This window comes from Megascapheus bottae, chromosome 17 (genome assembly GCF_031878675.1).
Source record: "Megascapheus bottae isolate mThoBot1 chromosome 17, mThoBot2.hap1, whole genome shotgun sequence".
In the NCBI taxonomy this organism is placed as follows: Eukaryota; Metazoa; Chordata; class Mammalia; order Rodentia; family Geomyidae; genus Megascapheus; species Megascapheus bottae.
The window spans coordinates 51185231-51320677 of record NC_143525.1 but is presented as its reverse complement, the minus strand read 5'-3'; the positions used below and the strand labels follow the sequence as shown (position 1 = coordinate 51320677).

At 57.9% G+C, this 135447-nt stretch overlaps 6 protein-coding genes across 12 annotated transcripts; 5 read left to right on the top strand and 1 right to left on the bottom strand.

The window, feature by feature from the left end:
- Positions 1-12784: 12784 nt before the first annotated feature.
- LOC150052141 (testis-expressed protein 19.2-like) lies at positions 12785-14447 on the top strand. Its single transcript, XM_090351781.1, has one exon. The coding sequence runs from the start codon at positions 12800-12802 to the stop codon at positions 13967-13969; it is 1170 nt and encodes a 389-aa protein (XP_090207907.1). The 5' UTR covers positions 12785-12799; the 3' UTR covers positions 13970-14447.
- Positions 14448-22993: 8546 nt separating this feature from the next.
- Positions 22994-26268, top strand: Sectm1 (secreted and transmembrane 1). The gene is made up of 6 exons (XM_090351780.1): positions 22994-23035; positions 24559-24677; positions 24891-25211; positions 25504-25557; positions 25714-25824; positions 26184-26268. The coding sequence occupies exons 2-5, from the start codon at positions 24602-24604 to the stop codon at positions 25797-25799; spliced, it is 537 nt and encodes a 178-aa protein (XP_090207906.1). The 5' UTR covers positions 22994-23035; positions 24559-24601; the 3' UTR covers positions 25800-25824; positions 26184-26268.
- A 42778-nt stretch (positions 26269-69046) lies between these two features.
- On the top strand, positions 69047-75238 carry LOC150052139 (secreted and transmembrane protein 1A-like). Its single transcript, XM_090351541.1, has 5 exons — positions 69047-69200; positions 73412-73732; positions 74129-74182; positions 74407-74618; positions 75136-75238. Exons 1-5 carry the CDS (start codon positions 69104-69106, stop codon positions 75148-75150), a joined length of 699 nt encoding a protein of 232 aa, XP_090207667.1. The 5' UTR covers positions 69047-69103; the 3' UTR covers positions 75151-75238.
- Positions 75239-79284: 4046 nt separating this feature from the next.
- Positions 79285-81289, top strand: Cd7 (CD7 molecule). Its single transcript, XM_090351540.1, has 5 exons — positions 79285-79336; positions 79948-80262; positions 80471-80746; positions 80863-81008; positions 81203-81289. The coding sequence occupies exons 1-5, from the start codon at positions 79285-79287 to the stop codon at positions 81287-81289; spliced, it is 876 nt and encodes a 291-aa protein (XP_090207666.1).
- A 24606-nt stretch (positions 81290-105895) lies between these two features.
- On the top strand, positions 105896-132438 carry Csnk1d (casein kinase 1 delta). 7 transcript variants are annotated; one of them, XM_090351414.1, is made up of 10 exons: positions 105896-106274; positions 112621-112731; positions 118586-118734; positions 119150-119378; positions 119933-120103; positions 120577-120725; positions 123340-123511; positions 124060-124199; positions 130933-131084; positions 131900-132438. In XM_090351414.1, exons 1-9 carry the CDS (start codon positions 106199-106201, stop codon positions 131020-131022), a joined length of 1287 nt encoding a protein of 428 aa, XP_090207540.1. In that variant the 5' UTR covers positions 105896-106198; the 3' UTR covers positions 131023-131084; positions 131900-132438. The 7 variants fall into 7 exon arrangements, with proteins under 7 accessions (XP_090207540.1, XP_090207539.1, XP_090207542.1 ...); XM_090351413.1 differs by having other exon boundaries at positions 131672-132438; XM_090351417.1 differs by lacking the exons at positions 130933-131084; positions 131900-132438 and adding exons at positions 126639-126701; positions 127726-128212 and having other exon boundaries at positions 105897-106274.
- Positions 131853-134941, bottom strand: Slc16a3 (solute carrier family 16 member 3). Its single transcript, XM_090351420.1, has 5 exons — positions 134872-134941; positions 133901-134149; positions 133554-133697; positions 132701-133459; positions 131853-132097 (listed from the first exon to the last, which is right to left on the bottom strand). The coding sequence occupies exons 2-5, from the start codon at positions 134121-134123 to the stop codon at positions 131853-131855; spliced, it is 1371 nt and encodes a 456-aa protein (XP_090207546.1). The 5' UTR covers positions 134124-134149; positions 134872-134941.
- Between the last annotated feature and the right edge of the window lie 506 nt (positions 134942-135447).

Below are 135447 nucleotides of genomic sequence, written 5' to 3'. Positions count from 1 at the left end.
GAGGCCCTGTGTCTGCAGCTGGAGAAGCCCTGACCTGGCTCTTGGTCACCCTCTCTGCTGTGCGGCCGCTCCGTGGTTAACATTTCGTTTCTGAAAACGTCTGGCATGAGATCAATTGTGGATCCAGGCTCGTGGAGTCAGACAGGCAGCCGGCTTCGTCAGGGCAGCTTCGTGCCCCGGAAACAGCATGTACGGCAAATGCGTTTAGGAGCCTCCCGTCATCAACAGAGAACCCACTGGGACCTGAAGCACAAGCACAGTCCTGGAGATGACAGCGGGAGGAAGGTGGGGATGCAAAGTCATCTATTCTGGAAGCTCCTCGTGGCCTCCAGCCTTTTGTGCTCTGCTTCAAGGTGGCCGTGAGCCGCGGCTGGTAAGTGAGGGACTCACAGGCAACTCTCCTGCACCTGCCTAGCCTGTGACCCATTCACCCTTAGACACACTAAGTAGGAAATGGGAGTCTGTGTGTTTTGGCAGTCATGGGGCTTGAACTCAGGGCCTGGGAGCTATCCCTGAGCTCCTTCAGCTCAAAGCCAGTCCTCTACCTCTTTGAGCCACAGCTCCACTTCCTGTGTTTGCGTGGCTAAGCAGAGGTAAGAATCTCATGGGAACTTCTCTGCCTGGGCTGCTGTGCTTCCAACGGCGATCCTCAGATCTCAGCCTGCTGGGTGGCGAGGAATCCAAGCGTGAGCCCCCACATCCAGCATGGCGCTCCCAGGTGAATCCGTTTGGCCATTATGTTTTCACACAGGGTAGAGGTTTGGGAACAAGGGGCCACAGCAAGCTTGCACCCATTCCCCTGGGCCAGGCAGCAGGCAGCAGTCTTGGTTCCCTCTCCCCTGCAGATGTTCTCTTCCCCAACCCGGGTTGGCCCATCGTCACCTGTGTGGTACAGGAGGGTGGCCCAGTGCTCTGCTCCTGCCTCAGGTCTGGAGCTTTCTCCCTCCTGCCCCTTCCTCCTGTGTGCCTGCCACCTTTCCTCAGGACACCCAACTCCCACTGTCCACAGGATCTCTCCAGCACCCACATGGGACAGGGATTTGAGACAAATTGAGAGACAAATAGGAGGAAGATCATTGTAGATCTGGTAGGGTATTGTGACCAACAGACAAGGGAGTATGGCTGATGGTTCCTGGAAGCACCTGCCCTCTGTGTCCTTTGTCCACATTACTCTCTTCTGAGCCTCCTGCTGCCCATCCCTGTGCTGGAAGAGGCTGGAGCCAGGCCAGCCCCTGTCCAGGAGCCTCTTCTTGGGGTCCTCCCTTAACAAGGAGGCCAGTCTTGAGCAGGGGCAGGAGCAACACGGGGCACACAGGCCCAAGGGCCCCGTGTGGATCCTGTGTACGTCTTGTTCCTGGCGGGGGCCCCGGCCTCAAAATGTCAATGACTTACTTTGGTGTTCAGGCAGTCCAGAAGCGTGGCCTAGTGACAGAGTGCTCACCGAGTACGGCCAAAGCCCTGGGTTTGATTCCTCGGTGCCACATACTCAGAAAAGGTCGGAAGTGGTGCTCTGGCTCTAGTAGCAGAGCCCGAGCCTCAAGCAAAAAGTGCTCAAGGACAATGCCCAGGCCCTGAGTTCAAGTCCCAGGAATGGCAAAAAGAAAATAAAAAGAATCACAGGCCATGTGCCACTGAACTTGTGGATGTCAGGAGTGGGGTTTGGTCCCCATAAAAGGGCTTCCGGACCGCTCCTTCCCCCACTGTTGTCGCCTTCCGTGAGTCTCTCACTCTGGCAGAGCAATCTCCAGGACAGATTTTGATAAAGCACTCTGGATCAGAGTGGTCCAAAGACCATTCACACCCCTAAAGCACATAGCCTCTGAGAGGAAAGCGAGCCACAGCCATTGTTGCCACTCAGACTTCAGCTGTGCCCTGGCTGCGAGAGGCCACAGTCCAGGGAATGTGAAGAATGCGTTTACTTTCCTGCTCTCAGTGCCCCTCCCTGGCTCCAGTGGTGCCCCTGCTCCTGATGGGGGCTCCGAGCTGCCCTCTTCTAGTTGGGATTGTAGCATCCACTCCTCGGTGCACGCCTCAGGGCACATCCATGTCCTTAGTACACAACAGCTGCTGCCTGGAAATCTCACAGCCATTTCTCACTCTCAATGAACAGTGTAGTTCTCGTTGTGTAGTAATGTCACAAGACTTTTTACCTCAAATCTGACCAGAGTAGGGAGATCCAGGATGGAAACAAAGACCAGGTATTTCTTCCCTCCCACATCAAAGACCTGCTCTGAGGACAGGACATCACAGGGCACTAGAACCAGTCCTCAGCCACCCACCTGTCCATCTGTCCATCCATCATTCCCCACATTCTCTCATTCCACCCGTCCGTCCACCAGTCTACACATCTGTGGGTTAAAAAATCTTTGTACCCATCTATCCATTCGCCTGCCCCTCACACCCCCCATCCTAGTACTTCCATCCATTGACTTGACAAATAATCTGATGAGTGCTTACGTTTCAGTGAGAAGGTGACAATCCTCTTGCCATCAGATCAATACCATAATTTCAGATAGCAACAAATGCTACCCCCCAAAAAAAACCAGAAACCCAAAACACCGAGAATGTCAGGCGCTGGTAGCTCCCACCTGTAACCCTAGCTACTCAGAAGGCTGAGATCTGAGGATCACGGTTCAAAGCTAGCTGGGGCACGAGAGTCTGTGAGACTCTTATCTCCAAGTAACCACTGGAGAGCCAGAAATGGTGCTGTGGCTCAAAGTGGTAGAGTGCTAGGCTTGAGACCCAGAGACAACACCCAGGCCCAAAGTTCAAGCCCCACAAGCAACCAAAAAAAAAAAAAAAACCAAGCTAGAAATGGAGCTGTGGTTCAAATGCAAATGCACTAGCCTTGAGCAAGACTGCTCAAGGACAATGTGTAGGCTCTAAGTTCAAGCCTCAGGACTGGCGCAAGAAAGAAAAAGGAAAGGGAGGAGGAGGGAGGGGGATCAAAAGTAGTGTTATCCAGGGTATGGTCGCACTGAGAGCTGTGCGCCTTCAACGTAGACGATGCCTGGGGCACTTCCTGATGAGGAACACTCTTCATGACTATTTTCCTTCAAGGAATCTCCTGAAGCTTCTTCCACCCAGAGGATGGACTGGATAAGAAGCCACCTTGGGGAAAGGATGCTTTGGGGGGTCAACTTCAGAGCAGGACAGCCAAGGAGTTGGATATGAAACTAGCTAACGGTCAATCCAGTCCATAAGAATAGAGAGGGGCTGGGGATTTAGCTCAGCGGAAGAGCCCTTGCTTGGCAAGTGCAAGGCCCTGAGTTCAGTCCCAGGCTCTGGAAAAAAAAAAAAGAATAGAGGGAAACCAAGTCAGGCAGAACAATATGATTCCATACAGTTCAACTAGTAAGAAAGAACCCAAGCCAAACTGCAGCAGTGTCACACACTCTGCCTATGATGTGAAAACAGAAATCCAAGATCCTGGATATTACTTCAGATTTATTACGGCATTCAAAATTTATTAGAAAAGTAAGTGCCTCCAAGAGAAATGGAAACACTGCACTGGAGCCCAACTCCTGTGTGACTGCAATTGTGCCCAAAGGGGAGGAGAAGCAGAAACAGTAGTCATACAAATTACTTCACAGTTAACTTACACGCCATCTCCATTTTTATGGCTTTTTGGAATCTTATTAGTACCAGCCAGAAGATTCCTATATGGACTTGTCTCCATGGTTTGTTATTTCTTTTGGAAATATAACTCTAGTTTTATGGAGCAAATCAGTAAAAAAAAAAGACTATATCACAGCAAATCAATAAATAGGCAGCTTTTCAGAACACATCTGCTCTTCATGTCTGATTGTGTCTCTCTTTTTGGCTGCAATTGTGCATGGGCCTTCTTTGTCTCTCCCAAAGAGCTAGCTCCCTGCAGTGAGTTTATGCAAGACAGACATAAAAATATTCATCTCCTTTATTGTCTTACAGAGATGAATGAGAGGAGAAAACCAAGACAAATGCAATTGCATCTGGTATTGAAATGCTTCCGGAAAATGTTGAGAGGAGAGTTGAGAACTATTTTTTTCTGTGTAAGGTAAGATCAATGATATAAATGTTTATTTAGAATCTAAGAATATCCAATAATCCTTCCTGGTTCTGATTATTACCAGTTTTCAGGAAGGGTCTGTTTTTTTGAGTCACTTGATTACCTGAACACATTTCTCTTTTATTAGGGTTGGGCACCACCTGGGTCACTTGCCAACACGAGCAAACGCATGGGCCGTGAAGGCATGTGGCTTGGCCAGCCCCTCCAGGCATGGCCGGTCGTGCTTTCATCAGGTTCCCGAACACACCGGCAACAGCACCAGCCGGGCTCTGAGGCTCACCAGAGGACACGGCAGGCCAGGACACACCAGGAGTCCAGAAACGAGGAATGTGTTCTCTTGAAGTGGCTCCTCCATCTCAGGGTTTGCGGGTGAGACAAGGGCTGGTGCTCAAAGGTTCCCCACGAAGATCTCCTTTTCCTCTGGAGGTCTTGGCCAGCATTAGCGTTTAGCCCTGTGTAGACCGCTCTTCTGGTCCTCTTCTGGCTGTTTACTCGCTCGTGACTCATGCTTTTGATCTTTTCCCTCTGCCTCTCTCCCCTGTGAGACCTCATGGGTCCTAACGCAGTGGGATGGGGCTTTGTGCCACTGGTGGTTGTGGAGGCAAGCCTCTGGGCCCACAGACTCCTGTTCACGTCCCTGACCCCACGGAGGCCATGTGTGTCCACTGGTGGTTGTGGAGGCAAGCCTCCGGGGCCCACAGACTCCTGTTCACGTCCCTGACCCCACGGAGGCCATGTGTGTCCACTGGGTGGCCTCTGCAGTTTGGGGGAATATCTGACCCTTCTCCTAGAAGCACAGCGTCTTGTGTCCTTTCCTTCATACTTCCCCACCACTGACTAGCTGAGGTTGCTCTCAAGCCTCTGAGACTGCTCCGGGAAGTACCAACCTGCCCAGTTCTCCACAATCCCAGAGAACAAGGGATGCCCATTCCGGGTCCCTCCACAGTGGAGGGCCCTGGGGACCAAAGAACAGTGTCCCACGCCAGCCCTGGATACTTGCTGCTTCTTTCCAAGTCTCAGCCATGCTCCCTCCTGCCCGCTCCCTCCCACTATAAAAACCGGACAGAACTCCACTTTCTACTTTTTTTTTTGCCTGTCCCTGGATCTTGAACTCAGGGCCTGGGCACTGTCCTTGGGCTTTGTCAAGGCTAGCGCTCTGCCACTTGAGCCACAGCACCACTTCTGGCTCTGTGTATGTGGTTCTGAGGCGTGGAACCCACCACACACAGCAAGTGCTTGAGAATGCTGCCATCCTCCTCTCTGTGGTTTGCAGACACATCACCATTCCCTCCTCCATCTGCACACACAGCCCTCATCACCCTGTGTCCTGGCCTTCTCTTCTCGTGGGGTATCAACCACACAGGATCTGGGACCAGTCCAGCTCTAGGATGCCCTCCTCCACACCAAGGGGAAGCAATGACTGCTTCCACGGGAGATCACACTCTAGGGTGCTGGGAAAACAATACCTCACAAAGGAGTCTGCCAGGCTGCTGGCCACAGGGCAAAGCAACTGCAGCACGGTCCCTGCCACAGGGCAGACAATGGCACCTCATTGACAGGGCTCACCCCAGCACAGAGCCACTGCCCGGCTTGCCCACTGGACAGACAGACAGGACCTGCATGGCCCCACACTGGACAGACAGGACCTGCATGGCCCCGCGCTGCACAGACAGGACCTGCATGGCCCCGCACTGGACAGACAGATAGGACCTGCATGGCCCCCCACTGGGCAGACAGGACCTGCATGGCCCCGCGCTGCACAGACAGGACCTGCATGGCCCCGCACTGGACAGACAGACAGGACCTGCATGGCCCCACACTGGACAGACAGGACCTGCATGTCCCGCACTGGATGGACAGGACCTGCATGGCCCTGCACTGGACAAACAGGACTGCATGTCCCCCACTGGACAGACAGGACCTGCATGTCCCGCACTGGATGGACAGGACCTGCATGGCCCTGCACTGGACAAACAGGACTGCATGTCCCCCACTGGACAGACAGGACCTGCATGGCCCCGCACTGGACAGACAGGACCTGCCATGGGTCTGTCACACACCAAGGCTGGAGGCAGGCAGGACAAGGCCCTCCACAGAAGCGGATGCTCCTGTGGGGTGAAAGCTGAGCCCTCTGGGAAGGCTTGCTGGGTGTGGGAACCTAGACGACTCATGACTCACCAGGAACGTGACCTCACATGACCCCACATGAGCTGGGCCAAGGTGGACATGTTAGAGTTGTGGGGTGAAAGTTTGGGGAGACACTACCTTGTTTACAATGAAGCTCCCAGGAGGAGGAGGGAGATGGGGGTCATTGTGCCACACATCGCCTGACCCCACTCAAGGGTCCGGGCACTGGACTGAACTGCACAGGCAGCTCAACTTTTTCTTTTTGCCACTATGAGGGTTTCCTGCCTGCAAGGTAAGCAAGCACTCTACCACTGAAGCCAAACCGCCAAACTATATAGCATATAGCATTTCAACAGGTTAAAACACCCCAAGATCAGTACCTATCAGGAATTCTGATATGACTAGAGTGGGCTGTAATTTGTGTCAATAGCTGTAGAACAAGTCACAGCGGCTTTACACAGCCCTCTCTTACAAAGCTCACGGCTCTGGGTTCAGTTCTTACCACCAAAACCAGGCATCGCTGGGACAACCACACTTCCAGTGGACATAATGCTCTCTCCAGCCAGGAGACGGAGGGCCTCAGCTTCTACTGGCCTCTGCTGGCGTTTGAGGCCATCCCAGCTCTCACACACAGCTGCTCCAGCCCCAACTCACCCTGGCTGTCTCTTCAGCATGCAGCAGGAAGGAAGGAGGAAGAGGAAGGAAGCTCATTGCCTGTGTCTATACGTTAATATACATATAAGAACGCATGCATGCAAAGAATCCATGCATAAAATGTGGGACACTACAATATCCTTAACTGCATGTGTGATGATGCATACACACGCTAAACAGCATAATCAAAGGTGGTATCCACCACCTTCTCTCCTTATTAGAGGCCAGTTGTAGTACCTACCTCCAACCAGGGCGGATGCAACACACTCCTGGAGTGTCTCTGCGGCAAGGCATCGAGGTTTTCAAGAGCCTAAGAAAGCTTGAAGAAAAGAACAGGAAATGGGAAAAATACAGGAACAGAGGCTGTTGGTGACTCACTCCTACAGTCACTATCTGTTCAGGCCAGACATTGACCACAAAGCCAGGTGTAGACTTTCTCAGGATGCGGTGTGGGGACGTGGGTCAGGTCCAGTTGACGGATGTTCAGAATGGTTGAATTACCTGATTAATTAGGCAAAACCAACTATTAACACAAAAGCAAAGTCCTTGTATTGCATTAACAAAAATGACTTTTATTGATGTTTTTTGTTTTTTGCCAGTCCTGGGCTTGGGCTCAGGGCCCCAGCACTGACCCTGGACACTGTCAAGGCTGGCGCTCTACCTCTTGAGCCTCAGCACCACTTCCAGCTCCTTCTGTGTGTGTGGTACGGAGGAATGGAGCTGTCTTCCACTAGGCCACACTCTTGGCCCTGGTGTGTGGGGGCGGTCCTGGGGTCTTGGCTACAGGCTTCGGCCCTCCCTCCAGGCCCCACCTCCCAGCTCCTCCTCCCTTGTCTAGAGGCTCCCTGGAGGTGAGCCTCAGGCCTGGGGCCAGGCTGCCCTCCTGCCCAGCCCCACCTCCTGAGTAAGAGGCTCCCTGGAGGTGAGCCTCAGGCCTGGGGCCACCCTACTCTCCCGCCCAGCCCCTCCTCCTGTGTCCTAGAGATTCCCTGGAGGTGAGCCTCAGGCCTGGGGCTGCCCTGCCCTCCGCCCAGTCCCTGGAGGTGAGCCTCAGGCCTGGGGCTGCCCTGCCCTCCTGACCAGCCCCTCTTCCCATGTCTAGAGGCTTTCTGGAGGTGAGCCTCAGGCCTGGGGCCAGGCTGGCTTCAGGCCCAGCCCCTACTACCATGTCTAGAAGATCCCTGGAGGTGAGCCTCAAGCCTGGGGCCGCCCTGCCCCCCCCCCCACCCAGCTCCTCCTCCAGTGTCTAGAGGCTCCCTGGAGGTGAGCCTCAGGCCTGGGGCCGCCCTGCCCTTCACCCAGCCCCTCCTCCTGTGTCTAAGGGCTCCCTGGAGGTGAGCCTCAGGCCTGGGGCCGCACTGCCCTCCTGCCCAGCCCCTCCTCCCTTGTCTAGAGGCTTTCTGGAGATGAGCCTCAGGCCTGGGACCGGGCTGCCTTGGGCCCAGCCCCTACTCCCCCCTCTAGAGGCTCCCTGGAGGTGAGCCTCAGGCCTGGGGCCGCCTTGCCCTCCACCCAGCCCCTCCTCCTGTGTCTAAGGGCTCCCTGGAGGTGAGCCTCAGGCCTGGGGCCGGGCTGGCCTCGGGTCCAGCCCCTACTACCTTGTCTACAGGGTCACTGGAGGTGAGCCTCAGGCCTGGGGCCGCCCTGCCCTCCGCCCAGCCCCTCCTCCCGTGTCTAGAGGCTCCCTGGAGGTGAGCCTCAGGCCTGGGGCCGCCCTGCCCTCCTGCCCAGCCCCTCCTCCTGTGTCTAGAGCCTCAGGCCCAGGCAGCCCTGCCCTCTGGCCCAGGCCTCCAGTGTCTACAGCCTCAGGCCTGGGGCCGGGCTGGCCTCCGCCCAGTCCTCCCTCCGCCTCGCAGGCTGAGCTCTCCTGGGTCTTTTCCCGCCCAGTCCTCCGTCCGCCTTGAGGCTGAGTCTGCTTGGTCTTTTCCCTGGTCCTCAGTCCCGGGGCCGCCCTGCCCTCCGCCTGGTCCTCCGTCCTCCTCGAGGCTGAGTCTGCTGGTCTTTCCCTGGTCCTCCGTCCTCCTTGAGGCCGAGTCTGCTGGTCTTTCCCCGGTCCTCCGTCCTCCTCGAGGCCGAGTCTGTTGGTCTTTCCCTGGTCCTCTGTCCTCCTTGAGGCCGAGTCTGCTGGGTCTTTTCCCTGGTCCTCAGTCCCGGGGCCGCCCTGCCCTCCGCCCGGTCCTCCGTCCTCCTCGAGGCTGAGTCTGCTGGGTCTTTTCCCCGGTCCTCAGTCCCGGGGCCGCCCTGCCCTCCGCCCGGTCCTCCGTCCTCCTCGAGGCTGAGTCTGCTGGGTCTTTTCCCGGTCCTCGGGCCCGGGGCCGCCCTGCCCTCCGCCCAGTCCTCTGTCCGCCTTGAGGCCGAGTCTGCTGGGTCTTTCCCTGGTCCTCAGGCCCGGGGCCGCCCTGCCCTCCGCCCGGTCCTCCGTCCTCCTCGAGGCTGAGTCTGCTGGTCTTTCCCTGGTCCTCCGTCCTCCTCGAGGCCGAGTCTGCTGGTCTTTCCCTGGTCCTCCGTCCTCCTCGAGGCCGAGTCTGCTGGTCTTTCCCGGTCCTCCGTCCTCCTAGACGCCGAGTCTGCTGGTCTTTTCCCTGGTCCTCCGTCCTCCTCGAGGCTGAGTCTGCTGGTCTTTTCCCTGGTCCTCCGTCCTCCTCGAGGCCGAGTCTGCTGGTCTTTTCCCTGGTCCTCAGTCCCGGGGCCGCCCTGCCCTCCGCCCAGTCCTCCGTCCTCCTCGAGGCTGAGTCTGCTGGTCTTTTCCCTGGTCCTCCGTCCTCCTCGAGGCCGAGTCTGCTGGTCTTTCCCGGTCCTCCATCCTCCTCGAGGCCGAGTCTGCTGGTCTTTTCCCTGGTCCTCAGTCCCGGGGCCGCCCTGCCCTCCGCCCAGTCCTCCGTCCTCCTCGAGGCTGAGTCTGCTGGTCTTTTCCCTGGTCCTCCGTCCTCCTCGAGGCCGAGTCTGCTGGTCTTTCCCGGTCCTCCGTCCTCCTCGAGGCCGAGTCTGCTGGTCTTTTCCCTGGTCCTCCGTCCTCCTCGAGGCCGAGTCTGCTGGGTCTTTCCCTGGTCCTCCGTCCTCCTCGAGGCCGAGTCTGCTGGTCTTTCCCTGGTCCTCCGTCCTCCTCGAGGCCGAGTCTGCTGGTCTTTCCCTGGTCCTCCGTCCTCCTCGAGGCCGAGTCTGCTGGTCTTTCCCTGGTCCTCCGTCCTCCTCGAGGCCGAGTCTGCTGGTCTTTCCCGGTCCTCCGTCCTCCTCGAGGCCGAGTCTGCTGGTCTTTCCCTGGTCCTCCGTCCTCCTCGAGGCCGAGTCTGCTGGTCTTTCCCTGGTCCTCCGTCCTCCTCGAGGCCGAGTCTGCTGGTCTTTCCCTGGTCCTCCGTCCTCCTCGAGGCCGAGTCTGTTGGTCTTTCCCTGGTCCTCTGTCCTCCTTGAGGCCGAGTCTGCTGGGTCTTTCCCTGGTCCTCGTCCTCCTTGAGGCCGAGTCTGCTGGTCTTTTCCCTGGTCCTCCGTCCTCCTCGACGCCGAGTCTGCTGGGTCTTTCCCTGGTCCTCGTCCTCCTCGAGGCCGAGTCTGCTGGGTCTTTCCCTGGTCCTCCGTCCTCCTCCAGGCCGTGTCTCCTGGTCTTCCCTCGGTCTTCCTCCGCATTCAGGGCACAGAGCACCCCGAGTCCCCGGCTCGTCCACCCGCAGCCCCCTCCTTTGCGCCTCCGTGCACCCCTGCGGCCCCTCGGGCTCGGCGCCGTCTCGGGCCTCGGCGCCGTGCAGGACCCACGACCGCGCTCCGGCCGCTCGGGCTGAGCTCGCACCCCTGCTGCGGAGGGCGGGTCGCGCTGGGCGCCGCCGCGGGTCACCGTCCTCTGGGGGGGTCGCTGGGGAAGGACGGGGGGCGCTTTCGTCCCCCTCGGGTCTGCCTCACCGGACCACGGCGGAGACTGCACTGGGCGAGCCCGGCAGGGCCTTAGTGGACGGGGGACGAGGCGGCCTGGAGCCCGGAGCGCCGCCGAGGCTCCACCACCGCGAGGCCCGACATGCAAATGAGGGCGCCGCCTACACCAATCGCAGGCCAGGCCGATGGCACGTGAAGAGCGGCGTCTGCACCAATCCCCGGCCCGCGCTAGAACAGGGGCACGTGAAGAGCGGCGTCTGCACCAATCCCCGGCCAGAGCTAGAACAGGGGGCAGGTGAAGGACGGCACCTGCACCAATCCCCGGCCAGAGCTAGAACGGGGGGGGGGGGGTGAAGGACGGCACCTGCACCAATCCCCGGCCCGGGCTAGAACAGGGGGCGGGTGAAGGCGGCGTCTGCACCAATCCCCGGCCCAGGCTAGAACAGGGGGCGGGTGAAGGACGGCACCTGCACCAATCCCCGGCCCGGGCTAGAACAGGGGGCGGGTGAAGGCGGCGTCTGGCCCGCCGCGGAGGGCGCCCCCTCTGGCCCGGGCGGGAACAGCCGGGTGGACGCAGGGGGCGCCAATCGCCGGAGCCCCGCCAGGCGGGGCTGTGGAGGACCCGCGGCAGGGCCGGGCGCTCGGGCGGGCGGAGCCAAGTCCTGAGCCCAGCGCCGGCCACGGGCCCGGGGCCTCGCGCAGGGCCGGGGGCGGGGCCCGGCGGCGCCACGTGCCCGGCAGCCCAGGGTGACTCAGCGCTTTTCCTCCCGCAGAGGCGCCTGGGAAATATGCAGATGAGGCCGGGCGCGGGCGGCTTCCGAACCCAGGGCTCGGCTGGGGCGGCCGGAGGGGGAGCAGGTGGGGGTCCTGAGGGGAAGGAGGGAGAGGAGGGGGTGCCGAGGGGAGGGAGGGGGAGGAGGGGGTCCCAAGAGGAGGGGGCGAGGCCGGAGAGGGCAGGGGAGCAGGTGGGGCCTGGCTGGGGAGGGGGAGGCTCGGAACAGTGGGGTCCTGGCTGGGGAGGAGGAGGAGGGGGAGCAGCTGGGGTCCTGGCTGGGGAGGGGGCCGAGGGGGGCCTGGTGGGCCGTGGTGGAGCAGGAGGTGAGGGCCTGGCTGGGGAGGGGGCCGAGGGGGGCCTGGTGGGCCGTGGTGGAGCAGGAGGTGAGGGCCTGGCTGGGGAGGGGGCCGAGGGGGGCCTGGTGGGCCGTGGTGGAGCAGGAGGTGAGGGCCTGGCTGGGGAGGGGGCCGAGGGGGGCCTGGTGGGCCGTGGTGAGCAGGAGGTGAGGGCCTGGCTGGGGAGGGGGCCGAGGGGGGCCTGGTGGGCCGTGGTGGAGCAGGAGGTGGGGACTGGGCTGGGGAGGAGGAGGAGGGGGAGCAGGTGGGGTCCTGGCTGGGGAGGGGGCCGAGGGGGCCTGGTGGGCCGTGGTGGAGCAGGAGGTGGGGACTGGGCTGGGGAGGAGGAGGAGGGGGAGCAGCTGGGGTCCTGGCTGGGGAGGGGGCCGAGGGGGGCCTGGTGGGCCGTGGTGGAGGAGGAGGTGGGGGCTGGGCTGGGGAGGAGGAGGAGGGGGAGCAGGTGGGGTCCTGGCTGGGGAGGGGGCCGAGGGGGACCTGGGGGGGCGGTGGTGGAGCAGGAGGTGGGGGCCTGGCTGGGGAGGAGGAGGGGGAGCAGGTGGGGTCCTGGCTGGGGAGGGGGCTGAGGGGGGCCTGGCGGGCGGTGGTGGAGGAGCACGGAGGTCGCCCCCCCCTCGTCCACTGCGGGTCATGGAGGAGCTGGAGGCCTGAGCCTCACTCTCCTCACCTGCCCAGGGCCCTGCACACCCAGGGCGGCCAAACCTTCCTTCCACTGCCTTCCCAGCCCCGCAGAGACCGCAGAGGGCCAGGGCCGAAGACGTTCCTGGAGGGTCCAGCACCTGCAGATCCGAGCCAGAGCCAGAGCCAGGTCCTTCACCCCACCCAGGCCCCCAAACAGGAGCCCCTCCTCCTTCCCCCTGCCTTCCCCTCCCTCCTGCTCTGCCTCCCTCCTTGCTCTTGCTCTCCACCCTAGCATCTCCCTGGTCCTCAGTGGGTCTTTCTTTCCTTGCCATCCCCCCACAGCGGGCCAGCGGTGTGGCCATGTGTCCCCCCGTGATTGTGCGGCATGGCAGAGAGGGCATCTGGCACCTCTACGCGCTCTGGGCCTTCCGGCTGCTGCATGGAGAGCCACTCCGCGTGTGCTTCGCCTGCTTCAAGATTGCCTTCCTGGACTTGAAGGACCTGCTGGAGAACGACGACTGGGAAGACGACGACTGGGACCTGGATCCCTTGGACTCCCCCGAGGAGGAGGAAGAGTTTGAGCAAGTGCACCCCGGGGCTGTGGCACCGGCCCCCGTGGGTTTTCAGGAGGTGGGCCTAGGCTACCCCTACGTCCCCACGGAGCTGAGGCCCGAGGACGTGGTGCCCCTGGACGTGGACCCCAAGGACGCTGACTGGATCCAGGGCCTTCCCTGGAGAACCCTGGAATTGCCTTCCTGCTCCCACTGGCCCCAGCCGCCGCCCTCGTGGCAGTGGTCCCTCGGGGTGGACCAGCCGCCCAGGGAGCCCATGGTGTTGGAGCTGGGCACCATCTGGCCCGTGGAGCCCATGGAGGCTGAGGCCTGGCTGCTGGGCCTGCAGTTTGTGTCCATGGAGAGCTGCGGCAATGCCTTCTACCTCAGGAAGATGGTTCCAGACTGTGTCCTGCAGCCTGTGAGCTATCGCTGGAAGCTGCTGTTGAACCCCGACGAGGCCTGCAGGCTGAGGCTCCAGGACCTGCCGCAGTATCTGGACCTGCCGCGGTGGAAGCTGAGCATTCTGGACAGCACGGTGCTGGACACACAGTTGGTGCCCGCAGACACTACGCTGTTGAAGAAGGGGTTCCGCATCATCTCCTGTTCTCCCCGCAGCAAAGGTGAGGCAGAGTGTGGGGACTCAGCCCCTGAGTTAGGGGAGGGGCTTGGCGAGCCAGACAGCTGGAGCTGGGGGTCTGGGTTACCTTCGTGGCCTGAGTGGCCTTTGTGGCCTTCGTGGCCTGAGTCAGCGCTGGGTGGCGTGGGGTCCATGAGCATTGAGGAGCTACCCTTCTTCCAGCCCCTGCTCCTTTGGCCCCAGCACAGTGAGCCTGAGGTCCAGGCAGCCACCCTTGACATGGCTGTCCTTAGACACCAGGAGCCACCAAGGACCAGCAGCCCTTCCTTATTAGCAGTGGAGGAATTTGCAGAGGATGATGACCTTGACAAGTGGTGGCAGAGTGTGGAGCAGCTTTAGGGCCGAGGAAGGGAGCTGTGGGGGCCCTGGGAAGCATGGTGAGTGCTCAGGAGGCTAGAGTTACATTAGAGTTACAGTTGCTTTTCAAGTTGTTGGGCGTGGTGCTGGCCTGACTACGTTGAGGTGGATGTTCCTGCTGCCCCTGAGGCAGGACACAGGTCACCGCAGGTACAAAACTAGCTCTTCCCTGGGCAGGTGGGGGCAGGGGGCGCTGTTGTGACACAGGAGCGCATGGGTGATTCAGCAGGGGTTCTGCCCTTCACTTGCTGGAGCAGGTGAGAGGCCAGGAGACCCTGTCCACTCCGGGGTCTCTGGCTGCAGTGGGAGGAGATCTGGTTCCAGGTTGGCCATTTGTGCCACTTGCATGTTCGATTCCTGCTCGTTCGCATGTTGGTTTTGGTGGAATAAAGTTGTTGACGCTGGCGTAGGTCGGTGTGGTGTTTTTCTGTCCCTGTCTGGGTTGGTGTCCTAGCAGTGAGAAGTCTCATCAGACGGTGGAGCAGGAGGCGGCTGAGAGTTCTGGTCTGCTTTCTGGCTCACTTGTGGAGGTGGTGTCACAGGAGGTTATTTAGAGACCCACGTGCGAAAACCTGCTTAGAATAAAGAAAGGACCTGTGATGAGCACAAGGAAAGGATCCTCAGACTGAGCCTTACCTACAGGTTGGTCATGTGAGACGATGGTAATGTCTGGAGACAGCAACACCCTTGGGGGCATCTGTGTCCTGCACAGAGGAGGAAGTGGTAGACCCTGTTCTGTGTCCTGCAGGGAGGAGGACGCGGTAGACCCTGTTCTGTGTCCTGCAGGGAGGAGGACGTGGTAGACCCTGTTCTGTGTCCTGCAGGGAGGAGGACGCGGTAGACATTATTCTTCACTCTCCACAGAGGATTATGTAGTAGATACTTTTTTCAGCATCTCTTTGTGCACAGAGGACATAGTGGTGATCTGCTCTCCTAGCTCTCACAGGCATGGGCCGTATGGGTGGCAGTCAGGTCTCCCTCCTCCACGTGGCCTTCTGCAGGCTCCTCCTAGGCCTCTTGTGGGTCTCTGCCTTGTGTTACCTTCTGCTCAAAACTATATAAAGACTTTGTGTAATTGATCGTAATGAAGCCAAGAAAGAGCATCATAGAGAAAGACACACACACGTTACAGTGATGGCTGCGTGTCACTCAGAGACGTGTGTGTGCACACACATTACAGTCATGGCTATGTGTCACTCGGGGGAGTCCTGTGCCAGTCCTGGGGTTTCCAGGGGAGTTACATATAGGAAGAGCGATATCATCTCCTGAGTTCAGAGTTGTGATCCCTTTAGAGACTCGTGGCTCCACATGGGTCCACCCTTAGCAGTGGACCCCTGACCCCCATAGCCCATGGGTCCACCCTTAGCAGTGGACCCTGACCCCCATAGCCCATGGGTCCACCCTTAGCAGTGGACCCCTGACCCCCATAGCCCATGGGTCCACCCTTAGCAGTGGACCCCTGACCCCTATAGCCCATGGGTCCGCCCTTAGCAGTGGACCCCTGACCCCCATAGCCCATGGGTCCGCCCTTAGCAGTGGACCCCTGACCCCCATAGCCCATGGGTCCGCCCTTAGCAGTGGACCCCTGACCCCCATAGCCCATGCTTCCCCAGCTAGTCGGGAACCCATACCTACAACTATCTCAGGACCACTTAGGGCAGGTTTCCAGCCAGGGGTGGGCCATGTCAAGGACTAGAGGAGCCACCCAGGGTCCCAAGGTGCAGAGCCCCCTATGGGGGGTTCACTTCCTCTCCGCAGAGCCCCGGGGTGGTAAAGGGTCATTGACCAGCCCTGGGAGGGGCTTGTATCTGGAGAGAGGAGGGAGGCCTTTGGCTGAAGGAAGTCAGGAGGAGGCCATACTAGATACCCAGTCAAGCTTAAGAGAGGGGATTGCTGGTGAGGGAGACGCCATCTTTTTCCTACTGTGCTGGCTTTGTCTAGAGACACTTGGAAGTCTAAAAGGCCCCTATCCTGAGGTTCCAGGCCTTCAATAATGGGGGAGCAGGTAGCCTCCCACTTCAGCCACATACTTCAGGCCAAGGAGGCAGAGATGGAGCAAACTCAGGTCTGGTGGTCAGCAGTGGCTTCCAGGCCCCAGTGTGCCAGCTGCTGCTGGAGACTCTTGGCTCCAGCAGCTTTGGGGAAGGAACATAGTACTGGTTTTCTTTCCCTTTTCCCCAGGGCTTCTTGGTTTGAGGGAGGCACCCTGGTTCTAAAGGTTAATGCCATAGTGACCTGGAGGGACCCCGGCTCACACAAGAGAAATTGATGTACAGGCTGGATGGTTACAAATCACTCCTCCACTCATGGCTGGCTTTGTGTCTCCCATCATCCTACAAGATGGCATCTCCCTGAAAAGACGCACACTAAGGGGAATGATGGAGAGTCAAACATTCCCAGCGTGTCAGAGCTGTGTTGTGCAGACAGGCCCTCAGTATTGTCTGCTGGCCCCCAGGGGCCTTAGGGTCCCAATACCCCTGCCATTTGTCAGACAGTGACAGGACCCCATACACACTATGAATAACACATTTTCAGGTTAAAAGCAACTTTTAAATATTTTTCAAGTTAATCTATTTATGTCGAAGTAGAAACTACACCATAGTTGTCAGGAAGCCCTGGTGGTAGGCATGGAGACCTGTCCGTCGTCACGGGCTCACCCAGTCTGGAGCAATGGCAGCCCCCATGTGTGGAGGGGTTCTTCAGGCCCTCCTCAAAGATCCTGGTTCTATGCCCCTCCTCACTGCCCATGTCCCCATGGGGCCCTCTTGGGGACTCCATGAAAGGTCTCTGAGAAGCCACTGCCAGACACCAAAGCCAGTCAGCACTGCATGCTCTCTCACTGGCTAGAACACTCCTGGTGGGTGGGCTGGGCTGGGGTCCTATCCTGTGTCTTCTCTGTAGAGAAGCCTGGGTTGGTGCTCACCCAGGCCCAGGAAGCCATATATGTAAAGCCTTGGGCAGAGGACCTTTTCCTTTTCCTGTGTTCCAGCCTTTGCTTAAAGGTTTACTGCCACAAAACAGGTCCCAGGAAGACAGAACTGAAGGGTATTCACAGGGATTTTGGAGACAGGGTTTCTGAGTGCAGCCGCCTGCTTTCATATGGGGTGGGGCAGGTGCCTCTGGTCTGTGGAATCATGGACAGGGCCCAGCCCCATGGGTGACAGGATCTGTTTCCAGGCTGGCATCTGTGAAACTTAGCTTGCCAACAGTACCCCCTGCCGGTCATTGCAGGCCAAACAGGCTCTCAAGTGCCCCAAAATTCATGCCTGAAGTCAAGGAGGAATCATAGGCCACATCTCTAACCAGCTCCCAGGAAGAACTGAAAACAAAATAAAAGGCCAGTCCCTTAACTCGAGATCTCCCAGCTTTCCAATCTCTGCCCCACAATTTTTAAAAATCGTCTCTGAGGCTGGGAGTGTGGCCTAGTGATGGAGAGTGTTTGCCTAGCATTCATGAAGACCCAGGTTTGATTCCTCGGTACCCCATATATAGAAAAAGCCAGAAGTGGTGCTGTGGCTCAAGTGGTAGAGCTCTAGCCTTGAGAAAGTCCAAGGTCAGTGCTCAGGACCTGAGTTCAAGCAAAAAAATCATCTCTAAGTAGCTGTCCAAAGGGACCTCATCTCATCAGTCCATACACACAGCACACCACAGTCCAGGTCACCCTCCCATCCCGGCCCCATCTGCCCGTCCCACCCGCTCCCTAAGCTACCTGCGTCCATAGTCACATATGCACAGCGGAAACATGGGCTGTATGTTGTGGTGTTCAGGTCTGTGCATGCCCTGGGGTTCACCTGTGGTTGTGGTTTCAGCCCAGCTGGCACTGCTCTGGGCACGGCTAGTGACACGAACAAGGTGACTGCTTAACTCGGGGCTCCAACGCAGAGCCTGGCCAGGGTGCCCCACGCCAGGCATTGGGTGAAGGCCAGGTGAGGAGTGGATACCAGAACGTTGACATGGGCTGCTTCTCTGTGGTGTCCACGGCATCTCAAACGTGCTTGCCTGAGCTCCTGTATGTAGACATTCACCACGCACCCCCCCCCCCGTCTCCTCATGCTGTCCATAGTTCATGGCCACAGGCCAGGCCAAGGCTGAACCTTGGGGAGGCACTGCTGCCTTGTGTACAAAGGGCCAAGGCAGAGGCCAGTCCCAAGTTCAAGTGTGCTTCAGCCTTCTCTCTTGGAGAGGACAGCCGAAAGGAACGGGATGGGGCCGAGGCGGCTCAGCCAGCAGCAGCACAGGCTTAGCACCGTGCCATCCGTGGGGGCACTGCCCCGCAGCCCACCTCCTCCCATTTTACTGCTTTCTGTGGCAGATTAGACTCTTTGCCCGGGATGATGGCGTGTCGGCACCAGTGGCCCCCACAAGCACTGCTGGCAGAGCGCGCGGCCTGCTTGATGAGGGCTCCTAGCCTGGCCTTAGAGCTCCAGGGCCGCTCACCCTGTACAAGATCCTGCGTGAGCATGAGGTACTGAGTCAGTTCGGGGCCAGTCCCAGCTACCTTTGTCCTGCAGAGCCTGGGGCAGGCTGGCTTCTGCCCCAGTAGCTCACCTTGAAAACAGCTGGCTGTGCAGTGGGTACCCCGACATAGGCTGGGGACCCAGGCAGCATCACACCGGTCGCTCGCTCAGAGTCATTCTTGCACCACTTAAAATAGCAACCCCGTAACACACCATTACACACACACACACACACACACACACACACACACACACACACACACAGGTATGTACATACATACACGGTTTTTTGCCAGTCCTGGGCTTGAGCTCAGGGCCTGAGCACTGACCTTGGACTTTCTCAAGGCTAGAGCTCTACCACTTGAGCCACAGCACCACTTCTGGTTTTTTCTATGTATGTGGTGCTGAGGAATCAAACCCGGGCCTTCGTGCATGCTAGGCAAGCACTCTACCACTAGGCCACACTCCCAGCCATATGATTTTATTATTAAGGTGGTGCACGGAGGGTTTGCCGTTCCTAAGTCGGGTAGTGACTATTTTTTTTCTTGTACAGTAGCATGCCTTCCCTCACTCTCCCCAGGCTCCCCTCCTGTCCCTGCCCACAAGTTGCACAGTTCATGTTCCACATAGTTCTGTGACTGCATTTGTTCACCCTCCCTCCTCCACCAACACTCCACATAACATGGGAAAGTGTCCCCGGGGCCTGCTGGCTCCTCGGGCCAAGCACAGCAGTCCGCCCATGCATGGCTCTCAGCACAGCCCCCGGCTGCTCAGGGTGGAGAGCTAGGCTCCAGATAGCTGTCTCTTGGGAAACTGGGACTGAGAGGATGGTGTGGGAGTCGGTGTTGACATCAGTCTCTCTGTAATGCACGTGATCAATGAGCTCCAGCTCTGGTTTGAAGGGCCTGGGGAGAAGAGCCCATGCACCAGATTGCCTGCATGGCTGCCCCATGCTCCACATCAGGACACGCTCCAAGGACGTCAGGATAACTTACCTCCTTTACACATGCGTGTCAAAGAAGCACGTGTGGCAGGCGTGATGGCTCACGCCTGTCATCCCAGCTACTCAGGAGGCTGAGATCTGAGGATCAAGGTTCAAAGCCAGCCTGGGCACAAAAGGACCTGAGACTCTAATCTCCAATGAACCTCTAGAAAATGGGAAGTGGAGCTTGGCTCAAGGGTAAGGCGGCAGCTTTGAGCTGAAGAGCTTCTCATGTATCCGGATATGGGGTGAGGGTCATGGGGTGAGGGTCAGGAAGAGGCCATTAGATCTCTAACTGTGCCTAGGGGTGTGGTGTGAGGGTGAGAACAGAGGAAATGGGAAAATCGGGAACCACTGGATGAGGATGTGGGTGAGAGGGTTTGTGGTCCTGTTTGTTCCATCTGTGTTAATGCTTGAATTTCCCAGTAGTAAATAAAAGCTTCATTCCCCGTGCTTCCACCAGACCAAGCTCAGGCCCTGGCTGACTGACCTCTCCTGTCCCGGTGAGCCTCTCCCGGAAGACCTGACATCCCCCATGGGCTGGGAGGAGGCCATCCCCAAGGCACCTTCATAATGTTGAAAAGTCAGGTCCCGAAGGAGGGCTTTTAGGCTTTACCCACATCCCAAGGGTGAACATTTGCATCCTCTGGGCCCCTGGGAGCCCGTGTGAGCCTCACGCAGGGTCCTGGTGTATTGCTCCTCTCCGGGGCAGCAACACGGGAACGGGGAGGGACACACAGGGCCAGCCTGTAGTCCCCCGAGCCGAGCGAGATGGTAAGTGTTGAAGACCCAGCCCTCCCCCAATCACCGGGGAAGAAAGAACCACGCTGAGTCGGAAGCAGTGTTAACCATGAAAGCGCATCAGATCTCTCTGCTGATCTCTGATGCTCTCCTCTCTTTATTGCGTCAGACAATTAGTTATATACTGTTAGAGTAGGAGAAGGTGGGCACTGGGAAGCTAGCCAATAGGAAGAGGGCCTCTGTGCTACCACTAAGGGTCTGGGTGGGGCTTTCAGGTTCTGGGCAGGACAGGTGCAGGAAAGCGCAAGACCTGAGCTGCTGCGAGACCCGCGAAGCTGCGGGGGGTTCAGTCGAGTCACGTACACAGAGATGCCTTAAGAGAGGTATGCAAAGGACCGAATGCCTGGTCAAAGCCCTTTAATTGCTGCTGAGCCAGAATCAGGCCTCAGAGATGGAGGTCAGGCCCCAACACTGGTGTGGCACTGGGGAAGGCCTCGCAGCAGAACAGGAGAGCGGGGTGAGAGCCAGAAGCCTCTCATCTGCAGGGCAGATCCCACAGCCTTTGTGAGCCCGCCTTGAACCCCTGCAGTTAATCAGGAGCCATGGGCCCTCTGGACCCAATATGCCACTTGGAATGTGGGGTGCCAGGCCATGCTGCCAATTCTCTATCAGAGCAGAGGGGCATTCCTGAGAGGCCACCCCGCCTGTCCCCCAGGGTCTGCCGGACCACCCTGTATCTTGTTTCCAGTCCCCTTGGCCATCGTGGGTCACAGAGGGATGCAGTTACAACCCGGATCCTACCACTTACTGGTCACATGTGGTTCTTAGAATCAGACCCTATGCCTAAGTCAGAGCACGCCCGGCCCCGAGAGTGCTCGGGGGACCTGCAGGAGTGGGGACAGACCCCCCCCCGCCCCTAGGGTCTCTTGGTCCTCACTCAGCCACGCACTTGGCCACGCATCTCTGAGCAGAGTAGGCACCTACTGTGCTTTGGGATGAGGATGTCCCAGAATGACCAGCAGGTTCCCTCCAAGCCGGGCCCTCAGGACATCGGCGGTGCCGGAAGCAGGGGCTCACTGCTGTTCTAGGAAGACACCCCTGAGCCCTGGCTCATGCAGCACGCTTAAGGAAATGCCAAACGATGGGCAGTGGTTCCTGGAAAAGCAAGAACAGGAATCAGCTGACTGGCCACCCAGCCCTGCTGTCTCTGCCCACCCTCCCCTCCAGCAGGGCAGCTACTGGAGGTGACTGGATGTTCAACCAAAGCTGCCCCCCGAGTCCCCTTGGCTTCCAGAAACCGATCTCAGCTTGGAGCCCCATGCCTGCCAGTGAGCTGGGGAAGGTGGGGCAGGAAGGGTGGGGAGTTGACCTGCTCACCCACAGCCAGAGATCCCGCATCCCTTCAGCTTCTGATTTTGTTCTGAGCTGATGTTACGAGGAGCCATCCAGGTCGTTGGAAAGAACTGGGAACGTCCAGCAGCAGAGTGGAAAGCCAGTCTAAGCCGGCACAGGCGTGGAGGGGGAAGGCACAAACTCAGGCTGCTGTCGTACTGTGAACAGATTGCTCTGACGAAGTCTGGGCACAACCACATGTGTGGTGTAGTCTTGGGGAAGCTGGGCTCTCGTTCTCTCACCAGCCTCCAGTGTGGAGTGCTTCAAAGGGGCAGCTTTGGAGTAGGTGTAAACAAAACACACTCCGTGTCTAAATAAAGTAGAGTTACCAGGCATGGTGTTTCATACCTATAATTCCAGAAGTAGGAGGCTGAGATGGGAATAGCTCAAGTTTTAGTGAGACCCTATCAAAAGAAAAAAAAAAAAGAAAAGAGGGAAGGGAGGGGAGGGGCTGGGGTGTGACCTCGTGGTAAGTGCCAGGCAGCAGGCATGAAGCCCTGGGCTCCATTCCTCAGCACCACAGACACAGAAAGGGCTGGAAGTGGCACTGTTGCTCAGATGGTAGAGCTCTGGCCTTGTGAGAGAGGCTCAGGGGCTGTCCAGGCCCTGAGCTCAAGGCCTGAGCACAGAGCCAGGAACTTCCAGGCCAGAGCGCCGGCTCCCCATCCGCCTTGGTGCGCAGGGCCAGATGCCTGGCTGTCAGCCTCAGCTGCACTCAGGAAGGAGCAGGTGACAGGCAGAGCACAGGTGCGTGCTCCTGGCACAGGCGGGAGAGAGGCAGCCACGCAGTGGGGTTCAAAGCAAGCCAGGCTGTGTGGCGACCCCACAGAATGAACCTATCACTGTTGACATTCAGAATGAGCAGTGAAGTGATCACAAATAGCAATTCCAATTCCAATTGCGCTCCTTGATTGACTTTGCTTCAACTAGGACTTGTGACTGATCTAACACACAGGAAACTTGTGACCAGTTCACCTTAACTCTCTCTATTCCTGAAACTTTTTCTTTGCAAATGGCCTCATTTCCTGGCAGCCCCATTTTTAGGCTCAGAACATCATTTCTCCATGCAGGATCTCCACATTCCAGTGGGGCCTGGGGGTGGGGGTGGGGGGCCCCACACCCGGGATTCTGCCTGCTAGCACGCTGGCTCACAGAAGCAACGTTTGCAGTTTCAGCCCAGGCCACGTCAGCCAACTTGGGGCTGGGTCCAAGGGCTGTATGTATCTAAAACTGGGTTCTTCCAGCCTCTGCCCCTCGTCTTTGAGATTCACAGTGCATTTCTGCTCTCATTAACACATGGGGAGCACTCTACCAAGAGCAACCCGGTTCTCTAAGAGCACAAGATCGTTCCTAGAATTCTGCAGCTTCCCAGAATGGGTTTCCTTCCGGCACGTCCTCCTCCAGCCCCGCCCACCGCCCAGCTCAGCTGTCCTCTGGGCTGCAGGGGCAGAACGCGGTTGGCAGCAGAGGCAGCAGGTAAGAGGCTAGGGCATGAGCCAAGGAGAGCATGGGGTGAGCAGGGCTGGGAGACTGCACAGGACACCCAGCCCCTCGGCGTGAGCCCCTCACAGCCGTGCCCAGTGAGGGCAGGACCGAGTCACAGGCTGTGAAGGGGCTGGGGGCAGGAGGGGAGGTGAAGGGGCAGGGGCTGCTTCACAGCCTTGTGCCCTCCCAGCCCCGCACTCCGGGGCGTCCTGATGTTTCTGGGCTCAAGGGTAGTGCTCTACTACAGCTCCATGTCCACCTGTTCGGTGACTCCCTGGAGACAAGAGCCTCACAGACCCCGCCTCCGCTGTCTTTGAACAGCAGTCCTCAGATCTCAGCCTTCTGAGGAGCTAGGACTAGCTTGAGCTCAGGGCCTGAGCACTGTCCTTGGGCTTTCTCAAGGCTAGAGCCTTATCACTTGAGCCACAGCACCACTTCCAGCTTTTTCTATGTATGTGGTACCGAGGAATCGAACCCGGGTCTTTGGGAATGCTAGGCAAACACTCAACCACTAGGCCACACTCCTTGCCATGAAATAACTGTTAAAGGCTGTGGAATGTAAGTGTTTACAGAATTAAGAGAAAACATTTCAGAAAATGGATTACAGATGTATTTTACCACTGGAATAATTGAAGTTATGGCCAGTGGGTATGGTGTGTTCCCTAGGGATTGGAAGACACTAACCAAAACAATATTAATTCCTGATCAACACAGAGTGTGGAGTAGAATATCACGAACAATGTGCAAAGATAGCACCAGGTAATCAAAATAATGGGCTATCAGTGGGTGTGCAATCTTTTATTGGTCCTCACAGTACCAACACTTCTATAAACTTAGAGCTGCTCAAAATAAGTACGAAGGCCCTACAACTGGTAAATGGGTTGTTCTCTGGGGTGGGGGGATTTGAAGATGCAGAGATGGGGGATGAGGAAGAACAAGTGCAATCCTGCTGCACAGCGGACACTGTGTGTGAGTGACATGTGTAACTGGGGGGGGGGACCAGAGGGGTGACAGTGTCTAAAATGGTATATACTCATTACCTGACTTACGTGGTAGGAACCCCTCTGTACAATTTATTAATAACAATAAAGTTCTATTTTAAACATCAGAAGCAAGGAACAAAAGAAAAATAAGCACAGTGTCCTCTGGCACAATCCTGCTGGCCTGACTTAACGTAGCCCTGAGGCAGAGCACACAGGGCCGTGGGCTTGACTGAGTGTGGGGCCGGGGGCTGGGGGTGGGAGGCAAACTCTGCCTTCCCTGGGCCTCCCTGCAGGGCCGGGGGCTGGCTGCATCCCTCGGCCCTACTACCAAGTGCTGCTGACCCGAGGAAGCTCAAGGACTGGGGGAGGGGGGGCTCTGAAGCCCAGGGGCCGCTTCAGGCTCAGGCAGCCTGGACAGGGCTGGTCCTAGTGGAGCTGTCTTCAGGGCTGCCTCTCCCTGCCCGGGGTTGGACCGCCCCACCCACTCCACAGCAGCCCGGGGCCTCCACCCACCCTTCTCTTTTCCTGTAGTGTGTCTCAGGACTCGGGGTCCCTAGGCCTCCATCCACTGGCCATGCAGACCTGCCCTGTGTCCACCTTGCTCAGAGTCCTGCTGCTTCTGGCTGCCTCCTCCAGGGCTCAGAATGAACGTAGGTCTTCAAGTCCGGCCTTGGCTGCTGGGGCAGGGAGGCCCTGGCGAGAGAGGGCGAGAAGGACAGGCCTGGGTCGGGCTCAGATGGGCCCCGGCCCAGGGCGATGGCAGGCCTTGGGAGAGGGCGGTGGACACCTTTGGATCTGAGCTCACCGGGCTGCCACAGGGTGTCCTCTGGTTCCCAAGGGCCTGCCCACCCGTGCCCCCGCAGGCTGGGACGAGCCCGCCTGCACGCAGGGCAAGGTCTCGGTGTCCAGGGGCCAGCGCGCCGTGATGACCTGCAACATCTCCAACCCCTTCACGCACATCACCCTCCGCCTGAGCGGCCCCCGCGAGAACAGGACCGTCTTCAGCGTGGACCTGCCCCCCGGAGGCTCCTGGGTCTCCTCCCAGGACGGCTGGCAGCTCCTGGTTCAAGGGGGCCGGGCCCAGCTGGTGGTGGAGCCCGCACAGGACAGCCACGCGGGGCTGTACTCCTGGCGTCTGCACGGACACCAGCTGAATCACAGGAGCGTCTTCCTGAGCGTGCTGGGTGAGGGGTGTTGGCCGGGAGGACGGGGGGAGGGGAGAAGGAGGCAGGCAGCCATCCACACCTGAGGACGCCTGCACCCGCGCCAGCACACATGTCCCGGAGCTCCGCCGGGCCAGAACCCACCCTCCACCCCCCTCCTTCCCGGCAGAGCCCCTGCAGCCCTCCTCCTTCCCTGCAGCCCTCCTCTGGTGACTCACGCAGGGTGCAGGCCACCCCTCAGGAGTCGGATCTGGGGACTCCGGGCCTGTCCTGAGGCAGCACCTGCCCCCATGATGCTTCTCTCTCTCTGCAGGGTCCCAGGAGCAGAGCCAGACCCCCAGCCCTGGCCCCTCCCGGCCTCCACTGGGTAGGGGTTGCATGCCAGCCTCCAGGCCCTCACTGCGGGGGGCAGGGGAGTCTCTGCCACGGCTCCACCCCCACAGGGCTCCTCACTGCTCAGGAGGGGTGGGGGGCTCTGACCCAAGTGTTCACCGCCCCCCCCCCACTCTGGACCCTCCCACAGGCTCGAAGACAACGCGAGCAGGGCCAGAAACCCAGCCATGGCTGGCTGTTCTCTGCGTGACTCTGGTTCTGGGCAGCCAGGGCTAGAGCGGTGCTGTGCTGGCTGGACCAGGTATGGACCCCGGGGCCTGGCGCGGGGTCTGGGGAGACCTGGCCAGGGCCTGGTGCACCCCGGTCCCGCCAGGGGTGGGCGGTGGGAGGAGGTGGGACCTGGGCAGCCCAGACGGTGGGGGCCTACCAGCCCCAGCTTCCTTGGATGACAGTGGGGACCCTCTGTCCCTGGCCCTCACCTTTCACCCAAGATGGCATGGAGGAGGCTGTGGTCCCTGGGACCTGCCCGGGGAGGGCAATGGGGGCTGGACGCCAGGATGAATCAGCCCCCAGCCGTGGTAGGGAGCATGGAGCGCAAAGCCCGGGCTCTGACTGTGCGCTGCGTCTGCTTTGCGCAAATGTTCCGGATCTTTCTCACAGATGGAGAGGAGGAAGGTGCAGGGCCGGCCCTGAGCGTGGGCTCCCACCTGCAGGTCCTAGCGAGGGCAGCGTTACCACACACGGCTCCCCCAGCAGCCCCCCCCCCCCGGCAGAGCCTGCACCCCTCACCTGTGCCACACAGGGCGTTGTGTGCCCTTGTGTGCAATCCTTGGCTCCCATGCAAGGTTGAGGACAGAGGACCCAGGAGCCAAGCAGCGCCCTGAGCCCCCCAGCCGCCTCCAGCTGTCGGGTTGTGAGTGCACTTCCTTACTCTTGTGCAGTCTCTCCCAGTCCCTCCCTCCCACCTCCACACACCGAGTGTACAGCTCTCTTTCCCCCATCTTCAGAGGGCTCCACTGCTGCAGTTTTCCACCCTTTACCCTCGAGTCTGTGCCCTCCCCACTCTTGAAAATATACACACGAATACACCATACGTAAGGTAAAGAAGACAGAATCATCAAAAACTAAAAAAAAAAAGCCTGTGTCTTGAGAGTGTGTTTTAGGGAGTGTGTTGTTTGATATGGATATGAAGAGGTGTCTGGGCACTGGGCCTTGGTGTGTCTCACGTACGAGTCTCCTCTTTTGGTCTCACAGAATGTGAGTTTCTAGAATCCCATATAATTTACCGCACCCACCCCAGTGCACTTTAGTTCTAACACCTGCCTGTCAGAGAGAACATGCGTCATTTGTCTCTCCGATCTTGGCTTGCCCCACTTAACGTGGTTTGTTCCATCCATTTCCCTGCAAATGACATACCTTATTCTTTCTAATGTAGATGTAAAATTCCATTGGGTGTAGGTACCACGTGTTTTGGATCTGCTCCCCTGTGGTAAGGTACCTGAGCTCTTTCTATAGTTAGCTGTTGTGCGGCCATCCTTGTGGGGTCCTGGCTGTGACAGTCAGGGCAGATGCCCAGGTCTGGCTTGGCTGGGGTGTGGGGAAGGTCTAGGTTCAGATTTCTGGAGCCGGCGTGGTGGTACTAGTTTACAACCCCACCAGCTGTGCAGTAGGGTTCCTGTCTCCCCACATCCCAGACAGCATTTGCTGATCGAATTCACAATGTTGGCCATTCTGAGGGGGGTGAGGTGGGATCTCAGGGTTGTTTGGATTTGCATTTGCCTCACAGTTGGGGTGAGGAGCGTGTCTTTCGGTGTTTCTCTGCCATTCTCACCTCTTCTGAGCGGTCTCTCCCTAGCTCCCTTGCCCATTTAGTGACTGAGGTCTTTGATCCGCATGGAGTTTGCATATGAACATCCAGTTTTCCCAAGACCAATTACTGAAGAGATTATTTTTTTCCCGCTGTATCTTTCAGTCCCTTGTCAAATATCAGATAACTGCAAGTGTATGGTTTTATTTCTATATCTCCTAATCTATTCCATTGATCTTGAGGTCTATGTTTGTGCCAATACCAAGCTGTTTTTGTTATTATGCCTCTATATTAGAGTTTGGAGTCTGGTATTTTGTTACCACCTGCATGGTGTCTTGTTTTTTGCCTATTCTGTTATTCACGTGACTGTTTGGATCATTTTCTCTCTCTCATCATTGGGATTTTGATGGAGATTGCAATGAATCTGTACATCATGTTTGTCAGAATGGCCAGCTTTACAATACAGATTCTACCTATCCGTGAAGATGGGAGGTCTTTCCATTTCCTGGTGTCTTTCTTAGATTTCTTTCTTTAGATTTTGATTGTTTTCACTCTAAAGATCTTTTACACCTTTGATTAGGTTAATAATTAGATAATTTTGAGCATATTGCAAATGGCGTTGTTTTCGTGATTTCCCTCTCTGCTTGTTGGCATACAGAAAGGCCACTGATTTTTTTGCGGGCTAATTTTGTATCCTGTTACTTTGCCAAAGTGTTCGATCAGCTCTAGGAGCTTGGGAATGGAGTGTTTGTGGTTCTTTGGGTATAAGATCATGTCATCTGCAACGAGGGATAATTTGATGTCTTCTTTCCCTGTGTGATTCCTTCTATGTCCCTTTTTGTCTTATTGCGCTGCCTAGGAATTCCAGAGCTATGTTGAAGAGGAGCGAAGAGGGCAGACCTCCCCTTGTGCTTGACGCTAGAGGAAATGGTTTTAGATTTTCCTCATCGTGTTGGCTGTTGGTCTGTTATACAGCCTTTAGATTCTGAGGTGGGTTCCTTCTATTCCTAGCCTTCCCAGAGCTTTTAACATGAACGGATGGTGGATTTCTGTCAAAGGTTGTTTTCTGCATCTATTGAGATGACCATGTGGTTCTTGTCTTACTGTGAATGTGGGGAATTACATTTCTTGATTTACGTGTTCCAGCAACGGTGTATTTGTGGGATGAAGTCACTTGGTCATAATGTCTGATGGTTTTTGTTTCTGGATTCTGTTGGCTAATGTCTTGTTGGCTTTGCATCTATATCTATATGCATCAGAGAAACTGGTCTGTAGCTTTTTCTGTTTGTGTGGGGACACGTGTGATAGTGGCTTCATAGAATGAGTTTGGACTTGCTCCCTCTGTTTCTATTTCAGGGAAAGCTTGAGGAGTATTGGTGTTAGTTCATCTTTAAAAGTCTTGTAGAATTCAGTGGGAAATCCATCTGGGCCAGGGCTTTTCCTTGTCGGAAGGCTTATGATTGCTTCCTCAATCTTGTTGCGTGTCATTGCACTGTTTAATTGATTTATATATTCTCAGTTCAGCTTAGGCGGTTTGTCTCTATAAATCTGTCCATTTCTTCAAGGTTTTCCTTCTTTTTTGAGTATAAGTTTTTAAAGTAGCTCTTATAATCGCTTGGATTTCTTGGATGTTTATGGAATGTTTCCTGTGGCATCTCTGATTTCTCGATTTATAACTCATCTCTTCTTCATCAATTTCCCTAGTATTCTGTAAATTTTATTACTTTAAAAAAACACAGCTTTTTGTTCCATTGCTTTTATGTATAGTCTTTTTAGTCTCTGTTTCATTAGTTTCTCTCTTAATCTTTTTTTTTTCTCCAGTCCTGGGCTTGAGCTCAGGGCCTGAGCACTGTCCTTGGGCTTTCTCCAAGCTAGAGCTCTACTACTTGAGCCACAACACCACTTTTTTCTATATATATGATACCGAGGAATTGAACCAGGATCTTTGTGCATGCTAGGCAAGCACTCTATCCCTAGGCCACACTCCAGGTCCCAATTTCTTGTTTTTTTTTGTTTTTTTTTTTGTTTTTTTTAAGTCCAGTGCTTTTGCTACAATGATCTAGAAGTGTTTCCTCTGGGAAACACTCTGACAGTTCTGTATGCCTTTGTCAGGTAGGTGAGATTTTCTCTTATGATTGAAGACATTTCTGTTGTTAGTCCATTGAATAAGTTTTTTGAATGCCTTTGGTTTTGAATTCTTCCTCCTCATCGATCCCAACTATGCATAACTTTGATCTTTTGGCTGAAGTTGCCAATTCTTGGATTTTTTCCCTTCGGTGTATACAGATTTTTTTTTCATGCCTTTGATTTTTTTTTGTTCTAATTCCTCTGCTCTATCCTCAACTGCTGAGACTCTTGTTTTCCATTTCACTTATTCTGTTGCCTTGGTACTCAACTGTGCATTCCAATAGGGAAATGGAGCCATTTATGCCTCCACGTTCTTTGTTAAGGTCAGTTCTCATGGTGACAGTCTCATCTATCTGTGAGGTGTGTACTGTTTCTATTCTCTCCACATCTGTTTGGGCAACCTGTATGTCCTTTGTCATTCCGTCTGTTTGTTTTTGAATATCCCCTTTCATTTCTTTGGCCAGTTCTCTCTGCATTCCTTTGAAGGGTCCTTCGTCCTCCCTCTCTTCCTGCAAAGTTGTTGGCCTTTGGACTTGGTTAGTTGTCCTGGTTGCTCATGAATTTTGCAGTCTTTCCTGTGGTTTACCCGTTTGTATTCGGGGCCTGTTGCGGTCATTCAGGTTTGGTAGAGCACGGTTTGCTGGATAGATCACGGCTGGACGTTGCGTTTGCCAAACATGAGCTCTGGGAGGTGCAGACGGTGTAATGTGTCCCGGTCAATCCTGGGGCTCTCATCCAGTGTGTGGAGTGATCTGGTGTGCGGAGTGATCCAGTGTGCAGAGTGGTGATCTGGTGTGTGGAGTGGTGATCCGGTGTGTGTAGTGATCTGGTGTGTGGAGGGCTGATCTGGTGTGTGGAGGGGTGATCTGATGTGCGGAGGGGTGATCCGGTGTGCAGAGGGGTGATCCGGTGTGCGGAGTGATCCAGTGTGCAGAGTGGTGATCCGGTGTGTGGAGGGGTGACCTGGTGTGTGGAGTGATCTGGTGTGTGGAGTGGTGATCCGGTGTGTGGAGGGGTGATCCGGTGTGTGGAGGGGTGACCTGGTGTGTGGAGTGGTGATCGGTGTGTGGAGGGGTGATCTGGTGTGCAGAGGGGTGATCTGATGTGTGGAGGGGTGATCCGGTGTGTGGAGTATCCAGTGTGCAGAATGGTGATCTGGTGTGTGGAGTGATCCAGTGTGTGGAGGGGTGATCTGGTATGTGGAGGGGTGATCTGGTGTGTGGAGGGGTGACTCGGTGTGTGGAGGGGTGACTCGGTGTGTGGAGGGGTGACCTGGTGTGCGGAGGGGTGACCTGGTGTGTGGAGGGGTGATCTGGTGTGTGGAGGGGTGATCTGGTGAGTGGAGGGGTGACTCGGTGTGTGGAGGGGTGACCTGGTGTGTGGAGGGGTGATCTGGTGTGTGGAGGGGTGACCTGGTGTGTGGAGTGATCTGGTGTGTGGAGGGGTAACCTGGTGTGTGGAGGGGTGATCTGGTGTGTGGAGGGGTGACCTGGTGTGTAGAGTGATCTGGTGTGCGGAGTGATCTGGTGTGTGGAGTGATCTGGTGTGTGGAGGGGTGATACGGTGTTTGGAGGGGTGATCTGGTGTGTGGAGGGGTGATCTGGTATGTGGAGGAGTCATCTGGTGTGTGGAGGAGTCATCTGGTGTGCGGAGTGCTCTGGTGTGTGGAGTCATCTGGTCTGTGGAGGGGTGATCTGGTGTGTGGAGTGATCTGGTGTGCGGAGTGATCTGGTATGTGGAGGAGTCATCTGGTGTGTGGAGTGATCTGGTGTGTGGAGGAGTCATCTGGTGTGTGCAGTGATCTGGTGTGTGGAGGAGTCATCTGGTGTGTGGAGGAGTCATCTGGTGTGTGGAGTGATCTGGTGTGTGGAGTGATCTCGTGTGTGGAGGAGTCATCTGGTGTGTGGAGTGATCTGGTGTGTGGAGGAGTCATCTGGTGTGTGGAGTGATCTGGTGTGTGGAGTCATCTGGTGTGTGGAGGAGTCATCTGGTGTGTGGAGTGATCTGGTGTGTGGAGTGATCTGGTGTGTGGAGGAGTCATCTGGTGTGTGGAGTGATCTGGTGTGTGGAGGAGTCATCTGGTGTGTGGAGTGATCTGGTGTGCGGAGGAGTCATCTGGTGTGTGGAGTGATCTGGTGTGTGGAGTGATCTGGTGTGTGGAGGAGTCATCTGGTGTGTGGAGTGATCTGGTGTGTGGAGGAGTCATCTGGTATGTGGAGTGATCTGGTGTGCGGAGGAGTCATCTGGTGTGTGGAGGAGTCATCTGGTGTGTGGAGTGATCTGGTGTGTGGAGGAGTCATCTGGTGTGTGGAGTGATCTGGTGTGTGGAGTGATCTGGTGTGTGGAGGAGTCATCTGGTGTGTGGAGGAGTCATCTGGTGTGTGGAGTGATCTGGTGTGTGGAGGAGTCATCTGGTGTGTGGAGTGATCTGGTGTGTGGAGTGATCTGGTGTGTGGAGTGATCTGGTGTGTGGAGGAGTCATCTGGTGTGTGGAGTGATCTGGTGTGTGGAGGAGTCATCTGGTGTGTGGAGTGATCTGGTGTGTGGAGGAGTCATCTGGTGTGTGGAGTGATCTGGTGTGTGGAGTGATCTCGTGTGTGGAGGAGTCATCTGGTGTGTGGAGTCATCTGGTGTGTGGAGTCATCTGGTGTGTGGAGTGATCTGGTGTGTGGAGTGATCTGGTGTGTGGAGTGATCTGGTGTGTGGAGGAGTCATCTGGTGTGTGGAGTGATCTGGTGTGTGGAGGAGTCATCTGGTGTGTGGAGTCATCTGGTGTGTGGAGTCATCTGGTGTGTGGAGGAGTCATCTGGTGTGTGGAGTGATCTGGTGTGTGGAGGAGTCATCTGGTGTGTGGAGTGATCTGGTGTGTGGAGGGGTGATCTGGTGTGTGGAGTGATCTGGTGTGTGGAGGAGTCATCTGGTGTGTGGAGTGATCTGGTGTGTGGAGTGATCTCGTGTGTGGAGGAGTCATCTGGTGTGTGGAGGAGTCATCTGGTGTGTGGAGTGATCTGGTGTGTGGAGTGATCTGGTGTGTGGAGTCATCTGGTGTGTGGAGTCATCTGGTGTGTGGAGGAGTCATCTGGTGTGTGGAGTGATCTGGTGTGTGGAGGAGTCATCTGGTGTGTGGAGTGATCTGGTGTGTGGAGTGATCTCGTGTGTGGAGGAGTCATCTGGTGTGTGGAGGAGTCATCTGGTGTGTGGAGTGATCTGGTGTGTGGAGTGATCTGGTGTGTAGAGGAGTCATCTGGTGTGTGGAGTGATCTGGTGTGTGGAGGAGTCATCTGGTGTGTGGAGTGATCTGGTGTGTGGAGGGGTGATCTGGTGTGTGGAGTCATCTGGTGTGTGGAGTCATCTGGTGTGTGGAGGAGTCATCTGGTGTGTGGAGTGACCTGGTGTGTGGAGGGGTGACCTGGTGTGTGGAGTGATCTGGTGTGTGGAGGAGTCATCTGGTGTGTGGAGGGGTGACCTGGTGTGTGGAGGGGTGATCTGGTGTGCGGAGTGATCTGGTGTGTGGAGTGATCTGGTGTGTGGAGTGGTGACCTGGTGTGTGGAGTGATCTGGTGTGTGGAGGAGTCATCTGGTGTGTGGAGGGGTGACCTGGTGTGTGGAGTGGTGATCTGGTGTGTGGAGTGATCTGGTGTGTGGAGTGATCTGGTGTGTGGAGGGGTGACCTGGTGTGTGGAGTGATCTGGTGTGTGGAGGAGTCATCTGGTGTGTGGAGTGATCTGGTGTGCAGAGTGGTGATCTGGTGTGTGAAGTGATCTGGTGTGCGGGCCTAGATTTGGGCCCAGGGGCCTGTTCCTGTGTCCTGGCCCGATTTCGTGTCTGTGGTGGAGACTCCCACAGTCGGGGTGGGGGTTCGCCCGGGCCACGTCCTGGAAGGGCGTCCACTTCCAGAGGGGCCAGGAGCAGCATTCCAACACCCTGCTCCTGCCTGAGCCCTGGGTTTGTGGCACAGGTTCCCCCCCCCCCTGGTCCTGGGGTGGGTGTGGAGGGGCCCGGCTCCACCGGGCTGTGCAGGAGACTGCTGCCCCCCCCCGAGCCCGGCTGTGTCCCAGGTTGGCTCCTTCTTGGCCCCAGGCTCCTATGGGCCACTCTTGCAGCTTAGCCTTGCTGTAGGCTCAGGACAGGGAGTGGAAGGAAGGCACTTGGCAGTTTTCTGTCCTTGTGTGTCAGGTACAAGACTGTCTTCGTTTGGGGTTCTGTCCATCTGTGTCTGTCCTGGTCGTCCACCTCTGGGGAGAAGTGCACACTAGCTCTCTGCTCCATTAGACTGAGCTACAGTGAGTGCCTATTGCTTTGCTGCCATCTTGACTGGAACTTTCTTTTTGGTTTTGGGGGTTATTTTGTTTTGTTTGCTGGTTCTGAGCTTCTTTTGCTCAAGTCTAGCACTCGACCATTTGAGCCATGGCTCCACTTCTGGTTTTTTTGTTTGGGTAACTGATTGGACCTCCTGGCTGGGCTGGCTTTGAACCTTGATCCTCAGGTCTCAACCTCTTGAGTATCTAGGATGGGAGGTGCGAGCCACGGCGCCGGCTTCACTTGTCTTCTGAATGAAAACAGCAGCAGTTTGGGGGCCTCCAGCTCTGTGTGCCTTGCAGTGGACTCCTGGCCACAGCAAGCCTGTCCTGCAGGGTGTGGCACAGCCCTACCACACACCAGCTCTCCTCCCTCAAGTCGCGCAGACAGGCTGTGTCAGCCCTGGTTCCTCGGGCTTGTCTTCCTGAATGGAGCTGAGGTCACTTGCTGCTTTCACATTAGGTGGGGGTAGTCCAGATTTCTTTTCCTCGTCCTTAGCTGGGGTCTGAGGGTTATGGTGTGAAGCCAGCTCGGGCATAAAAGGTCTTGAACCTTCTTCCAGTGAACTTCCAAAGGCAGACGTGCAGCTATACTCAAGTGGTAGAGCTCTAACCTTAAGTGTAAAAGCTAAGTGACAGCAACCAGGCCCTGAGTTTGAACGCCAGGGCTGGCACACCCTCACATGTACATATGTCAGTATAAGACATCCAAAAGAATCTAAAAATAAGCAGGAAGTTAAATTGAAGTCCTAGAAATGAAAAACAAAATGGAAAACTTCTCCAGAGGTGTAGATAGTGTGGAAAATGGAATCCCGGGTCTTGAAGATAGCACAGACATAGTAGAAAATGAAGAAGAAAATACAGAAAAGACCAAAGAACTATGCAAAGGAATTCATGAGAACTTTAGGGCTCTATTAAAAGACAAAACTGGGCCAGGAGTTTGGCCTAGTGGTAGAGTGCTTGCCTAGCATGCCCGAAGACCCGGGTTCCATTCCTCGTTACCACATACATAGAAAAAAAAAAGCCAGAAGTGGTGCTGAGGCTCCAGTGGTAGAGCTCTAGCCTTGAGAAAACCCAAGGTCAGTGCTCAGGCCCTGAGTTCAGGCCCCAGGACTGGAAAAAAAAACTTATACGTAATGGGGATACCTGAACAAGAAGATGTAATGTTCTAAGACACAGAAAACATCCCAAATCTTAGAAAAGAAGCCCATCTAGGAGCACAAGGCTTTTAGAAAGTCCACAGACAACGAGAAAAGAACTTCCCCACATCACACGATAATTAGAACTACGCGCACAGAAAAGCAGGGAAAGAGACTGAAAGCTGCCAGAGAGAAAACCAGCTCATTTACCAGACATTTCCATATGGCCAGAGATCATTTTATGACTTGCATTTGCCTCACGGTCAGGGGTGAGGAGTGTGTCTTCTGGTGTTTCTCTGCCATTCTCACCTCTTCTGAGAGGTCTCTCCCTGGCTCCCTTGCCCACTTAGTGTCTGGTTATTAGTTTGGGGAGAGTTCATTTCTTAAGCTCCTTGTATATTTTGGATATTAGGCCTTTGCCTGATGTATTGCTGGTAAAGCCTTCTCCCAGTCTGTTGGCTGTCTTTCTAGTTTTTCATGTCCTTTGCTGTGAAGAAGCCTTGTAGCTTAATGTAGTCCCCTTTGTTGAGTCTCTCTCCTATGTGCTGTGCCCCTGGGCTCTATTCAGTAAGTCCCTGCCTGTGCCCATGGTTCTAGTGTTTCTCCTGCTCTTCCCTTGTAGTTTCAAAGTGTCAGGTCCAACGTGGACATCTCTAACGCACTTCGAGTTGATAATTCTGCATGGCGCCAAACAGGGATCCACTTGTAGTTTTCTGCATATGGCTGTCTGTTTTCTATACCAATTCTGGCTCTCATGTCAAGTAACGCTAAGTGTACATCTTTACTTCTGGGTCTTCTAGTCTGTTCTATTGATCTTCAAGCATGTTTGTGTGCCGGTACCAAGCTGTCATTTTTTTGTTGTTGTATTTTGAATCCTAGAGCTTGAGGCCTAGAATTGTGAAATCACCTGCATTGTTTTTTTTTTTTTTTTTGCCTAGAATTGCTTTGGCTATTTGAGGTCTTTTGTTCTGCATGAATTTTTTTGAATTGCTTTCTCTATTTGAGCAAAGAACTTCCTTGGGAGATGGCTAAAGATTGTGCTGGATTTGCAGCTCACCTGCAGTATGGCCATTTTCACTGATTCTGCCTGTCTTTCCATTCCCTGGTTTCACTGCAGAATTTTTTGCTTCCTTGACTAGGTTTATTCCTATTTTTTGAAGCTGTTCAAATGGAAGTGTTGTCCTGATTTCTCCTTCAGCTTGCACATTGCTGCTATATAGAAGGCTACTGAAGTTTGTGTGTTGATTTTGTATCCTGTTTCTTTGCCAAAGTTACTGATCAGCTGTAGAAACTTGGGATGGAGATACAAGATTATGTCATGTGCAAATGGGGGTAATGTGACTTTGTCTTTCCTTATGTGAATACCTCTGATATCTATTTCTTAGCTTATTGCCCTGGGTAGGAGTTCTAGAATTATATTGGAAAGAGTAGAGAGAGTGCATATCCTTGCCTTGTTTCTGATTTTAGAGAAAATGGTTTCGATTTTAAAGTTTCTTGCCACTCCTGGGGCTTGAACTCAGGGCCTGGGCACAGTTCTTGGGCTCTCTCAAGGCTAGAGCTCTACCACTTGAGTCTCAGCACCACTCTGGCCTTTTCCGTGTGTGTGGTGCCAAGGAATGGAACCCAGGTCTTCGTGTGTGCAAGGCAAGCACTTTACCACTGGGACACACTCCGGCCCAGCTTTTTACCATTCAGTACAGTGTTAGCTGTTGGTTCAAATTGTATTATGTTGAGTTATGTCCCTTCTGTTCCTAACTTTTCCAGAGCTTTTACCATGAACAGATGTTGGATGTTGTCAGAGTTTCTTTCTACATCTACTGGGGTGACAATGTGATTCTTGTCTTCTTAATGTGGTGTATTATGTTGATTAATGTATATTAAACCAGCCTTGCATTTCTGGGATAAAACCCTCTTGGATCAGAATATATTTTTATTAGTTTTTTAGTTCTTTTGATTGGTATTTTATTAAGGAGCTTTGCATTTATGTTCATCAGAGAGATAGATTTACAGTTCTTTTTTCATTGGGTCTCTACCTGGTGTGGGGATGAGTGTAATGATGTTTCATAAACTGTGTTTGCAAAAAAGCCAGAAGTGGTGCTGTGGCTCAAGTGGTAGAGCTCTAGCCTTGAGAAAGCCCAAGGACACTGCTCAGGCCCTGAGTTCTAGCCCCAGAACTGGCAAATAAAATAAAATGTGTTTGGCATTGGTACTTCTTCTGTTTCCTGAAAAGAAGCAGTGCTGGTGTTAGTTCATCTTTAGTCTTGCAGAATTATTCCTGAACCACTGGGACCTGGACTTTTCTTTGCTGGAAAGTGCCGGGGCCAGCCGGCAGCAAACCAGGGTTCACGGATTGGGATTCCTGAAATAGGGGCAAGGACTAGGAAAAAATAGAAGAGAGACAAACCGATGGAGTTCGGGAGGACTACAGCCCAAGTCAGCAGTCCAAGAAGACTGTGAGCTCCAGACTGCCGCCTAAGACTCTCTGTTTATTTTAAGTTCCGACCTTAAATACTCTTCTTAAAACTAGGGAACTGCCAGAGGCTACATTCATACGAAATAGTAAACAAGTCACATATAGGATAAATGAGAAAGGATTAACATTGCTTAAAGTCATCATGATAAGAACTGATTGACATTGCTTAAAGTCATCCTGATAAGAACTGATTGACATTGCTTAAAGTTATCCTGATAAGAGCTGATTGACATTGCTTAAAGTTATCCTGATAAGAGTTACTTCCTTGTGTATACAGTTGTGTAGGTCCAAGGTCAGGTCCAAGGTCATTGACCCCACAGTCGGTCCCCAACAGGAAAGCTCTTTATTACTTTCTTCATCACAGTGTTTCTACCCTGACACCCAGAATTTGTGTTTTTCATTGACGGTGAGATTTGTTTCTTGAAGATAACTGATGGTTGGAATTTTTTTTTTTTTTGCCAGTCCTGAGGCTTTAACTCTGGGCCTGGGCGCTGTCCCTGAGCTCTTCAGCTCAAGGCTAGCACTCTACCACTTTGAACCACAGCCCCACTTCTGGTTTTCTGGTGGTTAATTGGAAATAAGATTCTCGTGGACCTTCCTGCCCGGCTGGCTCTGAACCCTAGTCCTCCGCCTCCTGAGCAGCTGAGATTGCAGGTGGCTGCCACTGGTGCCCGGGGAATGTTAATTTTTTTTGTCCTGTGTCTGCATGCAAGTTTCAAGCGGGTTGCCCCATGTTGGCTTCGTCAGTACGAGACAGCCAGGATTCTCATCACAGGGCGCCCCACCTGATCTTTTGCTTTGCTTTTGCAAGTTGGTACTCATTTGCCAAGAGTAAGACGTTGAGCAGTCTATGGTCCGCTGGGGAGGGGGTGATGCCTAGTGAACGTGAGGATAAGTGAGTCGCATTCTGAGGACCCTCCATAGGCGGTGACTGGGTGGCTCCAGTCTGACACATCTGGAGGTGAGAAGGGACTGTGGTCTCGACAGGGCCACCAGCTTCTCCTGAAGCATGCTGCCATGGAGGAGACTGCTCCAGTGGACAGTCAGTCCCCTAACCAAGACCTTGCCCTGGGGGGGCTCAGAAGGCGAGAGCACTCCTGTGTTTGGTGGGCCAGCAGAGCCCAGTCCCCTGGTCGGGGTCCCTGCTCCTTCGTTCCCAGGCCAACGCCTTGGCTAAAGGGATTCTTCACACTCTCATTATGTCCTCTTCAAACGTCCCTCCGAGGCACGGTGTCAGTGCGTACGTGGCTCTGACTTTATTGGACCATAAGCGGAGTCCGCAGGGTTCAAATTGTTCGTTGTGCGGCCTCATACATGCCTGCACACGTGGAATTTCATCGCATTTGCCTGTTTTCTGGCGGAATGACTCCAAACACAAGACTGGATAACAACTTCCAGTCCCATTCCAAGCCATTGCAATAAAATCTCATCACTTTGTTTGTTATAGAGGTAAAGCCTGACACAGTCCACTCTGCCAAGATTTGTCCTGAAAGGCTTTCAGGTACATCAGGACAGCTCCTCCATAACACACAGCCAGGCCCCGCGCTGCACAGCTCCTCTCCTGCCCGAAGCTCCAGGTCTTTTCCTTCACTGGTGTTTGTCACAGCAGGCTCTGTGCTCGCTCACCTTGGCAAGTTCAGATCACACACAATCTGACGGTGCCTGGAGATAGAGACAAGACCAGCTGTCCTCCCACGACCTCACCACACAGGGAACCTCCCCGGAGAAGGAGGGACCTTCCCACATGGCCTGGGACCTGCAGTGCCTGCTGTGGTGGCTCCTGTGGTCACAAGATGACACTCCCCACTGTCCTGTGTGAGCAGACCGAGCAGGGACAGGCTGACCCAACATGGCCCTGCTCAGTCATGGAGCCTGGGGTGGGCAGCTTGGCCCTTTGCAGTGGCAGCAACTGGACAGAGCTGGGATTGCAGCCCAGACAGGAGTTAGTGAGAGCTCAAACCCCACCTGTGGCTCTGGACCTGGCTCTCCTCCTCCTCAGCCTGTGACTCTGGACCTGGCTCTCCTCCTCCTCCTCAGCCTGTGGCTCTGGTCCTGGCTCTCCTCCTCCTCCTCAGCCTGTGGCTCTGGTCCTGGCTCTCCTCCTCCTCAGCCTGTGGCTCTGGACCTGGCTCTCCTCCTCCTCAGCCTGTGGCTCTGGACCTGGCTCTCCTCCTCCTCAGCCTGTGACTCTGGACCTGGCTCTCCTCCTCCTCCTCAGCCTGTGACTCTGGACCTGTTTCTCCTCCTCCTCAGCCTGTGGCTCTGGTCCTGGCTCTCCTCCTCCTCCTCAGCCTGTGTCTCTGGTCCTGGCTCTCCTCCTCCTCAGCATGTGACTCTGGTCCTGGCTCTCCTCCTCCTCCTCAGCCTGTGGCTCTGGACCTGGCTCTCCTCCTCCTCAGCCTGTGGCTCTGGACCTGGCTCTCCTCCTCCTCAGCCTGTGACTCTGGACCTGGCTCTCCTCCTCCTCTTCAGCCTGTGACTCTGGACCTGGCTCTCCTCCTCCTCCTCAGCCTGTGGCTCTGGACCTGGCTCTCCTCCTCCTCCTCAGCCTGTGGCTCTGGACCTGGCTCTCCTCCTCCTCAGCCTGTGGCTCTGGACCTGGCTCTCCTCCTCCTCAGCCTGTGACTCTATACCTGGCTCTCCTCCTCCTCCTCAGCCTGTGGCTCTGGACCTGGCTCTCCTCCTCCTCAGCCTGTGACTCTGGACCTGGCTCTCCTCCTCCTCCTCAGCCTGTGACTCTGGACCTGGCTCTCCTCCTCCTCCTCAGCCTGTGGCTCTGGACCTGGCTCTCCTCCTCCTCCTCAGCCTGTGTCTCTGGACCTGGCTCTCCTCCTCCTCCTCAGCCTGTGACTCTGGACCTGGCTCTCCTCCTCCTCCTCAGCCTGTGGCTCTGGACCTGGCTCTCCTCCTCCTCAGCCTGTGGCTCTGGTCCTGGCTCTCCTCCTCCTCCTCAGCCTGTGGCTCTGGTCCTGGCTCTCCTCCTCCTCCTCAGCATGTGACTCTGGACCTGGCTCTCCTCCTCCTCAGCCTGTGGCTCTGGACCTGGCTCTCCTCCTCCTCAGCCTGTGACTCTGGACCTGGCTCTCCTCCTCCTCTTCAGCCTGTGACTCTGGACCTGGCTCTCCTCCTCCTCCTCAGCCTGTGGCTCTGGACCTGGCTCTCCTCGTCCTCCTCAGCCTGTGGCTCTGGACCTGGCTCTCCTCCTCCTCAGCCTGTGGCTCTGGACCTGGCTCTCCTCCTCCTCAGCCTGTGGCTCTGGACCTGGCTCTCCTCCTCCTCCTCAGCCTGTGGCTCTGGATCTGGCTCTCCTCCTCCTCAGCCTGTGGCTCTGGACCTGGCTCTCCTCCTCCTCAGCCTGTGACTCTGGACCTGGCTCTCCTCCTCCTCAGCCTGTGGCTCTGGACCTGGCTCTCCTCCTCCTCCTCAGCCTGCTACTCTGGACCTGGCTCTCCTCCTCCTCCTCCTCAGCCTGTGTCTCTGGACCTGGCTCTCCTCCTCCTCCTCAGCCTGTGGCTCTGGACCTGGCTCTCCTCCTCCTCCTCAGCCTGTGACTCTGGACCTGGCTCTCCTCCTCCTCAGCCTGTGGCTCTTGACCTGGCTCTCCTCCTCCTCAGCCTGTGACTCTGGACCTGGCTCTCCTCCTCCTCCTCAGCCTGTGGCTCTGGACCTGGCTCTCCTCCTCCTCAGCCTGTGACTCTGGGACCTGGCTCTTTCCCTGTGTTCTCCCCTTGCAGGCGTAGGCTGCAGTACCCTGAGTGGAGGCCAGCAGCCCCAGAGCTGTTGGCAGAGCCCAGGGCTGCAGGGATGAAGGCAGAGGAGGCCTCTGTGGTGTCCTGGTCTTCATCACTGCAGCCCACCCTGCCTGCCCAGCAGGTCCATCCCAGAGCACAGTGGGTCCTGCCGGCTTCTCCTGGTCATCTGCCTGTCCCAGCACACAGTGGGTCCTGCCGGCCGTGTCCCCAGTGGGGAGTGGATCCACTGGCCTCCTAAAAGCGCAATCCTTGAGCCCTTGAGCAAGGGACGACCCAGCCACAGACTGCCTCTCCTCTGAGACCACTGTCCCCTCCTGCCTCCCTTGAATGCACACTTCTAGTTAAAATGCATAATGACCAAATCACCAGGAAAGGTCACGGCAGCTCTCCATGGACCCAGGGCCATTCCTGAGATTCCAGCAGCTTCCCAGAGGGCGGGCGCTGTCCAAGGCTGCCTCTTGTCTTCCTCCAGGCTGGGCAGGCGCTGGAGCTGGTGGCTGCAGACGGGCTGGAGTCAGTGGCAGGAGGCCGAGGGTGAGTGGTGTAGAGGAGGGGCTGCATCCAGGAGAGCCGGGGTACTGTCTCAGAGGCGCCGGAACGAGTTGAGGACCCCCAGGGAACAAACCGCAGACTCTAAACCTAATCTTAATGATGAATTAATTTACTAATAGCAACATGGAACTTGTCAGTAGCCACTCGTGACTGGTCGGGACTACTCCGAGGCCTTGGGAACCCAGAAGCAGCCCTGAGTAATAAAATGAGGGTGAGGGGAGTCATGTAGTAAATGAAATCCTACTTTTTCTTGCCTTTCCTACAATGTGCAAGCTAAGTAAAATACAGAAGCAGAGCATCAGCAGAAAGCAGAAGCTAAATATTTATTGATTAGCCAAAAATGTCCGTGCCAGGCTCGCTGTCTCGAGCAGAATGGAGTGCGCACACACCACCTCCGGTCCTGTGTCCCTTTACTTTTTCTTCCCTAGGGGCTTTCCAAGCCTGTCTGGCCATGACTGCTGTGGAGGCTCAGTGCCGAATTTCAGTGCATGGGTCCGGGAGCTGCCCACGGGCTCCTGTTGAGGCTGGGCAGCACCTTGCTCACCCCGCCGCACAGCCTGGCCCAGAGGCCAGCACAGGGCGGAGAGCGGGGCACACAGGAGGCCTCGGGCTCTGCGCTCCAGGGGCAGAGGCCGAGGCCGCTGGGTGGGACGAGGGCCCCGTCCCACCCTTCCCTGGGCCCCGGCTCAGAGCTGCATCGGGGCCTGTGCACACACAAGTTCCTGCACACGGCCTGGGCTCTCACGCAGGCCCTCAGCCCCACACACCCACGGCCGGCACCATCGCCCTCCTGCTGGTCTCCTGCCCGACTCCTACACACCCACCTGCACCCACCGCACTTGGGACAGAACGCGGGGCTGGGTTGCCCTCCCCAAGGGTGCTGGTGGGCACTCGGGGTCCTGGCAGGTGAGGAGGGCTGCAAGCAGTGCCACCTTCCCTGCACAGGACACAGGCAGGGCCTCGGACCTGGCACGGGCATTCCTGGACGTCCGGGTTGCTGGGGACGTGTCTGTGTCCTGGAAGAACCTCCCATCTTCGGGACAGGGTTCGTGGGATCCTTGCAGAGGGAGAATTGTGCAGATGTTATCGAACGTAGAAAACTCTCAGCCTAGGGAGGGGTGCCACACCTCTTTCTAGAACTTGCTATTTACGCAAGTTCCCAGCAACTGGTGAACCATTTATGTTGATCCTGGTGATAGATAGGCAGCGGGCTGAGGCGGGGCCAGGGGGACCATGGGGGCTGCTGCCTCTGTCACGGGACCAAGGTAGGGCCTGGCAGGGTCAGCAGCTCTCAAAACTTCCTGGTCCTCAGACGCAGCGGAGCCGAATGTGTGGATACCCTGGCTGCACAGCGGGCGTAGGGAAAGAGGGGTGCGGCCTGGCCAGGTGTTCACCCCAGCAAGGAAGCCGCTCCCTCCCTCGGGGCAGGCCCGGGTCCCAGACGGGTGAATGCTTGTCTGGACCCCGTGGTGCTTCTTCAGGAAGAGAGCAGAGATGGCCCTGCCACTCCCTGTTTACAAAGCCATTTTCACTGGGCTGGGAGTGTGGCCTAGCATTCATGAAGACCTGGGTTCCAGGCCTCGGTACCACATACACAGAAAAAGCCAGAGGTGGTGCTGTGCTCAAGGGGTAGAGCACTAGACTTCAGAAAACAGTGTCCAAGGACGGTGCCCAGGCCCTGAGTTCAAGGGCCTGGCAACAGAAAAAAGGAAAAACACACTGTTGTCACATAGGACAGGAAAATGGTTAGCACATGTGTTCTCCAAAGCCCAGGAAGTCTCGACGCATTTTAATGCAAATGTTAACATATTAAACCAAAACCTTAGAACTTTGTCCCTCAGCCCCCTCCCCAAAAAAGAGAAAGGACTCACCACCAAACAAATCAGCGGTGGGGGTGATCATTTGTTTCCCTAAAACACAGGCACCTCAAACCAGTGAGACACATGAAGTCCAAGAAAAGTGGACAGTGCTGTGAGAAGGGGGCATCTGGGATGTGTGTGTGATGGCAGGAACAGGGAGGAAACCAGTTCCCATGGTCACTGGCTGGGGGGAAGTGGCTGCGGGGACACCTAGCCACGGCTGGAGGGACACCTGGCCACGGCTGCAGGGACACCTGGCCATGGCTGGAGGGACACCTGGCCACGGCTGGAGGGACACCTGGCCACGGCTGCAGGGATACCTGGCCATGGCTGGAGGGACACCTGGCCACGGCCGCGGGGACACCTGGCCACAGGCCTTCTGGACCAGACATGGGCCCCACTCCAGGTGTGCAGGGTGCCTCCTGGTCCCTGGAGGACGGAGGAGTTCCCAGCTGAGTACTGTTTCAGTCCAGTCTCTGCCTCTGAGCTGTGTGACGATTTTCTGCATCTGGAACAGGATTAGTTCTGTCCCCCTAGACTGGCTTAAAAACAAGGAAGGCTAACCAAGAGCACCCTCCCTCCCTCGTGACTTCACAAGCACAACAAGCCTGGCACCGTGCGCATGCCTGTAACCCCAGGTACTCGGGAACCCGAGATCTCAGGAGCTCCGTTTGAAGTCAGCCTGGGCAAAAAGCCCGTGCTGGAAGTGGGACTCACCTGGGCCAGCTGCCATAGAAAGAGCCTGGGCCCCCGACTCAAGCCCCACTATTGGCAAAAAAAAAAGGGAAAGGAAGAAAATCCTCTGTCATGCGATACTGTTTCCCAGGAGGCAGCGAGGCCAGGTCTGGGGACTGCTTACTTCTGTGCAGAGGTTCAGGACCAGCCCACCACAATTACAAAGACGGTGGAGAGGGGGCCACGGACGCCCAGGGTGAGGCTGAGCCTCCTGGCCCTGCGGTCTCCGAGGAGGGGGGCGCCCAAGACCCCGACCCTGACCTCTCAAATCGGCTCTGACCAGAGACTTCCCCGCAGGTGGCACTGGAAACCAGAGAGGACCAGGCGGGTCGGAGCCTCAGCCGCCATGACCGGCCGCCAGGCCCCTGTCCCTGTTTCCCCGGTGCTGGGGGCTCTCCTGCTGCTGGCGGCCTCCCTGAGCGCTCAGGGCATAAGTAAGCCTGGGCCCACCCTGTCCACTGCAGGGGCAGCCGGGGCGGGCAGGGCTCCCAACACCACATCAGTCTGCAGAAGAGACGGGGTCTATGGCGGACACACACAGCTGTGAGCGGCCCTGAGCCCAGAGCCAGGCCGGGCCAGGCAGGGCCGGGCTGTCTTGTGAGCAGTGGCCCCTGAGGAGCTCAGAAGGGAATTGGGGTCATTGCGGCCGCAGGCTGCCGGGAGGGGACACCTGACAGAAGAGCGGGAGGGCTGTGGGAGGACTGGGATCACCGGGCCCGGCAGGACGCCGTCCCTGTGCTGTCCTCCACCCCTGGCCTGGGTGGTGTGTGTGGTGGGGCCCTGGCTGACCACAGCCCAGAGCCAACCCTGTGCCCACGGCGCCCCTCAGAGCCCCTGACAGGCGGAACAGCGGCCAGCCTCATCCCAAAGCCCTGCCCACCCGAGCCCCCACCCGTGGGCGGGGACGAGCCCCCCTGCACGCAGGGCGAGGTCTCGGTGTCCAGGGGCCAGCGCGCCGAGATGACCTGCAACATCTCCAACCCCTTCACGCACATCGCCATCCGCCTGAGCGTCTTTAGTGAGGACACCCCCGGACACTTCTCCCGGGGAGAGTGGCAGCTCCAGGTCCAGGGGGCCAGGCCCAGCTAGTGGTCCAGGCCGCGCAGGACAGCCACGCAGGGCTCTACCTGTGGCACCTGTATGGACACCAGAAAAATAGCAGAGTCACCGTCCTGCACGTGTCAGGTGAGGGGGAGGCCTCCCTGGGAGGGAGGCTGGGAGGCAGGGAGGGAGGCCGCCAGAGTCTCTGGATCACAGGGGAGGTGCGAGGACGTTTCCCTCTGGAAAGGCACAGTGGCCAAGCAGCAGAGAGGAACACGGTGGAGGGGGCACTGACTCAGCCTGGCCACTCTTTGCCTCACTGAAAAGTGTCCTGGCCCCATGTGGTGCTGGTTCAGCCCACAGCTGGAGAGGGCAAAGATGGAGTCGGCTCCTCTGGGAGCTCCCAGGAGGGTGGCCGGCACAGAGGCTGACCGCCCACCCACCCCGGCCTCCCTTTCCCCGCCTGGAGTGTGGGGAGGGGAGGGAGGGGGCCCAGGGGCCGCTGCCCTCACCGCCCTGGGCCACTCCCCATCCCCTCCAAAGATGAAACGCAGGAGGGGTGAGCTGAGGCCCTGGACGCTGGTGGGCATGATGGTTGCTGTCCTCTTCTCATTCCTGGTGGCAGGAACCCTCGCTAGGACAGTTTATAAGCGCTTGAGCAGGTGAGAGGCAGCCATGGCCTCGACCCCAGGCTACACTGGGGGCCCTGCCCCCAAAGGCCAGGCTTCTGTGCCAGGTCCTGTAGGATCCCAGACACTGGCTCAGGGGGCCGGGGTCTCCCAGACGCTGCTGGCTCAGGGGGGCCGGGGTCTCCCAGACGCTGCTGGCTCAGGGGGCCGGGGTCTCCCAGACGCTGGCTCTGGGGGGCCGGGGTCTCCCAGACGCTGCTGGCTCAGGGGGCCGGGGTCCTCTGTCCTCCTGGGCTGTCACTTTGCCCCAGGGCACCCTCACCTGTCCTCTCCTGGGATCTGGGGTGGGGAGGGACCTGTGGCTCCTGGCCCAGGCCCTGGCCCTCAAGGCGCCCTGGGAGGCGCTCCACTCCCACTGGGCTCAGGGCCCTGCTGACTGCCTCCCTGCCTGGAGTCCAGGCGGGGCTCCAGTGCTAGGCGGGGGGTGAGCCGCCCCAGCCCTTGCCAGCCCCCCATTGATCCTGGGGGTCCAGTGCCAGGGAGCATGGCCGCCTCCCTGGCAGAGCAGCTCAGGCCCTGCTCGTGTTTGCCGTGCACAGGAGACTCTGCGCCTAGCACCTAGGAACGTGCCGGGCCTCATCCCGAGGAGCTCGGGGCCGGCAGCTCTGAGAGGACGGCCCCCACGAGGAAGGAGCAATGCAGCCAGGGCCCCACCGCCCCGGCCTGCTCCGTGCACTGCGGACGCCTCGGGATGCCCCACACGTGGCCCTGCGTGTCGCTGCCCACCATCCTCCCCGGGGGCCCCCACGTCTCTCCTTCCGAGGGAGTGGCTTGTGCCTTCAGGGGGCCTGGGCTCGAGCAGGTTTCAGGGGCCCCCGGGCAGCGTGAGCGTCGTGTGTCGTGTGAGTGTTGTGGGTAATGTGGTGCTCTTCACGCATGCAGACGACACCCTCTGGTGAGCCACTGCAGGCCTGTTCCACACACCAGACACTGCGCACACCCCTTCCCTGTGCACATACCCCTTCCGTGTACACACAGCTCTTCCATGGGGGTCAACCAGGACAGGATTCCCCGTCCTCTCCTTGGTCACTGCCGCTCTCCCCGTCCTCTCCTCGGGTCACTGCCGCTTTGACCTCGCCTGGGACTGGTCCAGGCTTCTGCTTTGGGATCCAGTCCTGTTAATGAGGGTTTGGTGGGTGGGTCTCTCAGGGCACACAGCCCAGCCGGGCAGGCCCCTGTTCCCGTGGCTTCTGTGCCACAAGGCTCGCTGCTCACACTTAGTTTACTTGGCCATGAGGCTTAATCATGTCTCCTTTGGCTGGATGCTTGGGTACTGATAAGCAGCCGGGCTCCAGAGACGGGAGCCGAGAGCTGGAAGTCGTCTGTGGTGGTGGGCCAGGGGAGCAGGGAGCACTTCTGGGGAGGAGGATGGGGCCGTGTGCAAAGGCGGGGTCTGCTCGGAGGCCTCCCCCGTGGCTCTCACAGGCACGCAGGTCCTCTCACCCCCGCCCCTCGTGGGCCCAGATCCCAGGCAATTGTCCTGTTTTCTTCATATATGCAAGAAAAGGATTTTTTTTAGTTTATATCACATTCAGTACTTTAGAAAAAACAACCATAACACTCACCTTTAAGTGCATATAATAGACTAACATCCATTAAATCCGCTGTGGAATATAATTTTAGAGGAGTCTCACAAACACGAGCCGGGCGCAGTGGCTCCTCAGGAGGCTGAGCTCCGAGGATCCAGGTTCACAGCCAGCCTGGGCACTAGAGACCGCCAGACTTTTTTTTTTTTTTTGCCAGTCCAGGGCTTGGGCTCAGGGCCTGAGCACTGTCCTTGGACTTTCTCAAGGCTAGAGCTCTACCACTTGAGCCTCAGCACCACTTCTGGCTTTTTGCTATGTATGTGGTACCGAGGAATCGAACCCAGGTCTTCGTGCATGCTAGGTAAGCACGCTACCGCTAGACCAAACTCCCGGCCCCTGCCAGACTCTTATCTCCAGTCAACCTCTAGGAAACCAGAAATGATGCTGTGGCTCAGGGACAGGGCACCAGCCTGGAGCTGAAGAGCTCAGGGACAGCACCAAGTGCCATGACCACCACCACCACCACCGAGAGCTTAGCACGTATGGACACAAAGCAATGAAATTGCTCTCTGTGTAACTAATGTAAGCTAATTTCCTTTAAACATAACTTAATTGTCATTATTCATGTCAGGCAATGAGTACTTTTCTTTTCTGGGCGAGCATAATATCACCGCTTTCCTTCTAAACTGCTTTAAAAACATTTTTCAAGCTCTTTTTGGCCACAGTGGTGGGGTCTGGAGTATGATGATAGTGGGATGGGCCTGCTCACCTGGGAGACCCCGAGACTGAGGCTGGAGAAACGGCCCTGTGCCCCCACGACCCCGTGCCCCCCAGAACCAGGGCTGTAGAGTCCCGGGAGGCTGGAGTACTGTACCCAGTTGCTAGTGGGCCTCTGCCTCTCAGATCAAGATGAGGTTCAAGGGTCTGGGCTGTGTCACGCCATGGCACTGGGCATGGCCTCAGAACAGCCACGAGCCTGGGGTCCTGAGTCTGCCACCTAAGCAGGCAAGAGCGTGGCTGCGGGAAGGCCAGGCTGAAGGTCAGCGGATGCCCCTGAGGGTCGGAGGCCGCCAGGCCTGGGGCCAGGCTGTGCCCTCCGCTCTCTGCTGCCCACACGCTCCTGCCCTGTCTCCCAGGATCCAGCTGGCCCCTGCAGGCCCAGCCTTCTGGTCGCCCTTGCCTGACTGGGTTTGACCTTCATTCACCCTTTGGTCTGAGCAGCACTGTCACCCAGGCCCCGGGGTGTGGAGGCTGTCTTGGGGTCACCAGAGGAGCTGGGAAGTCCCCCCACCCAAGCCGATGTCACCACGGGGTGCGGAGGTGAGCAGTGGTACCTGCTGGTAATCCCAGCCAAATGGAAAACAAAGGTTAACTGCCAGCAGCTGAGTAAGTTTTCAGCTGAATAACACCAACAATTAAAATAGATTGGGAAAACCGGAAAGGCAGGAAGTCCTGCTGGGTGCAGACGCCACCCGCTATACAGGGGCTGGGTGTTCCAGAGGGCAGAGCAGGCCCAGGCACGCCAGGCCCCGGAGCACAGGAGAGCTGACACCTGCTGGGAGAAGACTGGTATGCCAAGACCCCCCTGTGGAGGGGAGACAGGCCCACAGAGAGGGGAGACAGACCCCAGAGAGGGGAGACGGGCCCGCAGAGAGGGGAGACAAGACCCCAGAGAGGGGAGACAGGCCCGCAGACAGCGGAGACAGACCCCCAGAGAGGAGAGACGGGCCCGCAGAGAGGGGAGACAGACCCCCAGAGGGGAGGAGTCCACAGAGAGGGGAGACAGGCCCCCAGAGAGGGGAGAAGTCCACAGAGAGGGGAGACAAGACCCCAGAGAGGGGAGAAGTCCACAGAGAGGGGAGACAAGACCCCAGAGAGGGGAGACAGGCCCGCAGAGAGGGGAGACAGGACCCCAGAGAGGGGAGAAGCCTGCCAAGAGGCCCGTGGAGAAGACAGGAAAGAAGAAACCTTTCCCCTTGGAAATGCAGCTGCTCCTAGTTCTGAGGAGGCCTGGGACAAGACAATTGCAGGCTAATAAACCTCCTTTTTTTATCTTTGTGCTTCCGTGGACTCTTGCTCACCCTCAGGTCATTTCAGCTTGCTTACTGAAACTGTGAGACTAGGTGGAGGCCGACATTTCCCTTCTCCAAGGCTGGATCTGGCCAGATCTGCCCTCAAGACAAGGCAGATGGTGTGGCTTTTGTGTTTTGTGGGTGTGCAGCTTGATCTCTGGGGCTGGGCACTGTCCCTGAGCTCTTCAGCTCAAAGCTTCCGCCCTAACCTTCGAGCCACCGCCCGCGTTGGGTTTTCTGGAGGTTCATTGAGAGTCTCAGGTTCTTTCCTGCCTGGGCTGGTTTTGAACCACTATCCTCAGATTTCAGCCTCCTGAGTTGCTAGGATGATAGGTGTGAGCCACCGTGCCTGGCTCCCTCCTTCTTGAATGAGACTTTCTGTGGCACTCTGGCCATCTTAGAGAGGCCTGCGGTCTCTGGCGAGGACCTCACAGGCCTTGGGGATTAGGAGGTCAGGGTCAGATGCCCATGCCAGTCAACTCAGTGCAGACAGCAGGTGCGTTCCGATCACCGCCCCCCCAGCCCGGGGACACCTGCGATGCTCTGCCCCAGCCAGGGGGACAAGGACAGGACCCGGGGGCTTCCAGGCAGCGGAACCCATCACTGGTGAGCTCGGTGCAGAAAACAAAACTGGAGTTTCCAGGAGACGCTGCCTGAGCTGGGTGCATGAGCCGGGGCTAGAGCTGTGCTATGAATCCCAAGAGGGAAAGACTCCACTCTGCAGTCCCGGGCGGGGCTGGCGCCCAGGGAGGAGAGGCAGAAGACTGCCCTGCAGGTGTCCACGGGTGAGATGACAGGGCCCAGCCCGGCCTGCAGTTCCTTCAGGGAGCCTTGAGATGGCGAGAAGGTGGACCCCAGCCCAGCTTGGCTCACCTCTGAGAACGGGACCTGGACCTAGTCCTGACATCACGGGAGACTTTGACCTGTTTACTTTCAAGCACACGTGTGACAGATACCTTCTAAGGACTCAAATGTTCACCAAGCCACCCAGAGCACCTAGTGTGGGGACAACACCTGGGTACTCGGGGCCTGAGCACTGAGGACAGAGCAGGGACCCTGCAGCTGGTCGCTGCCCCGGGCCCAGGAGGTATGCAGAGAGGCCGCCCTCGGCCCGCCCTTCCACCAACCGCCCTCCTTGGCCCACACAGCGGGCTGTGAGCTTCCTCTGCCAGCTGGGAGAAGTTCTCCCGCTGACCAGCCCTGTGGCCCCGGGGAAGGTGACAGCCCCGCCCCCACTTAAACTCAGGCTCTCAGGGCCCCTGCTGGCTTCGAGATGAACAGTGCATCAAAACCCATCAAGAGAAGGCCAGCACTTCACTGAGGACAGGGGCAGTTCCGGAAACTCCACAGATTCCCAGAATGGCCTTCCTTGGGGAAACTCCAGTCCGCCTACGTGACAGGAGACCCGCCTCCACCACTCCCACTGCCACTCTCAGCTGTCCTCTGGGCTGAGCAGAGAGCAGGCAGCTGTTGGCAGCAGAGGAGGCTCTGAGGACTCAGGGCTGGACACGGCAGGTGGGCACAGAGGTGGGGCAGACACCAAGGGGACAGTGATTCCAGGGACCAGGGTGGCCCAGGTGGTGGGATTCTGAGTGTCTCATCACAATACCCAGGTGGAGACCTGAAGATGAGGTGTGTGCATGGTCAGGTGTAAAGGTGAGGACCTGTAGACGTGGTGTCTGTGTCTCCTCAGGTGTAGAGGTGAGGACCTGTAGACGTGGTGTCTGTGTCTCCTCTGGTGTACATGTGAGGACCTGTAGACGTGGTGTCTGGGTCTCCTCAGGTGTAGAGGTGAGGACCTGTAGACGTGGTGTCTGTGTCTCCTCAGGTGTAGAGGTGAGGACCTGTAGACGTGGTGTCTGTGTCTCCTCTGGTGTACATGTGAGGACCTGTAGACGTGGTGTCTGTGTATTGTCTGGTGTACATGTGAGGACCTGTAGACGTGGTGTCTGTGTATCGTCTGGTGTACATGTGAGGACCTGTAGACGTGGTGTCTGGGTCTCCTCAGGTGTAGAGGTGAGGACCTGTAGACGTGGTGTCTGTGTCTCATCTGGTGTACATGTGAGGACCTGTAGACGTGGTGTCTGTGTCTCCTCAGGTGTAGAGGTGAGGACCTGTAGACGTGGTGTCTGTGTCTCATCTGGTGTACATGTGAGGACCTGTAGACGTGGTGTCTGTGTCTCCTCAGGTGTAGAGGTGAGGACCTGTAGACGTGGTGTCTGTGTCTCATCTGGTGTACATGTGAGGACCTGTAGACGTGGTGTCTGTGTCTCCTCTGGTGTACATGTGAGGACCTGTAGACGTGGTGTCTGTGTCTCCTCAGGTGTAGAGGTGAGGACCTGTAGACGTGGTGTCTGTGTCTCATCTGGTGTACATGTGAGGACCTGTAGACGTGGTGTCTGTGTATCGTCTGGTGTACATGTGAGGACCTGTAGACGTGGTGTCTGTGTCTCATCTGGTGTACATGTGAGGACATGTAGACGTGGTGTCTGTGTCTCATCTGGTGTACATGTGAGGACCTGTAGATGTGGTGTCTGTGTATCGTCTGGTGTACATGTGAGGACCTGTAGACGTGGTGTCTGTGTCTCGTCTGGTGTACATGTGAGGACCTGTAGACGTGGTGTCTGTGTCTCCTCAGGTGTAGAGGTGAGGACCTGTAGACGTGGTGTCTGTGTCTCATCTGGTGTACATGTGAGGACCTGTAGACGTGGTGTCTGTGTATCGTCTGGTGTACATGTGAGGACCTGTAGACGTGGTGTCTGTGTCTCCTCAGGTGTAGAGGTGAGGACCTGTAGACGTGGTGTCTGTGTCTCGTCTGGTGTACATGTGAGGACCTGTAGACGTGGTGTCTGTGTCTCCTCAGGTGTAGAGGTGAGGACCTGTAGACGTGGTGTCTGTGTCTCATCTGGTGTACATGTGAGGACCTGTAGACGTGGTGTCTGTGTATCGTCTGGTGTACATGTGAGGACCTGTAGACGTGGTGTCTGTGTCTCATCTGGTGTACATGTGAGGACATGTAGACGTGGTGTCTGTGTCTCATCTGGTGTACATGTGAGGACCTGTAGATGTGGTGTCTGTGTATCGTCTGGTGTACATGTGAGGACCTGTAGACGTGGTGTCTGTGTCTCGTCTGGTGTACATGTGAGGACCTGTAGACGTGGTGTCTGTGTCTCCTCAGGTGTAGAGGTGAGGACCTGTAGACGTGGTGTCTGTGTCTCATCTGGTGTACATGTGAGGACCTGTAGACGTGGTGTCTGTGTATCGTCTGGTGTACATGTGAGGACCTGTAGACGTGGTGTCTGTGTCTCCTCAGGTGTAGAGGTGAGGACCTGTAGACGTGGTGTCTGTGTCTCGTCTGGTGTACATGTGAGGACCTGTAGACGTGGTGTCTGTGTCTCCTCAGGTGTAGAGGTGAGGACCTGTAGACGTGGTGTCTGTGTCTCATCTGGTGTACATGTGAGGACCTGTAGACGTGGTGTCTGTGTATCGTCTGGTGTACATGTGAGGACCTGTAGACGTGGTGTCTGTGTCTCATCTGGTGTACATGTGAGGACCTGTAGACGTGGTGTCTGTGTCTCATCTGGTGTACATGTGAGGACCTGTAGACGTGGTGTCTGTGTCTCGTCTGGTGTACATGTGAGGACCTGTAGACGTGGTGTCTGTGTCTCCTCAGGTGTAGAGGTGAGGACCTGTAGACGTGGTGTCTGTGTCTCATCTGGTGTACATGTGAGGACCTGTAGACGTGGTGTCTGTGTCTCATCTGGTGTACATGTGAGGACCTGTAGACGTGGTGTCTGTGTCTCCTCAGGTGTAGAGGTGAGGACCTGTAGACGTGGTGTCTGTGTCTCATCTGGTGTACATGTGAGGACCTGTAGACGTGGTGTCTGTGTCTCATCTGGTGTACATGTGAGGACCTGTAGATGTGGTGTCTGTGTATCGTCTGGTGTACATGTGAGGACCTGTAGACGAGGTGTCTGTGTCTCGTCTGGTGTACATGTGAGGACCTGTAGACGTGGTGTCTGTGTCTCCTCAGGTGTACAGGTGAGGACCTGTAGACGTGGTGTCTGTGTCTCATCTGGTGTACATGTGAGGACCTGTAGACGTGGTGTCTGTGTCTCATCTGGTGTACATGTGAGGACCTGTAGATGTGGTGTCTGTGTATCGTCTGGTGTACATGTGAGGACCTGTAGACGTGGTGTCTGTGTCTCATCTGGTGTACATGTGAGGACCTGTAGACGTGGTGTCTGTGTCTCCTCAGGTGTAGAGGTGAGGACCTGTAGACGTGGTGTCTGTGTCTCATCTGGTGTACATGTGAGGACCTGTAGACGTGGTGTCTGTGTCTCATCTGGTGTACATGTGAGGACCTGTAGACGTGGTGTCTGTGTCTCGTCTGGTGTACATGTGAGGACCTGTAGACGTGGTGTCTGTGTCTCCTCAGGTGTAGAGGTGAGGACCTGTAGACGTGGTGTCTGTGTCTCATCTGGTGTACATGTTAGGACCTGTAGACGTGGTGTCTGTGTCTCATCTGGTGTACATGTGAGGACCTGTAGATGTGGTGTCTGTGTATCGTCTGGTGTACATGTGAGGACCTGTAGACGTGGTGTCTGTGTCTCGTCTGGTGTACATGTGAGGACCTGTAGACGTGGTGTCTGTGTCTCCTCAGGTGTAGAGGTGAGGACCTGTAGACGTGGTGTCTGTGTCTCATCTGGTGTACATGTGAGGACCTGTAGACGTGGTGTCTGTGTCTCATCTGGTGTACATGTGAGGACCTGTAGACGTGGTGTCTGTGTATCGTCTGGTGTACATGTGAGGACCTGTAGACGTGGTGTCTGTGTCTCGTCTGGTGTACATGTGAGGACCTGTAGACGTGGTGTCTGGGTCTCCTCAGGTGTAGAGGTGAGGACCTGTAGACGTGGTGTCTGTGTATCGTCTGGTGTACATGTGAGGACCTGTAGACGTGGTGTCTGTGTATCGTCTGGTGTACATGTGAGGACCTGTAGACGTGGTGTCTCTGTGTCCTCAGGCGTCGTCATGCCCTCATGGCGTTGGAGGAGGGTTCCATCCTGGTGTGTGTCCGTGGGCACAGGAGGCAGTGGGGACCTGGCTCTCAACAGGCAGCGCCTCCATGTCCCCTGGTGCCTCGGGCAAGCCTTATCTGTTTCTCAATATTCTCTGGTGTGGGTAATGCTCCCTTCCAGTGCTCCTGCCACTCCAGGGCACTGTGCTCAAGTGCACACTCCTCCTGCACCTTCCTCTCACAAGCGGTGAGTCAGGCCCGCGTGCAGGTCCCTGGTCAGTGTCCTCTGCGCTCACCCTGCCCAGGCCTGGCCTTTGTCCCTGCTCTTCACCACACCCAGAACACAGCAGGCAATGCAGCCCAAGGGCTGCGAAGATTTCCCGGGCAGGGAAACCGCCAGGCTCCTCCTGAGTCCTCTCCTCCCTGAGTCCTCTCCTCCTGAGTCCTCTCCTCCCTGAGTCCTCTCTTCCTGAGTCCTCTCCTCCCTGAGTCCTCTCCTCCTGAGTCCTCTCCTCCCTGAGTCCTCTCCTCCTGAGTCCTCTCCTCCTGAGTCCCCTCCTCCTGAGTCCCCTCCTCCTGAGTCCTCTCCTCCTGAGTCCTCTCCTCCTGAGTCCCCTCCTCCTGAGTCCTCGCCTCCCTGCGCCCCCTCCTCCCTGAGTCCTCTCCTCCTGAGTCCTCTCCTCCTGAGTCCTCTCCTCCCTGCGCCCCCTCCTCCCTGAGTCCTCTCCTCCTGAGTCCTCTCCTCCTGAGTCCTCTCCTCCTGAGTCCCCTCCTCCTGAGTCCCTTCCTCCCTGAGTCCCCTCCTCCTGAGTCCTCTCCTCCTGAGTCCTCTCCTCCCTGAGTCCTCTCCTCCTGAGTCCTCTCCTCCCTGAGTCCTCTCCTCCTGAGTCCTCTCCTCCTGAGTCCCCTCCTCCTGAGTCCTCTCCTCCCTGAGTCCTCTCCTCCTGAGTCCTCTCCTCCTGAGTCCTCTCCTCCCTGAGTCCTCTCCTCCCTGAGTCCCCTCCTCCTGAGTCCTCTCCTCAGTCCTCTCCTCCTGAGTCCTCTCCTCCCTGAGTCCTCTCCTCCTGAGTCCTCTCCTCCTGAGTCCTCTCCTCCTGAGTCCTCTCCTCCTCCTGAGTCCTCTCCTCCCTGCGTCCTCTCCTCCTCCTGAGTCCTCTCCTCCCTGCGTCCTCTCCTCCCTGAGTCCTCTCCTCCCTGAGTCCTCTCCTCCTGAGTCCTCTCTTCCTGAGTCCCCTCCTCCCTGAGTCCCCTCCTCCCTGAGTCCTCTCCTCCCTGAGTCCTCTCCTCCTGAGTCCTCTCCTCCCTGAGTCCTCTCCTCCTGAGTCCTCTCCTCCTGAGTCCTCTCCTCCCTGAGTCCTCTCCTCCTGAGTCCTCTCCTCCGTGAGTCCTCTCCCCCTGAGTCCTCTCCTCCTGAGTCCTCTCCTCCCTGAGTCCTCTCCTCCCTGAGTCCTCTCCTCCTGAGTCCTCTCCTCCCTGACTCCCCTCCTCCCTGAGTCCTCTCCTCCTGAGTCCTCTCCTACTGAGTCCTCTCCTCCCTGAGTCCTCTCCCCCTGAGTCCTCTCCTCCTGAGTCCTCTCCTCCCTGAGTCCTCTCCTCCCTGAGTCCTCTCCTCCTGAGTCCTCTCCTCCCTGAGTCCCCTCCTCCCTGAGTCCTCTCCTCCTGAGTCCTCTCCTCCCTGAATCCTCTCCTCCTGAGTCCTCTCCTCCTGAGTCCTCTCCTCCCTGGGTCCTCTCCTCCTGAGTCCTCTCCTCCCTGAGTCCCCTCCTCCCTGAGTCCTCTCCTCCTGACTCCTCTCCTCCTGAGTCCCCTCCTCCCTGAGTCCTCTCCTCCTGAGTCCCCTCCTCCTGAGTCCTCTCCTCCCTGAGTCCTCTCCTCCTGAGTCCTCTCCTCCTGAGTCCTCTCCTCCCTGAGTCCTCTCCTCCTGAGTCCTCTCCTCCTGAGTCCTCTCCTCCCTGAGTCCTCTCCTCCTGAGTCCTCTCCTCCTGAGTCCTCTTCTCCTGAGTCCCCTCCTCCCTGAGTCCTCTCCTCCTGAGTCCTCTCCTCCTGAGTCCTCTCCTCCCTGAGTCCTCTCCTCCTGAGTCCTCTCCTCCCTGAGTCCCCTCCTCCCTGAGTCCTCTCCTCCCTGAGTCCTCTCCTCCCTGAGTCCTCTCCTCCTGAGTCCTCTCCTCCTGAGTCCTCTCCTCCCTGAGTCCTCTCCTCCTGAGTCCTCTCCTCCTGAGTCCCCTCCTCCTGAGTCCTCTCCTCCTGAGTCCCCTCCTCCTGAGTCCCCTCCTCCCTGAGTCCCCTCCTCCCTGAGTCCTCTCCTCCTGAGTCCTCTCCTCCTGAGTCCTCTCCTGCCTGAGTCCTCTCCTCCTGAGTCCTCTCCTCCTGAGTCCTCGCCTCCTGAGTCCTCTCCTCCTCCTGAGTCGCCTCCTCCCTGAGTCCTCTCCTCCTGAGTCCTCTCATCCTGAGTCCCCTCCTCCTGAGTCCTCTCCTCCTGAGTCCTCTCCTCCTGAGTCCTCTCCTCCCTGAGTCCTCTCCTCCTGAGTCCTCTCCTCCCTGAGTCCTCTCCTCCTGAGTCCTCTCCTCCTGAGTCCTCTCCTCCCTGAGTCCTCTCCTCCTGAGTCCTCTCCTCCTGAGTGCTCTCCTCCCTGAGTCCTCTCCTCCTGAGTCCTCTCCTCCTGATTCCCCTCCTCCCTGAGTCCCCTCCTCCCTGAGTCCTCTCCTCCTGAGTCCTCTCCTCCCTGAGTCCTCTCCTCCTGAGTCCTCTCCTCCTGAGTCCTCTCCTCCTGAGTCCTCTCCTCCTCCTGAGTCCTCTCCTCCTCCTGAGTCCCCTCCTCCCTGAGTCCTCTCCTCCTGAGTCCTCTCCTCCTGAGTCCTCTCCTCCTGAGTCCCCTCCTCCTGAGTCCTCTCCTCCTGAGTCCCCTCCTCCTGAGTCCTCTTCTCCTGAGTCCTCTCCTCCTGAGTCCTCTCCTCCCTGAGTCCTCTCCTCCTGAGTCCTCTCCTCCTGAGTCCCCTCCTCCTGAGTCCTCTCCTCCCTGAGTCCTCTCCTCCTGAGTCCTCTCCTCCTGAGTCCTCTCCTCCCTGAGTCCTCTCCTCCTGAGTCCTCTCCTCCTGAGTCCTCTCCTCCCTGAGTCCCCTCCTCCTGAGTCCTCTCCTCCTGAGTCCTCTCCTCCTGAGTCCTCTCCTCCCTGAGTCCTCTCCTCCTGAGTCCTCTCCTCCTGAGTCCTCTCCTCCTCCTGAGTCCTCTCCTCCCTGCGTCCTCTCCTCCCTGAGTCCTCTCCTCCCTGAGTCTTCTCCTCCTGAGTCCTCTCCTCCTGAGTGCTCTCCTCCCTGAGTCCTCTCCTCCTGAGTCCTCTCCTCCCTGAGTCCCCTCCTCCTGAGTCCTCTCCTCCTGAGTGCTCTCCTCCCTGAGTCCTCTCCTCCTGAGTCCTCTCCTCCTGAGTCCTCTCCTGCCTGAGTCCTCTCCTCCTGAGTCCTCTCCTCCTGAGTCCTCGCCTCCTGAGTCCTCTCCTCCTCCTGAGTCGCCTCCTCCCTGAGTCCTCTCCTCCTGAGTCCTCTCATCCTGAGTCCCCTCCTCCTGAGTCCTCTCCTCCTGAGCCCTCTCCTCCTGAGTCCTCTCCTCCCTGAGTCCTCTCCTCCTGAGTCCTCTCCTCCCTGAGTCCTCTCCTCCTGAGTCCTCTCCTCCTGAGTCCTCTCCTCCCTGAGTCCTCTCCTCCTGAGTCCTCTCCTCCTGAGTGCTCTCCTCCCTGAGTCCTCTCCTCCTGAGTCCTCTCCTCCTGAGTCCCCTCCTCCCTGAGTCCCCTCCTCCCTGAGTCCTCTCCTCCTGAGTCCTCTCCTCCCTGAGTCCTCTCCTCCTGAGTCCTCTCCTCCTGAGTCCTCTCCTCCTCCTGAGTCCTCTCCTCCTCCTGAGTCCCCTCCTCCCTGAGTCCTCTCCTCCTGAGTCCTCTCCTCCTGAGTCCCCTCCTCCTGAGTCCTCTCCTCCTGAGTCCCCTCCTCCTGAGTCCTCTTCTCCTGAGTCCTCTCCTCCTGAGTCCTCTCCTCCCTGAGTCCTCTCCTCCTGAGTCCTCTCCTCCTGAGTCCCCTCCTCCTGAGTCCTCTCCTCCTGAGTCCTCTCCTCCTGAGTCCTCTCCTCCCTGAGTCCTCTCCTCCTGAGTCCTCTCCTCCTGAGTCCTCTCCTCCCTGAGTCCTCTCCTCCTGAGTCCTCTCCTCCTGAGTCCTCTCCTCCCTGAGTCCTCTCCTCCTGAGTCCTCTCCTCCTGAGTCCTCTCCTCCCTGAGTCCCCTCCTCCTGAGTCCTCTCCTCCTGAGTCCTCTCCTCCTGAGTCCTCTCCTCCCTGAGTCCTCTCCTCCTGAGTCCTCTCCTCCGTGAGTCCTCTCCTCCGTGAGTCCTCTCCTCCTGAGTCCTCTCCTCCCTGAGTCCTCTCCTCCCTGAGTCCTCTCCTCCTGAGTCCTCTCCTCCCTGACTCCCCTCCTCCCTGAGTCCTCTCCTCCTGAGTCCTCTCCTACTGAGTCCTCTCCTCCCTGAGTCCTCTCCCCCTGAGTCCTCTCCTCCTGAGTCCTCTCCTCCCTGAGTCCTCTCCTCCCTGAGTCCTCTCCTCCTGAGTCCTCTCCTCCCTGAGTCCCCTCCTCCCTGAGTCCTCTCCTCCTGAGTCCTCTCCTCCCTGAATCCTCTCCTCCTGAGTCCTCTCCTCCTGAGTCCTCTCCTCCCTGGGTCCTCTCCTCCTGAGTCCTCTCCTCCCTGAGTCCCCTCCTCCCTGAGTCCTCTCCTCCTGACTCCTCTCCTCCTGAGTCCCCTCCTCCCTGAGTCCTCTCCTCCTGAGTCCCCTCCTCCTGAGTCCTCTCCTCCCTGAGTCCTCTCCTCCTGAGTCCTCTCCTCCTGAGTCCTCTCCTCCCTGAGTCCTCTCCTCCTGAGTCCTCTCCTCCTGAGTCCTCTCCTCCCTGAGTCCTCTCCTCCTGAGTCCTCTCCTCCTGAGTCCTCTTCTCCTGAGTCCCCTCCTCCCTGAGTCCTCTCCTCCTGAGTCCTCTCCTCCTGAGTCCTCTCCTCCCTGAGTCCTCTCCTCCTGAGTCCTCTCCTCCCTGAGTCCCCTCCTCCCTGAGTCCTCTCCTCCCTGAGTCCTCTCCTCCCTGAGTCCTCTCCTCCTGAGTCCTCTCCTCCTGAGTCCTCTCCTCCCTGAGTCCTCTCCTCCTGAGTCCTCTCCTCCTGAGTCCCCTCCTCCTGAGTCCTCTCCTCCTGAGTCCCCTCCTCCTGAGTCCCCTCCTCCCTGAGTCCCCTCCTCCCTGAGTCCTCTCCTCCTGAGTCCTCTCCTCCTGAGTCCTCTCCTGCCTGAGTCCTCTCCTCCTGAGTCCTCTCCTCCTGAGTCCTCGCCTCCTGAGTCCTCTCCTCCTCCTGAGTCGCCTCCTCCCTGAGTCCTCTCCTCCTGAGTCCTCTCATCCTGAGTCCCCTCCTCCTGAGTCCTCTCCTCCTGAGTCCTCTCCTCCTGAGTCCTCTCCTCCCTGAGTCCTCTCCTCCTGAGTCCTCTCCTCCCTGAGTCCTCTCCTCCTGAGTCCTCTCCTCCTGAGTCCTCTCCTCCCTGAGTCCTCTCCTCCTGAGTCCTCTCCTCCTGAGTGCTCTCCTCCCTGAGTCCTCTCCTCCTGAGTCCTCTCCTCCTGATTCCCCTCCTCCCTGAGTCCCCTCCTCCCTGAGTCCTCTCCTCCTGAGTCCTCTCCTCCCTGAGTCCTCTCCTCCTGAGTCCTCTCCTCCTGAGTCCTCTCCTCCTGAGTCCTCTCCTCCTCCTGAGTCCTCTCCTCCTCCTGAGTCCCCTCCTCCCTGAGTCCTCTCCTCCTGAGTCCTCTCCTCCTGAGTCCTCTCCTCCTGAGTCCCCTCCTCCTGAGTCCTCTCCTCCTGAGTCCCCTCCTCCTGAGTCCTCTTCTCCTGAGTCCTCTCCTCCTGAGTCCTCTCCTCCCTGAGTCCTCTCCTCCTGAGTCCTCTCCTCCTGAGTCCTCTCCTCCTGAGTCCCCTCCTCCTGAGTCCTCTCCTCCCTGAGTCCTCTCCTCCTGAGTCCTCTCCTCCTGAGTCCTCTCCTCCCTGAGTCCTCTCCTCCTGAGTCCTCTCCTCCTGAGTCCTCTCCTCCCTGAGTCCCCTCCTCCTGAGTCCTCTCCTCCTGAGTCCTCTCCTCCTGAGTCCTCTCCTCCCTGAGTCCTCTCCTCCTGAGTCCTCTCCTCCTGAGTCCTCTCCTCCTCCTGAGTCCTCTCCTCCCTGCGTCCTCTCCTCCCTGAGTCCTCTCCTCCCTGAGTCTTCTCCTCCTGAGTCCTCTCCTCCTGAGTGCTCTCCTCCCTGAGTCCTCTCCTCCTGAGTCCTCTCCTCCCTGAGTCCCCTCCTCCTGAGTCCTCTCCTCCTGAGTGCTCTCCTCCCTGAGTCCTCTCCTCCTGAGTCCTCTCCTCCTGAGTCCTCTCCTGCCTGAGTCCTCTCCTCCTGAGTCCTCTCCTCCTGAGTCCTCGCCTCCTGAGTCCTCTCCTCCTCCTGAGTCGCCTCCTCCCTGAGTCCTCTCCTCCTGAGTCCTCTCATCCTGAGTCCCCTCCTCCTGAGTCCTCTCCTCCTGAGCCCTCTCCTCCTGAGTCCTCTCCTCCCTGAGTCCTCTCCTCCTGAGTCCTCTCCTCCCTGAGTCCTCTCCTCCTGAGTCCTCTCCTCCTGAGTCCTCTCCTCCCTGAGTCCTCTCCTCCTGAGTCCTCTCCTCCTGAGTGCTCTCCTCCCTGAGTCCTCTCCTCCTGAGTCCTCTCCTCCTGAGTCCCCTCCTCCCTGAGTCCCCTCCTCCCTGAGTCCTCTCCTCCTGAGTCCTCTCCTCCCTGAGTCCTCTCCTCCTGAGTCCTCTCCTCCTGAGTCCTCTCCTCCTCCTGAGTCCTCTCCTCCTCCTGAGTCCCCTCCTCCCTGAGTCCTCTCCTCCTGAGTCCTCTCCTCCTGAGTCCCCTCCTCCTGAGTCCTCTCCTCCTGAGTCCCCTCCTCCTGAGTCCTCTTCTCCTGAGTCCTCTCCTCCTGAGTCCTCTCCTCCCTGAGTCCTCTCCTCCTGAGTCCTCTCCTCCTGAGTCCCCTCCTCCTGAGTCCTCTCCTCCTGAGTCCTCTCCTCCTGAGTCCTCTCCTCCCTGAGTCCTCTCCTCCTGAGTCCTCTCCTCCTGAGTCCTCTCCTCCCTGAGTCCTCTCCTCCTGAGTCCTCTCCTCCTGAGTCCTCTCCTCCCTGAGTCCTCTCCTCCTGAGTCCTCTCCTCCTGAGTCCTCTCCTCCCTGAGTCCCCTCCTCCTGAGTCCTCTCCTCCTGAGTCCTCTCCTCCTGAGTCCTCTCCTCCCTGAGTCCTCTCCTCCTGAGTCCTCTCCTCCTGAGTCCTCTCCTCCTCCTGAGTCCTCTCCTCCCTGCGTCCTCTCCTCCCTGAGTCCTCTCCTCCCTGAGTCTTCTCCTCCTGAGTCCTCTCCTCCTGAGTGCTCTCCTCCCTGAGTCCTCTCCTCCTGAGTCCTCTCCTCCCTGAGTCCCCTCCTCCTGAGTCCTCTCCTCCTGAGTCCCCTCCTCCTGAGTCCCCTCCTCCCTGAGTCCCCTCCTCCTGAGTCCTCTCCTCCTGAGTCCTCTCCTCCCTGAGTCCTCTCCTCCTGAGTCCCCTCCTCCTGAGTCCTCTCCTCCCTGAGTCCTCTCCTCCTGAGTCCTCTCCTCCCTGAGTCCTCTCCTCCCTGAGTCCTCTCCTCCTGAGTCCTCTCCTCCCTGAGTCCCCTCCTCCTGAGTCCTCTCCTCCTGAGTCCTCTCCTCCTGAGTCCTCTCCTCCCTGAGTCCTCTCCTCCTGAGTCCTCTCCTCCTGAGTCCTCTCCTCCTCCTGAGTCCTCTCCTCCCTGCGTCCTCTCCTCCCTGAGTCCTCTCCTCCCTGAGTCCTCTCCTCCTGAGTCCTCTCCTCCTGAGTCCTCTCCTCCCTGAGTCCTCTCCTCCTGAGTCCTCTCCTCCTGAGTCCCCTCCTCCCTGAGTCCCCTCCTCCCTGAGTCCTCTCCTCCCTGAGTCCTCTCCTCCCTGAGTCCTCTTCTCCTGAGTCCTCTCCTCCTGAGTCCCCTCCTCCTGAGTCCTCTCCTCCTGAGTCCTCTCCTCCTGAGTCCCCTCCTCCTGAGTCCCCTCCTCCCTGAGTCCCCTCCTCCTGAGTCCTCTCCTCCTGAGTCCTCTCCTCCTGAGTCCTCTCCTCCCTGAGTCCTCTCCTCCTGAGTCCTCTCCTCCCTGAGTCCTCTCCTCCTGAGTCCTCTCCTCCTGAGTCCCCTCCTCCTGAGTCCTCTCCTCCCTGAGTCCTCTCCTCCTGAGTCCTCTCCTCCTGAGTCCTCTCCTCCCTGAGTCCTCTCCTCCCTGAGTCCCCTCCTCCTGAGTCCTCTCCTCCTGAGTCCTCTCCTCCTGAGTCCTCTCCTCCCTGAGTCCTCTCCTCCTGAGTCCTCTCCTCCTGAGTCCTCTCCTCCTCCTGAGTCCTCTCCTCCCTGCGTCCTCTCCTCCCTGAGTCCTCTCCTCCCTGAGTCCTCTCCTCCTGAGTCCTCTCCTCCTGAGTCCTCTCCTCCCGAGTCCTCTCCTCCCTGAGTCCTCTCCTCCTGAGTCCCCTCCTCCTGAGTCCCCTCCTCCCTGAGTCCCCTCCTCCCTGAGTCCTCTCCTCCCTGAGTCCTCTCCTCCTGAGTCCTCTCCTCCCTGAGTCCTCTCCTCCTGAGTCCTCTCCTCCTGAGTCCTCTCCTCCTGAGTCCCCTCCTCCTGAGTCCTCTCCTCCTGAGTCCTCTCCTCCTGAGTCCCCTCCTCCTGAGTCCCCTCCTCCCTCAGTCCCCTCCTCCTGAGTCCTCTCCTCCTGAGTCCTCTCCTCCCTGAGTCCTCTCCTCCTGAGTCCTCTCCTCCCTGAGTCCTCTCCTCCTGAGTCCTCTCCTCCTGAGTCCTCTCCTCCTGAGTCCCCTCCTCCCTGAGTCCTCTCCTCCTGAGTCCCCTCCTCCTGAGTCCTCTCCTCCTGAGTCCTCTCCTCCTGAGTCCCCTCCTCCTGAGTCCCCTCCTCCTGAGTCCTCTCCTCCTGAGTCCCCTCCTCCTGAGTCCTCTCCTCCTGAGTCCTCTCCTCCTGAGTCCTCTCCTCCCTGAGTCCTCTCCTTCCTGAGTCCTCTCCTCCCTGGGTCCTCTCCTCCTGAGTCCTCTCCTCCTCCTGAGTCCTCTCCTCCCTTAGTCCTCTCCTCCTGAGTCCTCTCCTCCTGAGTCCTCTCCTCCCTGAGTCCTCTCCTCCTGAGTCCTCTCCTCCTGAGTCCTCTCCTCCTGAGTCCCCTGCTCCCTGAGTCCCCTCCTCCCTGAGTCCTCTCCTCCTGAGTCCTCTCCTCCTGAGTCCTCTCCTCCCTGAGTCCTCTCCTCCTGAGTCCTCTCCTCCTGAGTCCTCGCCTCTTGAGTCCTCTCCTCCTCCTGAGTCCCCTCCTCCCTGAGTCCTCTCCTCCTGAGTCCTCTCCTCCTGAGTCCCCTCCTCCTGAGTCCTCTCCTCCTGAGTCCCCTCCTCCTGAGTCCTCTCCTCCTGAGTCCTCTCCTCCTGAGTCCTCTCCTCCCTGAGTCCTCTCCTCCTGAGTCCTCTCCTCCCTGAGTCCTCTCCTCCTGAGTCCTCTCCTCCTGAGTCCTCTCCTCCCTGAGTCCTCTCCTCCTGAGTCCTCTCCTCCCTGAGTCCTCTCCTCCTGAGTCCTCTCCTCCTGAGTCCTCTCCTCCCTGAGTCCTCTCCTCCTGAGTCCTCTCCTCCTGAGTCCTCTTCTCCTGAGTCCTCTCCTCCTCCTGAGTCCTCTCCTCCCTGCGTCCTCTCCTCCCTGCGTCCTCTCCTCCCTGAGTCCTCTCCTCCTGAGTCCTCTCCTCCTGAGTCCTCTCCTCCCTGAGTCCTCTCCTCCTGAGTCCTCTCCTCCTGAGTCCCCTCCTCCCTGAGTCCCCTCCTCCCTGAGTCCTCTCCTCCTGAGTCCTCTCCTCCTGAGTCCTCTCCTCCCTGAGTCCTCTCCTCCCTGAGTCCTCTCCTCCTGAGTCCTCTCCTCCTGAGTCCTCGCCTCCTGAGTCCTCTCCTCCTCCTGAGTCCCCTCCTCCCTGAGTCCTCTCCTCCTGAGTCCTCTCCTCCCTGAGTCCTCTCCTCCCTGAGTCCTCTCCTCCTGAGTCCTCTCCTCCTGAGTCCTCTCCTCCCTGAGTCCTCTCCTCCTGAGTCCTCTCCTCCCTGAGTCCTCTCCTCCCTGAGTCCTCTCCTCCTGAGTCCCCTCCTCCTGAGTCCTCTCCTTCCTGAGTCCTCTCCTCCCTGGGTCCTCTCCTCCCTGGGTCCTCTCCTCCTGAGTCCTCTCCTCCCTGAGTCCTCTCCTCCTGAGTCCTCTCCTCCTGAGTCCTCTCCTCCTGAGTCCTCTCCTCCTCCTGAGTCCTCTCCTCCCTGCGTCCTCTCCTCCCTGAGTCCTCTCCTCCCTGAGTCCTCTCCTCCTGAGTCCCCTCCTCCTGAGTCCCCTCCTCCCTGAGTCCCCTCCTCCCTGAGTCCTCTCCTCCCTGAGTCCTCTCCTCCTGAGTCCTCTCCTCCTGAGTCCTCTCCTCCTGAGTCCCCTCCTCCTGAGTCCTCTCCTCCTGAGTCCCCTCCTCCTGAGTCCCCTCCTCCCTGAGTCCCCTCCTCCTGAGTCCTCTCCTCCTGAGTCCTCTCCTCCCTGAGTCCTCTCCTCCTGAGTCCTCTCCTCCCTGAGTCCTCTCCTCCTGAGTCCTCTCCTCCTGAGTCCTCTCCTCCTGAGTCCCCTCCTCCCTGAGTCCTCTCCTCCTGAGTCCCCTCCTCCTGAGTCCTCTCCTCCTGAGTCCTCTCCTCCTGAGTCCCCTCCTCCTGAGTCCTCTCCTCCTGAGTCCCCTCCTCCTGAGTCCTCTCCTCCTGAGTCCTCTCCTCCTGAGTCCTCTCCTCCCTGAGTCCTCTCCTTCCTGAGTCCTCTCCTCCCTGGGTCCTCTCCTCCTGAGTCCTCTCCTCCTCCTGAGTCCTCTCCTCCCTTAGTCCTCTCCTCCTGAGTCCTCTCCTCCTGAGTCCTCTCCTCCCTGAGTCCTCTCCTCCTGAGTCCTCTCCTCCTGAGTCCCCTGCTCCCTGAGTCCCCTCCTCCCTGAGTCCTCTCCTCCTGAGTCCTCTCCTCCTGAGTCCTCTCCTCCCTGAGTCCTCTCCTCCTGAGTCCTCTCCTCCTGAGTCCTCGCCTCCTGAGTCCTCTCCTCCTCCTGAGTCCCCTCCTCCCTGAGTCCTCTCCTCCTGAGTCCTCTCCTCCTGAGTCCCCTCCTCCTGAGTCCTCTCCTCCTGAGTCCCCTCCTCCTGAGTCCTCTCCTCCTGAGTCCTCTCCTCCTGAGTCCTCTCCTCCCTGAGTCCTCTCCTCCTGAGTCCTCTCCTCCCTGAGTCCTCTCCTCCTGAGTCCTCTCCTCCTGAGTCCTCTCCTCCCTGAGTCCTCTCCTCCTGAGTCCTCTCCTCCCTGAGTCCTCTCCTCCTGAGTCCTCTCCTCCTGAGTCCTCTCCTCCTGAGTCCTCGCCTCCTGAGTCCTCTCCTCCTCCTGAGTCCCCTCCTCCCTGAGTCCTCTCCTCCTGAGTCCTCTCCTCCTGAGTCCCCTCCTCCTGAGTCCTCTCCTCCTGAGTCCCCTCCTCCTGAGTCCTCTCCTCCTGAGTCCTCTCCTCCTGAGTCCTCTCCTCCCTGAGTCCTCTCCTCCTGAGTCCTCTCCTCCCTGAGTCCTCTCCTCCTGAGTCCTCTCCTCCTGAGTCCTCTCCTCCCTGAGTCCTCTCCTCCTGAGTCCTCTCCTCCCTGAGTCCTCTCCTCCTGAGTCCTCTCCTCCTGAGTCCTCTCCTCCTGAGTCCTCTCCTCCCTGAGTCCTCTCCTCCTGAGTCCTCTCCTCCTGAGTCCTCTTCTCCTGAGTCCTCTCCTCCTCCTGAGTCCTCTCCTCCCTGCGTCCTCTCCTCCCTGAGTCCTCTCCTCCCTGAGTCCTCTCCTCCTGAGTCCTCTCCTCCTGAGTCCTCTCCTCCCTGAGTCCTCTCCTCCTGAGTCCTCTCCTCCTGAGTCCCCTCCTCCCTGAGTCCCCTCCTCCCTGAGTCCTCTCCTCCTGAGTCCTCTCCTCCTGAGTCCTCTCCTCCTGAGTCCTCTCCTCCCTGAGTCCTCTCCTCCTGAGTCCTCTCCTCCTGAGTCCTCGCCTCCTGAGTCCTCTCCTCCTCCTGAGTCCCCTCCTCCCTGAGTCCTCTCCTCCTGAGTCCTCTCCTCCCTGAGTCCTCTCCTCCTGAGTCCTCTCCTCCTGAGTCCTCTCCTCCTGAGTCCTCTCCTCCCTGAGTCCTCTCCTCCTGAGTCCTCTCCTCCCTGAGTCCTCTCCTCCCTGAGTCCTCTCCTCCTGAGTCCCCTCCTCCTGAGTCCTCTCCTTCCTGAGTCCTCTCCTCCCTGGGTCCTCTCCTCCCTGGGTCCTCTCCTCCTGAGTCCTCTCCTTCCTGAGTCCTCTCCTCCTGAGTCCTCTCCTCCTGAGTCCTCTCCTCCCTGAGTCCTCTCCTCCCTGAGTCCTCTCCTCCTGAGCCCCCTCCTCCTGAGTCCTCTCCTCCCTGAGTCCTCTCCTCCCTGAGTCCTCTCCTCCTGAGTCCTCTCCTCCCTGAGTCCTCTCCTCCCTGAGTCCTCTCCTCCCTGAGCCCCCTCCTCCCTGAGTCCCTCCTCCCTGAGTCCTCTCCTCCCTGAGTCCTCTCCTCCTGAGTCCTCTCCTCCTGAGTGCTCTCCTCCCTGAGTCCTCTCCTCCTGAGTCCTCTCCTCCTGAGCCCTCTTACCTTGGGCTGTGGTTTCACAGTCCCATAGTCCCAATTCGATTACATTTTCCCGCCACTGGCTAGGGACCTGCAGCCACAGAGGAACTCCGTGTCCTCCGGTGGCCTGGGCTCAAGCTGAGGTGGACCTGAGGTGGACCTGGGCAGGGGAGTGTAGGACAGACAGGAACAACCAGGCCTGGGGGGGCGATGGGATCAGAGCCTGTCCCCCACCCCGTGAGAACCCTGCTGTCCCCAGGCCTGGGCTTGCCTGGCACCACAGCTGCCCGCCCCTGCCCAGGGCTCTGTGGCTGGGCTTCCTGCAGGGCCGGGCTGCAGGGGCACTCAGTAGGACAGCATGGACGAGCCCTTTGGTGTGGTGTCAGCAAGACAGTGATGGACGACCAGAGCCCCCGAGCTCCGTCCAGGACACCGATGGATGACCAGAGCCCCTGAGCTTGGTGCCAGGGGACTGAAGCCCCCAGAACTGGCTCCCACCACATCTCGGGGGACCAGGGCATAAGGGCACCAAGGCTAAGCTGCAGGATGTGTGGTGTGGGTGAGCTATGGCTGGAGTGTGTGTGCTGTGTGTGTGTGCCTGTATTGTCTGGAGGGTGGCAGGCGGAGAAATGTCACCATAAGGACTGTGTTGGGTTCAGTTTGGGCCCCCAGTATCTGGACGCCTCTTGAGTGGGTGGACACAGGGCCTGGGGCTGGACGCCCCCTGAGTGGGTGGACACGGGGCCTGGGGCTGGACGCCCCCTGAGTGGGTGGACATGTTCAGTGCTCCAGGAGCTGCATGGTGACCTGCAGCACAGGTCCTGAGGGAGACCACAGAAGGAAGCAAGGTTGAGAGCACGTGAGCGTGTGTGTGGTTAGGGTGAGCGTGTGGGTACCGCACAGGACATCCTGGTGAGGTGGAAAGCCCCCAAGCTGGACAGCCCTGTCCTGTGAGTGGAGGAATCCCCAAGGGCAACTTGTGCCAGCCAGGAGCTCCCCAGAGGGCCAAGTCCTAAGGTCACGGGAGGCTGTGCCTCCCAGTCCAGTAGGTCAGCAAGTTCTGTGTAAACACCACTCTGCTGAGGCTGCCATCTCAGTCCAGCTGAGGACCAAGGTAGCCTCTGACCTCGGAGCCAAGTCCTCCGATAGGCGACTCTGCCTCCCGCCCTGGGCAAAGCTGGGCTGCGTGCCATGCGGGCCAGGCTCAGAGGACAGCGCTGCACCCAGTCACAGACGCCACAGTCCCCACAAGTCCAAGCCCGTGTGCGGGATGTGCCAAAGCCAGGGAGCTGCAGGAAATGGCTCTGGGTGGAGGCAGGAAGCGGCCACTGGGGGTCCAGCCATCCCGATGCCACCAGGGCTTGGGAGGCAAGGCAAGGCTAGGTCAGGGGCGCCGGCTCTTTCCTGGCTTCCAGCCACCCTCCCCGCCCCTACAGAGGGCCCCAGGCAGGGCTGTGGCGAGATGTGGCCCACACAGGTCAGGAAAACGAGTGGGCAGGGAAGGGGTGACCTCCAGGAACTGGCCGGAGAGGGTGACCCCGCCCTGCGCCGGCCTGGGGGCTTGCCAAGTCTAGGGACGGGAGGGAAAGCGCTGCTCTGGTGGCCGCCTGGGCCTGGGCTGCGGTGTCCAGACAGGGGTGGTCAGGAGGGCACTGGAGTCCCCGCTGCCAGCCTCGCCACTCCAGACCAGCCCCCACCTTAACCGCTGACCTTGGGGCTTTTTTCCCACCAGGAGACATTCCAGGAGCGGATGGCCTGCCCAAAGGACAGCTGAGGCCTCCCTGCAGCCTACCATGCCGACCCGCGGCCACCACACTGTGCCTGAACCCGTTCCCAGAGTGCTCGGGGCCCTCCTGCTCCTGGCCACTGCCCTGAGTGCTCAGAACGAGCGTAGGTCCCGGGTCCCCACTCCAGCTGCTGGAGGGCACGGCAGGGCAAGGGGTGTGGTGGGGAGCCACATACATGGGACCCCCAAAGGTGGGGAGCGGGGAAGGCCCCTGAGCGGAAACTGGCAGCAGCCATGGGTCCTGGAAATAGCAAAATCCCAACAACTCGTGGGGTCACTGTCAGAGCATGGCGGGGTGTTACAGAGAAGGAGAGACCAGGACCTTAGAGGGAGGCAGGTGTGCAGGGAGGAGGAGGAGAGGCAGGCTGAGGCAGGCCAGGTGTGCAGGGAGGAGGAGGAGGGGCAGGCTGAGGCAGGCCAGGTGTACAGGGAGGAGGAGGAGGGGCAGACTAAGGCAGGCCAGGTGTGCAGGGAGGAGGAGGAGGGGCAGGCTGAGGCAGGCCAGGTGTACATGGAGGAGGAGGAGGGGTAGGTTGAGGCTGCCCAGGTGTGCAGGGAGGAGGAGGAGGAGGGGCAGGCTGAGGCCGCCCAGGTGTGCAGGGAGGAGGAGGAGGGGCAGGCTGAGGCAGGCCAGGTGTGCAGGGAGGAGGAGGAGGAGGGGCAGGCTGAGGCCGCCCTGGTGTGCAGGGAGGAGGAGGAGAGGCAGGCTGAGGCAGGCCAGGTGTACATGGAGGAGGAGGAGGGGTAGGCTGAGGCAGGCCAGGTGTGCAGGGAGGAGGAGGAGGGGTAGGCTGAGGCAGGCCAGGTGTGCAGGGGAGGAGGACGGGCAGGCTGAGGCAGGCCAGGTGTGCCGGGAGGAGGAGGAGGGGCAGGCTGAGGCCTGGCAGGTGTGCAGGGAGGAGGAAGAAGGGCAGGCTGAGGCCACCCAGGTGTGCAGGGGAGGAGGAGGGGCAGGCTGAGGCAGGCCAACCAGGTGTGCAGGAAGGAGGAAGAGGGGCAGACTGAGGCAGGCCAGGTGTGCAGGGAAGAGGAGGAGGAGCAGGCTGAGGCAGGTCAGGTGTGCAGGGAGGAGGAGGAGGAGCAGGCTGAGGCTGCCCAGGTGTGCAGGGAGGAGGAGGAGGGGCAGGCTGAGGCTGCCCAGGTGTGCAGGGAGGAGGAGGAGGGGCAGGCTGAGGCAGGCCAGGTGTACTTGGAGGAGGAGGAGGGGCAGGCTGAGGCAGGCCAGGTGTGCAGGGAGGAGGAGGAGGGGCAGGCTGAGGCAGGACAGGTGTGCAGGGGAGGAGGAGTGGCAGGCTGAGGGAGGCCAGGTGTGCAGGGAGGAGGAGGAGGGGCAGGCTGAGGGAGGCCAGGTGTGCAGGGAGGAGGAAGAGGGGCAGACTGGTGCAGGCCAGGTGTGCAGGGAGGAGGAGGAGGGGCAGGCTGAGGCCGCCCAGGTGTGCAGGGAGGAGGAGGAGGGGCAGGCTGAGGCCGCTCAGGTGTGCAGGGAGGAGAAGGAGGGGCAGGCTGAGGCAGGCCAGGTGTGCAGGAAGGAGGAAGAAGGGCAGGCTGAGGCCGGGAAGGTGTGCAGGTGGGAGGAGGAGGGGCAGGCTGAGGCCAGGCAGGTGTGCAGGGAGGAGAAAGAATGGTAGGCTGAGGCCGCCCAGGTGTGGAGGGAGGTGGAGAAGGGGCAGACTGAGGCAGGCCAGGTGTGCAGGGAGGAGGAGGAGGGGCAGGTTGAGGCCGCCCAGGTGTGCAGGGAGGAGGAGGAGGGGCAGGCTGAGGCCGCCCAGGTGTGCAGGGAGGAGGAGGAGGGGCAGGCTGAGGCCGCCCAGGTGTGCAGGGAGGAGGAGGAGGGGCAGACTGAGGCAGGCCTGGTGTGCAGGAAGGAGGAGGAGGGGCAAGCTGGGCCACCCAGGTGTGCAGGGAGGAAGAGGAGGGGCAGGCTGAGGCAGTCCAGGTGTGCTGGGAGGAGGAAGAGGGGCAGGCTGAGGAGGGCCAGGTGTGCAGGTAGGAGGAGGAGAGGAGACTGAGGCAGGCCAGCTCTGCAGGGAGGAGGAAGAGGGGCAGGCTGAGGAGGGCCAGGTGTGCAGGTAGGAGGAGGAGAGGAGACTGAGGCAGGCCAGGTGTGCAGGGAGGAGGAAGAGGGGCAGGCTGAGGCCGGGGAGGTGTGCAGGTGGGAGGAGGAGGGGCAGGCCGAGGCAGGCCAGGTGTGCAGGGAGGAGGAGGAGGAGGGCCAGGCTGAGGCAGGCCAGGTGTGCAGGGAGGAGGAGGAGGAGGGGCAGGCTGAAGCAGGCCAGTGTGCAGGGAGGAGAAGGAGGAGGGCCAGGCTGAGGCAGGCCAGGTGTGCAGGGTGGAGGAGGAGAGGAGACTGAGGCAGGCCAGGTGTGCAGGGAGGAGGAGGAGGAGGAGGAGCAAACTGAGGCAGGCCAGGGTGCAGGGAGGAGGAGGAGGAGGGGCAGGCTGAGGCAGGCCAGGTGTGCAGGGAGGAGGAGAAGGGCCAGGCTGAGGCAGGCCAGGTGTGCAGGGAGGAGGAGGAGGAGGGGCAGGCTGAGGCAGGCCAGGTGTGCAGGGAGGAGGAAGAGGGGGAGGCTGAGGCCGGGGAGGTGTGCAGGTGGGAGGAGGAGGGGCAGGCTGAAGCAGGCCAGTGTGCAGGGAGGAGGAGGAGGAGGGCCAGGCTGAGGCAGGCCAGGTGTGCAGGGAGGAGGAGGAGGAGGGGCAGGCTGAGGCAGGCCAGGTGTGCAGGGAGGAGGAGGAGGGGCAGGCTCAGGCAGGCCAGGTGTGCAGGTAGGAGGAGGAGGGGCAGGCTGAGGCAGGCCAGGTGTGCAGGGAGGAGGAGGAGGGGCAGGCTGAGGCAGGCCAGGTGTGCAGGGAGGAGGAGGAGGGGCAGGCTGAGGCAGGCCAGGTGTACAGGGAGGAGGAAGAGGGGCAGGCTGAGGCCGCCCAGGTGTGCAGGGAAGAGGAGAAGGGGCAGGCTGAGGCAGGCCAGGAGTACAGGGAGGAGGAGAAGGGCAGGTTGAGGCCGGTCAGGTGTTCAGGGAGGAGGAAGAAGGGTAGGCTGAGGCCGCCCAGGTGTGCAGGGAGGAGGAGGAGAGGCAGACTGAGGCAGGCCAGGTGTGCCGGGAGGAGGGGGAGGGGCAGGTTGAGGCTGCCCAGGTGTGCAGGGAGGAGGAGTGGGGCAGGCTGAGGCCGCTCAGGTGTGCAGGGAGGAGGAGGAGGGGCAGGCTGAGGCCGCCAGGTGTGCAGTGAGGAGGAGGAGGGGCAGGCTGAGGCCGCCCAGGTTTGCAGGGAGGAGGACGAGGGGCAGACTGAGGCAGGCCAGGTGTGCAGGGAGGAGGAGGAGGGGCAAGCTGGTCCGCCCCGGTGTGCATGGAGGAGGAGGAGGGGCAGGCTGAGGCCGCCCTGGTGTGCAGGGAGGAGGAGGAGGGGTAGGCTGAGGCCGCCCTGGTGTGCAGGGAGGAGGGCGAGGGGCAGGCTGAGGCCGGGCAGGTGTGCAGGGAGGAGGAGGAGGGGCAGGCTGAGGCTGGCCAGGTGTGCAGGGAGGGGGAAGAGGGGCAGGCTGAGGCGGCCTAGGTGTGCAGGGAGGAGGGCGAGGGGCAGGCTGAGGCCGGGCAGGTGTGCAGGGAATGCCTGAATAGGTGATGGACCTTTAGTTCCTTGTGAAATCCCGACACTCCACCGTGATGCGTGATTGGCCCTGTCACTGTTGTCTTGCCCAGCAACACCTGGCCGACAGCCTGGTCCTGGGAATGGCCCTGACCAGGAGCCGTGGGTGCTGGCAAGGCCTCACCCCCAGGAAACCTGGAGTCTATGTCAGGGCCCCAGGTGTGAAGACTCTCAAAGGGCTTTGAATTTGAGCCGCCTCCACAGGCAGGACAGGGATGGGGTATTTGTCTGTCTGTCTGTCTGTCTGTCTGTCTGTCTCTCTCTCTCTCTCTCTCTCTCTCTCTCTCTCTCTCTCTCTCTCTCTCTCACACACACACACACACACACACAATCTCTCTCTCCTTCCACCTCACCTTGCCCACCACAGTACGCTCTGTGTGTGGCTTCAGCCCCACGGCAGGGACCTGTACCGGCCTCATCTCCCATCTCCAGCACATGCAGCCTGGACCAGGCGTCACTTTGTGTTCACACAGTCCTGCTGCACATGCAGTCCCTTCTGTAAAGACCAAGAACACATTTTAAACCGTCCACAGTGCAGGTGCTCACACAGCCAGGGGCCCGGCAGGCACTCAGATTCCCAGGCGGGATGTGGAGGAGCATTCCCTAGGGGCAGGTTATTCTCACTGCGGGCTGTGGGCCTGATGTCCCGCACGGCCCACCCGTGCCCCCGCAGGCTGGGACGAGCCCGCCTGCACGCAGGGCGAGGTCTCGGTGTCCAGGGGCCAGCGCGCCGTGATGACCTGCAACATCTCCAACCCCTTCACGCACATCACCCTCCGCCTGAGCGGCCCCCGCGAGAACAGGACCGTCTTCAGCGTGGACCTGCCCCCCGGAGGCTCCTGGGTCTCCTCCCAGGACGGCTGGCAGCTCCTGGTTCAAGGGGGCCGGGCCCAGCTGGTGGTGGAGCCCGCACAGGACAGCCACGCGGGGCTGTACTCCTGGCGTCTGCACGGACACCAGCTGAATCACAGGAGCGTCTTCCTGAGCGTGCTGGGTGAGGACAAAGACGGGGAGGGGAGGGAGAGGAGGAGAGGGAAAGGAGGGGGAGGAGATAGGAGAGAGAGAGAGGAAGAGAGGGGAGGGTGGGGGAGATAAGAAGAAGGGAGGGAGAAGGGAGAGAGAAAGGAGGGGGAAAGAAAGAGGAGGGAGAAGAGGGAGAGGGAGAGGAAGCTCCTGCCCTCTGCCACCTCACAAGCCTGCCCTCCCCCACCTGAGCCCCCAGCCCCCAGCCTTCCTCCTCCACGGCAGAGTGGCAGGTCCCCACAGCCTGTCCCCTGCCCGAGTTCGTCCTCTGTGCTCACCTGACCCCTGGGGACCAGGAGCTCCATCCGGAAGCCTACATCTGGGCTGGGGTGGGGGATGGGCCCAACCTCCTGGCATCTCCCGGCAGAGCCCCCAGACCAACAGCCGGCAGCAGGCCCAGGACTTGCCATGGCCTCCAGGGGTGAGTAGACCTCTGCCCCAAGGTACCAGATCCAGGCTGCTCCTGCCCTCCTCCCAGCCCCACTCACAATCCTCTCCTCCAACCCCTCCTCCCAACGCCCCCCTCCTCAAGCCCCTGCTCCCCTGTCCAGCCAGGGCAGCATCTGTGCCCACTCTGCCTGGAGGTCCTTGGAGGGAGGCAGTGGAGGGAGGTGGCTGGGGGAGAGCAGGGTGAGCATGAGTGAGGTGAGGGGGGCTGCAGAGAGCTAGGGTGCAGACCAACACCCCACGTCTGCCCAGGCCTGCCCCCCCAGATCCAGCCCAGCACAGCCAGGGCGGCAGTGGGGCCCCGGGGACGAGACGGCGTCACGGCCACGGTCCTCGTGCTGGTGCTGGCGGTCACGGTGACGGGCCTGCTCTCCTGGTTCAGGCCCTGCCACTCCTGCAGCTTCCAGCGGGTATGTGGCCCGGCCTGGCGAGGGCTGGGGGGCATCCCTAGATCACACCCAGGGGGCCAGGAGGACCTGCGGCGCCTCCACCATGGATGGCTGTGCAAGCTCGTGTTAGACCAGAGGCCCGTGCGCCGGGAGGGAGGGAGGGCGGGTGGGCGTCCAGGCTAAGGCCCGGGGTGCACACACCCTGCGTGTGTCAGCTCCGTGTGCGTGTGCACACCCAGCCAGCCCAGGGTAGCCTGCCTTGAGGGCAGACCTGTGCCTGTGAGGGTCTGTGCGGGGGTCTCGCACGGATGTAGGCCTGAGGTCTGCCTTGGGGTCCACGTTGGGGTCTCTTGCTGGTCAAGCCTAGCTCTCACCCTGCCTCCTCTCAGAGGAGGAATTAAACAGAGCCAGTGGGAGCTAAATGGCACCTGTGGTGGACCCGGGCCTGGGGTGCACGGGGGAGCCTCAGAGGGGGACCCCAGAGTGGTCACAGGCAGCACGGGTCCATCCACAGCTGGCCGTCACCTCTGCATTCCAGATGGCGGAGCCGTGACGGCCTTCCTTGCGCAGGGACTGGACTGGAGATGCGGCACTGGCGCGCATGGACGGCAGCGATGTCCTTCCCTGCTCAGGGCTAGGAGGAGCCCGGCCTCCCGGTGCTCGCCGGGGCTGGGGCAGGACCCAGGCCTAGCCTGAGTCCCTCTGCTCCTCCTCTTTCTTCAAAAGCTGCCCGGCCTGTGACCCCCACGGTCCCCACCCCGTGACCTCCCCTCTGACTGGTCCCCACCTCACCACTGACTTCTCCATGAAATACACCTGTTCTCCTGAAAGCTGTTTTGGCTTCTGGAACACTCTTAAGATGGAGTCCAGGAGATGAAGAGGGTACCGGCCCCTCACCAGATTCCACCCCTTATCCCAGTGCCACAGAGGCGAGAGCCCGCCGTGCCATGCTGGGCAGAGGCGAGAGCCCGCCATGCTGGGCCGGGCAGAGGCGAGAGCCCGCCGTGCCATGCTGGGCAGAGGCGAGAGCCCGCCGTGCCATGCTGGGCAGAGGTGAGAGCCCGCCGTGCCATGCTGGGCAGAGGTGAGAGCCCGCCATGCTGGGCCGGGCAGAGGTGAGAGCCCGCCGTGCCATGCCGGGCAGAGGCGAGAGCCCGCCGTGCTGGGCCGGGCAGAGGCGAGAGCCCGCCGTGCTGGGCCGGGCAGAGGCGAGAGCCCGCCGTGCCATGCTGGGCAGAGGTGAGAGCCCGCCGTGCTGGGCCGGGCAGAGTGAAGCTGGGACACTTGCCCGGCTCCTGGGCCTGGGGCGGACAGGATGAGGCTCCAACACCCGCCAGCAGGGGGTGGGCAGGCAGGGGAGGACAGGATGAGGCTCTGACACCCGCCAGCAGGGGGCGGGTGGGGGGGCGGGCAGGGGGGGACAGGATGAGGCTCCAACACCCGCCAGCAGGGGGTGGGCAGGCAGGGGAGGACAGGATGAGGCTCTGACACCCGCCAGCAGGGGGCGGGTGGGGGGGCGGGCAGGGGGGGACAGGATGAGGATCCGACACCCGCCAGCAGGGGGAGGGCAGGGGGGGCGGGCAGGCGGGGCGGGGAACAGGGCTGATTGGGCTGTGCGGTGTGGGGCCCTGCCCTGCCTCTGTCTCTCCTGCAGACCCTCCTGACGGTTCACTCAGAATCCCCTTGGCACACACTGTTGACGTGGCATTGCGATGGTAACTTGAGTGTTTCCTTCTAAAGCAGAAAAGAAATTATTTTTTTCAGATATACCACATTGGTAACTTTAGAGAAAATACTGTAATCCTGATCTGTGTGTGCGTGTGTGTTCACACCTGTGTGTACACATGCGTGGACATGTGTTGGCCCTGGGGCTTGAACTCAGGGCCTGGACACTATCCCTGAGCTCTTTTTTTTTTTTTTTATTGTAATTAGTAAAAGGGTTACATGATATTTGCCAGATAGAAGGTGCATTAATTCACATACATTGATACCCTTTCACATGTCTTGGTACCCATTTCCCTCCCCCCCACACCCCCTATCCCTGAGCTCTTTGCTCAAGGCTGGTGCTCTACCAGTTGAGCCACAGCTCCACTTCTGGCCTTTTGCTGGTTAATTGGAGATGCATCTCACAGATGTTTTGACCCAGGCTGGTTTTGAACCACAGTCCTCAGATCTCAGCCTCCCGAGTAGCTAGGATTACAAGTATGAGCCACCGTGCCCAGCTATAATCTTAATCTTTAATGAATAATAATAAAAATAAACCGCACAGGTAATGTTGGCTCACGCCTGTAATCCTAGCTACTCGGGAGGCTGAGATCTGAGGACCGAGCAGGAGTTCATGAGAATCTTATCTGCAGTGGACTACTGGAGAACCAGAAGCGTCACTGTGGCTCAAAGTGGTAGAGCCCTGGCCTTGAGCAGAATGGCTCATGGACAGCGCCAAGGCCCTGAGTTCAACCCCAGGACTGACGAAACAAAACAAAATGAAAAAGACCAACTCAGCAGAGAAATGCATTGTTCTAGAAGAAAAGCCTTACAGAAATTTCTTTCTGGCCTCTGAAAGCAGAGAGTGTGGGAAGTTCAGAGACCAAGGCCAGCGTTGCTGCCTGGTGCCACGGCCTTGAGTCAGGGCCAGGGTCCCGGAAGCCCCAGTCTGTCTGGGAAAAATAAGGTTCCAGTCTCAGTAATGTGGAGCTGGGCCTGTCTGGCTGGACCCATCCGGGGGCCCCTTGCTCTAGGGGGGCTCCCCCTCCTTCCCGGGGCCTCCCACACCAGCAGTCTGGAGCGTTCCTGCAGGGTCAGGCTGGGGCCATGGCCTCTGAGCAGCCTGCCTGCACCCCACAGCACAGCCGTGCCCGGGCAGAGCCCCGACGCCTGCACAGTCAAGATCCTAGATGCCAGGGGTGCGCCAGGGGGAATGGGCGCCGGGTCTGGGGCCAGTGACCGGGCCGATGACCGGGGCCGTGTGTGCCCTGCACACACACACAGATACACACACACACACACACACACACAGAGACACAGACACACACAGAGACACACAGACACACACACACACAGAGACACAGACACACACACAGAGACACAGACACACACAGACACACACACACAGAGACACAGACACACACACAGACACAGACACACACAGAGACACAGACACACACAGAGACACAGACACACACACACAGAGACACAGACACACACAGAGACACACACACAGAGACACAGACACACACACAGACACAGACACACACAGAGACACAGACACACACACAGAGACACACAGACACACACAGACATACACAGACACAGACACACACAGAGAGACACACACACAGACACACAAGACACACACAGACACACACAGACACACAGAGACAGAAACACACGCACACACACAGACACACACACACACACAGACACACACACACAGAGACACAGACACATACAGACACACGCACACACAGACACACACACACAGAGACACAGACACACACAGAGACACACAGACACACACACACACAGAGACACAGACATACACACAGAGACACAGACACACACAGACACACACACACAGAGACACAGACACACACACAGACACAGACACACACAGAGACACAGACACACACACAGAGACACACAGACACACACAGACACACAGACATACACAGACACAGACACACACAGAGAGACACACACACAGACACACAAGACACACACAGACACACACAGACACACAGAGACAGAAACACACACATGCACACACACAGACACACAAGACACACACAGACACACACAGACACACACACACAGAGACACAGACACATACAGACACACGCACACACAGACACACACACACAGAGACACAGACACACACAGACACAGACACACACAGACACACACAGACACACACACAAGACACACACAGACACACACAGACACACAGACACACACAGACACACACACACACAGTCACAGACACACACAGACACACACACAGAAACATACACGCACACACAGACACACACACACTCAGACACACACACACACACATGCGCACACACTGACACAGACACACACGCACACACTCAGACACACACACAGAGGCACACACTCAGACACACACACAGACACACTCAGACACAGACACAGACACACAGACAGACACACACAAGACACACTCAGACACACACACATAGGTACACACACACACACACACTCAGACACACACACACAGACACACAGACACACAGACATACAGATAGACACACACACACAGACACACACACACAGACACACACACACACACACACACACGGCTGCAAGAGAGGAAGTGCACACACTTAGGCAGTCTATGTGATGGCACTGCTGACCTCTCACACACGCACCCCGAGCACACCGGCGGGGCCTTGTGCACCTGTCACGCGCACCCCAGAACGCGCCTTCTGTGGCACTGCACACACAGTCACCCAGCACCCCAGGCTCCTCCTAGCACCTGAGCTCACACAACTTCTGCCTTGGCGTCTGGACTGCCCTGGTGAGAGGCCTGGAGGAGGACCTGGGGCAGCTCCGCCCCCCCAGCGCCCCCCCTCCAGCGCCCTCCCTCCAGCACCCCTCCCTGGCTGGAGGCCGGTGCAGCTGCAGGTGCAGCCAGGAGCGGAGCAGGGCTGGGCTGGGTCTGAGCAGCATGAGCTGGCTGGCACTGCCCACCCTGCTGCTGGCCGCAGTGGGAGGCCAAGGTAAGAGCTTTCCTGCACACGGCTCCGCCTGGGGGAGAGGGGACAGGACCCCCGTCCGCCCTCCCGGGGCTGGCCCAGCCCCTCAGGCTCCAGGCTGGGGTCTGGAGGAAGCGGCTGCACCGGTCTCCCCTCTGCCTTTCCTGGTTACTACAGAGACTTCACTCTGCAGCCCACAGCACGGGGCCTTTGCCTCCTTCACCATGCCAGAGCTACCAGGCCCTGGGCTGCGTGGACAGGATTGGGGGGTCTGGGGGATCTTCCAGGCCCTGGGCTGCGTGGACGGGCTTGGGGTGTCTGGGGGGTCTTCCAGGCCCTGGGCTGCGTGAACAGGCTTGGGGGGCCGGGGGGACCAGGGGGTTCCCTCCACAGAACCACAGGTTCTTTTCACCCACGGCAGGGATGGGGCACAGTGGGGAAGGAGAGTGTTCAGTAAAAGGGAAGGTGTGAGCCAGATGTGAGGGTCCCCGGGTCCCGGGGTCCCCGCTCTGTGCTGGGCTGAGGGTCCCGGGGTCCCCGCTCCATGCTGGGCTGAGGGTCCCGGGGTCCCCGCTCCATGCTGGGCTGAGGGTCCCGGGGTCCCTGCTCCATGGTGACGGCGGCGACCCCCACAGAAGTCCAGCAGTCTCCCCTCTACGCGACAGCCCCCGAGGGGTCCTCGGTCGCCATCTCGTGCCGGACCCGCGGGGCCCTGCACGGGGTCTACCTGGAGCAGAGCTGGCCCCGGGCGGCCCACGTGGTCTACTACGAGGACGGGAAGACCCCCACGGTCGACCGGAGCCTCCGTGGGCGCATCCGCTTCTCGGGGGCCCAGAACAACCTGACCATCTCCATGAGCTTCCTGACGCCGAACGACTCTGGCGTCTACACCTGCAACGCCGTCTCGGAGAGCAGCGTGCCGGGCCAGGGCACCATGGTTGTGGTGACTGGTGAGGGACGGGGGGGCGGGGGGCTTCCCTTCTACACCTGTGCAGCTGCCTCCTCCAGGAAGCCTCCAGGCTGCAGCCCTCTGCCTCCTCGACTGCCCTCCAGTGCTCTGAGCCTGGAGTGCTCCCACTGCCCCCCGACCTCCGGCAGTGCTCCCCCACCCCCGAGAGTGCCCCCCGACTCCTGAGAGTGCCCCCTGACCCCCGACAGTGCTCCCCAACCCCCAACAGTACCCCCAACCCCCAAGAGTGCTCCTTGACCCCCAAGAGTGCTCCCTGACCCCCGACAGTGCTCCCCGACCCCTGACAGTGCTCCCCGACCCCCGACAGTGCCCCCCTACCCCTGAGAGTGCCCCCCTACCCCTGAGAGTGCCCCCGACCCGCAACAGTGCCCCCCGACCCCCGACAATGCTCCCCGACCCCCGACAGTGCCCCCCTACCCCTGAGAGTGCCCCCCGACTCCTGAGAGTGCCCCCGACCCCCGACAGTGCTCCCCAACCCCCAACAGTACCCCCAACCCCCAAGAGTGCTCCTCGACCCCCGAGAGTGCCCCCCAACCCCCGAGAGCGCTCCCGCCAAAGGCCTCGTTCTCCCTCCTCCCAGCCAAGCCGTCTGGAGGGGTGTGTGCACACCAGGAGACGCGGCTGAGCTGCGTGGCCCTCCTGGCCGCGCTGGCCGTGGGCGGCCTCCTCCTGGGCCTGGGCCTGGGCCTGGGCACCGTGGGCCTGCTGAGGGCGCGGCGCACACAGGTAGGCGGGGCCGGTCCCCAGCAGAGGACGGGCGGGGCGCGGGGCAACCCTGCTACACAGAGCGGAACACGCGTGTGTGTGCACACCTGTGCCTGCATCTGCGCCCACGGGGGGGGCCCATGTGCGCATGTGGAAGAAAGGGGTGCTCAGAGGCCGGTGCGGGGGGCCTGGGGTGACAACGGGCGCTCTTTTAGGTCAAGAAGCTCTCGGGGGCTAAGAACCCCGCGTGCGTGGTGTATGAGGACATGTCCTACAGTCACTGTAGCCGCCAGTGCCGCTGAGCCACCCCCCGCCGTCCCCCCCCCGCCGTCCCCCCCCCGCCGTCCCCCCCGCCGTCCCCCCCTGCCATCCCCCCCACCATCCCCCCCGCTGTCTCCCCCCCACCGTCCCCCCCCGCCGTCCCCCCACCATCCCCCCACCGTCCCCCCCACCATCCCCCCCGCCGTCTCCCCCCCGCCATCCCCCCCGCCGTCTCCCCCCCCCCCGGCCATCCCCCCGCCGTCTCCCCCCTCCCGCCATCCCCCCGCCGTCTCCCCCCCCTGCCATCCCCCCTGCCGTTCCCCGCTGTCCCTGGGGCCCTGACTGGCAGAACCTGCAGGAGTCCTGCCAAATGCTCACCCGGTGGGTGCAGGGCTGTGCTGGGGTCAGCATGAGCTGCTCTCCAGGGGCTCCTGAGCTTCCTGGTGCGTGGCCCCTCCTCCAGGAAGCCCTCCTAGGCTGCTTTCCCAGCACCACAAGGTACCACGGTCATGAAGCCCTCAGAGACAGTGCTGAGCTGCCTGCCAGACACTCTGTCCCCCAGGTAGGAGGGCCTGCCGCTGGGTGGGCTCTGGCACTCAGCATGAGAGGAGCCCAGAGGTGCTGGAGAGCCGCCGCGGGAAACCACGGGACAGGCTCGTGACAGCCCTCAGAGAACACCAGCGCCGGGTAGCTGGTGGGCAGCCAGTTTTGAGAAGTGAGCTTGCTGACAACCAGAGACTTTGCCTCTGTATCTGCTTCTGTGCCCTGCTGAGCTCGCGCAGTACAGCAGAGTTGGAAAGCTTCGTTTAATGCCTGGTGCCCCCTCCCGTTCTGGGGAGACCCCGCGCGTTGTTGGTCCAGGCTGCTGCTGGGAGTGGTCCCGGCCAGTTGCGATTGGCCATGCTCGTCTTAATTAGGATTTGGTTCCCTGGGGTCCTCCCCTGTCAGACCCAAGGAGGCCCAGACCCCCTAGAATAAAGCCTCACTCCTTTCCTGGCATCTGTGATCATTTCCTGGCTACTAGTGCCCCAGGCCCTCAGAGACCAGGGGAGGGACAGAGCTGGGGGAGGAACAGAGCTGGGGGAGGTGGGAGAGGGACAGAGCCCAGGGGAGCCAGAGAGGGGCTGAGCCGGGGGGGGGGGGGGACAGAGCCAGAGGAAGGGGACAGAGCTGGGGGAGGGACAGAGCTGGGGGAGGTGGGAGAGGGACAGAGCCCAGGGGAGCCAGAGAGGGGCTGAGCCGGGGGGGGGGGGGGGACAGAGCCAGAGGAAGGGGACAGAGCTGGGGGAGGGACAGAGCCCAGGGGAGCCAGAGAGGGGCTGAGCCGGGGGGGGGGGGAGGGGACAGAGCCAGAGGAAGGGGACAGAGCTGGGGGAGGGACAGAGCCCAGGGGAGCCAGAGAGGGGCTGAGCTGGGGCGGGGGGGGGGGGGAGGACAGAGCCAGAGGAAGGGGACAGAGCTGGGGGAGGGACAGAGCCCAGGGGAGCCAGAGGGGAGGAACAGAGCCCAAGCAGGACTGCGGGGGGGGGGGGCAGAGCCGAGCGGTCACCTGCCCCAGACCCTCAGCTCCGGTTGAAGGGAAGGAAGTCCTCTCCCATTTCCCTCTTAGCTCTGAGGCAATTTCCTGAGAGATAAGCAGACCGATCACGCGTTTGTCAGAGTCCTTGTTACCTTGCCAGCCCCCACAGACCCTGCAAACACCCAGGTGAACCTCTCAAGAGAAGACCGGGTACCCGCTCCTGCAACAGAGCCTGGTGACAAGACGGTGCCCGCCGGCGCGATCCTGCGACGGAGACGTGGGGACGCCGTGTGCCAGGCTCACAGGTGGCACATCCACGGACCACCCTCCACTCCCGCTCAGGGAAGCACTAGAATTTGTAGCCAAAGCAATAAGGCAAGAAAAAGAAATAAAAAGATCTACAAAGGAGAGAAAGTCAAAGTGTTCCTACGTGCAGAGGAGATGATCCTATACTTAAAAGACTAAAAAGCACACCAAAAAAACAGAATATGATAAAATTCACACACACACACACACACACACACACACACACGTAACTTTCCTATACACCAACAATGAACATGCTGAGAAAGAAATTAGAAAAGCAATCTTATTCACAATGGCTTCAAACATATAGATGATAGATGATAGATAGGTGGATGGATGGATGGATGGATAGATAGATGATAGATGGATGGATGGACAGATGGATGGATGGATAGATAGATGATAGATAGATGGATGGGTGGATGGATAGATGGATGGATAGATGATAGATGGATGGATGGATAGATGGATGGATAGATGATAGATAGATAGATAGATAGATAGATAGATAGATGGATAGATAGATGATAGATAAGATAGATGGATGGATGGATAGATGGATGGATGGATGGATGGATAGATAGATAGATAGATAGATAGATGGATGGATGGATAGATGGATGGATGGATGGATAGATGGATGGATGGATGGATGGATGGATAGATAGATGATAGATGGATGGATGGATAGGTGGATGGATGGATGGATGGATAGATGGATAGATGGATGGATGGATGGATGGATAGATGATAGATGGATGGATGGATAGGTGGATGGATGGATGGATGGATGGATAGATGGATGGATGGATGGATGGATGGATAGATGATAGATAGATGGATGGATGGATGGATGGATGGATGGGTGGATGGATGGATGGATGGGTGGATGGATGATAGATGGATGGATGGATGGATGGATGGATGGATAGATGGATGGATGGATGGATGGATAGATAGACAGATGGATAGATCGATCTTGTTTGTCTAATACAAACCTGGTCAATGAGGTACAAGATGTCTACATGTGAATGCTTGGGAAGGAGAGCAATGAGCCTGCGGGCAGAGGGCTGGGGGGGACAGGGCCTCTGAAGGCCATGGCTGCACCTTTGCCCAAGTCCTCAAGGGACCCCCCAAAGCTCACAGCGAGGTAACCAGCATCCTGAGAAAAGGCCACGCCTGCCTCTGGGAGGAAGGACGGGACATCAGGGCGCAAGGCCATCTTCATGAGTGGCCTTGAAGACCAGGAAGCTGAATGCCCGTGTGGAATGACAGGGCGGAGTCTCACGAGATGGGAGGCTGGGGGTGGACGTGGAGAGGAGGTGGGAAGGTGAGGCTTAAGCCGCACTGGAGGAGGGGGAGCGGCACACGTCCAGAAAGGAGGGCGGGGGCGGGGCTCCAGAGTGACGAGGAGAGCCCTGAAGGTCCAGCCACGTCTGGACAAGAATGACCCGGCCACGAGGAAATTCTGAGCTGGGACGGTACTGGGCTTCCCTTCCAAAGACTCCTGAATTCAAGAGGACCAAAGACAGGCAGAAAGGCAGAAGGAAAAGCGCTTCCTTCCTGTGTGTCCAGTCGCACAGTGGGAGAGTGTGATAACTATGGTCAAGCGTGGGATCTCTCAGACTCACCACCAGTCAACCTCGGCCTTAGGGGTGGAGGCTCACATAGGAGATGTAAGGGGCTGGGAGTGTGGCCTAGGGGTGGAGTGCCGGCCTAGCATGCAGGAAACCTGGGGTTCACGTCCTCAGTACCACATACACAGAAAAATCCAGAAGTGGTGCTGTGGCTCAAGTGGTAGAGCGCTAGCCTTGAGGAAAGAAAGCGCAAGGACAGTGCTCAGGCCCCGGTCAAGCCCTAGAACTGGCAAAAAGAAAAGAGACGGGGGGGCGGGGGAGACAAGTTTAGGAGCTCACTACAAGGGAAATAAAAGTCAGATGGAGGTTCTTTTTACCCACAAAAGACCAAAGGAAACCCACACACAATGCATGTAAGCATCTAGAACTGATGTTCTCGTTTGTGGCAACACACTGGGGAGAGGCCAGTAGAGCCCAAGGGAAGTTAGAAACTGCTGAGACATTTCTGTGTCAGAAAGCAGAGGGAGACGAAGACAGGAAATGACCCTGTGCAGAGGGAGACACTGGTGTACAGTTCTCAGGCAGCTGCGGTAAGAACCAAAACAGAAACACAGGTTTTAAACCAGAAGAAATAGCTCTCTAGTGGAGCAGGGAAAGGAGGAAGCAATCCTTGACATAAGACATACTAAACAAAGCAGGACCACAAAACGGTGTCTAAATGACCAGTAAGCACAAGTCCTACTAGCAATTTACAATTGCAACCATTGTGGCTCTGAGTAACCCACTACAGTACATGTAAATAGACTCATCCGTGTATTATCTCAAGTGACTCAACAAGTGGGAAAGGAAAGGTAGAAACCTAAGAGTCAGACATAGCCAGAAACTAGAGCGATGAAACCAGTTTTCTGGTAAAACCAGATGAAATCTAACCATGAAAGCGCATGGAATCTGAAAACAGTGTGTGGACGGGAATGGAACCACCACAGACAGATGCGTCAACATGAAGCAGCGGAGACTCTGGAGTCTGCAAGATTCTCATCAAAATAGAGGCGACGGGATGGCAGTGTGGTTTTGGCTGTGGCGGGTGGGGTGTGGGTGCCGAGCCTCCCGCGGCCGGGGCTGGCTGTCCACGTTGCTGTGGACAGGATGCCAGCCGCTTGGCTGCTGCTCAAGCAGTGCCCTCGTCATTCATATTACATCTGCCAGGACCCGGCCACCAGGAATGGAGGGGATATTATAAAGCCCCTTTGCTGGACTGCAAGACTGTGACCACATGCCATCAGGCATTGCACAGCGCTGAGCTGCACCAGATCCAGTCTCGCCCCTGCAGGGCTCAGCCAGCTGGTGATGCTCAAATCAGAGACTGGAGACAGCCCTGGGCCCCCGTGGTGACCGCCCTCCCCCAAAATACTCAACCCGAGAGCAGCGTAGGCCGAGCGTGAGAGTGGAGGGCTCCGAGGAGAGCAGCCACAGCCACGTCCTGCCAGGCTCAGTGCACGCTGGGCGGGGCCTCCAGGTGCAGGGCCTGCATGGGGAGAGGTCTGCCTTGACTTCCTCCAGGACCCCGGGGGTGCCTTGTGCCTCTCCAGCATGGGTCCCCAGCCCAGGCCAGGCCTATGGCCCTGCAAGTCCCGTGTGTCCCTGCCGGTGGGCTGGTTCTGAATCCTCCCAGAGGTGGGGACACACCGTGGAGACGGGGGAGCAGGCCAGGCCACACCGGAGTGACGTGTGGTGACTGAAAGCCAGCTTTAGGGGTTCCGAAAGGGGAACAGAAGGCCGGGCGGCAGCAGTAACTCCTGGCCTCGGCCTTGTGCTGCCCAGACAGCTGCCCAGGGGTGGGGGCTGTAGTGAGGCCCCGTGCCCCCCCCCCCGTGCCCTCCCCTCCCCGGGGACCCAGCCGCCCGCAGGTGCCTGTGTGCCGGGGCTGTGGCCGGGCTGTGGCTTGGCTTCCCAGCCGTTGAGGCAGGAAGGAGCTAACCCACGGGGCCTGCAGCAGCCCCCCAGCACGGCGCCACCCCAGCCCAGCAAAGGTCACCCAGGCTTCTGTGCTCCACAAACCAGCAGCTAGCAGCCACACCATCCTGTCCCCAGCCCCATCTGGGCCCACAGACACCCACAGTGACATGAGCACCGGCCCTTCCAAGGGCTCGGCCAGGACCCCAGGTGTCCCTCCCTGCCAGGCGTCCACTGAGTGCCCTGCAGCTAGAGGGGGGCCAGCACACGGTCAGCCCCCGCCCCCGCCCCCGCCGGCTGCATTCATGCAGCTGCCACAACCGGCCACAGGGTGGCAGGAGCGCCTGTCCCGCCACCCCTCCAGGCTGGGTCACGGCCTTGGGGGTGGCCTGTGACACCCAATCCCTAGCAGCCGGGGGAGGACAGGAGCGGCCCTGGGCCCCTCATCAGGACCTCACCCGTGTCCCAGGCCAGCGCCCAGGCCTCGCTTGCTGTCCGATGCCAGGTCTACGGCCGCTGTCCTTTCCCCCATCAAGCTCTGCTCAGGGCAGCCCGTCCCTCACGTCCTCCCTCCCCCGTGCTCTCCCCCCCCAATGCCACTGCCTTTCTGCGTCCACCCCGACATCTGAAGCCTCTCCCAGTCCCTTCCTGCCCAGTCTGCCTCTCTGCCCGGTCCTTCCACAATGCCCACACCAACTCGGCCCCACCCCGCCTTAGGCCCTCGGTGCTGGTAGGGCTGGACTGATGGGAGCCAGGAAGCAGCAGAGGGCAGCTCAGCTGGTCACTCCTGCCAGGCAGCCTTCAGCCCCTGCCTGTGGGTCCTCTGGGCCAACCCTGGCCTGGCCTGGCCTGGCCGGGGCCCAGCCTGCCTCTGGACCTCCAGGACCTAGCGACAGCCTCTGGAACCGCGGCCAGGGCAGCACTTCCCACGCAGAGGGACAGCAGAGGGTCCAGGCCTGTGGACACTGGAGAGTCCCTTCCCTCCCTCCCTCCCTCCCTCCTAATGACCCCGGCCCTGTGGGCAGAGCAGCGCCTCAGCTGTACGGCTGGCTGCAGCCGTGAGAGGGGGCTGGGAGCCTGGGCTTGGGGTGAGGCCTTCGGGGCAGGGCCGGGAGCCTGCCTGACAGTGGCACAGAGAACTCCCGTGGCTTAAAGTAGAGAGCTCGGTGCTGGAACTCCCCAACCTTTCCCAGCATGGCAGGAGGGGAGCATCCGGGGTAGCACACCCGATTTAAGAGCCCACTGTTAGCGCTGTGGATGGGACCGGGCTCCCTGCCTTGGGGCTTGGTTTGACGTGAGTCCTTCCTGTCACCATGGCGTTCTGGGGCGTGGGGCTGTGGGGACGTAAGTGCTGTCCAGCAGGCACACGACCCCGGGGTTCCATCTGCACACAGTAAAATCCAGCATTGAGGGCTCTCCAACCCTTCGGCCAGAGCTCAGGTGTGCTGGCAGGGTCCTGCTTGGAGGCCATGGAGGGCTGGCAGGCCCTGGCCTTCCTCCCCTCTCCCTCTCCTCAGCCACAGCAGGGCCCCTTCCCGCCACCCCTCCCTTCTCAGGGCCGAACCCCTGGGGGACTCCAGCACTTGCAGGGGTCACAAATGAACCCCACTCAGGGTCCCAGGAGAGGCTGCCCTGCAGGGGCTGGGAGCGGTGTGGGCCGAGCATGGGGACCAGTGCAGAGGGAGGGAGGCCAGCCACTCACTCGGTGCCCTGGGCTTGGGCAGACCAGAGGCAGAGGCTGGAGCTGTGGGAAGCGGGTAGTGTTTTTGTTCTCCTGCTTTCGTTCCTGCACAGGGTCTTGCTTTGCAGGTCAGGCTGGCTTTAATTTGCACTCCTGCTTAGCCTCCTGAGCCCTGGAGTTACAGGCCACCACCATGCCTGGCTCAATCAGCAATCTATCCTTGTGCTTGGGACTCAGGCCTCTACACATGTACATACATGCACACACATACATACACACAGCTCTGCCTCTACACATGTACACACGTGCACACACACAGCTCTGCCTCTACACACCTACACACACACACACACACACACACACACACACACACACCTCTGTGCACTACCCTGGAAGGCCACGAAGGGGCGCCTGAGGAGCGTCTCCTCCGCACCCCCCAGGAACCTGCCGCCACGGCTCTCCCCTCATCCCCACCCCCCCGCCGCAGGGCCCAGCTCAGACTCCCCATGGTGGCCTCCTCCGACCGGGCTTCCTTGTCTCCACCCGGAAGAAACGGCACCGCGGAGTCCAGCAGCCCCTCCACGACATACACACACTTCAGAGCTGTCGAACGCAGCACACGAGGCGTCATGTCCAGGAATTCTCGTCAGGGCTGGAGAGCCGGCCAGGCTCCAAGGCCAGGCTCCGTTCCTTCAGGCCACACTCACAAAACAGCAGGCAGTGGTGCTGAGGCTCAGGTGGTAGAGCTTCAGCCTTGAGAAAGGACAAGGACAGCGCCCAGACCCTGAGGCTCAGGTGGTAGAGCTCCAGCCTTGAGAAAGGCCAAGGACAGTGCCAGATCCTGAGGCTCAGGTGGTAGAGCTCCAGCCTTGAGAAAGAAAGGACAAGGACAGTGCCCAGACCCTGAGGCTCAGGTGGTAGAGCTCCAGCCTTGAGAAAGAAAGGCCAAGGACAGCGCCCAGACCCTGAGGCTCAGGTGGTAGAGCTCCAGCCTTGAGAAAGGCCAAGGACAGTGCCAGACCCTAAGGCTCAGGTGGTAGAGCTCCAGCCTTGAGAAAGAAAGGACAAGGACAGTGCCAGACCCTGAGGCTCAGGTGGTAGAGCTCCAGCCTTGAGAAAGAAAGGACAAGGACAGAGCCAGACCCTGAGGCTCAGGTGGTAGAGCTCCAGCCTTGAGAAAGAAAGGACAAGGACAGTGCCAGACCCTGAGGCTCAGGTGGTAGAGCTCCAGCCTTCAGAGAGAAAGGACAAGAACAGTGCCAGACCCTGAGGCTCAGGTGGTAGAGCTCCAGCCTTGAGAAAGAAAGGACAAGGACAGAGCCAGACCCTGAGGCTCAGGTGGTAGAGCTCCAGCCTTGAGAAAGAAAGGACAAGGACAGCGCCCAGACCCTGAGGCTCAGGTGGTAGAGCTCCAGCCTTGACAAAGGCCAAGGTCAGCGCCCAGACCCTGAGGCTCAGGTGATAGAGCTCCAGCCTTGAGAAAGAAAGGCCAAGGACAGCGCCCAGACCCTGAGGCTCAGGTGGTAGAGCTCCAGCCTTGAGAAAGGCCAAGGACATTGCCAGACCCTAAGGCTCAGGTGGTAGAGCTCCAGCCTTGAGAAAGAAAGGACAAGGACAGTGCCAGACCCTGAGGCTCAGGTGGTAGACCTCCAGCCTTGAGAAAGAAAGGACAAGGACAGCGCCCAGACCCTGAGGCTCAGGTGGTAGAGCTCCAGCCTTGAGAAAGGCCAAGGTCAGCGCCCAGACCCTGAGGCTCAGGTGATAGAGCTCCAGCCTTGAGAAAGAAAGGCCAAGGACAGCGCCCAGACCCTGAGGCTCAGGTGGTAGAGCTCCAGCCTTGAGAAAGGCCAAGGACAGTGCCAGACCCTAAGGCTCAGGTGGTAGAGCTCCAGCCTTGAGAAAGAAAGGACAAGGACAGTGCCAGACCCTGAGGCTCAGGTGGTAGAGCTCCAGCCTTGAGAAAGAAAGGACAAGGACAGAGCCAGACCCTGAGGCTCAGGTGGTAGAGCTCCAGCCTTGAGAAAGAAACGACAAGGACAGTGCCAGACCCTGAGGCTCAGGTGGTAGAGCTCCAGCCTTCAGAGAGAAAGGACAAGAACAGTGCCAGACCCTGAGGCTCAGGTGGTAGAGCTCCAGCCTTGAGAAAGGCCAAGGACAGTGCCAGACCCTGAGGCTCAGGTGGTAGAGCTCCAGCCTTGAGAGAGAAAGGACAAGGACAGTGCCAGACCCTGAGGCTCAGGTGGTAGAGCTCCAGCCTTGAGAGAGAAAGGCCAAGGACAGTGCCAGACCCTGAGGCTCAGGTGGTAGAGCTCCAGCCTTGAGAGAGAAAGGACAAGGACAGTGCCAGACCCTGAGGCTCAGGTGGTAGAGCTCCAGCCTTGAGAAAGAAAGGCCAAGGACAGTGCCAGACCCTGAGGCTCAGGTGGTACAGCTCCAGCCTTGAGAAAGAAAGGCCAAGGACAGTGCCAGACCCTGAGGCTCAGGTGGTAGAGCTCCAGCCTTGAGAAAGAAAGGACAAGGACAGCGCCCAGACCCTGAGGCTCAGGTGGTAGAGCTCCAGCCTTGAGAAAGAAAGGCCAAGGACAGTGCAAGACCCTCAGGCTCAGGTGGTAGAGCTCCAGCCTTGAGAGAGAAAGACCATGGTCAGTGCCAGACCCTGAGGCTCAGGTGGTAGAGCTCCAGCCTTGAGATAGGAAGGCCAAGGACAGCGCCAGACCCTGAGGCTCAGGTGGTAGAGCTCGAGCCTTGAGAAAGAAAGGCCAAGGACAGTGCGAGACCCTGAGGCTCAGGTGGTAGAGCTCCAGCCTTGAGAAAGGCCAAGGTCAGCGCCCAGACCCTGAGGCTCAGGTGGTGGAGCTCCAGCCTTGAGAAAGAAAGGCCAAGGACAGCGCCCAGACCCTGAGGCTCAGGTGGTAGAGCTCCAGCCTTGAGAAAGAAAGGCCAAGGACAGCGCCCAGACCGTGAGGCTCAGGTGGTAGAGCTCCAGCCTTGAGAGCGAAAGGCCAAGGACAGTGCCAGACCCTAAGGCTCAGGTGGTACAGCTCCAGCCTTGAGAAAGGCAAAGGACAGCGCTAGACCCTGAGGCTCAGGTGATAGAGATTCAGCCTTGAGAAAGAAAGGCCAAGGACAGCGCCCAGACCCTGAGGCTCAGGTGGTAGAGCTCCAGCCTTGAGAGCGAAAGGCCAAGGACAGTGCCAGACCCTGAGGCTCAGGTGGTAGAGCTCCAGCCTTGAGAAAGGCAAAGGACAGTGCCAGACCCTGAGGCTCAGATGGTAGAGCTCCAGCCTTGAGAAAGGCCAACGTCAGTGGCAGACGCTGAGGCTCAAGTGATAGAGCTCCAGCCTTGAGAAAGGCCAAGGACAGTGCCAGACCCTGAGGCTCAGGTGGTAGAGCTCCAGCCTTGAGAGATAAAGGCCAAGGACAGTGCCAGACCCTGAGGCTCAGGTGGTAGAGCTCCAGCCTTGAGAAACAAAGGCCAAGGACAGCGCCCAGACCCTGAGGCTCAGGTGGTAGAGCTCCAGCCTTGAGAAAGGCAAAGGACAGTGCCAGACCCTGAGGCTCAGGTGGTAGACCTCCAGCCTTGAGAGAGAAAGGCCAAGGTCAGTGCCAGATCCTGAGGCTCAGGTGGTAGAGCTCCAGCCTTGAGAAAGGCCAAGGACAGTGCCAGACCCTGAGGCTCAGGTGGTAGAGCTCCAGCCTTGAGAGAGAAAGGACAAGGTCAGTGCCCAGACCCTGAGGCTCAGGTGGTAGAGCTCCAGCCTTGAGAAAGAAAGGCCAAGGACAGTGCCAGACCCTGAGGCTCAGGTGGTAGAGCTCCAGCCTTGAGAAAGAAAGGACAAGGACAGCGCCCAGACCCTGAGGCTCAGGTGGTAGAGCTCCAGCCTTGAGAAAGAAAGGACAAGGACAGCGCCCAGACCCTGAGGCTCAGGTGGTAGAGCTCCAGCCTTGAGAAAGGCCAAGGAGAGTGCAAGACCCTGAGGCTCAGGTGGTAGAGCTCCAGCCTTGAGAGAGAAAGGACAAGGACAGTGCCCAGACCCTGAGGCTCAGGTGGTAGAGCTCCAGCCTTGAGAGAGAAAGGACCAGGACAGTGCCAGACCCTGAGGCTCAGGTGGTAGAGCTCCAACCTTGAGAGAGAAAGGACAAGGACAGTGCCAGACCCTGAGGCTCAGGTGGTAGAGCTCCAGCCTTGAGAAAGGCCAAGGTCAGTGCCCAGACCCTGAGGCTCAGGTGGTAGAGCTCCAGCCTTGAGAGAGAATGGACAAGGACAGTGCCCAGACCCTGAGGCTCAGGTGGTAGAGCTCCAGCCTTGAGAAAGGCAAAGGACAGTGCCAGACCCTGAGTCTCAGGTGGTAGAGCTCCAGCCTTGAGAGAGAAAGGCCAAGGAGAGTGCCAGACCCTGAGGCTCAGGTGGTAGAGCTCCAGCCTTGAGAGAGAAAGGCCAAGGACAGTGCCAGACCCTGAGGCTCAGGTGGTAGAGCTCCAGCCTTGAGAAAGGCCAAGGAGAGTGCCAGACCCTAAGGCTCAGGTGGTAGAGCTCCAGCCTTGAGAAAGAAAGGCCAAGGAGAGCGCCCAGACCCTGAGGCTCAGGTGGTAGAGCTCCAGCCTTGAGAAAGAAAGGCCAAGGACAGTGCCAGACCCTGAGGCTCAGGTGGTAGAGCTCCAGCCTTGAGAAAGAAAGGCCAAGGACAGTGCCAGACCCTGAGGCTCAGGTGGTAGACCTCCAGCCTTGAGAAAGAAAGGACAAGGACAGCGCCCAGACCCTGAGGCTCAGGTGGTAGAGCTCCAGCCTTGAGAGAGAAAGGACAAGGACAGTGCCAGACCCTGAGGCTCAGGTGATAGAGCTCCAGCCTTGAGAAAGGCCAAGGACAGTGCCAGACCCTGAGGCTCAGGTGATAGAGCTCCAGCCTTGAGAAAGAAAGGCCAAGGACAGTGCCAGACCCTGAGGCTCAGGTGATAGAGCTCCAGCCTTGAGTAAGGCCAAGGACAGTGCCAGACCCTGAGGCTCAGATGGTAGAGCTCCAGCCTTGAGAAAGGCCAAGGACAGTGCCAGACCCTGAGGCTCAGGTGGTAGAGCTCCAGCCTTGAGAAAGAAAGGACAAGGACAGTGCCAGACCCTGAGGCTCAGGTGGTAGAGCTCCAGCCTTGAGAAAGAAAGGACAAGGACAGTGCCAGACCCTGAGGCTCACGTGGTAGAGCTCCAGCCTTCAGAGAAAGGACAAGGACAGTGCCAGACCCTGAGGCTCAGGTGGTAGAGCTCCAGCCTTGAGAAAGGCCAAGGACAGTGCCAGACCCTGAGGCTCAGGTGGTAGAGCTCCAGCCTTGAGAGAGAAAGGACAAGGACAGTGCCAGACCCTGAGGCTCAGGTGGTAGAGCTCCAGCCTTGAGAGAGAAAGGCCAAGGACAGTGCCAGACCCTGAGGCTCAGGTGGTAGAGCTCCAGCCTTGAGAAAGAAAGGACACGGACAGTGCCAGACCCTGAGGCTCAGGTGGTAGAGCTCCAGCCTTGAGAAAGAAAGGACAAGGACAGTGCCCAGACCCTGAGGCTCAGGTGGTAGAGCTCCAGCCTTGAGAGAGAAAGGCCAAGGACAGTGCCAGACCCTGAGGCTCAGGTGATAGAGCTCCAGCCTTGAGAAAGAAAGGACAAGGACAGTGCCCAGACCCTGAGGCTCAGGTGGTAGAGCTCCAGCCTTGAGAAAGAAAGGACAAGGACAGCGCCCAGACCCTGAGGCTCAGGTGGTAGAGCTCCAGCCTTGAGAAAGAAAGGCCAAGGACAGCGCCTAGACCCTGAGGCTCAGGTGATAGAGCTCCAGCCTTGACAAAGAAAGGCCAAGGACAGTGCAAGACCCTGAGGCTCAGGTGGTAGAGCTCCAGCCTTGAGAGAGAAAGGCCAAGGACAGTGCCAGATCCTGAGGCTCAGGTGGTAGAGCTCCAGCCTTGAGAAAGAAAGGCCATGGTCAGTGCCAGACCCTGAGGCTCAGGTGGTAGAGCTCCAGCCTTGAGATAGGAAGGCCAAGGACAGCGCCAGACCCTGAGGCTCAGGTGGTAGAGCTCGAGCCTTGAGAAAGAAAGGCCAAGGACAGTGCCAGACCCTGAGGCTCAGGTGGTAGAGCTCCAGCATTGAGAAAGGCCAAGGTCAGCGCCCAGACCCTGAGGCTCAGGTGGTGGAACACCAGCCTTGAGAAAGAAAGGCCAAGGACAGTGCCAGACCCTGAGGCTCAGGTGGTAGAGCTCCAGCCTTGAGAAAGGCCAAGGACAGCGCCCAGACCCTGAGGCTCAGGTGGTAGAGCTCCAGCCTTGAGAAAGGCCAAGGACAGCGCCCAGACCCTGAGGCTCAGGTGGTGGAGCACCAGCCTTGAGAAAGAAAGGCCAAGGACAGTGCCAGACCCTGAGGCTCAGGTGGTAGAGCTCCAGCCTTGAGAAAGGCCAAGGACAGCGCCCAGACCCTGAGGCTCAGGTGGTAGAGCTCCAGCCTTGAGAAAGGCCAAGGACAGCGCCCAGACCCTGAGGCTCAGGTGGTAGAGCTCCAGCCTTGAGAGCAAAAGGCCAAGGACAGTGCCAGACCCTAAGGCTCAGGTGGTAGAGCTCCAGCCTTGAGAAAGGCAAAGGACAGCGCCAGACCCTGAGGCTCAGGTGATAGAGATTCAGCCTTGAGAAAGAAAGGCCAAGGACAGCGCCCAGACCCTGAGGCTCAGGTGGTAGAGCTCCAGCCTTGAGAGCGAAAGGCCAAGGACAGTGCCAGACCCTGAGGCTCAGGTGGTAGAGCTCCAGCCTTGAGAAAGGCAAACGACAGTGCCAGACCCTGAGGCTCAGGTGGTAGAGCTCCAGCCTTGAGAAAGAAAGGCCAAGGTCAGTGCCCAGACCCTGAGGCTCAGGTGATAGAGCTCCAGCCTTGAGAAAGGCCAAGGACAGTGCCCAGATCCTGAGGCTCAGGTGGTAGAGCTCCAGCCTTGAGAGATAAAGGACAAGGACAGTGCCAGACGCTGAGGCTCAGGTGGTAGAGCTCCAGCCTTGAGAAAGGCAAAGGACAGTGCCACCCTGAGGCTCAGGTGGTAGAGCTTCAGCCTTGAGAGAGAAAGGCCAAGGACAGCGCCCAGACCCTGAGGCTCAGGTGGTAGAGTTCCAGCCTTGAGAAAGGCCAAGGACAGTGCCAGACCCTGAGGCTCAGGTGATAGAGATTCAGCCTTGAGAAAGAAAGGCCAAGGTCAGTGCCCAGACCCTGAGGCTCAGGTGGTAGAGCTCCAGCCTTGAAAAAGAAAGGCCAAGGACAGTGCCAGACCCTGAGGCTCAGGTGGTAGAGCTCCAGCCTTGAGAAAGGCCAAGGTCAGTGCCCAGACCCTGAGGCTCAGGTGGTAGAGCTGCAGCCTTGAGAAAGAAAGGCCAAGGACAGTGCCAGACCCTGAGGCTCAGGTGGTAGAGCTCCAGGCTTGAGAGAAAGGCCAAGGACAGCGCCCAGACCCTGAGGCTCAGGTGGTAGAGCTCCAGCCTTGAGAACGGCAAAGGACAGTGCCAGACCCTGAGGCTCAGGTGGTAGAGCTCCAGCCTTGAGAAAGGCCAAGGACAGTGCCCAGACCCTGAGACTCAGGTGGTAGAGCTCCAGCCTTGAGAAAGAAAGGCCAAGGTCAGTGCCCAGACCCTGAGGCTCTGGTGGTAGAGCTCCAGCCTTCAGAAAGGCCAAGGACAGTGCCCAGACCCTGAGGTTCAGGTGGTAGAGCTCCAGCCTTGAGAGAGAAAGGCCAAGGTCAGTGGCAGACGCTGAGGCTCAGGTGATAGAGCTCCAGCCTTGAGAAAGGCCAAGGACAAGGACAGCGCCCAGACCCTGCGGCTCAGGTGATACAGCTCCAGCCTTGAGAAAGGCCAAGGTCAGTGCCCAGACCCTGAGGCTCAGGTGGTAGAGCTGCAGCCTTGAGAGAGAAAGGTCAAGGACAGTGCCAGACCCTGAGGCTCAGGTGGTAGAGCTCCATCCTTGAGAGAGAAAGGACAAGGACAGTGCCAGACCCTGAGGCTCAGGTGGTAGAGCTCCAGCCTTGAGAAAGGCCAAGGACAGCGCCCAGACCCTGAGGCTCAGGTGGTAGAGCTCCATCCTTGAGAAAGAAAGGACAAAGTCAGTGCCAGACCCTAAGGCTCAGGTGGTAGAGCTCCAGCCTTGAGAAAGGCCAAGGACAGTGCCAGACCCTGAGGCTCAGGTGGTAGAGCTCCAGCCTTGAGAAAGAAGGCCAAGGTCAGTGCCAGACCCTGAGACTCAGGTGGTAGAGCTCCAGCCTTGAGAGAGAAAGGCCAAGGACAGTGCCAGACCCTGAGGCTCAGGTGATAGAGCTCCAGCCTTGAGAAAGAAAGGACAAGGACAGTGCCAGACCCTGAGGCTCAGGTGGTAGAGCTCCAGCCTTGAGAAAGGCCAAGGACAGTGCCAGACCCTGACGCTCAGGTGGTAGAGCTCCAGCCTTGAGAGCGAAAGGCCAAGGACAGTGCCAGACCCTGAGGCTCAGGTGGTAGAGCTCCAGCCTTGAGAGAGAAAGGACAAGGACAGTGCCCAGACCCTGAGGCTCAGGTGGTAGAGCTCCAGCCTTGAGAGAGAAAGGACAAGGACAGTGCCCAGACCCTGAGGCTCAGGTGGTAGAGCTCCAGCCTTGAGAGAGAAAGGACAAGGTCAGTGTCAGACCCTGAGGCTCAGGTGGTAGAGCTCCAGCCTTGAGAGAGAAAGGCCAAGGACAGTGCCCAGACCCTGAGGCTCAGGTGGTAGAGCTCCAGCCTTGAGAGAGAAAGGCCAAGGACAGCGGCCAGACCCTGAGGCTCAGGTGGTAGAGCTCCAGCCTTTAGAAAGGCCAAGGACAGCGCCAGACCCTGAGGCTCAGGTGGTAGAGCTCCAGCCTTGAGATAGGCCAAGGACAGTGCCAGACCCTGAGGCTCAGGTGGTAGAGCTCCAGCCTTGAGAGCGAAAGGCCAAGGACAGTGCCAGACTCTGAGGCTCAGGTGGTAGAGCTCCAGCCTTGAGAGAGAAAGGACAAGGACAGTGCCCAGACCCTGAGGCTCTGGTGGTAGAGCTCCAGCCTTGAGAGTAAAGGCCAAGGTCATTGCCAGACCCTGAGGCTCAGGTGGTAGAGCTCCAGCCTTGAGAGTAAAGGCCAAGGTCAGCGCCCAGACCCTGAGGTCAAGGCCAGGACTTGTTAAAAGCCGGCTTGGCTTCGAGTGGCGATCCCCAGATCTCAGCCTGCTGAGTAGCTTGGATATTAGGCCCTCGCCAGCACACCTGCAGCTTCCTTACTGATTTTTTTATTAAAGGTTTTATTAATATTGATTTTTACATCATATTTCAAACAATGTATTTAACAAACAAGTATTGAAGAACGGAATCTATATAGAATCACTGGCACTTATATTTTAGAACATTATTAAAATTAGGCTGAGGGTTTGTATGTCATAGATGGAAACTGATTTTTAATTGCATTTTGAATTAACTTAGAAACTTTTTACTCAAATGAGTTTTCCTAATGTAAGGTAATAACCCTTAGACATTTTTTGCCAGCCAGTATTTCTATTTGGTTTTAAAGTAGGGAGAATAGGGGCATTACATGCAGCCTGGCTGGCCCTGAACTACAAGTCCAAACTGAACAAACAAGGGATCACAGGAGATTTGTGATAGATAGATACATGGATATGTGCATGTGTATATCTAAAATGCGTATGTACGTATATATATTATGCATCTATATTTCAACATGGTGCTTGGTGGCACTAGAGCAGGACTGGAGCCATGGGTCACTCTCATGACTAATGGAGACACGGGCGTTATTTTCGAGCGAGTGCGCGTCGACGCACGTCTCACTCAGTCCTCTGGCAGGAACAAGCACCCTTTCCCTCCAGATCTGGGTTTCTACACTGCAGCTGCCACTGGCCCCCTCAGGTCTAGCACAACAGAGCCGGGGCCAGGGACTGGTGAGTCTGAGTAGATCTTCCCTGCCACGTTCACGTTGAGTCTGGCTAAAGGTTTTCTTGTGGACGCGAGGGTTCCTGAATGCCCAGCAGGTCTGTGTGAACCAGGAGCCCGGCTTCTCGTCCCAGTCGTGGCCTTTCTCCGCTCTGCTCCACCTGGCGCCTCACCGAATGCACGGTTGTGCAAATACTCTCGTGTCTACTAAGATCCCTTTAGTCATAAACAAAATCTATGATAGCCCATCAAAGGCTTTTCTGTGCCCACCAGTTCGTCATGGACTTTTTTTCTATTATTCTAGTCAAGTAGATGGTGCTGATATAGAGCTGAATCTCAGGTCCCTTTTTTTTTTTTGCCAGTCCTGGGTCTGTAACTCAGGGCCTGAGCACTGTCCTTGGGTTTTCTCAAGGCTAGAGCTCTACCACTTGAGCCTCAGCACCACTTCTAGCTTTTTTTTTTTTCTATGTATGTGGTACCGAGGAATTGAATCCAGGTCTTCATGCATCCTAGGCAAGCACTCCACCACTAGGCCAAACTCCCGGCCCCCCATAGGTCCTTTCTCAGACACAACTAAGTCCAGTTTCCTGCTATTATATCTCACTACTTCTTTCATCTAAGTTCCTTGTGGAGCAGGCCTCTTATAGTTCTGGGTTGGCACGGAGCTCTGGCTTCCTAAAGTGAGCTGGACCCTCCCTCCCCTCTTCTTGCTGGAACATCATGTCCGAGGCAACAATCCACAGGTGTGTCGGAGCCCATGGAGCTCCAGGGCACGCCGCCACTCCGCTGCGGGAAGGGGGTCTGCCAGGGTTCCTCCCTTGCTCCTGTGTCACCATTTGACAGTTTCCCAGAGCTTCACCTCATTCAGGCCGTGATCATTCCCTCCTCCTGCCCCCAGCTTTGGTTTTCTCTGGGCTGCACCACACCTCTGGACGGGAGAGGAGGTCAGCTCCTCTAGCTCAGCTCTCAACTCTCCGTGCACACTGGTTGGGGCTGGGCATGGCCCCAGGGCTTCTGTCCTGGGCTCTTGGACCATTCTCTGGATCAGGCCCACAGGCCCTGGGGAAACAAGGCCAGCCCGGTGAAGTCCACGGGCCCTGGCGGCCTGTCTAGCTGTGCTGCCCCCTCCCACCCCGGGCATCCCAGAGCCTGAATCGTGGCTGGCAGTACTGTGTGTGTCCACTCACCTCAGCGCTCCCCTTGACTGGACATGGAACCCAGGCCCCTCCCCAGGAGGCCCAACGAGTTGGGCTAAAGAGGGGTCTCTGATGGATCAGGAGCAGCCAGCCGTGAAGTCTGGAGTGTGCAGAGCAATCTGTGCTCCAACCCCAGGGGCAGAGACACCAGGGCCAGGAAACTGGGCAAGGCCACCAGACTGTCTCCAGGGGCTGACTGTCAAAGACAGAGGAGTCCCCGCCCAGCCCAGCACTCAACAGAGGAGCCGGGGCGGGAGCCAGCCTGCGGGAGGGGAAGAGCCAGAGCAGTGCCCTCGCTGGGAGGTGGTCAGAAATGGGGCAGCCGGGACCCCAGAGAAGCCAGCCCAGGCTCCGGAGCCACACTGCACTGGTCACCTCGCCTGGGGCTGGACTGGCCCTCAGCCCAGGCTGGGCATCCGTCCACAGGGGCTCGTGGAGCCGAGGCAGGCACTGGCCCACCATGGGCCAGGCACAGACGAGGCATCCGCAGGGTCGGCGTGACCCAGGAGGCTGCGCCACTTGTAGCAGTGTTCAGAGTGTCTGGGCCATGTGCCAGCACTGTCCCTGTGCCGGCCAGAAGGGCCTGGGGGCACTGGTGTTGGCCTTGGTGGAGGTCATACGAGAGAATGACAGGGAAGTCAGAAGGTGCGTGGGGAGGCATCCCCTCACTGCAGAGGCCAAGCTTGGGGCCTTGGGGCCACAGACAGGAAGCCCCACACAGCTCTGGATCTGGACGGCCTGTGCTGGGTTTGTTACTGGCTGAGTGGCCCTAAACAGACAGGGCAGCCCTGCTGCATGTGGCAGCCCTGCCAAACCAGCACCGCACCACTGCTTCTGCCTGGGCCTCCTGTGGGGGCCGACTCAAGCAAGAACTTTAGGTGCTACACAGCTCACTCTCCTGAATGAAAGGATAAGCAGGGGCTGGGAGTCTGGCCCAGAAGCAGAGTGCCTGCCTAGAATGCACGAAGCCCTGGGTTTAATTCCCCGATTGAGACACAGGAAAAGCCGGAAGTGGTGTTGTGGCTCAAGTGGTAGAGTGCTAGCCTTGAGAAAGCCCAAGGATAGTGCCCAGGCTCTGAGTTCAAGCCCCAGACTGGCAGGAAGGGAAATAAAGAGAATAAGCAGGTGAGATAGGCAAAATGCCATGAGTCTACGGGTGACCCTATGTGCTCAGCTCCTTTTAGGATAGGGAATTAAGGCCCTGAAGAGGCCTGAGATCAACTTAGGGTTGTAAAGGGAGAGCCCAGTCCAGCTACTGAGGGAACGAGTAGTGCCTCCTAGTTCCAATTTGATGTACATTTTTTTTCTTTTCTTTGTGGGTCATTGGGCTTGAACTCTGGGCCTGGGCGCTGTCCCTGAGCTCTTCAGTTCAAGGCTACCGCCCTACCCTTGAGCCAGGCCCCACTTCCATTTTCTAGTGATTAATTGGAGATAAGAGTCTCACCTTCTTTAGTGCCCGGGCTGGCTTTGAACCATGGTCGTCAGATCCCAGCCTCCTGAGTAGCTAGGATGACAGGCGTGTCCAGCTTGATGTATGGTTTTCTCTGGCCATGCTGCTCATTAAGTGAAACGTCATGAGTGGATTCTGTGAATCAGGTGTGGCAGAATCCCCTTCAGATTCCTGTGAGGCTGTGGCTAGGCATTTCCTTACAACTCAACAGCAGTCCATCTCTTCTTGCCTTCTGGTGTCTCCTGTCAGGGGTTGCTGCTGTGTAGTGTTCAGAGGTGATGCCTTACCTCCCCAACTAGCCTGCCTGTATTTAGGAGCAGAAGCTGCAGCACTGAGGAGGAGGGATGAAAGAGGCAAAAGAAAGAAAGGGCGAGTCTAGCCTCTTGGGTCTGGTAGGGCACTGACTGCCTTTCTTACCTTAACCCTAAGAGATGGTCGGTCAGGTCCCTAGGTGCTATGCCCTGTACAGATGACAACAATATGCATTAGATTGTACCATGGTTCTGTGTTTTTTGCAGGTAGGGACAGGCTTAGAAAAACATTCAGGCTAGAAGTTGTCCCCTTCCTATATGGGGGGGTTCTGTGGAGCTGCCAGCTGGAACCTCAGAATCCTTGTTTGTTTTTACCAGCAAGAATGTTCAGAACCAACACCCTAAGATACAAAAGCTGACTGAGTCTTGACTGATGGTACACAAGGGAGGCAGGTGTTCAGGACTCACCTCAAGTTCCTTCCACCTCAACTGCCCAGCTGACCTCAGGCATAGGGGGACAGCTCTCCACAGAGACAGCTTTCCAGAGACAATTCTCCACAGGGGACAGCTCTCCACAGGGAGCCAGTTCTCCACAGGAGACAGTTCTTCACAGGAGACGGTTCTCCACAGGAGATAGTTCTCCATAGGACACAGTTCTCCACAGGAGACAGTTCACAGGAAGACAGTTCTCCACAGGAGACAGTTCTCCACAGGAGACAGTTCTCCACAGGAGATAGTTCTCCACAGGGGACAGTTCTCCACAGGAAGACAGTTCTCCACAGGAAGACAGTTCTCCACAGGAGACAGTTCTCCACAGGAAGACAGTTCTCCATAGGGATAGTTCTCCACAGGAAGACAGTTCTCCACAGGAAGACAGTTCTCCATAGGAACACAGTTCTCCACAGGAGATAGTTCTCCACAGGACACGGTTCTCCACAGAAAGACTATTCTCCACAGGGGACAGTTCTCCACAGGAGACAGTTCTCCATAGGAAGGCAGTCCTCCACAGGGGACAGTTCTTCACAGAGGACAATTCTCCACAGGAGACAGTCCTCCATAGGGATAGTTCTCCACAGGAGACAGTTCTCCATAGGAAGGCAGTCCTCCACAGGGGACAGTTCTTCACAGAGGACAATTCTCCACAGGAGACAGTTCTCCACAGGAAGACAGTTCTCCACAGGAGACAGTTCTCCACAAGAAGACAGTTTTCCATAGGAAGACAGTTCTCCACAGGGAGACAGTTTAGCATAGGAAGACAGTTCTCCACAGGAGACAGCTCTCCACATGAAGACAGTTCTCCACAGGAACACAGTTCTCCATAGGAAGATAGTTCTCCACAGGAAGACAGTTTTCTATAGGAAGACAGTTGTCCAGAGGGGACAGCTCTCCACAGGAAGACAGTTCTCCACAGGAAGACAGTTCTCCATAGGAAGATAGTTCTCCACAGGGAGACAGTTCTCCACAGGGAGACAGTTGTCCACAGGGGACAGCTCTCCACAGGGAGACAGCTCTCCACAGGGAGACAGTTCTCCACAGGGGACAGCTCTCCACAGGGAGACAGTTCTCCACAGGGGACAGCTCTCCACAGGAAGACAGTTGTCCACAGGGGACAGCTCTCCACAGGGAGACAGCTCTCCACAGGAAGACAGTTCTCCACAGGGGACAGCTCTCCACAGGGAGACAGTTCTCCACAGGGAGACAGTTTTCCACAGGGGAGAGCTCTCCACAGGGAGACAGTTTTCCACAGGGGACAGCTCTCCACAGGGAGACAGCTCTCCACAGGGAGACAGTTCTCCACAGGGGACAGCTCTCCACAGGAAGACAGTTCTCCACAGGGACAGCTCTCCACAGGGAGACAGTTCTCCACAGGGAGACAGTTCTCCACAGGAAGACAGTTCTTCACAGGGGACAGTTCTCCACAGGAAGACAGTTCTTCACAGGGGACAGCTCTCCACAGGGGGACAGTTCTCCACAGGGGACAGCTCTCCACAGGGAGACAGTTCTCCACAGGAAGACAGTTCTTCACAGAGGACAATTCTCCACAGGAGATAGTTCTCCATAGGAAGACAGTTCTCCACAGGAGATAGTTCTCCACAGGAGACAGTTCTCCACAGGGGACAGTTCTCCACAGGAGATAGTTCTCCATAGGGATAGTTCTCCACAGGAGACAGTTCTCCATAGGGATAGTTCTCCACAGGAGATAGTTCTCCATAGGAAGACAGTTCTCCACAGAGGTCAGCTCTCCACAAGAAGACAGTTCTCCACAGGAACACAGTTCTCCACAGGAAGACAGTTCTCCACAGGAACATAGTTCTCCGTAGGAAGACAGTTCTTCACAGGGGACAGCTCTCCACAGGAACACAGTTCTCCATAGGAAGACAGTTCTCCATAGGAAGATAGTTCTCCACAGGGAGACAGTTCTCCACAGGAACACAGTTCTCCACAGGGAGACAGTTCTCCACATGAACACAGTTCTTCACAGGGGACAGTTCTCCACAGGGGACAGCTCTCCACAGGAGACAGTTCTCCACAGGAAGACAGTTCTCCACAGGAGACAGTTCTCCATAGGAAGACAGTTCTCCACAGGAGACAGTTCTCCACAGGAAGACAGTTCTCCATAGAAAGACAGTTCTCCATAGAAAGACAGTTCTCCACAGGAGACGGTTCTCCACAAGAGACAGTTCTCCACAGGAAGACAGTTCTCCACAGGGTACAGTTCTCTACAAAGAGACAGTTCTTCACATGGGACAATTTTCCACAGGAAGGCAGTTTTCCACTGGGGATAGCTCTCCACTGAGGACAATTCTCCCTGGGAAGACAGTTTTCCACTGGGGACAGCTCTCCACTGGGGACAGCTCTCCACTGGGGACAGCTCTCCACTGGGGCAGCTCTCCACTGGGGACAGCTATCCACTGGGGACAGGTCTCCACTGGGGACAGCTCTCCACTGGGGACAGTTCTCCCTAGGAAGACAGTTTTCCACTGGGAACAGGTCTCCACTGGGGACAATTCTCCCTGGGAAGACAGTTTCCACTGGGGACAGCTCTCCACTGGAAATAGCTCTCCACTGGGGACAGGTCTCCACTGGAAATAGCTCTCCACTAGGGACAGCTCTCCACTGGGGACAGTTCTCCCTAGGAAGACAGTTTTCCACTGGGGACAGCTCTCCACTGGGGACAGTTCTCCCTGGGAAGACTGTTTTCCACTGGGGACAGCTCTCCACTGGGGATAGTTCTCCACTGGGGACAGTTCTCCCTGGGAAGACAGTTTTCCACTGGGGTCAGCTCTCCACTGGGGACAGTTCTCCACTGGGGACAGATCTCCCTGGGAAGACAGTTTTCCACTGGGGTCAGCTCTCCACTGAGGACAGCTCTCCACAGGGGACAGCTCTCCACTGGGGACAGTTCTCCCTAGGAAGACAGTTTTCCACTGGGGACAGCTCTCCACTGGGGACAGTTCTCCCTGGGAAGACAGTTTTCCACTGGGGACAGCTTTCCACTGGGGACAGCTCTCCACTGGGGACAGTTCTCCCTAGGAAGACAGTTTTCCACTGGGGACAGCTCTCCACTGGGGACAGTTCTCCACTGGGAAGACAATTTTCCACTGGGGACAGCTCTCCACTGGGGACAGTTCTCCCTGGGAAGACAGTTTTCCACTGGGGTCAGCTCTCCACTGGGGACAGTTCTCCCTGGGAAGACAGTTTTCCACAGGGGACAGCTCTCCACAGGGGACAGCTCTCCACTGGGGACAGTTCTCCCTGGGAAGACAGTTTTCCACTGGGGACAGCTCTCCACTGGGGACAGTTCTCCCTGGGAAGACAGTTTTCCACTGGGGTCAGCTCTCCACTGGGGACAGTTCTCCACTGGGGACAGTTCTCCCTAGGAAGACAGTTTTCCACTGGGGTCAGCTCTCCACTGGGGACAGCTCTCCACTGGAAATAGCTCTCTACTGGGGACAGGTCTCCACTGGAAATAGCTCTCCACTAGGGACAGCTCTCCCTAGGAAGACAGTTCTCCCTGGGAAGACAGTTTTCCACTGGGGTCAGCTCTCCACAGGGGACAGCTCTCCACAGGGGACAGCTCTCCATTGGGGTCAGCTCTCCACAGGGGACAGCTCTCCACAGGGGACAGCTCTCCATTGGGGTCAGCTCTCCACAGGGGACAGCTCTCCACAGGGGACAGCTCTCCAGTGGGGACAGTTCTCCCTAGGAAGACAGTTCTCCCTGGGAAGACAGTTTTCCACTGGGGTCAGCTCTCCACTGGGGTCAGCTCTCCACAGGGGACAGCTCTCCACAGGGGACAGCTCTCCAGTGGGGACAGTTCTCCCTGGGAAGACAGTTTTCCACTGGGGTCAGCTCTCCACTGGGGACAGCTCTCCACAGGGGACAGCTCTCCACAGGAGACAGCTCTCCACGACGAGGCAGTTCTGGGACAGCTCTCCACAGAACAGTCTACCTGCAGCCCCAAAGCCAAGGACAAGCAGCCCCCCTGCAAGAAAATCACACGCTGATCCCTACCTGGACTCCCGCTTCCCGGTCATGGCACCTCCGGGGATCTGTCCGTCTTTAGATTTAAGACGCGGGCCTCTTCAACCTCGCAGAGGTTAGCGGAAAGGCCCAGGTGCGGCCACCTGGGATCCGCGTGGAGGACGGGAGCGCGCAGCAGCCGAAGGTCCCGTTCTCGGGCGCCCGCAGAGAGCCGGGCAACGCGCAGGCGCGCGCCAGGCCCCGCCCCCGGCCGCGCGGCCCCGCCCTGCTGGGGGTTGCTAGGGGAAGTGACGTCATAGCGCGATGGCGGCGGCTCCTTTAGGCAGCTGAAGGGGGATTTAGGCCCGGAAGATCCGAGTCCATCCGCGGCGGGGAGAGGGCGAGCGGGGCCGGCGGGGGCCGGAGCAGCGGCGGCGGCGCTCGGACTGTCCCATCCGCCCCGTATTGAGGCGCTGGGAGCGGCGGGGCGGCCGGAAAGCGATGGTGAAAGCGGGGCCGTGAGGGGGGCGGAGCCGGACGGACCCGCAGTAGCGGCAGCAGCAGCGGCGCCGCCTCCCGGAGCGCAGACCCAGGAAGCGGCCGGGCGGGCAGGAGCGAGCCGCGCCGCCGCCATGGAGCTGAGGGTCGGGAATCGGTACCGGCTGGGCCGCAAGATCGGCAGCGGCTCCTTCGGAGACATCTATCTCGGTGAGGCCCGCCGAGCGTTCGGAGCGGGCCGGGCCGCGGGCGGGGCGGCCGGGAGGCCGGGAGGCCGGGGCCTGCGCGGAGCCGCCCGGGGCCGCGGCCCAACGGCCGGGCGTGGGGGGGGGAGTGGAGGGGCGGCGGCGGCGGCCGGGCGCGGGCGGGCGGGCGGCGGCGGCGGCGGCTCCCCCCTCAGGTCACCGGCGTAAACAAAGGCCCGGACCCGGACCCCCGGACCCGGCCCCGCACCCCGGACTCCCGGCCCCGCACCCCGGACTCCCGGCCCCGGACCCCCGGCCCCGACCCCCGGCCCCGGCGCGCTCCGCCCCCCCCTCCCCCCGAGCCGGCCGACCCCGCGTCGGGCACACGTGGGGGAAATGTCAGAGCCGCCACCCGGACGCGGGCGGAGGCGGGGAGACGCGGGGCCGCCTCGGGGCGCCCGAGCCCGCCGAGGCTGGCGTGGTAGCCGTGGAGTGGTAACCGAGTCCGTGCCGAGCCTTCAGCCGGAGGAGGGGGACCTGGACGGCCACAGGAGTTAAGCTCAGGTGGACGTGTATGCAGTGCGGGTGCTGGGCGATCGGGAGCGAGAAGGTGGTGGTGACGCTTCTTTTTGTGCGGGTCCTGGGCTTTGTCCCCGAGCTCTGCCGCGGCTCCTTGAAGGGCCTCCCACCTCTGCTGTCCGGGCTGGCTTTGAACTGCCACCCCCAGAGTTCAGCCTCCTGAGTGCCCGGATTACAGGCGTGAGCCCCCAGCGCCCGGCACGGCACAGCCTTGGAGAATCTGAAAACGTGAATGTGTCCTGGGTCATGCCCGATTCACAAAGAAAAGCTGTGCCCGTAGGCACGCATGTCGCAAGTTGATTTTCATCTAGTTGGAAGTTTGTGGATACAATTCATGTTGCTGCGTTTCTCGGTAGCATTATGCTCAAACGATTCCACACACCCTGAGCTCCGGGGTGTGCAGAGGGACAGGTGCCTTGTTTGGGGCAAATGTGTTTGTAAAGCAGCTGGCTTCCCCATTTGTTTGGCTGGCCCACCGGTCCCCAGAGAGCTATTAGTGCCTTTAGCCTGGCCTTCTTGACTGCCGGGACCTGGCTGACCTAGCTGACCCTGTGGAGCTGAGGTAGCCCGTGGCACTTCCTCCTTTCACTTTTGCTGCCTGATAACACAGGGTAACTGCATCATGTGCCACACTGATGCCACTGAACCTGTACTGCTGTGGTGGCCTGCTAAGTAAAATGTGATTTAGAGACATCAGGGTCTTGCTGTTTAAATATTTATCACCAGGCAGTCGGCCAGATGCCTGCTCTGCAATGTTTTGGGAGTCAAAAGTGCTGGGTACCTTGAAGCCACTTGGCTTATTTATAGAACAATAGATTTGGGCAAAAGTTTTAACCTTAGGATCTAGAAGGCTATCCTGGCAAGTTGGTCCATTAGCCAACCTTTCTCAGGCATTAAGAAGCCAGGCACTGGTGGCTCACACCTGTTATCCTAGCTACTCAGGAGGCTGAGGTGTGAGGGTCAAGATTCAAAGCCAGCCCAGGCACTGAAGTTCATGAGACTCTTATCTCCAATAAACTGCTCAGAAAATGGTTGGGAATAGAGCTGTGGCTCAAGTGGTGGAGTGTTAGCCATGAGTACAGAGGCTCAGGGACAGTGCCTAGGCTCTGAGTTCAAGCCCCAGGCCGAGCAAAAGTAACGTAGGTAGATGTTTTGATTCTGTTCTGAGTCCTTGCCTAAAACACTTCGTGCTATCTGAAGACTGAATCCAGCATTCCCAGCTGTGGTGTGGCCGTCTTGGCGTTGAGGTATAAGTATTTCTCTTGGAGGATCCAGTCCTGGTGATGGCTCACTGCTCATTCACTGCTGCATCCCTTGGGCCCCCGTGCTGGCCACACAGTGGGCACTTGGTCAGGTGGGCTAACCTTTTCCAGAGGTAGTTGTACCTGACTTCTGTATGTGCGCTGAAACAGATTGCTGTGATTCTAGGGTTGACTTCCTGTGAGTGCTTGCTGGCTGGACTGAACACCCCTGCTCTTTCTGTCACATTGTCTCTTGGCCCACATTACTGTGCTTTCAAGTTACCGTATTGAGGAAGTAAAACATGAAATACTGCTTAGTAAGGCAGACCCTGGGGAGGAGCCCATGAAAGTGGAGGGCTGGTCTGAGCGATGCAGTGCAGTGTGTTGGCTTGTCGTAACTGTCCACTGTGCACCTTGCCAATTAGACAGGAGTTGCGGAGTGGAGACCATTTCAGTTCTCTTGGTACACTTCCAGTGGAGCCTAGCACCTGAGTCATGGATTTTCCACCTGGGACTTTGTGCTTTCAGGTGAGGTGAACGGAGCTGGGGTGGGTGAAGGCCCTGTCCTGGTGCCCTCCTGCTATGCAGAAGGTTGGTCTGCCGCAGAGGTACCTGCAGTTAACACCCACACGGAGCCCAAAAATCTTCCTTCAGAGTAGACACCCAGGCCTCCCAAAGTCCTCACACACCTGTGAGGACACCTGGGCAAGAGGGTGTGCTTGCTGGCTTGAGGCAGCTTCTGGGTCCTGCGTCCTCCCCTGGATTAGCTTCTTGCTGTCAAGGTGAAAGGTCATGGGGGATGTTTGTTTTCTTGAGGCTGTGGAAACCAGAGGTCCCTTCACTTTTTCTGGCACTGTGCCACTTAGGAGACTTGATAACACGTGAAAATAGCTAGCTGATATTCTTGACGTGGCCTTGCATTTGCAGCCGAGTGCTACAGGGCCTCTACAAGAAGACTTCTGTAGGGAGGGAGGGCTAGGCGAGAGGCCAGGCTGTCTGATGACTAAGGCCAATGTATGGCCTTGGTGCAGGACACACAGCACAGGGCGTGGGCCAGGCAGGCCTCTGCTCTGGTCGTTTGTCTCCTGGGTGTAGCATCTAAGAACAAGGAGGAGGGAAGCTCCTTGGCCACTGTTAATGCTTATGCTTCATTCTCTGGTCTGTCTGGGCCTCACTCGCTTACCTTATACCTCAGTGGATGTTACAGCCAGACTTTAAGTGTCCTTTGGAATTAAACTTTGATCTCCTCCATCTCTGGTTCCTTTTTACCCTGATGTCTCTTGAGCCCGTGTGTGTGTGTGTGTGTGTGTGTGTGTGTGTGTGTGTGTGTGTGTGTACACGTACGTACGTGTACACAGCGGGGCTTCTGAACACCACCACAGCCGCCTTTTCATTAGAGATGTGTTGTACTGGAACATTTCTGGAGGGAGGCCGCAGCTCCCGGTTAGTCCCCGGCAGCCTTACCCTGGGAGGTGACCTTTGCCCTTATGTCCAGGACCTCTCCCTGTTTCCTTGTTGATGAGACAGTAGGCGGGCGGTGGGAATTGCTAGCATCCACACACTGGTCTTTCAGTGTTCCCTTCCATCAGTGTCTGTACCTAGTGAATCTTGTCTTCAGTGCACCAGGATTATTGTGGGATTGCCTATTTTTTTAAGAAAATGGTTATTATAAAGGTAATGTACTGAGGGGTAATAGTTACAAAAGTCAGGTAAAAAGTACATTTCTCGGAAGTGGCTCTGTGGCTTAAGGGGTAGGGTGGTAGCATTGAACTGAAGAGCCCAGGGACAGTACCCAGGCCCAGAGTTCAAGCCCCACAGCTGACCAAAAAAAAAAAGCATTTTTTTTTTGGACAGTGTCACCCCCCTCCCTCATTCTCTCCCAAGTTTTTCCCTCCCATCTCTACTCACAGGTTCATTTTCACATAGATAGAATCTAGTGAGTACCACTGCTGCATTTGATCACCCTTTGTCCCTCCGTTTCTGTGCCTTCCCCCTTACCATCCCAAAGACAGATAAAGGAACAAACATGACAAAAAAACAAAACTCGTTTCCATTTCCTGGAGTTCATTTCCATAAATACAAATCCATATGACCACATGCACGTAAGCACTGTTCCTTTGTGTTCTCGCCTAAGAATGTCCTCCTTTAGGACTGGGATTATTGACTGTACAAAAAGTAAGGAGGTTGTTCAGGTAATAAATGTCCTTAGTGTAAACAGGCAGCCTGAATAAACATTTCAACTTGTTCTGAATCTGGAGCCCAGAGTTCAGGGTGCCTTAAATACTCAGTTCTTTCTAATAGTATTCTTGGAAGTACCTATCGTGAAAAGGCATATTTATAATTCCATATCTGCTGCAAATCAATTCTTTTTTTCTTTTTTTTGTGCTGATCCTGAGGCTTGAACAACTCAGGGCCTCAGCGTTGTTTCTGAGCTTCATTTACATGAGATCAGAGTTCTACCACTTAAGCCATTTCTGGCTGCTTTTTTGGTAGATGAATTTCTCGTAGGTTTTCCTGCCCAGACTAGCTTCAATCTTCAGATCTCAGTCTCCTGAGCAGCTAACTTTCATAAAGTAGGATTGAAAAAGGAAACATGGTTATCGGCGCTGGGTTGCTTTCAACATTCCTCTGCGTCTTATCCTATGTGTGCCCTCTGGTGGCAGTGTGAGGACTTACTCAGGAAGGGCCACCACTGGAAAGGTGAGAGTGACTGGGCTGCAGACCTTTGGGGGTTTTTTGTTTTGTTTTTGCCAGTTCTGGGCTTAGAATCGTCCTGAGCACTGTCCTTGAGCTTTCTCGAGCCTAGTGCTCTACCTCTTGAGCCACAGCACCACTACTGGGTATTTCTGTGTATGTGGTATCGAGAAATGGAACCCTGCTGGTGGTGCATGCTAGGCACCACTAGGCCACACTCCAGGCCCCCTTGGGTCTGCCTTGAGACCTGCAGAAGGCACAGAATGTGAAGCTTTGCCACTGGGTCTTCTACCAAGCCTGTGATGGGAATTCCTCCAGAGGATCCTGGAGTGTGTGCCGTCTTCCCGGGTTTATAGAGGCTGTGTCCAGCTGCTCTTGTCCAGGGGTCCTCCCTCACTGCGGCCCTCCTGTCTACTCCTACAACTTTGTTTCCTGGTCCAGGAAGCATTGGGATTCATAATGTGCTCTGGAGTGCCAGCGGTTATTGTCCCCAGCTGTCATAATTGCAGGGGGTATCATCAGACGTGAGCTGTCTGCTCTCCTCAGAGTCTGGGTCCAGCAGGCTGGCTGGTCCAGGCTGGGTGGGGGGGTGGGGGGTGGAGGGATGGGGGGTAGGGGGGGTAGTGCTGGACCCAGAAGATGTGCTGCTTGTGGCATCGGGAGGCGCTGATGTAACCAGTGAGATGACTCACCCTTCTCCGCTGGCCACCTCAGTGCAGAGTCCAGGTCCTTAAAAGAACTCGGAGCTCATTTTCATTTGCAAGTACATTTTAGATGAAGTCATTTCTGTCGTAATTGGATAGGTTGTCCTGGCTGTAGACAAGCAGAATAAGATGTATTACCTGTCTTTTCACTGCCCCAAATAGTCTTTGTTGAGTGGTAAGTGACATTGTCATATGTAGATGTAGGGTGACATCAGCAGATGCACTAATGCTTATGGACCTTCAGTGTTGGCAGTGGGCTTTGGACCAGACTTGTTTAGGGGTAGCTGTTTGAGCAGGACCACAGTAACTTGTGTGGTTCTGGGTTGGTCTGGCTCAGTCTTGGCCCCTCCGTTTACCTGTGACTCGGTGTCTAGTGCTGTTAGCACCTTTGTTTCCTCAGCTCTCTGTGAAATACACAGCAGACCCCCACTGTGTCTTGACTGGCTAGCCAGAATCTAGGAGTGTGCAGGGTGCATGGAATGGTGGTGCTGGTGTGTGCACCTGGCATGTCATATGTTGCTGCTGTGTGTGTGTGGTGTGTCGTATGGTGTTGCTACGGGGCCTTAGGACATTCTTTTGGTCTGAGGTCCCCAGAAAGGGAAAGAGAAATCTGTTGACCTGGTGGAGGATTTCTGCCAGGCCTACTGTGGTTTAGCGGTGACTCTGCACTGTGTGGGGACAGGCCTCTGCCGACAACCCAATTGAAGGAGGTACAGGAGGACTGGGCTGAGGGTCTGGTATGGGGGAGGCCCAGTTCCTGAAAGCTAACTGAGAGAGTCCTGAATGCCTGTCAAGGCAGTGTAGAGAACAGCCTGGAACTAGGCCGACAGATGGGGCTGGTAGGAAGGGTCAGGCCTGAAGCGGGGGGGGGGGGGGGGGGGGGGGGAGAGGGAGGGGGGGCGGAGCCAGTGCCTCCGGTGTCTGGAAATGGTTGGCAATGGGTGCCTAAAAAGGATTTCTTGAGCACTTTGAGCATAGCTCTCCACAGCCATCTATGAAGAACAGTGTTTTTAAGGGATGGGTGTCGCTTATGGACAGTACTTGCCTGGCACAAGTGCAGGCACTAAAGGGCATCAAGTGGTGTTTATTCTGCAGTAAATAGATACCACATGATTAATGTTTGTTTGTGGTTGTGGTTTCTTTCTTTGCCAAGGTACGGACATTGCTGCAGGAGAAGAAGTTGCCATCAAGCTTGAATGTGTCAAAACCAAACATCCTCAGCTCCACATTGAGAGCAAAATCTACAAAATGATGCAAGGAGGAGGTAGGACCTGTTGAAAAGAAAGCCTGGGCCGGGTTTGTTGATGCTCGTACTAGGGCTTCACAGTCTTGTACTCTACCATTTGAGCCATACTTGTAATTCTGGCATTTTCCTGGTTAATTGGATATGAGTCAGATCTGTCTGCCTGGACTAGCTTCAAAATGGGCTCCTCAGGTCTCAGCCTTCTGAGTAGCCAGGGGTTGTAAGCATGAGCCACTGGCGTCCAGCTAAAAACCTTGGTTTTGTGTAATGAGGGGGAAAGTGTCCTGTTCATTTAGGGACAGGCTAGCGTCTGCTGATTGCCTTGACCAGGTCTTCGTTTACAGAGACTTAGATACTGAAGGCCTCACTGGACATACAGAATCATACTCTTAGGCTTTTGTTTCTACCATCCTTGGCTACAAAGTAGTCTTTGGAGCCCAAGGCCTGTATGATTTTTAAAGTATACATGTCAGCTTATGATGTGACACCTGTGATCCTTGGGTCTTCCTGATGTGGCCCCTGGTATGGCCTGGCTGGCTTATGTTTTCCTTTCAGCTTTGGGAGGGGAGGCTTCAAATATTTCTCTTGGGTCGTACACCATGAAGACATGGTAGCATTGAAGATTGGGTCTTGCCAATAAAATTCTCTGGCAGCCTCGTCTTGGCCTGAGGAGGGATCTGTGTTGTTGGTTGTTTTTGGGCTTGTTCTGGGGCTTGAACATAGGGCCTTGGCACTGTCTATCCCTTAGCTTTTCCACTCAAAGTTGGCACTCTATCACTTGAGCCACAGCTCTGCTGATGGCTTTTTTTTTTTTTTTGGCCAGTTAATTGGAGAACTTATAGATTTTGCTGCCTGAGCTGGCTTCAAGCTGCAATCCTCAGATCTTGGCCTCCTGAGTAGCTGGGATTATAGGCGTGAGCCACCAGCACCCTGTTGTTTCGGTTATGTTGACACAAGGTTCTGTACATCCAGGGTGGCTCTCCATCCTCCCAAGTCATTTTTCGACGACTCGACTGCTGGGACTGTGGGCTTGTGCCACAACACACAGCTCATGATCTTTGTATCATTGTCAGAGAATCCACGTGATGTGCAAAGTATGCTAGGTACTTGAGCACGTGCCCGGGAGCCTCATCCCCTGAAGAGCCCGTGCACTTCCTGGTGCACAGTGTGTCTCCAGTGGCTTCACCTATTCCTGTTTTCCAGGAAGCTCGATGGATGTGCTGGGGATTGAACTCGGGACTTTGCCGAGCGCTCTGCCACTTATCTCCTTGCCCCTGGTTTTGTTTTACAGTATCTGAATAACAACATTGTCAAGCTTGATTGTTTTAAAACTGAACTGCTGAAAAGTTAAGGAACTTTTTAGTTTGGATGCCACTGACCCACCTTTGGATCAAAACTTCACGGTCACGGTGGAAATTATTTGCCTATACCTGATACTGTGCCCCAGTTTTTCATTCCAGGCTTGTATTTTGGCATCTTGGGTTCCTTAAAAGTAGTTCTCTGGCTGTCTTTCTGGCTGTCTTTTTGGCTGCCAGCACTGTGGATGGTAACACTGTTGCCACCAAAGAGGCATGTGCTACCCTCAGTCAAGTGTGTTGTTCATTATGAGTGGGGAGTGGGGTCGAGTGGTACACCCCTTTTATTCCCACCTGCTGAGGAGATGGTGATAGAAGGATCATGTTGTGAGATTGGTCCTGGCAAGCCGCTGAGACACACTGTTGCACAAATGAGCTCACTATGTTGGTACATGCATGGAGTCCCAGCTACTTGGGAGACAGAGGCAGAAGAATCACAATCTAAGGCCAGCCTCGCAAAAGAGCTCTACCCTACCTGAAAAGCAAAAAGACAGGGGTCATGGCACCATTGAGAGTCTAGGTGCCAGTGGTTCGTGCCTCTGATACCATTTACAGCTGGGTTCCTGTGGCTCACACCTGTAATCTTAACTACGCAGGTGGCTGAGACCTGGAAGTTGGCACTTCAAAGCCAGCCCAGGTAAAAAGTCTGTGAGACCCTTCTCCAATTAACCAGTAAAAAGCTAGTCTAGAGACCTGACTCCAGTTGCAAGTATGCAAGCTGAGTGCAGAAGGCCTGGTACACATCTCCAGTACCAGGGTGGGGGAAGGGCAAGAACAGTGAGGCAGGGCAGTGGGAGAGTTTAAGGCCAGAAGGTTCACAAGGTTCTGTGTTAGCCAAAGAAAGCATACTGGACAGGTGCCTGTCTTATGCCATACCCATCAGCTATGAGGAAAGCACAAATAGGAAGATTGTGATTTAGTTGGTCTGGGAACAGATGTGAAATACCGCTTTAAAAGTAACCCAGATAAGCACAAGGTCCCGAGTTCAAAACTCAAAAAGAACACAACAAAACACCTACAGGAGTCTGGGAGCTTGACCCAGTGGTAGAGTGCTCACCTAGCATGCACGATGACCCAGTACCACAGAACATAGAAAAGGCCAGAAGTGCTGCTCTTGCTCAAGTGATAGAGCTCTAGCCTTGAGAAAACTCAAGGACAGTGCTCAGACCCAGGTTCGATTCCTTGGTGCCACATACATAGAAAAGGCTGCAAGTGGCTGGGGATCGTGGCTCATGCCTGTAATTCTAGCTACTGGAGAGGCTGAGATCTGAGGATCAAGGTTCAAAACCAGCCTGGGCAAAAAGGACTTGAGACTGGTCTCCAATTAAGCTCTAGAAAATGGGAAGGGAAGTAAGGGGCCAGGAGTTTGGCCTAGTGGTAGAGTGCTTACCTAGCATGCACGAAGACCTGGGTTTGATTCCTTGGTACCACATACATAGAAAAATGCTGGAAGTGGTTCTGTGACTCAAGTGGTAGACCTCTAGCCTTGAGAAAGCCCAAGGACAGTGCTCAGGCCCTGAGCTCAAGCCAGGACTGACAAATGAATAAATAAAATGAAGCATACTGGAAAGGGGAGGAGGCTGTGACTCAAGGAGTAGGGTAGTAGACTTGAGCTGAAGAGCTCAGGGACAGTGCCCAGGCTGAGTTCAAGCCCCGTGACACCCTCCCCCCCCCAAAAAAAAAAAAAAAAAAAAAAAGATGTTGGAAGTAGTGCCATGGCTTGAGTGGCAGAACACTAGCCTTGAGCAAAAAATTGTCCAAGGTGGCTGGGAATTTGGCCTAGTGGTAGGGTGCTTCCCTAGCATGCACGAAGACTCAGGTTCAATTCTTTAGTACCACATACGTAGAAAAAAGCCAGAAGTGGAGCTGAGGCTCAAGTGGTAGAGCTCTAGCCTTGAGAAAGCCCAAGACGGTGCTCAGGCCCTGAGCCCAGGACTGGAAGAAAAAAAAACAAAACTGGAAGTGGACCTGTGGCCCAAGGTGATAGAGTACTAGCCTAGAGCAGAAAATCTCAGGGACAGCTTGTAGACCCTGAGTTCAAGCTTCACAACTGACCAAAAAAAAAAAAAGTAGGAATAAATGTTATCTTGGTAACTATGAAGAAAGTCAAGGGCTTCATTGTAGAACAAACACTAAGGAAGACTAAGATAAGGTGGAGACATCCTGTGTTAGGAAAGGGACATTAGTGTTCTGTGAAAGCTCGGTGGAAGTCCAGAGCCTGTTACAGAACTAGAGTTCAGAGGAGAGGGGTGGTGGTCTGCAGATATTACAGCATGCTGCAGAACTGGCGATGGGTGCTGGGTCTCCCTGGACACGGAGCTGGTGACGTCTAGCACTGTGTGTGCTTTTCAGTTTCCCTTCCCAGGTGAACTTGGGACATGAAAGGAAAGAAGACCCCCAAAAGAGAGTGCTTAGCACCTGTGGGCTGATTTCAGAATGGGGTGACGGTGTGGGAGAGGGAGGGAGGGAGGACTGGTGAGTGCTGGGCAGTGCTGGCTGTTCGTGTGGACACCGTAGTGAGCAGGTCAGTGCTTCTCCTGGCAGTGTGTTAGCTCCCTGCTCTGTTCTCCTCCTGTTCCTGTCCAGTCCACTGCTTACAAATGGAATCTCTTATGAAGTCCACTTCCTGTGGTGTAGGTCTCCAACATAATGTTTAACCTCTATTAATACAGTTTTAAGTTTGTTAGATTTGGGCCTTTTAAAAATATTTTCCAGCTGGGCACTGTGGCTCACGCCTGTAATCCTTGCTACTCAGGAGGCTGAGGTCTGAGGATCCCAGTTCAAAGAAAAGTTAGTGAAACTCTTATCTCCAACCAGTCACAGAAAAAGTCAGAAGTAGCATTCTAGTCTTGAGCAAAGGAGCTCAGAGATAGTACCCCGACCCAGAGTTCAAACCTAGGACTTGCAAAGAAACAAAAACGAAACCAAAAACCCCAGCACCAGTAGCTCACGCCTGTAATCCTAACTACTCAGGAGGCTTTAGATCTGAGGATCATGGTTCAAAGCCAGCAGACTTTTTTTTTTTTTTTTTTTTTGGTCATGGGGCTTGAACTCTGGGCCTGGGCGCTGTCCCTGAGCTCTTCAGCTCTAGGCTACTGCCCTACCCCTTGGGCCACAGCCCCACTTCCCTTTTTCTAGTGATTAATTGGAGATAAGACATTCTTTAGTGCCTGGCCTTGCTTTAAACCTTCCAGATCTCAGCCCCCTGAGTAGCTAGGATTGCAGGCGTGAGCCACCTCACCCTGCTTTCTGGGACTCTTATCTCCAGTTAACCACCAGAAAACCAGAAAAGTGACACTGTGGCTCAAGGGGTAGGATGGTATCCTTGAGCTGACCCTACCCGAAGTTCAGGCCCCACAACCGATCAAAAAGAATTTTTTTTTCTAAACACAAAAGACATTACTTGAGGGGGGGGCAACAGATGCTTACTCTTGGCTCCACATGAAGTGTGTGGCCAGGCACTGAGCTTCACACTGGAGCCCCTCCTGCTGAGGAGGCGCTGAGCTACAGTGCCGTCAGGTGGCAGCAGCACTCGCTGTTTGACGCTGGCAGGGTCTTGAGTGATTCATCTTGGAGAGCAGTTTGATGTTACCTTGCAAGTCTTGAGTCATCCAGTAGTCGATATCTTTACAACCTGCGAGAAGTCCATCTGTCAAGAATTGTTCACATTGGGTAGATAGGGAAGCATGTCTGCAGCACCCTTCTCGTAGATGAAGTAAATGTCACCCAAAGGCATGAGCTGGACTGACGGTGAGAGGCCGTGTGGAAGTGGTGTTATCCAGCACATAGACTTGCTCTGCTGCCTACAAGCCAAGATGATAAACCCGTGTCTGGTTGTGGTTCCCTGGCGAGCACTCGTAAGGTAAGGTAGATAGGGATGCCACAGGTCTCCTGTTGGATTCCGGGTTTCAGTGACATTAGACACTGTAGCTTACAAGTTTGTCATGTGTCTGCACATAAAGCATTTTGTCTTTAGGAGGGAAACAATCTTTTAAGATCACAATTTGCTCAGTGTCTTATAGGGGAAGGACTGGGATCTTTTAAGGTGTTTTTATTGCTTTTCTTTGTTTCCTTCCCCAACCTGTAGTAACTTTCGTTCTGTTGTTTTTAACCAGCCTTACATTTCAGTTTCTAGACAGTGCCGCTGTGATTTCTGACTGGCCTGCTGGTGCTGGACTTTTTTTGTTTTGAACTTTGGGCCTAGGCACTGTCCCTGAGTGCTGCTCTACTCCTTGAGCCACAGTGCCACTTCCAGTTTTCTAGTAATCAATTGGAGATAAGAATCATGGACTTTCTCATGCCCAAGCTGACCTTGTACCTCGATCCTCAGATTTCAGCCTCTGTCCCTGGGAATCAATTTATATCCGGTTTCACTACTGTCTATTTATTTGGCCCTGTCATTTGTTCGTATATCCGGTTGTGGGCCCCCATTGACAAGCGTCACCCTACCCACGCCCTCGAGTACCTGGGTCACTCACTCTGAGCGCTTGGGCTGAGACGCTGTCTGGTTTCTCATCCAGTGGGCATCCCCACCATCAGATGGTGTGGGGCCGAGGGGGACTACAATGTCATGGTGATGGAGCTGTTGGGACCAAGCCTGGAAGACCTCTTCAACTTCTGCTCCAGGAAGTTTAGTCTCAAAACAGTTCTGCTGCTCGCTGACCAAATGGTAAGCAGCCCTTCTCATGTGACCAGGCAATAGGCCTCAGCCTGTTGGCCTGACAGGGTAAACGACTTGGTGACACGGGCTGGGGGGGCTGCCCTCACCATCTTGAGGGCGTTCCTGTGGAATGTTTGGGGCAGCATGCAACACTTGCATGGTTTCTGAGAATCCTCTCTCACTTGTAGCCCCAGCAGAGTCCAGGTTATGTAGACACTCTCCACCTCCACAGCAGCCAGTGAGAGGAAATGCCCAGGCGTGGATGAGGAAAGTGGGGTTGCTGAAAGTAGTAGTCTGAGAGGTGACTTGTGGTTGGTTCTCTTGTGGCTGAGGAGCAGAACACCCCAGCATCGCCCTCGGACGTGCCTTCTGGAGGCGCACACTGCTCTGGGACTGAGTCTTGCCCTTGCTTCTCTGCTTGTAGATTAGTCGTATTGAGTATATTCACTCCAAGAACTTCATCCACCGAGATGTGAAGCCAGACAATTTCCTCATGGGGCTGGGGAAGAAAGGCAACCTGGTCTACATCATTGACTTCGGGCTGGCCAAGAAGTATCGGGACGCCCGCACCCATCAGCACATCCCCTACCGGGAGAACAAGAACCTCACAGGGACGGCCCGCTACGCGTCCATCAACACGCACCTCGGAATCGGTGAGCCCGGCCCGGGGAGAGGGCTGCTCACCTACAGTGCCTTCGGGAACCCATTGGGCTGGAGGGTGGGTGTTAACAGACCTACTCCAGCAAAGGCTGGGGCCGCATGCATTTATGTCGGTTAGCAAAGCAGAAGGGACAAGGGTTGGATTTTCTCTTGTGAGTGGAGGTGTGGTGGTAGTCCTGGGCCTAGAGTCCAAGTTAGAGCTTAACACTCTACCACTTGAGCCACGGCTCCACTCTCAACTCAACACTCTACCACTTGAGCCCTAGTTCCACTTTCAACTTTTGGTGTTTAATTGGAGATAAGAGTCTCATGGGCGTGGCTGGCTTCAAACTGCTATGCTGAGATCTGAGCCTCCTGAGTTGCTGGGACGACAGGCACGAGCCATGAAGCCTGGCAAGGGCTGGCTCTTCTGAACAGTTGTCTGAGACATTAACATTGCTGGGGGGAACTTTTTGTTTTCAAAGTTGATTTCAGTTATCATGCTTGCTAGGTCTTCTGATTATATAAACACACTGCCATCTTTCATGTAGTTCCCTTTTCTTTCCAGAACAATCTCGAAGAGACGACTTGGAGTCTCTGGGGTACGTGCTGATGTACTTCAACCTGGGCTCTCTCCCCTGGCAGGGGCTGAAGGCTGCCACCAAGAGGCAGAAGTACGAGAGGATCAGCGAGAAGAAGATGTCCACTCCCATTGAAGTACTGTGCAAGGGCTATCCATGTGAGTGTGCCACCGCCCATCCTCTCCCCCGGGAAGCAGGGCCCAGGCCGGCTCACCAGGCTGCCAGCCTTCTCTTCTAGAGGAAGAGTTGGCAAGAGCAGAGCATTCCTGTGTGTAGAGACGAGGCCGAGGCAGGATTGGGCCGGGAGCTGTCCCCCAAGCTTAGGAGCACAGCTAGATGGTGCTTTGATGGGGTTGGTTTTGTCATTTTTATTCTTCTGAAAGTGTTGGCTCTGTAGCCCAGGGCCTGTGCACTGCAGTAGCCGAGGGAAGCCAGCTCTCCACCACTAAGCGACCCCTCTAGTCCTTGGCCTTTTAACTCTTTAACCTGAGATACGTGTATCAGAACTGCACTTCAGATTTTGACGTGGTGCCTGTGGTGCTGTGCTGCGGGGATGGACAGGGAGGAGCCCGGACCTCGTCCACGCTGTAGCTAGTCATGGCTACTTAGCTCTGAGTTTCTTGTTTTACAGCTGAATTTGCCACATACCTGAATTTTTGCCGCTCGCTGCGCTTTGATGACAAACCCGACTACTCCTACCTGAGACAGCTCTTCAGGAACCTGTTCCACCGCCAGGGCTTCTCCTATGACTACGTGTTTGACTGGAACATGCTCAAATTCGTAAGTGCCACTATGGGCGTGGTCTGTCACGAGCTTGGAATGGCAAGTGTAGTCTTCTGGTAGCTGGCCCCCGTGAGGGCCCTAAGTGCTTCTGCTGAGCCGTCAGGGGACTTCAGTAGCCTATATACATGTGTCTGGCTGCAAACTCCATACCGCGAAGGAAGATGCCTACAGAAGAAGGGAGACCCTCAGTGAGCCCAGGGTACCACTCACTCAGGGCCACCGTGTGTGGATTGCTGCAGGTTCTTTTTGTCCTGGACCAGGACTCAGTATCTGCAATTTTGCTCTTGGCTAATGCTCTCCCACTTCAGTTACACTTCTAACCTCTCACTTGATTTAAGACATGAGAGCTATTTTTTATTTGTATTTGAAAAAATGACATGTGGAGGGATGACAGTTATAAGTCAGGTAAAGAATACATTTTTGGCCTTGCAGTAGAGTGTTTGCCTAGTATACATGAAGACCTGGATTTGATTTCTCAGTATCACATACATAGAAAAAGCCAGAAATGGTGCTGTGGTTCAAGTGGTAGAATGCTAGCATTGAGAAAGCCCAAAGTCAGTGTCAGGTCCTTAGTTTGTCCCAGGATTTGGGGGTGGGGGGGAGTACCTTTTTTTTAACCAGGCACCAGTGGCTCACACCTATATAATCCTAACTATTCAGAAGGCTGAGATCTGAGGGTTGTGGTTCAAAGCCAACCCAGGCACTAAAAATTTGTGAGTCTCTTATCTCCAGTTGACCACTAGAAAACCAGAAGTGGTGCTGTGGCTCAAGGGGTAGGGTGGTAGCCTTGAACTGAAGGACAACGCCCAGGCTCAGAGTTCAAAAAAGAAAAAGTGTGGGCAGTGTCGCCCCTTCCCCCTCTCTCACCCAGTTCTTCCCTCCTATCCCCATCTGTAAGCTGTATAATTCGTTTTCCACATCGTGTGTAGTGAGTGCCACTGCTCAGAGCTACTTCTGAGAGGGCTTTTTTTTTTTTTTTTTTTTTTTTTGAGGTAGGCTTGTCTTGGACTCTTGGATTCTGGGGCACAGGCCATCCTCCCTCCTGGTTAGCCTATTGGTACTTTATAGGTGTGTGCTATCACACACCCAGCTTGAATGGTCTTTCCATTATAATTACCTTTGGGGGTGGGAGGGCAGGGCAGTGTAAGGCCTGAACCCAGGGCTTCATGAAGCTACTCTACTCTTTCTGGGCTTGCTTGCTCATGGCTGGTGAGCCTTTTTTTTTTTTTTTTTTGGCCAGTCCTGGGCTTGGGCTCAGGGCCTGAGCACTGTCCCTGGATTTTCTCAAGGCTAGAGCTCTACCGCTTGAGCTACAACACCACTTCTGGCTTTTTCTATGTATGTGGTACCAAGGAATCGAACCCCGGTCTTCATGCATGCTAGGCAAGCACTCTACCACTAGGCCACACTCCCGGCCCAGGTGAGCCATTTTTCGCTCCTCCCTGTGCTCACTCCCAAAGGGTTCAGAATACACTTGAGGAAAGCAGAGGGGCAGGTCACCTGGCATTGGGTTAGGCTGTGTTAGTAGTCCTGCTTTCCCCGTCTTTCTCTGCCCACCCCAGCATGTATGCGTGACAGTGCCTGTGTGTGTGTGTGTGGCCACTAGTATGCACTTGAAACATGGAGGTCCTGCTACCTGATCTCCAGCTTCTGTAGAGCATGATGTCTATTTTCATTTAAAATTTGTCTCCTGAGCAGGTGCGGTGCCATATACTCGTGTGACTGGAGCACTCACACGGCTGCTTGAGTTCACAGCTCAACTGTGGCCCGCCCACCTAAACTAGATATTGGGACTCTGTCTCCAAAAATAGGGTTTTTTTCTTTGTAGTTTGAAGTAGAAATTGGAACCTGGTAGGTGATACAATCTACTGGTGGAAGAACAGAGCTGTTTCCTTGGAGTACAAGCCAAAAGCTCTGCCAACCCTGATGCTGCCCCTGTGTACCGGGTATGGCCTGGCCTGGTGCTGCGGGATAGTTTGCCAGCGGATGACGCTGTGCTGCTTCTGAGGACTGCCAGCTGCTCTCCCTAACATGGTTCTAACCTTGTTTGACCTTCTAATTGGCCATGAAGATTGGATCTGAAAGGGGCTAATTAGTGCGTATTGCAGCTCCAGAGCTCCTGGGAGCAGTGGACACGAGGCTGGCAACAGTCTGTGACCATAGGGTTGACCATGAGCTCTCCAGCTAGCAGAGCCCTGACTCACAGTGTTGAAACTAAGATATTTAGTTCCAGCTAGCCAGTGTCTCCGCTTAACTGCTTAAGATGGAGCACATCCTGCAGACCTGGTGCCATCCCGGCCCCGGCCTTTGGGTGGGTGGCGTGGCTGGCCTCAGCACAGGATAAAAGCCGTGGCTTGGTTTGGACTCTGGTGGACCTCTGTGACCTGGTGTGCCACCTCTACCTTGTCAGCACTTCCCCAGGAGCAGTTGCAGAGCTGCAGGATGTGCCCGCACCTTGTGGAGAACCTGCCTCTTCTCACTTGCTCTGCTGACAGGGTGGCTCCGCTGGGTGGTCCTATTCCCAGTGTCGGTGCTGGGACAGCCACAGTTCTTTACCACAGCCTGGCTTCTTGTGTTGTGTTCTGTTCTCCTCCTTTTTGTTCCTCCTCAGGGTGCCAGCCGGGCTGCAGATGATGCTGAGCGGGAGCGCCGGGACCGAGAGGAGCGACTGAGACACTCCCGGAACCCAGCCACCCGCGGCCTCCCTTCCACAGCCTCTGGCCGCCTGCGGGGAACCCAGGAAGTGGCTCCCCCCACGCCCCTCACCCCTACCTCACACACGGGTGAGCACTCGGGTGTCGTGTCTGAGGTCTGGTGGCTCTGCAGCCGTACCCGTGTGGGGCCAGCACACTTGGTAGTTGGTGGTGTGTCCCCCAGGTTCGTCAGCTCCTGCTCCCGAGACAGAGTGGGCCTGGACACGGCTCCCACTGGCCCTCTGAAGTGGCCCTTTCATAGAGCGGGGTCTGTTGAGGATTGAGTTCCCTGAAAACTATTTGGAGAATCTCCTCTTTCTCCATTTTGTTTTCATAATACAAGATGTTCCTCTGTGTGTGTGCATGCGTGCGAGCGTGCGTGCGAGTGTGCCTAGAATTGGACCCAGGGCCTTCCTCTCACCGGTGAGTCAAGGGCTCTCGGGGACCCTGCCAGCCATGTGTTGGCTCATGGTTAAGACTGCTGCCCGGAGAGCCCATTGGGAGTGTCATGGGGTGGGCTTGGAGGCGCTTGGCTGGGATCCTGGTCTGAGTGTTGGTATGGCCAGCCAGGGGGTACTGCTCTACCCACGGGCAAACCAGAGCCCTTGGGAACCCTGGCGCCTCTTCCTCTGCTCCAGCTAACACCTCTCCTCGGCCTGTCTCCGGCATGGAACGAGAGCGGAAAGTGAGCATGCGGCTGCACCGTGGGGCCCCAGTCAACGTCTCCTCATCCGACCTCACGGGCCGGCAAGATACCTCTCGCATGTCCACCTCACAGGTAGGCATGTGGCATTTTCAGAGCCTGAGAGCCAGGCCCAGGTGTGGGATGCGTCAGCCAGTAGAATGGAACAAGCTTTGGGAAGGGCCTGTGTCCTCCTCCCCATCTTTGAGGGTTACCTTGCTTCTCAAGTGGTGCCTGAGAGCCAGGCTGAGCTGATGGTGGGGCTGACAGGAACTGGGAGCTCCGTGAGCCCTTTTCTCCCGTCCCACGGCCTTCCCTGGCTGCCCCGCGCCGGCTGGGGTCACCCTAGCAAGTGCCTGGAAGGCAGGGCTGTACAGGAAGGGCCCCGTCCAGAGCCCAGACTGCCTCCATGGGGGTGCGTACAAGAGGTCCTCCCCTTGTCCTTCCTGTGCTCAACCCAAGACCCGGGCACGTGCTTGGTTCTGTGCCTGTGTTCACTCACCAGACCAGAGCGCCTCACACACATGTCTGTTAGGTGTCCAGGTCGGCTGGCTGGCTGGCTGGCTGGCGGGGGCGGGGGGGGGGTGACCCACCAACGTTCATTCTCTCTTGCATTCTCCCCGCCTCAGCCCTTGGCTGGCTGGGTGGCTCACTGGGTGGGGCCTGGCAAAGGCCCTGTGGAGTGTGAGGGGTGAGCAAAGTGTAGGGGTTCTTGTAGTCACTGAGGGCCACTCAGTGGAGAAGCAGGCAGGCTGCTGAGTGACTGAAAGTTACTCATTCCAGTTACTAGAAATGGTTTCTCTGTGTGACACCTGCCTTCCATGGACCAGGGACTTAGAGGGTTTCGTGTGTGGCTGGGATTGTGTCCCCTAGTGTGCATCCCTCATCCCTGCTCCCTCGTGCATGGTATGGTGAAGCAGGCTTCTTCCAGGCGTCCCGTGATCCATGCCAGCCAGTGGCCACTTGACCGTCCTGTGACTGTGGGTGGGTGGCCAGTTGCCTGTGGCTCGTAGCTGCAACCCTTGTTCCTCAGGTAGCTCACTTCCCAAACTGCTCAGGCACACAGACCCCGGGACTCTTACCACCTCCTCCAGTGCATCAACAGAGCGCTGAACGTGGAGGGAGGGTTTGAGTGGTAGCGTGCCAGCCGTGAACACACACAAAACTGAGAGAGGTTAATGAGTTCAAGCGTCTGTACTGACACCAAAAAAGAAACAGAGGACAGGTGCGTGTGTATGTATGTAAGAAACAAACAAAACCTGGTAGCATGGGGTCCTGAAGCAAAACTGACAGAGTCCGAGGATTGTGTGGGTTTCAGGCCGTCACAGCTTTGGCCCTGGCATCCTTTTCTTCTCGCATTTCTGCATAAGAATTTCGATGCACATGTGCGCACTCAGAGGCTCTGGGTGTCCTCCTTCCAGGAAGCGCCCCTCGGCCTTTCCCATGCAGATTACTCCTGCGCAGGTTGTCCCTGGTGTGGCCACCCCATCCTGGGCTGGTCACCAAAGGCGGTCCTTGGCCTTCTCCCTTGCAAGGGGAGCTGCCACCACCAACGCCAGACTCAGTGGCTTTGGCCTCTAGCCCAGCAGCCATCTTGAATCTAGGGAGGAAAATTGAGCTCTTCTTCCTGTCAGGCCTTCGCCCTGGTGGTTTGGAAGTTAAGGGGTGGGGAGGGCCCCTCTGAGATTGGAGGGTCTGCTCGGTCAGAGCTGGGGCAAGAGCTGCCAGTGCGCAGAGGCCTTGATGGCACCTCGTGTCGGCCGCCACACTCCCACTTGGCTGGTGTCTCCCTGCGAGCCCATGCATCTGGTGAAGGTGCTGCAGGTCTGCCCTCCCTTCCTGTGGTCACTCCACGGCGCCGTCCAGGTCACGGCCCCCTGCCTGCTGGGCCTCACCTTGCGCTGGCCTGTGCAAGCTGGCGGCGGCTTCCGCCACTCTGTGCTGAGGTTGGGTTCATCCTGTCCTCTGGGGACTCCACGGGGCCTACCCCTGGCCCAGTCAAGAGGCGCATGGGTTGCAGTCTCCACGAGTGGGGCTGCTGAGCATCAGCCACTGACGCGGTTCTGGGGCTTTTTTCTTGGCGGGAAGGGAGATGGTGTGCGTGCATCTAGCTTGCCCACACAGGTGCCAGTTACTTCCTTAGATGGCCCTCCCCAAACCAGGGTCTTTAGTCTTGAGTTCCCAAGGGTGAAAAGGTCCCGTCCTCTGCCAGCGTGGTTCTGTGCCCCGATTTGTAGGGCCTGCCCAGCCCGCCATCCATTGGGCATCGGCTTTTCTTGGTGCGTGAGTGATTAGGCAAGTCCAAGCAGTGCCTTGCTGGTTCTGATGGCCCAAGAGCAATCCCTCATCCCAGGGCCAGTCTTGAGAAGTGAGTGGAGAGACGCTTCCCGAGCTCGCCACAGTGGCCCCCATCCAGGTCTGCAGACCTGTAGAAGGCAAGCCCGGACCCAGGCCAGCTGTGGGTAGTCAGGGCCAGGGCCTTGCAGGCTGGGCCCAGCAGGACGCTTACCAACAGCTGTCTTTTCCCCACCTCAGAATAGCATTCCTTTCGAACACCATGGCAAGTAGCTGCTCGTCTCCGTTGGAAGGCAGCACTGGGTGAGTGTGGTCATGGCGGGGCTTGGCAGGCAGCAGGCCCCCGTGGGGGAGCAACCCCTCCCCCCAGCCGGCCGTGGGGCTCTCAGCGGGCTGGGCTTGCATGCCAGGTGTTGGAGGTAGAGAGGCCTCTTCTGCTTTTCATTGAGTTCTGGAGCACCTGTTGGAGGGGTTGAGCCATCCTTAAGTCTCCGGACAAGGAAACTTTCTGCTGGGCCTTTGGCTGTGGCCCCAGTCTGGCTGGCTGCTGGTGCCGTCCTTGGGGGCCTGGTCCTGGTGGCCCTGGTCAAAGCCGCTTCATCTGGGCAGTTGTGCGGGGGTGTGTGTCTGCCGCGCTCGGCTGAGTGGCACCACGCTTCGTGTTGGGGCTCTTGAGCTCTTGCTGTGTTCAGACCCCTGGTGATCTCTGCCCACCTGGCTTTTTTGTTTTCAGTCGTCCCTCTTCCTCTCTCATGTATCTCTCTGTCTTCATTTTGTGTTTCTTCCCAACTTGGCCCTTGCCCGTCTCGTCCACGCAGCTGTCGTCTGCATTAACCCATCCAGCCATTGCCAGCCCTCCCTGCTGTCGGTGCATGGCTGGCATCTGCGCCAGGCTCCTTTCTCGCCAGCCATTCGGCCCCAAGGCTCCATCCATCTGGAGCTTGAGCTTGGTGGGGGGTGGGGGCACTGCTGCTGGGTGACCTGCTGCCCTCTTCACTGTCTGTGCTCTTGGGAGGCATTGGTGAGAACTGCTTTTCCTGTCTTCCCCAGGACGGGAGGCTTTCTGGAGCACCAGGTTAGCGTCCAGGAGGGGAGGCCAGGCTATGGCTCTGCAGTCTCCCTGCTTGCATGCCTCATCCTTCTCCCTCTCCCCACCACTCGTTCTGCTCAGCACACCATCCTGGCCGTAGAGGTGCCCTGTGTGGCGGGGGCCGGGGCTGGCGTGGCCCCTCCCCACGCTCCATCCTGTGGTATTTGTGCCCCAGCGCCTGGCTGGCCTGCTCCTCTGGCCTCCTGCTGACCTTGTCCTGTGCTTTGGCTCCGACAGATTCCCGGTCGGGTGGCTTCCAGTGGTCTTCAGTCTGTCGTGCACCGATGAGAACTCTCCTTTTTGCTGTGAAGGGCAGACAATGCATGGCTGATCTACTCTGTTACCAATGGCTTTACTAGTGACACGCCCCCCGGTCTAGACCCGAAACGTTAACGCCGGGAGCTCTCCAGGCCACTCACCCAGCGACGCCCAAGGGGAGTCAAAATACAAACTAACGGACAGGCTCCACGAGCTGCCATCGCCAGGGGCTGCCACCGTGTCCCCACGTGAGCTCGGTTTCCGCGGGTGTGGGAAGAAGAGCAGAGTTTGGGAGGCCACTGCAGAGAACCCGACTCCTGTCAAGAGCTCTCGGCCCCCGTGGCGGCAACCTGCCCTCCCTGCCCACCCGCCACAGCTCCCGTCTTCTACTTGGTTAAGACAGTTTTGTATCATTTTGCTAAAAATTACTGGCTTAAATCTGTGTAAAGAAATCTTTTTATTGTTTCCTTCTTGTCTTGTTTTTGCGGTCTTAAAAAAAGATGTTGACCTTTGAAGAACCCTCACACCGGCGCTGGCCTGGAGCTTCTGTGAGAGGTGGAGGTGGCAGAAGAGAGCCCCTGTGTGTCGGGATGCGTGTTCTGTTTTTGTTTTCCAATGTTACGCTGTCTACTTTGGAGAGGAAATTCTCATCACAAGTTGTGCGTGCGTGTGTATGTGTGTGTATACGTGTGTGTGTGTTTGTGTGTGTGTGTGTGTGTGTGTGACGAGTCTCCATCAGCTCACTTTTGGAGTCTTGCTTACTCCCCACTGTATACCGAAATTCCTGCTGTGGTGAGACAGCAAGGATGCCGTGGGTGTGTCCCCAGGAAGTGCTGTGGTGGCCTTCCTGGAGGAGGGGAGACAGTCAAGAACTTTGGAGGGCCCAGCACGACACTAGGGAGTTCCGGGTTCGAAGCGTGTATGGCTGGGGCTTGAGAAAGGATTGTGAATCGGACATGGGGTCTGTCATTTTGGTGTTTGTTGCTTTCTATACCTTTGAAAGTACTACCATGCAGATGGCACTGGTCTGTTGTCACCACTCTCCAAGCCAAGGAGCAGGCTGTCCTAGGCGCCAGAAAGACCAACAGTTGAAGGGAACCCACCTTGAAGTGCCACCCGGCAGGTGATGCCCACCCGAATCCAGTGGTGACTCACTCGTACAGCTGGACAGCCCTGCCGTGGGCATTGCCTCCCTGCCGCTCCGAGCCTGGCACGTGCAGGGCGTTGTGGGATGGAGGCCAGGCCCGTGTGGGAAATAAGGTGCAGTACATGCTGGGCCATGGCCCCACAGCCTTTCCTGTGACGTCCTACGTGGAGCTGTGCCGTGGACTGGGCTCTGGGGCCAAGACCTTCCTGGCTTTGTGGCTCCTCCTCTCTTCTCACGCCCTCCATGGAGCCCCGGCAGCCACTGTGTGATGGTGCCACCACTGCCTGAGCCTGGGGGCGCTTCCTAATCCTGAGATCAGGGGGTGCAGGTCTGGAGAGGCAGGGGGCTCAGGTGGAGAGACTCCTCAGCAGAGCTGGGCTTCTCTGGGTGAGTTGCCGGCCGCAGTCCTGTGCGGCCCATGTGCGTCGTAGATGATGTGCCAGTGTCCTTGGAACCGCTGCCGGGCAAGGCCTGGAACTAGATTGTGCTGGGATTGTTGAGGATGTGGCTGTGACGGCTCTGGCCTACCACTTAATCCCCGTCACCACGTGCAGGAACCGTAGTTAGAATGTGTATCGCCCTGTCCTGGTGACCAGTCTGAGCTGTGCATTTGTACTACCACTGTATTTGTGTACTTTAACAATTGTGTAAATAATAAATTCATAATGACTTCTACCTTTCTCCCCTGCCCCTTCTGTGTGGTTTTTATTCCATCAACTAGAACTTTCGGGGGACGGCAGTGCACTGGACGCCGCCTCCCACTCAGACTTACGCCCTGCCCTGGGGGCCTGAGGGTCTTGTGACCGAGTAGTCTGGAGGCAAAGCCTCCTGAGGGCTGGAGGTGGAGTGGAGGTGTCTGACCTGCCTGGAGGAGCCCACCGGTGTGCATCCTGGAGCAGGGGTGGCTCCTGCACCCCCCAAAGGGTGCTAGGTCAACAGCAGCTCAGGAGCCCAACTCAGACTCTGTATTTTTTTTTCTTTTTTATTTAATGGCAGTCCCAGGGCTCCAGCTAAGAACTTGGGCGCTGTCCCTGAGTGTGGTCTGCTTAGGGCCAGTGCTCCAGCACCTGAGGCCACACAGCTCCACCTCCGCCTTCTTTGGCAGTCAGCAACTCTCAGGGATTTTCCTCCTGGGCTGGCTTTGAATGGCAGCCCTCAGATCTCACCCTCCTGAGTAACTAGGACTGGGCACGAGGCACCTGCCAGCGCCTGGCCTTTCAACTTCTTTTTGGCCATTTGGCCAGTGTCCTGGGTGTGTGTCTGTCACCTACCACATGGCTGGGAAACGGGGTGTCTGGAGTTCCATCCACACAGAACCCTCCCCATGGGGGTAAAGGGTCCATTGCCCACTAGGAGGTGCCAGGGCCTCGCTACCAACGGCACCTGTGCTGGGGGTTAGTGGGATTTCTTTTCTGAACCTGTGGACCCTGGAGAGCCTGCTATAAGCGGCAGCCTTGGGGAGCCCTTCAGGCAGTGTCCCCCTGGACCCCAGCCACGTCCTGCTACACAGCGCCCCCTGGGGGTCAGCTTGAAGGTAGGACCTCAGGGCGCAGTTGGAAACAACCTGCCTTCCTCAGCCTCCCCTGTGGAGAGCCCAGCTGTGGCTCCTTCCAGCCGAGCTCTGCTGGCCTGATTTCTAGAGACCACCACTCCTGGCAAGCCACTCACAGGATGCAGCGTGGGACAGGGCCAGGGGAGCAGGGCTGGCAGTGAGGACAGGCTCAGGCCCAGGGAGCCCAGGGAACCCTCTCCGGTGAGCCACTCCCTGCCACCCGTCACTTTCCTCCTCTGATTCCTGGAGGCGGGAATGGCTGTCACGGGTGACCCTTGGGCGTCAACACGAGGCCGTGTTATTGCAAGCGCCAATGTTGCCTGCAACCCCGGTCCCCCAGCAGGCGGACCAGGAAGACTAGGTTCGGGGTGTGGGGGGGTCCCAGAGCCACAGGCTGCCCGACATTCCGAAGAACTTGGCAGGTCAGGGCCACCCACGTGGGGAGACTGGGCCTGAGACATGAGCTCTCGCCTCCTTTTCCTTGCAGAGGAGCAGGGACGTGGCGTCTCTCCGGCTGCACCCGGCCCGACAGGGTGCCCGCTGCCGTCCCCAGCGCCCACGACGCACCACCTACTGAGGCGGCCCCAGCGGCCTCTGACCCGGCTCCAGCCACGCAGGCCACCATGGCCACAAGGGCAGGTGGGTGTGAGGTGCCCAGGGCGGGGGCCCCAGCACAGCGGGGCTGGGCAGAGCACGGGGAGCGAGCAGCAGGCGCTGACCACACAGCCAGCTTGCCGGCCAGCCAGAGGGCCAATAAACGGAAGGCGGGAAAGTCTATGTTTTAAGCCCACAGACGATGCACAGCCCCACTCCCAGCTCAGACCCTGCAGGTCCCAGACCTGCCTGCAGGCCCAGCACTGCTCCCACCTCTCGCCCTCTCCACCCCCTGTGTGCTGTGGTGGCAGCAGGGAGGAAACCAGAGCCACTCTAGTAACCAGGTGGTTTCTTAGTGGAAGTGGGGCCAGCACAGCGCAGCAGACAGACAGCTCCCGGGACACATTCCTGCTGTTCCTCCCCGTCCTAGGGGAGCCAGGAGGGGCGGGCGTGGAGGGGTCAGGCGGGTCCTGGGCAGCTTCCCCCCCCAATTAAAATCATGTTGTCTCCAAAGTGTGGGTTTCTAGGTCCTTGACCCCAGGGGTGGGGTGGGGTGGGGCGCAGGCTGCTCGAGGCTGGCGGGCTGGGTCCCGGGCACGGCAGCTAGTAACTGGGGCTTGGCTTCACCGCAGATCCACTTTGGAATGACACGGTGCCCACCTTGCCACCTCCCCCCGCCAAACACTGACCCGCTGACCAGGCAGCCAGAGCCAAGCCGATGGCCCCGCCTCAGCTGGTCCTGTTGGTGAAATAAATATGAGCGTTGCCAGTCTCGATACCTCGTCCCTGCTCCCTGCCCGCCGGCCAGGCCCCTCACACGCTGGTCTCTGGGGTGTGAACCACCTCCCCGTTTTTCTCAGGCTCTGCCTTCAGGAAGTGCTCCACATCCGCGGGGGGCTTGTGGAGTGTCTCCTCCGCGGCCGCGGGGGGCCGTGCCGCCTCGCGCCTCTTCCCCATGCAGAAGTTGCCGAGCAGCAGCACCAGGGAGGAGGCCAGCACCTCGGCGCCCGCCAGGATGAACACGTACTTGTAGACGCACGTCGCGTCCAGCAGCTTGCCTGCAACAGCACCCACCCCGGTCACCAGGGGCCCCAGGAGCCCAGCAGCTCCTGCCCGCCACGCCCCGACTTCCTCTCCCCGAAGAGCAGGGGCTAAAAATAGACGTGACTCTGGGCGAGTTTGCAGAGTCACGGGGTGTGGCCCCCCTCTTCCCGTGGCCTCCCCAAGGGTGCCACTGGCGACAGAACCCAGGCAGAGGGCCTGGTGCAGAGGTTCTGGGCTCTCCCCCTCCCCACAAGACTTCCAGAAGTAAGGGGGGGAGCTGGAGGATGTGGGGTTCCCTCTCACAGGCCAGAGTCACTCTGAGCCACCCCTTCAGCCAAAATCATTTCAAATCAAACAGCTCTTGTTTGCCTAGTGGTTAAAGTGCTTGCCCAGCATGCATGAAGACCTGGGTTCGATTCCTCAGTACCACATACGTAGACAAAAAAGCCGGAAGTGGTGCTGAGGCTCAAGTGGTAGAGCTCTAGCCTTGAGAAAACTCAAGGACAGTGCTCAGGCCCTGAGCTCAAGCTCCACAACTGGAGTCGGGGCCGGGGGGTGGGGGAGGAAGCCCTGTCCCCGGCGAGCTGGCCCGATGCCAGCCCGGGTCCCACACTCACCGCCCGACGGGGGTCCGATGAGCACGGCCACGGCCTCCAGCAGAAGCACGAGCCCAATGGCGCTGGAAAACCTCTCCGTGCCTACGATGGCCATGAGCACCTCGAACTGCAGGGCCCCCACCATGCCGTAGGAGATGCCGAAGAAGATGCAGAAGACCACCAGGCCGGCGTAGTCGCTGGCGGTGGAGCCCGTCAGGTCCGTGAGGCCGTTGAAGAACATGGCGAAGCTGAAGAGGTACACGGAGTAGGGCCGCACCCTCTGGAGGCCGGCGACAAGGCCGGCCGTGGGCCGCGCGAAGATGTCGATGAAGCCCAGGATGGTGAGCAGAAAGGCGGCCTTCGTGTCCGGCACCCCCAGGTCCTTGGCGTAGCTCACCACAAACACAGGGGGCACGAAGAGCCCCAGAACCATGACGGAGGCGGCCACCGCGTAGACGACGAAGCCGCGGTCCCGGAAGACGCTGAGGTCCAGCAGCCGCCGGGGCTGGCGCGCGGGCGGCGGGGCCCCGGGGTGCCGGGGCGCCACCAGCGGCCTCATGAGTGCCGCGCACACGCAGCAGTTGAGCAGCAGGCCGCCCAGGATGAGGAAGCCGCCCCGCCAGCCAAAGTGGTCCTGCAGCACCTGGCCCAGCGGGGACAGCGCGCACAGGAACACGGGGCTGCCCGCGGCCGCCAGCCCGTTGGCCAGGGGGCGCCGCTTGCTGAAGTAGCGGTTGAGCATGATGAGGGAGGGCTGGAAGTTGAGGGCCAGGCCCAGGCCTGCAGAGAAGAGAGCAGCCGAGACCTCACATCCGGTCCGGACCCGGCTCCCCGGACCCGGCTCCACGGCTGGCCAGCCCCGTCCCCCACGCACCGGTGATGACGCCGGTGGTCAGGTAGACCTGGATGATGCTCCTGCAGAAGGAGGCGGCCACCATGCCCAGAGCCGCGAAGAGGCCGCCCACCAGCATCACCGGCCGGCAGCCGAAGCGGTTCACACACACGCTGCAGAGCGGGCCTGCGGAGGCAGGGCGACGTGAGCAGGGCCGCCCGCCGCCCAGGGCCTGCGCCCTGCAGAGGGCTCCGGGCAGGGACTATGTGCAAATACCATCCCCGGGCTGGCCTTCCACTGGGCTTTGCCTGCCCCCCAGGGAAGCCCAGGCTTCTGGGCCACCAGACATGGGGATCTCCCCCGCCCCGGCCCAGGGCAGGCGGCCCCACCTGTGCCATAGAGCATGGCCAGCAGGATGGAAGAGATCCAGGCTGTGTCGCTGTAGCCAATGCCAAATTCCCGCATGAGCTCCTTGAAGAAGACGCTGACTGCCTTGGGGAAGGCGTAGGAGAAGCCGGTGATGACAAAACAGCCGAAGAGCACAGCCCAGCCCCAGCCCCCGTCCGGAGCCTTGACGCCCGAGGGGCCCTCGTCCACCACAGCACCTCCCATGGCCAGGAAGGCTGGCGCTGCCTCACCTGGAAGAGAGAAGGGTCAGACAGGCAAGGTCCTTGGGAAGCCCAGGCTAGCCACGGCAGCCTGCCAGCACTGTGGGGGCTGACAGCTGGGCCGTTGGCCTCCCCTGCCTCCTGGCTCCCACTGTCTGGAGAGGGCCTTTTAGGACTCGGCCAGGGTTCAGGTTTGCTCTTGGGGTGCAGGGAGGCAGGCCTCGGTGTTTCCTGATGCTGGGCTACGCAGTCGTGGGGCCTGCAGCCTGGCGGTGGACTGCCATTTCAGCCCCCATGGCCTTGCTGAGCCCTTCCTGGGACCCTGAACCAACCTTGCTTGCCCAGATCCCCCCTCCAGCTCTATCCAAATCCAGGCAGGCCAGCCTTGCCTGCAGCCCTGCCCCCAGAGAGACCAGCACCAGCTCCCGTCCTCTCCAGGTCCACTGGCTGGCTCTGCAGGGACCTGGGGTGGGGGCCCAGGCTGCAGTTTTGGAGGGGTGGGCAGCGGGGTAGATGGCAACTTTGTCCCCCTGGGTAGAGGCTGCTCGTGGTCTCATGGTGTCCTTGGTGGACACGGGAGGATCAGCTTCCCGGCAGGAAGCTTCTGGAGAAAACATCTGGTCCCTAGCAGCCAAGACAGGACCAGGGCCGCCCCCGACTGGCCGGGGTGGACGCAGAGCAAATTGGACTGCTGGGACCGGCTGCACGGTCCTGCCCCCCCCCCCCGGCCCCTGCCCACCGGGCAGCCTTACCTCTCACTAAGGAGACAGCTGCAACAGAGCCTTGTGTCGGCCTGGGACCTGCAGCCTTCAATCCAGCCTGCTCTACTGCCCACCGCTGGTGTGGTCAGCCGGCACGCTGGGGAGACAAGCAGACAACCAGCCAGCACACTGGTCATAAGGCTGATGTCTCTGGTGTGGACACCCAGGCCACCCACGCTGGGAGCTCCCGGAGAGCCAGGGTCAGCCCTTCCCACCCGGCAGCGGGCCCTCTGAGGGCGGGGCATCCCCCTCCCTCCTTTGGCTTCCTGCTACCACAGCCCTGATGGCTGGCGTGCTTCCCAAGCCTCAGGGATTCAGCAGGGCTTTAGAGAGCCTGCTCACCTCCAAGGGTCCCCTGCTTCACGCCCTGGTCTCAGCCAAATCTGAGACTCCCTACCTACGGGCCAGAGAGCAGAAAGTCCAGCCATAGTAAAGACACTCACAGGGCCCCAGCACAGGAAGACTTCTGCTTGCATTTAACAGACCCCGAAAATTATACGCGACAGGGAAATCTGTGTGTGTGGTACTGGGGTTTGAACTCAAGGTCTGTGGCTTGCTGGGTGCCTT

Bases quoted from the DNA above. Each gene is read 5' to 3' on its own strand.
- LOC150052139 (XM_090351541.1), top strand. From the start codon at position 69,104: ATGCCGACCCGCGGCCACCACACTGTGCCTGAACCCGTTCCCAGAGTG. The intron at 73,733-74,128 runs GTGAGGACAAAG...ATCTCCCGGCAG, and splicing joins CGTCTTCCTGAGCGTGCTGG to AGCCCCCAGACCAACAGCCG. The intron at 74,183-74,406 runs GTGAGTAGACCT...AGCATGAGTGAG, and splicing joins ACTTGCCATGGCCTCCAGGG to GTGAGGGGGGCTGCAGAGAG.
- Cd7 (XM_090351540.1), top strand. From the start codon at position 79,285: ATGAGCTGGCTGGCACTGCCCACCCTGCTGCTGGCCGCAGTGGGAGGC. The intron at 80,263-80,470 runs GTGAGGGACGGG...GACCCCCGACAG, and splicing joins CACCATGGTTGTGGTGACTG to TGCTCCCCAACCCCCAACAG. The intron at 81,009-81,202 runs GTAGGCGGGGCC...GCGCTCTTTTAG, and splicing joins TGAGGGCGCGGCGCACACAG to GTCAAGAAGCTCTCGGGGGC.
- Slc16a3 (XM_090351420.1), bottom strand. From the start codon at position 134,123: ATGGGAGGTGCTGTGGTGGACGAGGGCCCCTCGGGCGTCAAGGCTCCG. The intron at 133,460-133,553 runs GTGCGTGGGGGA...TCTTCTCTGCAG, and splicing joins GACCACCGGCGTCATCACCG to GCCTGGGCCTGGCCCTCAAC. The intron at 132,098-132,700 runs GTGAGTGTGGGA...GTGCTGTTGCAG, and splicing joins CATCGGACCCCCGTCGGGCG to GCAAGCTGCTGGACGCGACG.
- Csnk1d (XM_090351414.1), top strand. From the start codon at position 106,199: ATGGAGCTGAGGGTCGGGAATCGGTACCGGCTGGGCCGCAAGATCGGC. The intron at 120,726-123,339 runs GTAAGTGCCACT...GTTCCTCCTCAG, and splicing joins ACTGGAACATGCTCAAATTC to GGTGCCAGCCGGGCTGCAGA. The intron at 124,200-130,932 runs GTAGGCATGTGG...TTTTCCTTGCAG, and splicing joins CTCGCATGTCCACCTCACAG to AGGAGCAGGGACGTGGCGTC.
- LOC150052141 (XM_090351781.1), top strand. From the start codon at position 12,800: ATGTGTCCCCCCGTGATTGTGCGGCATGGCAGAGAGGGCATCTGGCAC.
- Sectm1 (XM_090351780.1), top strand. From the start codon at position 24,602: ATGCAGACCTGCCCTGTGTCCACCTTGCTCAGAGTCCTGCTGCTTCTG. The intron at 24,678-24,890 runs GTAGGTCTTCAA...GTGCCCCCGCAG, and splicing joins CTCCAGGGCTCAGAATGAAC to GCTGGGACGAGCCCGCCTGC. The intron at 25,558-25,713 runs GTAGGGGTTGCA...ACCCTCCCACAG, and splicing joins CCCCTCCCGGCCTCCACTGG to GCTCGAAGACAACGCGAGCA.